We start from the raw sequence: 144,179 nt of genomic DNA on the forward strand, positions 1-144,179 counted from the left end.
CAGCCACAGACTGGTGAAGGGTACACGCTAACTTTTTGTAGACCATAGTTGGTTGTGCCTTGATACTTAAAGGGTCTATGCACATTTGATATGTGTCCTATATTGTCTATGGGGATTTGCTGACCATACAGTGATGGTGGGGGTGATTGAATCTGCCAAACTTTGTCTTGCAGCAACTTGACTAGCAAGAGTACATGGGTGAGTCTCGAGAGGAAAAGCTGATAGCTATGTAAAGTGTATAGTCAGTTTGTAGCTTCTCATACACCTATGAAGCGTCTTATTTTCGCCCGATGTCCAATAAAACCTACAGATATATATATTTTTCACATCCGGATTTATGTTCCTTGTTTGACTTTTTATGTTAATGTATATTTTAGTACCACATTCCACGTTCCATGTGTATCTGCGATGAGCAGATGTCACAGATGTTCTATGGAACCATACCATACACGAGGGCTATCCAGCTATGAATAATACATGACCAACCATAAATCCAGCCATACAGCCTCAAGGTTGTGTAGTATGAGGGATAAACTAAAATAATAAAGGTGCTCCTTTCCTTTTAATTTAATAAGGAAAAAAAATAATTGAAGTATTTGAGCTCTATTAGGAGGAAATCTCTAACCAAAAATGGGTGCCTTCCTGATAGAACTGTCCTTTTATCTTTTAAATGGGTGTCTTCCCTAAAAAAAACACTGCAGGGAACGTGTAGTAGTACTTTATGGTAATTCAAGTAAATGACCTATCTTATAATGCAAGAACCAAGCGGGACCACCAAAGCAAAATCTGCCTTTTTTAAGTGGCTCTTCACATAGCTTTCCCAAGCTGTGTCCTCCTCTGTGACCCCCTCAAATTTGGCATTGTCTGACCTTACGGTTGCACCCCCTTCCATCCATCCTTTCTTTATACTATAATGTGGGACTGCAGGTCTCAGTTAATTATAGTCTGTAAGGTTGGATATGCATTGATACACCTTATGTACATCAACAGAAATTTGCTTAATTTTGCATTTTAGAGGTGTTCACACAATAAAAAAAATGCAAAAATTGTTGTAAACGTGAGCATACTTTTTACAAATTTAGATTTTTTGGTGTTGTCTACAAGCTAAACCTATCTTGGTGTACAAGCATTTCCATCATTTCAATTTGATTTATTGTGTTTTTAGTCAGAACACAAATAATTTCTATCTATCAGTATTATACGTGGACAGTCTTCCCTCCAATGAGGCTAATCCCCACTTAGTGGTCCCCACGGCTCTTGTCATTTCCATGTGTTGGCATTTTCTGCCCAGCAATAACCTAATCTTGTCTGGATTAGGTTTGTGAAACCTACAGTTGCCAAAATTTATATTTAAATCCCTCAATCGCCAGAGGCAGCAATGGAATAGAGTCCCAGCGCGGCGTGATGTTAAATTCTCCACGGCTGTCGAATGGAATAAATTGTGTCTGGGGTTGTGGAGTTAGCAGTAGCCCATTACTGTGCGGGTATACTTGGCCACACTAGTAATAGTGGCAGCCGGGCTCAATAAGACATTTTACACCTAATTAGTAGAGTGTTCAGTAATGAGAGAATAAATTAAAGGGTGGGGGAACAGAGCCTACTCTATCACACCATAGATTTATAGGAAGCGTGGCAGCACACCATCCATGGAATGACACATTACACATCTCTCTTTAAAAGCTTCTGTAGGATTCATAAAAAGGAGCAGATTCCTAAAGCCAAATGTCAGCTGTAGAGCTTTGTGTAAAATTACTGTACACCAAACACGATAAAATATTATACACCCCCAGAGGTCTGCAGATCGCTATGGCGTAGAAAGGAAGATAAAAAAGATTCTGTAGCTAAAAAGCTCATTCATACAACTTACACCTTCTGACATATGATATTTTTTTGTTAAATTACTTATGAATTCAATAGTAAAAAAAACAAATCTATTGGATTGTATATTACATAGGGATTCTCCCCAATGATCATTGCTTTTTAATAAGTTACTATTATGTTATGTTTAAAGCTAGCTGGATTCAGCGATATAATCACGGTGCACCTTGCCTAGGAGACTGGCTACCTCTAGACTGCAGAGTTGGCTGGTTACCTAGGCAATGAGCCACATACTATAAAATGTAAAAACCCTCAGTTGAATGAATTTTTAATACATTATAAACTGCAAAATTGCTTGTTTTGTACAAGCACTTTACCATTTTAACAATGTATTCAGTTGAGATAAACCCCTTTTATGATTCGTTACTGACTGACAAGTTTGTTCGTTGTCTTATAAAAAACCATGAAATATCAGTGCATGGTGGTAACAGTCATCAACATGTTCATTTGTGGTCATTTTTCAGAAAGACGAGGAGTCTTGGGTGAGAAGAGGCCCAGAGAGGAAGAGCGGATGCTGGAAGGAGGTACGGATTATATACATCTTACATAAAGCGCCTGCAGTAATCATATATAGTAAAGATTTCTATGAAAACCCTTACAATTACCTGTGTTCAGACATTTTATCCTGTGCCAATACAGGGCTAATATTATATAGCTCTACTTTAATCTCAAACTGATTGCTTTCTGGTATACGGTTTAAATGAGACAGTTTGGTAGAATTAACTAGAAAGCGGCAGCTGCAAGTGAGCATCTTCTGTTTTCTTGTACGTGCCATTCATTCCAGGGTACAGAGCTGCAGTCCCCGAGAGCGGCACTACACATTACAGTGACTTATGGTGTCCGGCTCCGTACTCCGTGTACTTCCGACAACCACCGGGACCACTAACAGCTGAACAGTAGGGTGCTGAGTATCAGATCCCACCTTTTATATATTGATGACCTATTTAAAGTAGAGGCCATCAATTTCATAGTCCTCTATAACCACTTCCTGCATCCTCACATAGCTGTATGTCTGGATATGCGTGTGATAAGCAGGCTCAGGAGCTGAGGCTGCTCCATAATGCCGCTTTTGTTACACAGATGGCACCTATGTAACACAATCGCTGCTTTTTAACCATTTAATTGCCACTGGACAACAACATTTCATTGACATAATTGCTGATGCACTGGCTCCCATCGGCCACTTGCGACACAATTGTGGTGTGCCGATACCATGGTGGCTGGGGGCTTGCTGAAGACCCTGATTACTGCAATGTTGGTGCCCTTATGAAGCCAAGGAGACTGTCAGTGAATTTAGATACTGCAAGGCTATAGTAAAATTAAAAGTAAATATAGTTTGAAATTGTTGTGTCCATAAAAGGAAGCACAAAAATCAAAATGCTACAGATCCGGTTTTACTGCATCTACCCCTCTAAACACCTTGTAGAAAGCTATCAAGCTGGTGTATGTACCCAAAATGGTATCCATAAAAAAAAAAAAAAAAAACAGTCGGCCCAGCACACATAAAACAAGCCCTCATTCATGGAAAAATAAAGTTTCAGGTCTCAGACGCATGACAACAAGACAGAAAATGTTAATTTTCAGAAATGTTTTAACTACCCAAATACAAAAAATCTTCATTCGGTGTTTGCCTTAACTGTACAGACTTTGTTTTTTTTTCACATTTTCAACGAACTTGTAATTTTTTTGCCCCATATTTCAGTTCATTAAATTAATGGTTTAATTCAGAAGTACGTCGTGTCCCTTATTTGGATATGTCAATGGAAAAAAAAAATAGTTTATTTCTCTTGGGAGAAACTAAAGCACAAAAGCAAAATTTGACTGGTCAAAATGGATTAAAGGGATTTTATCAGAAAATTACCTGTTGTTAAAATCAGGGCTTTGTATTGAATGTATTTTTTAAACATTTCATCAATTTGTGTGTTTTTTTTTTTTTTATATATATAGATTTGTGTTTGTAATAATAATACTAAAAAAAAGTCCCAGAAACTGCTTCTTCAGGATATAACACATGTACATAGCCACAATAGTTGGATCCCGACTCTTTTGTTGTTTGTTGTGATTGGTGGATCCTGTGATATTAGCTGTGCCTTTATGGATATATTCTTGCAAATAAAGGAAGTAAGACTCTAAAAAAAAATAAAGAAAACAGCCTCAATGTCCAGTGTAAAAATTGAAAGATTCCTCATTTACCATATTTTTTATCCTTTTTTTTTTTTTTTTTTTTACTTTAGATTTATTTTTGAATTTATTTAATTAAAAAATGCTTTTTTAATGATACACAAAAACCCGATTGAAACCAAAAGGTAATTTTCTGATGATCTCTTCCCTTTATTGTTGAGCAGTACTTTTTTTTTTTGTAAGTTATATATTCCACCAAACCTTTAAATCCAAGACTCCAAAATCCCAAACCATATCTACTAAAGTGTATAAAGCATTACATCACTCTGGATGTGGGGGGAAAAAAGCTAAAATTTCTAAAGCAACAAGTATCAATGGGAACTAGCAGATAAACTTGATATATACACAGTTGCACGATGCCCAAAAATCACGTTGGGTTCACAAAGTGATTGTGACCTTGAAAGCTATCGCTACTGTCACTTCACCATAAAGCTTCTAGAAAAATGCTTCACTTGTGCTGAGCAGCCATAGGATTGTCAAGGGAATAGGTTACAATCAGTATGAAACAGCTGTTCCATGTAGTAACTCAATACATTCCTTCAGCTGCTGGACATGAACTCAACTTACCACTGCTAGTTTATGTATTTATCTTCCTATTCTCCCTAATTGAAACTGAGCCAGTGAAGACCTATGGGGTTTTATTAAGTCGTGTTCTGCACCCCCTTGTGTCGCTGTAGATTTCAGCACAAAGCTAGATGTAGCAGTCTTCTAATGTGGACAGGCTCCTTTTATCTCCTAAACTGTGTAATATGAATATTTATTAATGGGTAATACATGCTTTCTTCTAGGCCCTCAATGACAAGATGCAGGATAAAGATATTGACTGTGACATAGATGCCAGCGGGACCAATTTAAAGAGGTAACGATTACTTGATTCTCTCTGCTTGGTGAAGTGCAGTGTGTGGATAATAATCTGTATTTGTAATTTCATTAGGAGTAGAATTATATTCTAAAATCATTATATACAGTGTATCAAAATGTGACATTTTCATAAATGGTGGCACCTGCTTGACTTAATCTGAATTCTATAAAACTGCATTTTTTTTTCTACAGAACAAAGTCTGTGTCATCTATGTCAGAATTTGAAAGTTTATTGGATTGTTCTCCTTTTCTTCCTGGACAATCCCCCCTTGATGATAATGAAAACAAAAAAGGAATGAAAAGTTTTCTGGCTTCTCAGCTGCTCACTAATGGTTCAATAGATTCAGATATCAATCAGAAACACTGCCCGTATATGAATGACAAAACTTTGTCTGACCACTTGGCCAAGGACAATTTGGGTATCTCTTCTTGGGATTACACATTGAGTAATTCTGGGAAAAATGGAGAAGCTGGTCACAAGCAGATACAGAGAAGTTACACTGCACCAGACAGAACTGGCATTCGAATTTATTACAGTCCACCAGTTGTGAGAAGACTGGAAGCACCTTTGGTCCAAAACAAAGAAGAAAAACTTATGGTTGAGCCAGGATTCCTGTTCACAATGGCAAAGCCTAAAGATATGGTAAAGCCAGAAAGCTTGTCTGGTAATTCCTACAGTCGATGGTTTTGCAATTTCTCGAAGAAGAAGCGTGACCTTTTGGACAAGGATGCTGTTACAGAAACACCATCTTCCGTTGCTGCTTTTCCAACGTCATTGGGTGATTTAGAGATTTCTGGAAACATGAGTGATGACATGAAAGAGATAACAAATTGTGTTAGGCAAGCGATCCGCTCAAGTTCACTAGAAAGGAAAAGTAAAAGTACATCAAGCCAGACAGTTGGTGCCTTTACAGTTGGTGTCCAGACTGTCCAGATGGTAAGCGTTGGTCTCCAGACTGATTTACCCAGAACAAGTCTTCATGCAAAGAGCTGGTCTCCAAGAAGCTCATCTCTGCTGTCTGCAAGGAGCAAACATATTTCCACATCTTTGGACAAAGTCCATTCCCGGATTGATCGGCCTTGCTGTTCACCCAAGTTTGGCTCTCCTAAGTTGCAGAGAAGGTCTTCATCTAAACTAGATGTCTCTAAAGACAGAAGCCTTTGGAATCTCCATCAGGGTAAACAAAATGGATCAGCTTGGGCAAGATCTACAACTACTCGAGACAGCCCAGTTCTCAGCAACATTTATGATGGATCGTCCAGCTTGTTCAATGTAGTAGATCATGCTGGAAGCACAGAGTCTCTGTACAAGGCAGGAGCAACTGAAAGAAATAAAGCTGAAGCCCCTAAATATGGCATTGTGCAGGAGTTCTTAAGGAATGTGTGTGGCCGAAGTGGTCAGAGCTCTAGTACAGGTTCTGAAAAGAAAGAGCTAGAGGAAAATACCAAGAAAACTGATAACCATGACCATTGCTCATCTGCTGTGTGTCATCCATCCTACAATGTATCCAAACTATTGAGCAAGAAGACCCCAAGACAACATGTTGCTGATGAGCATAAGTCTTCTCTTGCAAGTCAAGGAGCTAAGGATGGCAGCTCCAAAGACCCTGATATCATTTCCACAACGGAAGTAAGTGCTACTCTTTGATATTTTGCTGACTATGTGTAACTCTCCTAAATTATTTTGTACTGAAATCAGAAAAGATCTAGTCATTCTATTACTCATGGTACACCAGATTTCTTCTCTGTGGATGTACCTTGTTTAGCATTTTCTTCTTAAAATCCATATTACCTTGCTTTTCCGGTAGGATTACTCCTGCAATTGCAACTCACATCCTGTCACATCCTGCTTCTCCAGACCGTCCCGAATCCACTCGCGCCAGAGTCAAGCCAGGTGCCAGCTCCACCAAGAACCAGCTCCATCTGAGGAAAATACAGCAACTGGCTGCAAATGAAGATGAAGATATTCCCAAGAGTCAGTCCACTATTCGCAATCCACTGTTATTATGTTTCATTTCGAGATGCATCACATAAAATATCCTGTTCTTGCCTTCGGTTTTGTACAGAAGTCCATAGGTTAGATTGACGTTGACTTTGCTGCCTACTGAATGCTAGTGTAGCACTTAACCCTTGAAGTCCTTGGTAACATATACTTAAAGTAGGTATGTATGTGTGTATGTATACACTGTATTCTGGATTCTGTATGTTTGTATATGAATGCCAGGATTGCTAGGAGCTACTTTACTGCCATAACGACCCATCACATCACGATAATGCACTGTGTTTGCTCTTAAACTTGATGGATAAGTTTATGTCCATCTTTTATGCCGAACTCTTAAATCATTCCTTTTCTTACACAATTTTAGTAACTAGTCCTTATATCATCTGGCTGCAAAAGTAGATTTGTGTTTTTTATTTACACTGTTTGGAAACCAAACTATTGTTAAGCAATCAGAATAATTTACAAGATATATTTATTAATTAGCAAAATAAAATGCAGTCTAAAGGCAAAATAATAATAAGACTTCAAAATGCCCCAGGGACCTAGTGCTAAGAAACGCACGCAGGTCATATGGGTAGTGAAACCTCAAAATTATATTAGGTAGATTTTATAGATTGTGCACTCATTGGGATATTAAAAACCACGAGAACAAAATACTTGCATAGTATTGTGCCCTGTTAATAAAATATTCTGTAGATAGGAATATTTAATAGTTTAGTAAAAATATTTGCCCTTTGTATATAATGTGTGTATATATAAATCTCCATTCTCTGTCATTGTAGCACATCCATTGTCATTCTGAAATGCACTGGTTTTTTTTTTATCTCTGTGATTACTTTCTTTTTCCTTGTTTATATATGTTGATTTGGTATTTCTTCACAGATAATGTGGTTATTTGGGTTTTTTTTTTGTTGTTTTTTTTTTAAATGGCTTCTTTCTTCCAAAACAGCATTGTTTTTGCCCATGGTCTGTGTCTGGTTTTGCAGCTCAGTCCCCTTCAACTGAATTGGAGCAAAGCTGAGATACCAGCTACATTGTATGGACAAGAGCCGAATGAGTTATGGAGAGACTGGCCTTGGTTTTTCTAATCTGCAAATCACTTTGAGCGTATAAACCTTTTAGGCCATGTGCACACGTACAGTATTTTTCGTGTTTTTTCACTATAAAAACGTGATAAAAACGCGAAAAAAAACGCTTACATATGCCTCCTATTATTTAAAGTGTATTCCGCATTTCTTGGGCAAATGTTGCTTTTTTTCCGCAAAAAAATCGCATTGCGGAAAAAAAAGCAACATGTTCATTGAATTTGCGGAATTGCGGGGATTCCGCACACCTAGGAATGCATTGATCTTACTTTCCGCATGGGGCTGTGCACACCATGCGGGAAGTAAGCAGATTATGTGCGGTTGGTACCCAGGGTGGAGGAGAGGAGACTCTCCTCCACGGACTGGGCACCATATAATTGGTAAAAAAAAAAAAAAGAATTAAAATAAAAAATAGTGATATACTCACCCTCTGATGGCCCCGGAGTCTTCCCGCCTCTCATCGGTGCACGCTGCCGCTTCCATTCCTATAGATGCTCTGTGTGAAGGACCTGCGATGACGTCGCCGTCTTGTGATTGGTCGCGTGACCGCTCATGTGACCGCGACGTCATCGAAGGTCCTGCACACACACACCATCTATAGGAACGGACGCCGCTGAGGAGATCGGCTGTCTGCAGGTAAGTATAACCATTTTTTTTTTTTTATTATTATTTTTAAACATTCTATCTTTTACTATTGATGCTGCATAGGCAGCATCTATAGTAAAAAGTTGGTCACACTTGTCAAACACTATGTTTGACAAGTGTGACCAACCTGTCAGTCAGTTTTCCAAGCGATGCTACAGATCGCTTGGAAAACTTTAGCATTCTGCAAGCTAATTTCGCTTGCAAAATGCTAAAAAAAAAAAACACGAAAAAAACCGGCAAAAAAATGTGGATTTCTTGCAGAAAATTTCCCGGTTTTCTTCAGGAAATTTCTGCAAGAAATCCTGACGTGTGCACATACCCTTAAGGTTACAGTGCCTGTAAATAATCATGGTCAACTTGGGCATTGTTTTCTGTCATGACAACCTAATGAGCTGATATGATCAGTTGGCTAAAGGTCAGTTTACATGTACCAACCGGTGGCACGATATAAAGGTACCGTTACACTAAACGACTTACCAACGATCACGACCAGTGATACGACCTGGCCGTGATCGTTGGTAAGTCGTTGTGTGGTCGCTGGGGAGCTGTCACACAGACAGCTCCCTCCAGCGACCAATGATCCGGGGAACGACTTCGGCATCGTTGAAACTGTCTTCAACGATGCCGAAGTAACTAAGGTAAACATTGGGTTACTAAGTGCAGGGCGGCGCTTAGTAACCCGATATTTACCCTGGTAACCATTGTAAAAGTTAAAAAAAAAAAAAAAAAAAAAACACTACATACTCACATTCCGATGTCTGTCACGTCCCCCGCCGTCAGCTTCCCGCACTGACTGTGTCAAGCGCCAGCCGTAAAGCAGAGCACAGCGGTGACGTCAGCGGTGACTTTTACAAGTGAACACATCGCTGGATCGGCGTCACACACGCCGATCCAGCGATGACAGCGGGTGATCAGCGACCAAAAAAAGGTCCTGATCATTCCCCAGCGACCAACGATCTCCCAGCAGGGGCCTGATCGTTGGTCGCTGTCGCACATAACGAGATCGTTAGCGGAATCATTGCTACGTCACCAAAAGCGTGATGTTGCAACGATATCGTTAACGATATTGTTGTGTGAAGGTACCTTTACTGCCGATAGGTAAACAGTTTTCTCATTGACGGTCATTTGACTGCCTGTTTACACAGACAAAGCAAAATAAACGGCGCACACTGTGCAAACCATGCTAGATCGGTCAGTGCAGATAGACAGCCATAGTTCTCGGCAGTGCGAGTCCTGTTTAAACAGGACGAAGCACTGCCAAGAATGATGATCTTTTACTTTGCGCAAAAGATCATGTCATGCAGTTTGCTTGTTCAACAGGTGTTAGGCAGCCTGATTACGCTGCAAGGCAATAGTGAAACATGCGTTCTTAACAACGATCGTTCAACGTTATTTTGCAGTGTAAATTCCTTGCTTGTGTAATTTGTTACTGGCGTCCACAGACCTATTGACAAACAGTAAGTAACCAGGGTAAAAACTCAAACTGGACACCTAAATGACCCACACAAGCCTTCTGAATGTCATTTTCGTTAATCTACAACTGGAGGGTTTTCATCATGTTAACCTAATCTCACTCTGTTTCTTTGGGCAGTCGTTGGGACTCTCAAAATTGAGGGGTGCATTTAAAGTAGGTGCAGACAGTTTATTGGCCCAATCAATATTAAGCTATGAGCTCTCCATAAATGTTTTGCAAGCTATGAGGTACTATGTGGGTGGTCACCACTTTCTAAATTTCTTTGTGATTTAGTTTGCGATACTTTATACACGACTTTTGTGTAGGCCATATTTTTTTATGCTTTCCCAGCAGCTTTATAACCTGTTCTCCAAAATTGTACCCTTTCTTATAAAACCTATTCGAGCAAAGATTCCTAACAGATTGGGCCAATGCATGCTCTTTACCAGTACTAAATGCCAGTAAGATCCTGTTGCACCAGTCTGTTTCACATGCAGACTGCAGAGGTATGGAGAATGACCTTTTGTACAATCATGTCTTTAGTGGTCCCCTTCCACCACTTTATACATTCCTCTTGGTAAATTTTGCAGAACTGCCAGCTTGCTAACCCTGCCCTTGGGAAATGTTAGCTTTTAAGCTACTTTCCTTGCAAGTATAGAATTACACTGTCATTCAGCTTACAATCCTGGTCTGTGGTAGTTACTGCCACATACACTGATGTGTAATATGCCACAGTAGATAGTTCTCCCACTAACATCAGCTCGCACTGCCAGTGTGTACCCCCTGGTGACTACACATTTAATGAGACAACAGGAATCCGTTCACACTACTACTCCTTACCTCTGCTCATCACTGTGTCCTTTTTTTGGAAGTGACCACTACACTTGCACGCTCTCTAAATCCTATAATTCTGCTGAATTTCAACAGTCACATGTTTTTTGTATTGTTTTAGGACGGACTTTAGTTTATCACAAGGATAGGACCAGTATTACTTCTGTTTACACAAGGTACACATGTGAACAGTACCATTATATTCATTCCTGCCTGTACGTCACACTTCTTTATACTGCCACTAAACCTACAGTATATCATCTGGCCTCCTTCTTATATTCTATGCTCTCAATCTGATATGTTTCAGGACATCACTTTTGTGACAATTTGTCACTTGACAATGGTTCATTCTCTGGTGTTTTGTTTTTATAATTCCCTTTGTCAAACGCTACCCACTTAAGCCCTGTACTGGGCATAGCGCACTGAATCTGTCATATCTATTGTGTTCCTTTAAGAACCCTATTGATGTAATTATAATGAATCTGTACAGCCGAGTCCAAGGATAAGCCGCATATTCTCTACAACCTTTTATCTGGCGGTTTATGGTTCAGTGTCCCTCTTTCCTTAAATCTCACGACTATAGTAATCACATTTTAGGGAAAAATAAGGTCAACTTTGGGTGTAAGGTTGATGTCTTTGTATGAGATTCACTTGAATAGAACTAAACTACATTACCAGACACCATGCATGGACAATGACACAGACCTGTTAGTTTTTTTTAATCTCGTACAAACCCTTTAGGGTATGTGCACACGTTGCAGATTCTCTGCGGATCCGCAGCGTTTTTTGCGGTGCAGAAACACTGCAGATCCGCAATTTATTTACAGTACAATGTAAATCAGAAAAAAAATGCTGTGCACACTTTGCGGAAAATCCGCTGCGGAAACGCTGCGGTTTAAAAGTAGCATGTCACTACTTTTTTGCGAATCTGCAGCGTTTTTGTACCCATTCCATTATAGAAAACCGCAGGGGTAAAAAACGCAGCAAATCCGAAACAAAAAGGCACAAAAAAACGCTGCGGAACCGCACAAAAAACGCGACAAATCCACAGGTGTGTTTTCTGCCAGGAGAGGCAGAATCCACACCAGAAATTCCTAAGGCTAATCTGCAACGTGTGCACATAGCCTTAATGCTTTGCCTCTATTAATCATTGCTTAGGGCAAGTTCACACAGTACTTTTTTGCTGCATTTTTTATGCTAATTTTGGTGCGTATTTGGTGCCTTTTTTTTTCTCTTTTTCCAGGCTAATGTCCTTGGATTTTCAGCAGCAAAAACGCAGCAAATAATGATACTTGTGTTTTTGCTGCGTTTTTTTCAACACCCATTCAAGTCAATGGGTGAAAAAACGCAGCAAAAACGCTGAAAGAAAGTGACATGCTCTATGTCAAAAAAACGCAGCAAAGCACAAAATACTGATCAAACCCAATCAAAACCAATGTGTGTGCATGAGATTTCTGAAATCTCATAGGCTTTGCTGGTACTGTAAAAAGCAGCTGAAAATTAGCATAAAAAAGCAGCAAAAATACGCAGCAAAAAAGTCCTGTGTGAACTTACCCTTAATCTTAATTTACATGACATCAGGCCTCATTTATCAAAACTGTTTGCAAGAAAACTGTCAACCAATCGGGGCTCAGCTTTTATTTTTGTAACCGCACTGGTAAGATAAAAAAAAATGTGCTGTGATTGGTTGCTGAGGTTTTCTTTTTGATAATTATGATAAATGTGGCCAGTAGTTTTTCTTTGTAAATGTGTAAATTGTACAGCTTAATGAGCGATAAGGACACTTTAATACGCAAAACAGCAATAAGCAAAATATTTGTTAGATCGGGAATATGTACATTTTCCCAGTACAATAATAAAAAATTATTTTTTCATTTTTCTAAGCGGAGGCTGAAAAGAGTCCCTTACATTCCCTGCCACCTGGTGCTTAATAATCCATGACCATGTAAATAGTCTCATATATTATTATTTTCCTGAATTGAAATCAGTAAGTGGTTTCATGCAATATAGGGGGCTTTTAAAATGTAGCTATGGGAAAATAGTTTGCCAACTGGCAGAACAGTCAGAAGGAATGCAAGGTTTACTGTAAATTGCCACAGTATTAGCGTGAGGCTTCAGTGAGCTTCACCTGTACAGACAGAGGCAAAAAACGCCTCCTTTTCAGCTTTTTCATTTGACAGGGCCTAGGTTGGAGCAGATGCCATTAAGATCGCCTTCTGCACTTTATTTTTCCCACCAGCCACTTTTCAAAACTTCTTCAGGAAGTAAAAATCACTTGGAAAATGTTCTATCCATTTCCGTAGCAAATCCACTTTGCTGTTTATATGAGTTTTCTAAGTGCTTTTTAAGGAGGATTTTGGAGGGGATCCGCTCCAAAAATCTGTGTGAACATACTGTTACATGCTGAGAGGGCTGAAGGACTTCATAAAAATGTAGCTACTTGATTTTCTTCCATAGAGTGCTCGAAAATAGTAAGGTTTTAGGTTGGGTTCTGACAACAATTTACTCCCTCCTCGCAAAAAAAAAAATGCAAACTCTAACTTCTCTTTAATCATTTGTAAATCTAGCCTGTATTCGCCTAGAATTAGTTTTCTACAGTTGCCCACTGGGATACCTTGTAAAGAAATTTGGACTCTTAAACATAGAGGGACAACCCCTAATGTCTTTAGTGCAAAGTAAAACTTTTTTCACCGCTCCTGAATGACTACTATAAATCTGCCTTTTATACAGTAATATTCTACGCAAAAGTGAGGGTTTACCTGTTAAGGCCAGGTTCTTTTAAGATACAAAGTTCTAGTCCAATTATTTTTTTTCATAGATTGCAATAGTGGTTGGAGTTTTGTTTTCATCTCCTGTAGGTTTCAGATTCCGCCTCAGACAAAGTTAGATTTCTGTCTGCCTAGAGCCACCATGAGATGGAATTGTATATGCTTACTGTTGTATAATAGACTCCATAATAAAATGGTGAATATTAAAGAGGTTGTCTGGTCCAGATTGGCAAATCTGCAGTCACCATGTGTGACTGCACACATGTGAATCCTCCTAGCTCACGCACTATGTGCTGCAAGGATTTGCCGACGTCTATGCCACAAATGGCGTTCAAAGCATGCAATACTTCTGGCCAGAAGCCGTCTAGTGGGCACGGCCGGAGTGAAGCTGCTCCCACTGGACGGGTTCTGCCCAGGAGTATACATATTGCATACTTGACAGACGTTCCTGACGCAGACGCCGGCCAACCCTCACCGTGCATGTGCTGGGAAAATTCCCAAGTCTGCAATCACACAGAGTGACTTCAGGCATGTCATTCTATACTAGAAAACTCCTTTAAGCTCCTAGCCTTTTTCCACTAGTGGTGGCTGCATGTAGCCAAGAGTTTGGCTATACAGGAGATTTAGAGCTACGACTAAGTGTAGCCTCATACTTCTGTGAAACATGGACTGTGCACAGATTTTAAGACTTGACCCAACAAATGGGTTTCCGGACCTGAGCTCTCTGTGTTTCAAGAATGTGTGAAACCGTCCTAATAGAGAATCTACTATTATGAACCTATTGAGACATTAAAAGATTAAACCGCGCAGAATTTTAGACCTAACTAAAATAGTAATGCCCATTTTAAAAATAACAGTCTTAAGTTTGGCTCTAGTCCTTCATTCATGCCCCTATCCAAAAATCCAATATTTCCTTAGGTGTTGGCCAGCTTTGAGTGACTTGCAAGTGACTCATTTTGGGGAATGTAAATAATATATATTGTTGACTTTATACCTGTGTTTTTGTCCATTTCATACATAGAAGCACGCAGGACTCACCCTTATATCAAAGTACACCTCATATTGTAGACCCATATATTAATGATATATTCTACACTTTAGATCGTGAATTTCTCGATTGTTGATCCTGCCGCATCACACTTAGAATAGAAATGGTTATATATTACATGATGATTCACATCACATGGCACATGTTTTGTATAGGATATGTCTTTTTAAAACCTAGAAAACCAAAATATACCATTCATTGCTTTTGTTAATGTTTGCAAATAGCCTGTAATGATTCTAGCACGCACCCCATTAAGAATGACATGTTAGACATGACCAGACTAAAGGGGTAGATAGTCTTGTGTTTCGTCAAGGAGAGGAACAGGCTAGCATACTAGGAGTTTTTTGTTATGTTTTCTTTTCCTCTGTAATACCATTTTTATTTTTTTTATAGACTTTTTTCACACAACTATATTTGATTTAAATAACTAAAAGATCCTGAGTAATTGGCATTTTTTTGCCAGTATTTTTTGCCTAAAATTATCAAAAGCTGGTTTTACATTAAAAATCCTTACAAACCCTGAATTAACACACAGCTATTGGGTCACATCGATGTCATAAAGTGGAATCCCTCAATTAGGGAGCCTGTCCAGGCATATGACATTTCAGCAACCGCCACTACACAGTGCAAAAAAGCTTCATTGTTTACATGTGCCACCACAGCAGGCAACAGCTGATCTATGGGGGTGCCAGGTTTCAGACCCTCATGGATTTGATATTGATGAATTTGTCATTAATATCATAAGCTTGGAAATGTCTTGAAGAGATCAGTGTAAGGGACAACCCCTTCAACGGAGAGAGTATTTCCACATATCTAATTTGAAAGTGGTAATATGAATGAAGCGAAGAAAAAAAAAAAATCTAGAATTTTTTTTATTGTATTTTATTTGCATGTTGGAAATACAGATTGATCAACATCGTCTTAGCCAGCATAATTATAAGGGGTCATATGGGCGGTCATAGGAGATGGCTCTGCAGAGCAATGGCTAGTGTCACATTTCTGTAGCTTCACTTGCACTTAACATGTAATTTTAAATGTTTCCATCATTTTTGTACACTATTTTATAAACCGTTTGTTTTATTTTTACCTATTTTTCAAATGCACCATGTATATAATATTTATTTATTTTATTTCTTTGTCTTTTTTTATTTTAGTTTTTTTTATAGGATACATAATTTTTAATTAGACTTTTAACTTGAAATTGCATAACGTGCAATGTTTGGGGTAGGAAAGTGAGTTAAATAGTGAGTATATGTGGATGTATCTTGTACCCACATACCTACTATTTAGGCATGAAATCAGACACCAATAGATTGGACAGTTAACATTTAGGATGTAAATATTTGTACGGCTTTCATAGAAAATTTGTCATCAGTTTTCAACATTTTTTAAAAATTGTCAACTTTTTAAACCATTTTTTTCTCTACTTTATACCAATGACTTTTCAGAATTTTTAATGTAAAGTTTCTCAAGTGTTTTTGTAAATGTTTCTAATTCTGTGTTAAAATTAGTACAACTTAGATCAGTCTTATAACCTTTTAAATTCGAAGATTTCAAAGGTTTTGTCCACTCATATTTGTTACAAAAGAGAAGGAATTTCGTACAAATTGTTTGCCTGTTTAGATAAACAATATGATAAAAATGAAGCCAGTAATGAAAGTTAAATGTCCGCCCCATTCTCCACTGTTAGCTTACTTCTTTTTTTTTTTTTTTTGTTTAATAGAATTGTCTCATGACATACCCTTTTTAAATATACTATATTTCATGCCTTTTCATTGCAATTGTGTCTTTGTAACGGTGTCGACTAACTGTCACATGTCCATAAATTAAACTATTGAAATCTAATATGTGGGGTGTTTTTTTTTTTTTTTTTTCCTTTTGTTTGGTCAGCGAGATACTTGGGAGTGGCAAATCAAATGAAGATTGCTAGAAAGTTGGAATACTAAACTAGCAAGAAGCAGTTGGAGAGTAAAGGGTAAATGCAAAATCTAACGTGTAACCCCCTCACCTCCCCATATCAAAAAATATATAGAAGGAAAAAAAGGGAGAGCGGCACTTCCAGCAGCTGAATAAAATAAAATTCTTGTTTAATTGAGCTGCTGAAAGTGCCACGCTCCGTCATTTTTTTATTCTATTGTTGCTGTGCTGCACCAGCTGGAGGCATGCCATCGACCAGTTTTGCCTCCCATGAACTCTAATCTTACAATCGTGGTGAGCTCCAACCACCCCCCCTTTTTCTCTCTAAAGTGTGTGTGTGTATATATATATATATATATATATATATATATATATATATATATATATATATACGTGTGTGTATATATATATATATATATATATATATATATATACCGTATATACTAGAGTACAAGCCAACCCCCCTAATTTTGCCACAAAAAACTGGGAAAACTTAATGATTCGAGTATAAGCCTAGGGTGGAAAATGCAGCAGCTACCGGTATATTTCAAAAATAAAAATAGATGCCAATAAAAGTAAAATTAATTGAGACATCAGTAGGTTAAGTGTTTTTGAATATCCATATTGAATCAGGAGCCCCATATAATGCTCCATAAAGTTTGATGGGCCCCATTAGATGCTCTATATTAAAACATGCCCCATATAATCCTGCATAAAGGGTAATAAAGGCCCCATAAGATGCTCCATAGAGATATTTGCCCTATATAGTGCTGCACAAAAGTTATGGCCCCATAAGATGCTCCATACAGACACTTGCCCCATATAATGCTGCACAAACGTTATGGCCCCATAAGATCATCCATACAGTCACTTGCCCCATATAGTGCTGCACAAGCGTTATGGCCCCATAAGATGTTCCATACAGTCACTTGCCCCATATAATGCTGCACAAGCGTTATGGCCCCATAAGATGCTCCGTACAGTCACTTGCCCCATTATAATGCTGCACAAGCGTTATGGCCCCATACGATGCTCAGTAAAGTCACTTGCCCCATTATAGTGCTGCACAAGCGTTATGGCCCCATAAGATGCTCCATATAGTCACTTGCCCCTTATGCTTTTGCTGCGATAAAAAAAAAAAAATCATTCACCTCTCTTCGCTCAGGACCCCCGGCGCTTTCAATTTTTACCTGCTCCTCGTGCGGCTCCGTCTTCAGCACTGACGTTCAGCAGAGAGCGCACACTGACTACGTCACCGCGCCCTCTGACCTGAGCGTCACAGCCAGAGGACGATGAAGACGGAGCCGCACCAGAACGAGGAGCTGTAAATATGGTGCAGCGCAGCGCTCTCCTCCCCGTAAACTTGCCTACTGCTGGCGCTGTGCAGTCCATGCTTCTTCCAGCGCTGCATCTTCCTGTATTGAGCGGTCACAGTTACCGCTCATTACAGTAATGAATATGCGGCCTGGGCATGCTCCTGATGAGACGGCGGATGGTCTGAGGGATCTCCTCCCAGACCTGGACTAAAGCATCTGCCAACTCCTGGAGAGTCTGTGGTGCAACATGATGTTGGTGGATGGTGCGAGATATGATGTCTCAGATGTGTTCAATCGGATTCAGGTCTGGAGAATGGGCGGGCCAGTCCATAGCTTCATCTTGCAGGAACTGCTGACACCCCAGCCACATGAGGTCTGGCATTGTCCTGCATTAGGAGAAACCCAGGGCCAACCGCACCAGCATACGGTCTCACAAGGGGTCTGAGGATCTCATCTCGGTACCTAATGGCAGTCAGGCTACCTCCGGCGAGCACATGGAAGGCTGTGCGGCTCTCCAAAGAAATGCCCCCCCACACCATTAATGACCCACTGCCAAACCGGCCATGCTGAAAGATGTTGCAGGCAGCAGATCGCTCTCCAAGGTGTCTACAGACTGTCACATGCTCAGTGTGAACCTGCTTTCATCTGTGAAGACCACAGGGTGCCAGTGGCGAATTTGCCAATCCTGGTGTTCTGTGGCAAATGCCAAGCGTCCTGCACGGTGTTGGGCTGGGAGCAGAACCTCCATCTGTGGACGTGGGGCACTCCGACCATCCTCATGGAGTCGGTTTCTAACCGTTAGTGCAGACACATGCATATTTGTGGCCTACTGGACGTAATTTTGCAGGGCTCTGGCAGTGCTCCTCCTGTTCCTACTTGCACAAAGGCTGAGGTAACAGTCCTGCTGGGTTATTGCCCTCCTACGACCCCCTCCACATCTGGTGTACTGGCCTGTCTCCAGGTAGCGCCTTGTTATGAATAGGTAATTCAGAACCACAATGGACCTTGAAGTTCAGAGCACACAAGTGACCTGACAAAAACCACAAAACATAGGACGAGCTCTGAGACGTGGAAACTCTGCTGACCGCAATCCCTAAACCTATCAAACCACACTAGAGGTGGATTGCGCCTAACGCTCCCTATGCAACTCGGCACAGCCTGAGAAACTAGCTAGTCCTGAAGATAGAAAAATAAGTCTACCTTGCCTCAGAGAAATTCCCCAAAGGAAAAGGCAGCCCCCCACATATAATGACTGTGAGTAAAGATGAAAATACAAACAAAGAGATGAAATAGATTTAGCAAAGTGAGGCCCGACTTACTGAATAGACCGAGGATAGGAAAGATAGCTTTGCGGTCAACACAAAAACCTACAAACAACCACGCAGAGGGGCAAAAAGACCCTCCGCACCGACTACGGAGGTGCTCCCTCTGCGTCTCAGAGCTTCCAGCAAGCAAGCAAAACCAAAAAAAAGCAAGCTGGACAGAAAATATAGCAACAAAAGTAACACAAGCAGAACTTAGCTTATGCTGAGCAGACAGGCCACAGGAACGATCCAGGAGGAAGCAAGACCAATACTAGAACATTGACTGGAGGCCAGGATCAAAGCACTAGGTGGAGTTAAATAGAGCAGCACCTAAAGACTTAACCTCATCACCTGAGGAAGGAAACTCAGAAGCCGCAGTACCACTCGTGACCACAGGAGGGAGCTTGATCACAGAATTCACAACAGTACCCCCCCTTGAGGAGGGGTCACCGAACCCTCACCAGAGCCCCCAGGCCGACCAGGATGAGCCATATGAAAGGCACGAACAAGATCGGCAGCATGGACATCAGAGGGAAAGACCCAGGAATTATCTTCCTGACCATAACCCTTCCACTTAACCAGATACTGAAGTTTCCGTCTCGAAACACGAGAATCCAAAATCTTCTCCACTATATACTCCAACTCCCCCTCCACCAAAACCGGGGCAGGAGGATCAACAGATGGAACCACAGGCGCCACGTATCTCCGCAACAATGACCTATGGAATACGTTATGGATGGAAAAAGAATCTGGAAGGGTCAAACGAAAAGACACAGGATTAAGAACCTCAGAAATCCTATACGGACCAATGAAACGAGGCTTAAACTTAGGAGAGGAAACCTTCATAGGAATATAACGAGATGACAACCAAACCAAATCCCCAACACGAAGTCGGGGACCCACACAGCGTCTGCGATTAGCGAAACGTTGAGCCTTCTCCTGGGACAAGGTCAAATTGTCCACTACATGAGTCCAAATCCGCTGCAACCTGTCCACCACAGTATCCACACCAGGACAGTCCGAAGACTCAACCTGCCCTGAAGAGAAACGAGAATGGAACCCAGAATTGCAGAAAAACGGTGAAACCAAGGTAGCCGAGCTGGCCCAATTATTAAGAGCGAACTCAGCCAACGGCAAAAAGGACACCCAATCCTCCTGATAAGCAGAAACAAAACATCTCAGATATGTTTCCAAGGTCTGATTGGTTCGTTCAGTCTGGCCATTTGTCTGAGGATGGAAAGCCGAGGAAAAAGACAAATCAATGCCCATCCTAGCACAAAAGGCTCGCCAAAACCTCGAAACAAACTGGGAACCTCTGTCAGAAACGATGTTCTCTGGAATGCCATGTAAACGAACCACATGCTGGAAGAACAATGGCACCAAATCAGAGGAGGAAGGTAATTTAGACAAGGGTACCAAATGGATCATCTTAGAGAAGCGATCACAAACTACCCAAATGACCGACATTTTTTGAGAGACGGGGAGATCCGAAATAAAATCCATAGAGATATGTGTCCAAGGCCTCTTCAGGATCGGCAAGGGCAAAAGCAACCCACTGGCACGAGAACAGCAGGGCTTAGCCCGAGCACAAATCCCACAGGACTGCACAAAAGAACGCACATCCCGCGACAGAGACGGCCACCAAAAGGATCTAGCCACCAAATCTCTGGTACCAAAGATTCCAGGATGACCAGCCAACACCGAACAATGAACCTCAGAGATAACTCTACTAGTCCATTTATCAGGGACAAACAGTTTCTCTGCTGGGCAACGATCAGGTTTATTAGCCTGAAATTTTTGCAGCACCCGCCGCAAATCAGGGGAGATGGCAGACACAATTACTCCCTCTTTGAGAATACCCGCCGGCTCAGGCAAACCCGGAGAGTCGGGCACAAAACTCCTAGACAGGGCATCCGCCTTCACATTTTTAGAGCCCGGAAGGTACGAAACCACAAAGTCAAAACGGGAGAAAAACAGCAACCAACGAGCCTGTCTAGGATTCAACCGTTTGGCAGACTCGAGATAAGTCAAGTTCTTGTGATCAGTCAAGACCACCACGCGATGCTTAGCTCCTTCAAGCCAATGACGCCACTCCTCGAATGCCCACTTCATGGCCAGCAACTCTCGATTGCCAACATCATAATTTCGCTCAGCAGGCGAAAACTTCCTGGAAAAGAAGGCGCATGGCTTCATCACCGAGCAATCAGCACCTCTTTGCGACAAAACAGCCCCCGCTCCAATTTCAGAAGCATCAACCTCAACCTGGAACGGAAGCGAAACATCTGGTTGACACAACACAGGGGCAGAAGAAAAACGACGCTTCAACTCTTGAAAAGCTTCCACAGCAGCAGGAGACCAATTGACCACATCAGCACCCTTCTTGGTCAAATCGGTCAATGGTTTAGCAATACTAGAAAAATTACAGATGAAGCGAGGATAAAAATTAGCAAAGCCAAGGAACTTTTGCAGACTCTTCAGAGATGTCGGCTGAGTCCAATCATAAATGGCCTGGACCTTAACAGGGTCCATCTCAATGGTAGAAAGGGAAAAAATGAACCCCAAAAATGAAACCTTCTGAACACCAAAGAGACACTTTGATCCCTTCACAAACAAAGAATTAGCACGCAGGACCTGCTTCACATGAGACTCCCAATCATCCGAGAAGACCAAAATATCATCCAAGTATACAATCAGGAATTTATCCAGGTACTATCGGAAGATGTCATGCATAAAGGACTGAAATACTGATGGAGCATTGGCAAGTCCGAATGGCATAACTAGGTACTCAAAATGGCCCTCGGGCGTATTAAATGCAGTTTTCCATTCATCGCCCCGTTTAATACGCACAAGATTATATGCACCACGAAGATCTATCTTGGTGAACCAACTAGCCCCCTTAATCCGAGCAAACAAATCAGATAGCAGCGGCAAGGGGTACTGAAATTTGACCGTGATTTTATTTAGAAGGCGGTAATCAATACAAGGTCTCCGCGAACCATCCTTCTTGGCCACAAAAAAGAACCCTGCTCCCAATGGCGATGACGACGGCCGAATATGACCCTTCTCCAAGGATTCTTTAACATAACTCCGCATAGCGGCGTGCTCAGGTACAGATAAATTAAACAGTTGACCCTTAGGAAACTTACTACCAGGAATCAACTCGATAGCACAATCACAATCCCTATGCGGAGGTAGGGCATTGGACTTGGGCTCATCGAATACATCCCGGTAATCAGACAAAAACTCTGGGACCTCAGAAGGGGTGGATGATGAGATAGACAGAAATGGAACATCACCATGTACCCCCTGACAACCCCAGCTGGACACAGACATTGATTTCCAATCTAATACTGGGTTATGGACTTGTAGCCATGGCAACCCCAACATGACCACATCATGCAGATTTTGCAACACCAGAAAGCGAATATCCTCCTGGTGCGCAGGAGCCATGCACATGGTCAGCTGGGTCCAATATTGAGGCTTATTCTTGGCCAAAGGCGTAACATCAATTCCTCTCAATGGAATAAGACACTGCAAGGGCTCCAAGACAAACCCACAGCGCCTAGCAAACTCCAAGTCCATCAAATTAAGGGCAGCGCCTGAATCCACAAATGCCATGACAGAATAGGAAGACAAAGAGCAGATCAAAGTAACGAACAAAAGAAATTTCGACTGTACCGTACCAATGGTGGCAGACTTAGCGAACCGCTTAGTGCGCTTAGGACAATCGGAGATAGCATGAGTGGAATCACCACAGTAGAAACACAGCCCATTCTGACGTCTGTGTTCTTGCCTTTCAGCTCTGGTCAAAGTCCTATCGCACTGCATAGGCTCAGGTTTATGCTCAGATAATACCGCCAAATGGTGCACAGATTTACGCTCACGCAAACGTCGACCGATCTGAATGGCCAAAGACATAGACTCATTCAGACCAGCAGGCATAGGAAATCCCACCATGACATCCTTAAGGGCTTCAGAGAGACCCTTTCTGAAGATTGCTGCCAAAGCACATTCATTCCATTGAGTGAGCACAGACCACTTTCTAAACTTCTGACAATAAATCTCTATCTCATCCTGACCCTGACACAGAGCCAGCAAATTTTTCTCTGCCTGATCCACTGAATTAGGTTCATCGTACAGTAATCCGAGCGCCAGAAAAAACGCATCAATATTACATAATGCAGGATCTCCTGGCGCAAGGGAAAATGCCCAGTCTTGAGGGTCGCCACGTAATAAAGAAATAATAATCTTAACTTGTTGAACTGGGTCACCAGAGGAACGAGGTTTCAACGCCAGAAACAGTTTGCAATTATTTTTGAAACTCAGAAATTTAGCTCTATCTCCAGAAAACAAATCAGGAATAAGAATTCTTGGTTCTAACATAGAATTCTGAGCCACAAAGTCTTGAATATTTTGTACTCTTGCAGTGAGCTGATCCACACATGAAGACAAAAAAGGCAAAACACAGTGCAAAGAAAAAAAAATGGTCTCAGAACTTCTTTTTTCCCTCTATTGGGAAGCATAGTACTTTGGGCCTCCAGTACTGTTATGAATAGGTAATTCAGAACCACAATGGACCTTGAAGTTCAGAGCATGCAAGTGACCTGACAAAAACCACAAAACATAGGACGAGCTCTGAGACGTGGAAACTCTGCTGACCGCAATCCCTAAACCTATCAAACCACACTAGAGGTAGCCGTGGATTGCGCCTAACGCTCCCTATGCAACTCGGCACAGCCTGAGAAACTAGCTAGTCCTGAAGATAGAAAAATAAGTCTACCTTGCCTCAGAGAAATTCCCCAAAGGAAAAGGCAGCACCCCACATATAATGACTGTGAGTTAAGATGAAAATACAAACACAGAGATGAAATAGATTTAGCAAAGTGAGGCCCGACTTACTGAATAGACCGAGGAGAGGAAAGATAGCTTTGCGGTCAACACAAAAACCTACAAACAACCACGCAGAGGGGCAAAAAGACCCTCCGCACCGACTAACGGTACGGAGGTGCTCCCTCTGCGTCTCAGAGCTTCCAGCAAGCAAGCAAAACCAAAAAAAAGCAAGCTGGACAGAAAATATAGCAACAAAAGTAACACAAGCAGAACTTAGCTTATGCTGAGCAGACAGGCCACAGGAACGATCCAGGAGGAAGCAAGACCAATACTAGAACATTGACTGGAGGCCAGGATCAAAGCACTAGGTGGAGTTAAATAGAGCAGCACCTAAAGACTTAACCTCATCACCTGAGGAAGGAAACTCAGAAGCCGCAGTACCACTCGTGACCACAGGAGGGAGCTTGATCACAGAATTCACAACAGCGCCTCCAGCCTTTGGACACTATACTGACAGACATATCAAACTTTCTTGCCACAGCTCGTATTGATGTGCCATCCTGGATGAGCTGCACTGCCTGAGCCACTTGTGTGTGTTATAGAGTCCATCTCATGCTACCACGAGTGTGAAAGCACATCCAACATTCAAAAGTGACCAAAACATCAGCCAGAAAGCATTGGTACTGAGATGTGGTCTGTGGTCCCCACCTGCAGAACCACTCCTTTATTGAGTGTGTCTTGATAATTTCCAATAATTTCCATCTGTTGTCTATTCCATTTGCACAACGGCATGTGAAATTGAGCGTCAAATAGTGTTGCTTCCTAAGTGGACAGACAGTTTGATTTCACAGAGGTTTGATTTACTTGGAGTGGTATTCTGTTGCTTAAGTGTTCCCTTTATTTTTTTGAGCTATATATATATATATATATATATATATATATATATATATATATATATATATATATATATATATATATATATATATATATATATATATATATATATATATATATACTAGATTGTGGCCCGATTCTGACGCATCGGGTATTCTAGAATATGCATGTCCCCGTAATATATGGACAATGATGATTCCAGAATTCGCGGCAGACTGTGCCCGTCACTGATTGGTCGACGCAACCTTTATGACATCATCGTCGCCATGGCAACCATTATGACATCTACATCGATACTGTGCCCGTCGCTGAATCAGAAACGTGAGATGTCTACGTCCTTTATGACATCATCGTCGCTGTGCCCAGACAGACAGACAGACAGAAAGACAGACGGAAAAACCCTTAGACAATTATATATATATAGATCAGGAGGACTGATCAATACAGAAGTGTCAGGAGGACTGATCAATACAGAGGTGTTAGGAGGACTGATCAATACGGAGGTGTTAGGAGGACTGATCAATATAGAAGTGTCAGGAGGACTGATCAATATAGAAGTGTCAGGAGGACTGATCAATATAGAAGTGTCAGGAGGACTGATCAATATAGAAGTGTCAGGAGGACTGATCAATATAGAAGTGTCAGGAGGACTGATCAATATAGAAGTGTCAGGAGGACTGATCAATATAGAAGTGTCAGGAGGACTGATCAATATAGAAGTGTCAGGAGGACTGATCAATACAGAAGTGTCAGGAGGACTGATCAATACAGAGGTGTCAGGAGGACTGATCAATACAGAGGTGTCAGGAGGACTGATCAATATAGAAGTGTCAGGAGGACTGATCAATATAGAGGTGTCAGGAGGACTGATCAATATAGAGGTGTCAGGAGGACTGATCAATATAGAAGTGTCAGGAGGACTGATCAATATAGAATGTCAGAAGGACTGATCAATATAGAAGTGTCAGGAGGACTGATCAATATAGAGGTGTCAGGAGGACTGATCAATATAGAATGTCAGGAGGACTGATCAATATAGAGGTATCAGGAGGACTGATCAATACAGAAGTGTCAGGAGGACTGATCAATACAGAAGTGTCAGGAGGACTGATCAATATAGAAGTGTCAGGAGGACTGATCAATATAGAAGTGTCAGGAGGACTGATCAATATAGAGGTATCAGGAGGACTGATCAATATAGAGGTGTCAGGAGGACTGATCAATATAGAGGTATCAGGAGGACTGATCAATATAGAAGTGTCAGGAGGGCTGATCAATATAGAAGTGTCAGGACTGATCAATATAGAGGTGTCAGGAGGACTGATCAATATAGAAGTGTCAGGAGGACTGATCAATATAGAAGTGTCAGGAGGGCTGATCAATATAGAAGTGTCAGGAGGACTGATCAATATAGAGGTGTCAGGAGGACTGATCAATATAGAATGTCAGGAGGACTGATCAATATAGAAGTGTCAGGAGGACTGATCAATACAGAAGTGTCAGGAGGACTGATCAATATAGAAGTGTCAGGAGGACTGATCAATATAGAGGTATCAGAAGGGCTGATCAATATAGAAGTGTCAGGAGGGCTGATCAATACAGAAGTGTCAGGAGGGCTGATCAATATAGAAGTGTCAGGAGGATTTATCAATATAGAGGTGTCAGGAGGACTGATCAATATAGAAGTGTCAGGAGGACTGATCAATATAGAGGTATCAGGAGGACTGATGTTGTGAATTCTGTGGCTGAATTCACTCCTGTGGTCACAAGTGGTACTGCAGCTTCTGAGCTTCCTCCCTCAGGTGTTCTGGTGAGCTCGTTAACTGCTTCATTACTTAACTCCGCCTGATGCTGCTATCCTTGCTCCTTGTCAATGTTTCAGTGTTGGATCTGAGCTTCTCCTGATTGTTCCTGTGACCTGCTGCTCTGTATAGCTAAGTGCTTTTTGCTTTTTTGTTGCTTTTTTTCTGTCCAGCTTGTCTTTTGTTTTGCTGGAAGCTCTGAGACGCAAAGGGTGTACCGCCGTGCCGTTAGTTCGGCACGGTGGGTTTTTTTTTTGCCCCCTTTGCGTGGTTTTGCTTTAGGGTTTTTTGTAGACTGCAAAGTTCGCTTTACTATCCTCGCTCTGTCCTAGAATATCGGGCCCCACTTTGCTGAATCTATTTCATCCCTACGTTTTGTCTTTTCATCTTACTCACAGTCATTATATGTGGGGGGCTGCCTTTTCCTTTGGGGAATTTCTCTGGGGCAAGTCAGGCCTATTTTTCTATCTTCAGGCTAGCTAGTTTCTTAGGCTGTGCCGAGTTGCCTAGGTAGTTGTTAGGCGCAATCCACAGCCGCTTTTAGTTGTGTTTAGGATAGGATCAGGTGTGCAGTCTACAGAGTTTCCACGTCTCAGAGCTCGTTCTTGTATTTTTGGGTATTTGTCAGATCACTGTTTGCGCTCTGATCGCTAAGCACACTGTGTTTCTGGATTGCCTTCATAACACCTGTCATTAGCAAACATAACAGTACAAGGAGCCAAACTAATGATTCTCAATAGAGGGAAAAAAAAGGTTCTGACATCATTTTTTTTTTTTTTTTTTCTGCTCTGTGTTCACTTTTTTTTTTTTCCCCCTAGACATTTGGGTGATTCTGGACACAGGTGTGGACATGGATATTCAGGGTCTGTGCTCTTCAATGGATAATCTCGTTATAAATGTACAAAAAATTCAAGATACTATTGATCAGAAATCTATGTTAGAACCAAGAATTCCTATTCCTGATTTGTTTTTTGGAGATAGAACTAAGTTTCTAAGTTTCAAAAATAATTGTAAGCTATTTCTGGCCTTGAAACCTCATTCTTCTGGTAATCCTATTCAACAGGTTTTGATTATTATTTCTTTTTTGCGCGGCGACCCTCAAGACTGGGCATTTTCTCTTGCGCCAGGAGACCCTGCATTGAGTAGTGTCGATGCGTTTTTCCTGGCGCTCGGATTGCTGTACGATGAGCCTAATTCAGTGGATCAGGCTGAGAAAAATTTGCTGGCTTTGTGCCAGGGTCAGGATGATATAGAAGTATATTGTCAGAAATTTAGGAAATGGTCAGTACTCACTCAGTGGAATGAATCTGCGCTGGCAGCTTTGTTCAGAAAGGGTCTCTCTGAGGCTCTTAAGGATGTCATGGTGGGATTTCCTATGCCTGCTGGTTTGAATGAGTCTTTGTCTTTGGCCATTCAGATCGGTCGACGCTTGCGCGAGCGTAAATCTGTGCACCATTTGGCGGTACTGCCTGAGGTTAAACCTGAGCCTATGCAGTGCGATAGGACTATGACTAGAGTTGAACGGCATGAATACAGACGTCTGAATGGTCTGTGTTTCTACTGTGGTGATTCCACTCATGCTATTTCTGATTGTCCTAAGCGCACTAAGCGGTCCGCTAGGTCTGCCGTCATTGGTACTGTACAGTCCAAATTCCTTCTGTCCATTACCTTGATATGCTCTTTGTCGTCGTTTTCTGTCATGGCGTTTGTGGATTCGGGCGCTGCCCTGAATCTGATGGATTTGGATTATGCTAAACGTTGTGGGTTTTTCTTGGAGCCTTTGCGGTGTCCTATTCCATTGAGAGGAATTGATGCTACACCTTTGGCCAAGAATAAACCTCAATACTGGGCCCAGCTGACCATGTGCATGGCTCCTGCACATCAGGAAGTTATTCGCTTTCTGGTGTTGCATAATCTGCATGATGTGGTCGTGTTGGGGTTGCCATGGCTACAAACCCATAATCCAGTATTGGATTGGAATTCCATGTCGGTATCCAGCTGGGGTTGTCAGGGGGTACATGGTGATGTTCCATTTTTGTCGATTTCGTCATCCACCCCTTCTGAGGTCCCAGAGTTCTTGTCTGATTATCAGGATGTATTTGAAGAGCCCAAGTCCGATGCTCTACCTCCGCATAGGGATTGTGATTGTGCTATCAATTTGATTCCTGGTAGTAAATTCCCTAAAGGTCGATTATTTAATTTATCCGTGCCCGAACACGCCGCTATGCGCAGTTATGTGAAGGAATCCCTGGAGAAGGGACATATTCGCCCATCGTCATCACCACTGGGAGCAGGGTTCTTCTTTGTAGCCAAGAAGGATGGTTCGCTGAGACCGTGTATTGATTACCGCCTTCTTAATAAGATCACTGTTAAATTTCAGTATCCCTTGCCATTGTTATCTGACTTGTTTGCTCGGATTAAGGGGGCTAGTTGGTTCACTAAGATAGATCTTCGTGGTGCGTATAATCTGGTGAGAATCAGGCAAGGAGATGAATGGAAAACTGCATTCAATACGCCCGAGGGTCATTTTGAGTATCTAGTGATGCCGTTCGGACTTGCCAATGCTCCATCTGTGTTTCAGTCTTTTATGCATGACATCTTCCGTGAGTATCTGGATAAATTCCTGATTGTTTACTTGGATGACATTTTGATCTTCTCAGATGATTGGGAGTCTCATGTGAAGCAGGTCAGAATGGTTTTTCAGGTCCTGCGTGCTAACTCTTTGTTTGTGAAGGGATCAAAGTGTCTCTTCGGTGTGCAGAAAGTTTCATTTTTGGGGTTCATCTTTACCCCTTCTACTATCGAGATGGATCCAGTTAAGGTCCAAGCCATCCAGGATTGGATTCAGCCGACATCTCTGAAAAGTCTGCAAAAGTTCCTGGGCTTTGCTAATTTTTATCGTCGCTTCATCTGTAATTTTTCTAGCATTGCCAAACCATTGACCGATTTGACCAAGAAGGGTGCTGATTTGGTTAATTGGTCTTCTGCTGCTGTGGAAGCTTTTCAGGAGTTGAAGCGTCGTTTTTGTTCTGCCCCTGTGTTTTGTCAGCCAGATGTTTCTCTTCCGTTCCAGGTCGAGGTTGATGCTTCTGAGATTGGAGCAGGGGCGGTTTTGTCACAGAGAGGTTCTGATTGCTCAGTGATGAAACCATGTGCTTTCTTTTCCAGGAAGTTTTCGCCCGCTGAGCGTAATTATGATGTGGGCAATCGAGAGTTGCTGGCCATGAAGTGGGCATTCGAGGAGTGGCGTCATTGGCTTGAAGGAGCTAAGCATCGCGTGGTGGTATTGACTGATCATAAGAACTTGACTTATCTCGAGTCTGCCAAGCGCTTGAATCCTAGACAGGCCCGTTGGTTGTTATTTTTTGCCCGCTTCGACTTTGTGATTTCGTACCTTCCGAGCTCTAAAAATGTGAAGGCGGATGCTCTGTCTAGGAGTTTTGTGCCCGACTCTCCGGGTTTATCTGAGCCAGCGGGTATCCTCAAGGAAGGAGTCATTGTGTCTGCCATCTCCCCTGATTTGCGGCGGGTGCTGCAAAAATTTCAGGCGAATAAACCTGATCGTTGTCCAGCAGAGAAACTGTTCGTCCCTGATAGGTGGACTAATAAACTTATCTCTGAACTTCATTGTTCGGTGTTGGCTGGTCATCCTGGAATCTTTGGTACCAGAGAGTTAGTGGCTAGATCCTTCTGGTGGCCATCTCTGTCACGGGATGTACGTACTTTTGTGCAGTCCTGTGGGATTTGTGCTAGGGCTAAGCCCTGCTGTTCTCGTGCCAGTGGGTTGCTTTTGCCCTTGCCGGTCCCAAAGAGGCCTTGGACACATATTTCGATGGATTTCATTTCTGACCTTCCCGTTTCTCAAAAGATGTCAGTCATTTGGGTGGTCTGTGATCGCTTTTCTAAAATGGTCCATCTGGTGCCCTTGGCTAAATTGCCTTCCTCCTCTGATTTGGTACCTTTGTTCTTTCAGCATGTGGTTCGGTTGCATGGCATTCCTGAGAATATTGTTTCTGACAGAGGTTCCCAGTTTGTTTCAAGGTTCTGGCGAGCCTTTTGTGGTAGGATGGGCATTGACCTATCCTTTTCTTTGGCTTTCCATCCTCAGACTAATGGCCAGACCGAACGAACCAATCAGACCTTGGAAACATATCTGAGATGTTTTGTTTCTGCAGACCAGGATGATTGGGTGTCCTTTTTGCCGTTGGCTGAGTTCGCCCTTAATAATCGGGCCAGCTCGGCTACCTTGGTTTCTCCATTTTTTTGCAATTCTGGGTTCCATCCTCGTTTCTCTTCAGGACAGGTTGAGTCTTCGGACTGTCCTGGTGTGGATTCTGTGGTGGATAGGTTGCAGCAGATCTGGACTCAGGTAGTGGACAATTTGATCTTGTCCCAGGAGAAAGCTCAACTTTTCGCTAATCGCAGACGCCGTGTGGGTCCCCGACTTCGTGTTGGGGATCTGGTTTGGTTATCTTCTCGTCATATTCCTATGAAGGTTTCCTCTCCTAAATTTAAACCTCGTTTTATTGGTCCGTATAGGATTTCTGAGGTTCTCAATCCTGTGTCTTTTCGTTTGACCCTCCCAGACTCCTTTTCCATACATAATGTATTCCATAGGTCGTTGTTGCGGAGATACGTGGCACCTATGGTTCCATCTGTTGAGCCTCCTGCCCCGGTTTTGGTGGAGGGGGAATTGGAGTATATTGTGGAGAAGATTTTGGATTCTCGTGTTTCTAGACGGAAACTCCAGTATCTGGTTAAATGGAAGGGTTATGCTCAGGAAGATAATTCCTGGGTTTTTGCCTCTGATGTTCATGCTTCCGATCTTGTTCGTGCCTTTCATGCGGCTCATCCTGGTCGGCCTGGGGGCTCTGGTGAGGGTTCGGTGACCCCTCCTCAAGGGGGGGGTACTGTTGTGAATTCTGTGGCTGAATTCACTCCTGTGGTCACAAGTGGTACTGCAGCTTCTGAGCTTCCTCCCTCAGGTGTTCTGGTGAGCTCGTTAACTGCTTCATTACTTAACTCCGCCTGATGCTGCTATCCTTGCTCCTTGTCAATGTTTCAGTGTTGGATCTGAGCTTCTCCTGATTGTTCCTGTGACCTGCTGCTCTGTATAGCTAAGTGCTTTTTGCTTTTTTGTTGCTTTTTTTCTGTCCAGCTTGTCTTTTGTTTTGCTGGAAGCTCTGAGACGCAAAGGGTGTACCGCCGTGCCGTTAGTTCGGCACGGTGGGTTTTTTTTTTGCCCCCTTTGCGTGGTTTTGCTTTAGGGTTTTTTGTAGACTGCAAAGTTCGCTTTACTATCCTCGCTCTGTCCTAGAATATCGGGCCCCACTTTGCTGAATCTATTTCATCCCTACGTTTTGTCTTTTCATCTTACTCACAGTCATTATATGTGGGGGGCTGCCTTTTCCTTTGGGGAATTTCTCTGGGGCAAGTCAGGCCTATTTTTCTATCTTCAGGCTAGCTAGTTTCTTAGGCTGTGCCGAGTTGCCTAGGTAGTTGTTAGGCGCAATCCACAGCCGCTTTTAGTTGTGTTTAGGATAGGATCAGGTGTGCAGTCTACAGAGTTTCCACGTCTCAGAGCTCGTTCTTGTATTTTTGGGTATTTGTCAGATCACTGTTTGCGCTCTGATCGCTAAGCACACTGTGTTTCTGGATTGCCTTCATAACACCTGTCATTAGCAAACATAACAGACTGATCAATATAGAAGTGTCAGGAGGACTGATCAATATAGAAGTGTCAGGAGGACTGATCAATATAGAAGTGTCAGGAGGACTGATCAATACAGAAGTGTCAGGAGGACTGATCAATACAGAAGTGTCAGGAGGACTGATCAATACAGAAGTGTCAGGAGGACTGATCAATATAGAGGTGTCAGGAGGACTGATCAATATAGAATGTCAGGAGGACTGATCAATATAGAAGTGTCAGGAGGGCTGATCAATACAGAAGTGTCAGGAGGACTGATCAATATAGAGGTGTCAGGAGGACTGATCAATATAGAATGTCAGGAGGGCTGATCAATATAGAAGTGTCAGGAGGACTGATCAATATAGAAGTGTCAGGAGGACTGATCAATATAGAAGTGTCAGGAGGGCTGATCAATATAGAAGTGTCAGGAGGGCTGATCAATACAGAAGTGTCAGGAGGACTGATCAATATAGAAGTGTCAGGAGGACTGATCAATATAGAGGTATCAGGAGGACTGATCAATATAGAAGTGTCAGGAGGACTGATCAATATAGAAGTGTCAGGAGGACTGATCAATATAGAAGTGTCAGGAGGACTGATCAATATAGAAGTGTCAGGAGGACTGATCAATATAGAAGTGTCAGGAGGACTGATCAATATAGAAGTGTCAGGAGGACTGATCAATATAGAAGTGTCAGGAGGACTGATCAATATAGAAGTGTCAGGAGGACTGAACAATATAGAGGTGTCAGGAGGACTGATCAATATAGAAGTGTCAGGAGGACTGATCAATACAGAAGTGTCAGGAGGACTGATCAATATAGAAGTGTCAATCAGAGACGTGGGATTTCTACGTCGATGCTGTGCCGGTCTCTGATTGGTCGAGGCCTGGCGGCCTCGACCAATCAGAGAGCCGGGATTTCCAGGACAGACAGACAGACAGACGGAAAAACCCTTAGACAATTATATATATAGATATATATATATATATATATATATATGTGTGTATATATATATATATACTAGATTGTGGCCCGATTCTAACGCATCGGGTATTCTAGAATATGCATATGTATATGGACAATGATGATTCCAGAATTCGCGGCAGACTGTGCCTGTCGCTGATTGGTCGAGGCAACCTTCATGACATCATCGTCGCCATGGCAACCATTATGACATCTACATCGATACTGTGCCCGTCGCTGAATCAGAAACGTGAGATGTCTACGTCCTTTATGACATCATCGTCATTGTGGCCCGATTCTAACGCATCGGGTATTCTAGAATATGCATGTCCCCGTAGTATATGGACAATGATGAATCATCATCATCATCGTCGCCATGGCAACCATTATGACATCATCGTCGCTGTGCCCGTTGCTGATTGGTCGAGGCCTGGCGGCCTCGACCAATCAGAGACGCGGGATTTCTACGTCGATGCTGTGCCGGTCTCTGGTCGAGGCCTGGCGGCCTCGACCAATCAGAGAGCCGGGATTTCCAGGACAGACAGACAGACAGACGGAAAAACCCTTAGGCAAATATATATATATATATATATATATATATATATATATACGCACGTGGTCAAAATTGTAGGTATCCTACGTTTAATGACAGAAAACCCCACAATGGTTACAGAAGTAACTTGAATCTGACAGAAGTAATAATAAATAAAAGGTCTATGAAAATGAACAAAAAAGTCAGACATTGCTTTTCAACCATACTTCCACAGAATTTAAAAAAATAAATAAAACTCATCACATAGGCCTGGACAGAAATTATAGTACCCCTGAAAATAATATGACAAAAGGGACATGTTAAATCAAGGTGTGTCCACTAACTAGCAGACAGTTTTCTACAATCTTGGAATCCGTGAGTGGGCCTGTATATAGGGCTACAGATACTCACTGTCCTGTGTGGAGACATGGTGTGTATCACACTCAACATGGACCAGAGGAAGCAAAGGAAAGAGTTGTCTCAGGAGATTAAGAAGAAAATTATAGACAAACATGTTAAAGGTAAAAGTTATAAGACCATCTCCAAGCAGCTTGATGTTCCTGTGACTACAGTTGCACATATTATTCAGAAATTTAAGATCCTTGGGATTGTAGCCAACCTCCTTGGCGTGGCCACAGGAGGAAAATTGATGACAAATCAAAGAGATGGATAATACGAATGGTAACAGAAGAGCCCAGAGAAACTTCTAAACAGATTAACCCCTTTACAACCGCCAATACGCCTTTTAACGGCAGAAGATACTTATATGGCGCTGTGGAACAAGTGTATAGCGCCCTGCAGAGTTGAATTTTCTCTGGGGTCTCGGCTGCCAGGGGTAGCCGAGACCCCAGAGAACATAATTCAGGTCGGCTCTTACTGACCCCCGGGTTGCGGTCGCCGTTATTAACCGTATAGCAGCGACAGCAAAAAAAAAAAAGTTTTATTTGCCATTTAATTTCCCTGATACCAGTGTCACTGGGTCCTCCTGCTTCCCCCCATGGCCGCAGGCGTCTTCTTCTGGTAAGAGAATGGCGGGCGCATGCATCCTATTGGTTCGTTTTGGTCACTGTGATAGACCCTATCACAGTGATCAAAATAAAAACAATAGTAAGTAAACCCTCCCTTTAGAAACTGCATTTATTTCCATTTTCACGTTAAGGTTAAAGTGGGGCTAAAGTGAGTTGGGATAAAGTTAGGGTTGGGGCTAATTCTAGGGTTAGGGTTTGAGCTAAAGTTAGGGTTAGAGTTGGGTTAGGGTTGGGATTAGGTTAGGTTTGTGGTTAGGGTTATGGTTGGGATTAGGGTTAGAGGTGTGTTGGGATTGGGGTTGAGATTATTGTTAGAGTTGGGATTAGGGTTAGGGGTGTGTTGGGATTAGGGTTGTGATTAGAGTTAGGGTTGGAGTTAGAATTGGGAGGTTTTCGCTGTTTAGATACATCAGGGGGTCTCCATATGCGACACAACGCCACCATTAATTTCAGCCAATTTTTAGTTCAAAAAGTCAAATGGTGCTCCCTCCCTTCTGAGCTTTGCCATGCACCAAAACAGTGGTTTTCCCCCACATATGGGGCATCAGCGTACTCAGGACAAATTGGACAGCAACTTTTGGGGTCCAATTTCTCCTGTTACCCCAGGGAAAATACTTGGGTGTTCAAAGTGCTCACCACACATCTAGATAAGCTCCTTGGGGGGTCTAGTTTCCAAAATAGGGTCACTTGTCAGATTTCTATTGTTTAGGCACATCAAGGGCTCCGCAAGCGCAACATGAGGCGCACAGACCATTCCATCAAAGTCTGCATTCCAAAACATCATTACTTCCCTTCCGAGCCTCGACGTGTGCCCAAACAGTAGTTCTCCCACATATGGGGTATCAGCGTACTCAGAACAAATTGGACAACAACTTTTGGGTTCCAATTTCTCCTGTTACCTTTGGGGAAATAAAAAATTACTGGCTAAAAAATTTTGTGGAAAAAATGATTTTTTATTTTCACAGCTCTGCGTTATAAACTTTAGTGCGGTTTCAAAGTTCACACAACACATCTATACAAGTTCCTTGGGGGACTAGTTTCCAAGCTGGGGTCATTTGTGGGGGGTTTCTACTGTTTAGGCACATCAGGGGCTCTGCAAACGCAACATGACGCCCACACACCATTCTATGAAAGTCTGTATTCCAAAACGGTGCTCCTTCCCTTCCGAGCTCTGCCATGCGCCCGATGAGTGCCCCCCCCCCTCCCCACAAATGTGATAACAGAGTACTCACGACAAATTGCACAACTTCGGTGGTCCAATTTCTCCTGTTACCCTTGTGAATGTAAAAATTTGGGGGTGAAAAGATCGTTTTTGTGGAAAAAATGTTTTTTTTCTATTTTCACTGCTCTACGTTATTAACTTCTGTGAAGCACTTGGAGGTTCATAGTGCTCACCACACATCTGGATAAGCTCCTTTGGGGGGTCTAGTTTCCGAAATGGGGTCATTTGTGGGGGGTTTCTACTGTTTAGGCACATCAGGGGCTCTGAAAATGCAACAGGACACCCGCAGACCATTCTATCAAAGTCTGCATTCCAAAATGGCGCTCCTTCCCTTCCGAGCTCTGCCATGCACCCAAACAGTGGTCGTCCCACAAATGTGGTATCAGAGTACTCAGGAAAAATTTCACAACAACTATTATGGTCCAATTTCTCCTGTTTCCCTTGTGAAAGTAAAACTTTGGGGGTAAAAAAATTTTTTGTGGAATAAGATTTTTTATTTTCATGGCTCTACGTTATAAACTTAAGCTCCTTTGGGGAACTAGTTTCCAAAATGGGGTCACATGTAGGGGGTTTCCAATGTTTAGGTTCATCAGGAGCTCTGCAAACGCAGCATGACGCCCGCAAACCATTCCATCAAAGTCTGCATTTTAAAACATCACTACTTCCCTTCCGAGCCCCGATGTGTGCCCAAACAGTGGTCCCCCCACATATAGGGTATCCGCATTCACAGGACAAACTGCACAACAACTTTTGTGGTCCAATTTCTCCTGTTACCCTTGTGAAAATAAAAAATTGAGGGCTAAAAATTCATTTTTGTGGGAAAAAAGATTTTTTATTTTCACAGCTCTGCGTTATAAACTTCTGTGAAGCACTTGGGGGTTAGAAGTGCTTACCACACATTTAGATAAGTTCCTTAAGGGGTCTAGTTTCCAAAATGGTATCACTTGTGAGGGATTTCCACTGTTTAAGCACATCAGGGGCTCTTCAAATGTGACATGGTGTCCGATCTCAATTCCAGCCAAATCTGCATTGAAAAAGTCAAACAGCGTTCCTTCCTTTCCGAGCTCTGCCATGCCCCCAAACAGTGGTTTACCCCCACATATTGGGTATCGGCGTATTCAGGACAAATTGCACAACAGCTTTGGTGGTCTAATTTCTCCCTCTACCCTTGTGAAAATAAAAATTTGGGGCGAAAAGATCATTTTTGTGGAAAAAAAATACGATTTTTATTTTCAGGGCTCTACGTTATAAACTTGTGAACCCTTGGGCGTTCAAAGTGCTCACCATACATCTAGATAAGTTTCTTAAGGGGTCAAGTTTCCAAAATGGTGTCACCTGTGGGAGGTTTCCACTGTTTAGGCACATCAGCGGCTCTCCAAATGTGACATGGCATCGGATCTCAATTTCAGCTAATTCTTCATTGAAAAAGTCAAACAGTGCTCCTTTCCTTCCAAGCTCTGCCGTGTGCCAAAACAGTGCTTTACCCCCACATATGGGGTATCGTTGTACTCAGGACTAATTGCACAACAACTTTGGGGGTCTAATTTCTCCTGATACCCTTGTGAAAATAAAAATTTGATCGCGAAAAGATCATTTTTGTGGAAAAAATACAATTTTTTATTTTTATTGCTCTACGTTATAAACTTCTGTGAAGCACTTGGGGGTTCAAAGTGCTCACCGCACATCTAGATAAGTTCCTTCAGAGGTCTAGTTTCCTAAATGATGTCACTTGTGGGGGGTTTCCACTGTTTAGGCACATCAGGGGCTCTCCAAACACGACATGGCGTCCGATCTCAATTCCAGCCAATTCTGCATTGAAAAAGTCAAACGGTACTCCTTCTCTTCCAAGCTCTGCCATGCGCCCAAACAATGGTTTACCCCCACATATGGGGTATCGGCGTATTCAGGAGAAATTGCACAACAAATGTTGTGGTTTATTTTCTCTTTTTACAATTGTGAAAAAAAAAAATAAGTTCTGAAGTAAAATGTTCGTAAAAAAAAGTTAAATGTTAATTTTTTTCCTTCCACATTACTTCAGTTCCTGTGAAGCAGGTAAAGGCTTAATAAACTTCTTGAATGTGGAATTGAGCACATTAATGGGTGCAGGTTTTAGAATGGTGTCACTTTTGGGTATTTTCTTTCATTTATACCCCTCAAAGTGACTTTAAATATGAGATGGTCCCTAAAAATGGTAAAATTAATGTAAATTTTATTGTAAAAATGAGAAATCGGTGGTCAACTTTTATATGGTTGAACTTCCTAACAAAAAAAATTTTGTTTCCAAAATTGTGGTGATGTAAAGTAGACATTTGGTAAATGTTATTTGTTAACTATTTTGTGTGACATATCTCTGTGATTTAAGAGCATAAAAATTCAAAATGTGAAAATTGCTAAATTTTAAACATTTTCGCCATATTTCCATTTTTTTCATCAACGCAAGTCATATCGAATACATTTTACCACTAACATGAAGTACAATATGTCACGAAAAAAACACTCAGAATCAGCAGGATCCGTTAAAGCGTTCAAGAGTTATAACCTCAAAGTGACAGTGGTCAGAATTGTAAAAATTGGCCTGGTCATTAAGCTGCAAATTGGCTCAGTCACTAAGGGGTTAAAAGTGATCCTCAATTTCAAGGAACATCACTGTCAGATCACACCATCCATTGTTGTATAAGCCAAAGTGGACTTCATGGGAGACGACCAAGGAGGACACCATTGTTGAAAAAAAATCATAAAAAAGCCAGACTGGAATTTGCCATACTACATGTTGACAAGCCACAAAGCTTCTAGGAGAATGTCCTATGGACAGATGAGACAAAAATTTAACTTTTTAGCAAGGCACATCAGCTCTATGTTCACAGACAGAAAAATGAAGCATATAAAGAAAAGAACACCGCCCCTACTGTGAAACATGGAGGAGGCTCTGTTATGTTCTGGGGCTGCTTTGCTGCATCTGGAACAGGGTGTCTAGAATCTGTGCAGGGTACAATGAAATCTCAAGACTATCAAGGGATTCTAGAGACAAATGTGCTGCCCAGTGTCAGAAAGTTTGGTCTCAGTAGCTGGTCATGGGACTTGCAACAGGATAATGACCCAAAACACACAGCTAAAAATGGCTAAGAGGAAAACATTGGACTATTCTGAAGTAGCCTTCTATGAGCCCTGACCTAATTCCTATTGAGCATCCTTGGAAAGAGCTGAAACATGCCATCTGGAAAAGGCAACCTTCAAACACAAGACAGCTGGAGCAGTTTGCTCTTGAGGAGTGGGCCAAAATACCTGTCGAGAGGTGCAGAAGTCTCATTGACAGTTACAGGAATCGTTTGATTGCAGTGATTGCCTCAAAAGGTTGTGCCACAAAATATTTAGTTAAGGGTACCATCATTTCTGTCCAGGCCTATTTCATGAGTTGTTCTTTTTTTTTTTTATTCCGTGGAAGCATTGTTGAAAACCAATGTCTGACTTTCATTTGTTCATTGTCATACATCTTTTATTTATTATTAGTTTTGTCAGAATCAAGTTATTTTTGTGACCATTGTGAGTTTTTCTGTCATTAAACGAGGGGATTCTAGGTAATGAGTCCCAATGGGGACAGTGCCAATAATGTTTGTAAAGCGCTGTGGAATTATTGGCGCTATATAAATGAGTAAAATAAATAAATATATATATGTAATAGAATGTAGACTTGTGTGTAATACATATTCTTTATCGATACATGTTTTTGTCTCAGTTAGTATATAGCATAAGGAACAGATAACAAGGCATTACTAAGTTATATATTCATTACTAATAGTCAAGATCAGTGTTAATAATTGATATTGTAACCTACCAAAGGTACAGGGAGAGTTCCCCCTTTAATAAATAGTATTTTAGGTGGGAATTTTTTCCACCCTTTATCACAGACATTACAGCAGGGTATCACAGCTTATTCTTTTTGTGAGTTAAAACATTTCACTGCCTGTTTGTAAGCAATGTTTTACCTCAAAGAAAGAATTATTTGTGATTCCCTGCTGTAATGTCTGTATACTCTATTTTGCTTCCTCCCCTTCCCAGTAGATGCTCCATCATGTTCAGACACAACCATTACACAGTAACTAACAGGGGCACATTTATAAAATTCCTGCAGCACAGGAAGATTTTTTTTCTAAACTCATCCAGTTATGGAACTTATTCAAGGATATAGTGATTAAAATGTTGATTAAAATTAACAATTTGTGGCAAACCCCTTTAAGATTAGACTTCAGAAAGGAAGATTTAAGTGAACTTAGAAAGAGGGTAGGAAAGGTCCAATTGTTGGATGTTCTAAAGCAGTGTTCCCCAACTCCGGTCCTCAAGAGCCACCAACAGGTCATGTTTTCAGGATTTCCTTAGTATTGCACAGGTAATAATTGCATCACCTGTGCAATACTAAGGAAATCCTGAAAACATGACCTGTTGGTGGCTCTTGAGGACCGGAGTTGGGGAACACTGTTCTAAAGGATGGGAGATTTTTCTACATCAAATTCATTAACAATCCCGAAAAGAAGGGAGAATGAGAAGCATTTAAAGAAACCAGGGTGGATAAACAAAGAAATCAAACACTTGCTAAAAAACAAAAAAGAAATGCATATCAAATGGAAAGAGGGGGGCATATCTAATGAAAAATATAAAGGTGTCTGCAGGGAACGCAAGGCAAGCATTAACCCCTTTCTGCCAGCTGACTAAATAGTACGTCAGCTGGCAGATCCCCCGCTTTGAGGTGGGCTCCGGCGGTAAGCCCACCTCAAAGCCGCGACATGTCAGCTGTTTTGTAAAGCTGACATGTGCGCGCAATGAGCGTGAGCGGAATCGCGATCCGCTCGCGCTCATTAACTAGTTAAATGCCGCCGTCAAGCGCTGACAGCGGCATTTAACTAGCGCTCCCGGCCGCGCGGCCGGAGGTGCTTCCTCCGCTGATCCCCGTCACATGATCGGGGGTCAGCGGTGCATTGCCATAACAACCAGAGGTCTCCTTGAGACCTCTTTGGTTGTTGATGGCCGATTGCTTTGAGCGCCTCCCTGTGGTCGGCGTTCAAAGTACACCTGCCTTTCTGCTACATAGAGGTGATCTGTACTTCACCTCTATGTAGAGGAGCCGATCGTGTAGTGCATGCTTCTAGCCTCCTATGGAGGCTATTGAAGCATGCCAAAATTAAAAAAAGTGTTTAAAAATATAAAAAAAATAAAAAGTATATAAAAGTTCAAATCACCCCCCTTTCGCCCCAATCAAAATAAAACAATAAAAAAAATCAAAAATACACATATTTGGTATCGCCGCGTTCAGAATCGCCTGATCTATCAATAAAAACAAAGGATTAACCTGATCGCTAAATGGCGTAGCGAAAAAAAATCAAAACGCCAAAATTATGTTTTTTTGGTCGCCGCAACATTGCATTAAAATGCAATAACGGGCGATCAAAAGAACGTATCTGCACCAAAATTGTATCATTAAAAACGTCAGCTCGGCACGCAAAAAATAAGCCCTCACCCGACCCCAGATCACGAAAATTGGAGACGCTACGGGTATCAGAAAATCGCTCTTTTTTTTTTTTTTTAGCAAACTTTTGAATTTTTTTTTCACCACTTAGATAAAAAATAACCTAGACATGTTAGGTGTCTATAAACTCATAATGACCTGGAGAATCATAATGGCAGGTCAGTTTTAGCATTTGGTGAACCTAGCAAAAAAGCCAAACAAAAAACAAGTGTGATATTGCACTTTTTTTGCAATTTCATCACACTTAGAATTTTTTTCCCATTTTCTGTTACACGGCATGGTAAAACCAATGATGTCGTTCAAAAGTACAACTCGTCCTGCAAAAAATAAGCCCTCACATGTTCATATTGACGGAAAAATAAAAAAGTTATGGCTCTGGGAAGGAGGGGAGCGAAAAACGAAAATGAAAAAACGGAAAAAGCTCCGGGGTGAAGGGGTTAAAGGAGCTAAAGCAAGTAATGAAGTGAGGCTTTCAAGGGAGACCAAAATAAATTAAAAGGATTTGGGGGTATGTCAAAAGCAAAATAAAGATAAAAAATGTTATAGGATTTTTACAAGATGAAAAGTGTGAACTAGTCAAAAATGATGTTGGTAAGGCCAGTCTTTTAAATTCCTATCTTGCATCCGTGTTTTCTAAGGAAGCAAATGTAACTTCACCTTGTCTTCACTTTGAAATCGAAGGGATAAAATAATCCACACGATCTATAAAAAGAGAGATTGTGATGGGAATACGTAGCTATTATAAATTAATTTACATTTCCTGTTCCAGATTAATTATATCCTGGGGTACCTAAAAGAGAGAGCAGAGGAAATTGCAGAACCACTAGCCAGAATCTCTGAAAATTCCTGGAGAACAGGAGAAGTCCCAGACTATTCGAACAGGGCAAATATTGTCCCTATCTTAAAAAAATGAAAGAAGATGGAGCCAGGAAATTACAGTGCAGTGAGCCTGACTTCTATAACAGGAAAGATCTTTGAACAAATTATTAAACAGCATGTGTGCAAGTACTTGGATAAAAATACAGTAGTTAACAAGAGCCAGCAAGGGTTTGTAGCAAACAAGTCATACCAGACTAATCTAATTTACTTCTATGATGGAATTACTGACTGGGTGGATCAGGGTAATGTGGTAGATAAAATGGATCTCGTCTTCAGCAAAGCATTTGATAAAGTATTTCATATAGTGATGGATGAACTTGAATGGTAAAGTTCGAGATCCATACCAAACATCTAGTGTCCGTTCACATACCCCGAACACAGACTTTTCCAGGAAGTCTGTTTTACCGTTCGGGATTGGAAGCCCAAATATCGGGTGTTTCCCAAGCTGTCATCTGTGTGACAGCACGAGAAGCACCAGCTCTGATCGGTGGTAAATTCATTACTGCCAGTCAGAGCTATACGATTCCTACGCTGTCATACAGACAACAGCTTATGAGCCAGCAGCTGAGACCGGCAGTAAAAAGGTTACAGCCGGTCACAGGCATCACACTGACTCCTGTCAGTTTCCCCGTTGTACGGTTCATTAGGAGGACCTTCAGATGCATAAAGTACCAATATCAGATGCCATATGGATAAAATAGCATCAGCAGCAAAGTAAGTATCCTGTGCATTTGTGATAAGAAGCCCTGATATCTCTGAAGAACTCTTGCAGTATGTGCTGTTAATGAGGAGAGACTGCCATCTGCTTGCTAGCCGAAATCAAGCGGAACCAAATGGTGCTGGAAGATTTGCAGACGGAGTGACTTCATGTGCTGGACTGGATCAGGTGACCCACAGGAAGGACTTCCCTGATATAAAAGCCCTGTACACCAAACGCCAAGTAGATTTGGCGCCAGGGAAGAGAATGGAGCAGACGTGCTCCAGAGACATCACTGAGACCAGCATGACAGGCCTCAGCGGGAAGTTTGCGCCACCCAAGTGCTGGTCACCGCCTGGCAAGGTCCGGATTCCCTGCAGTAGATCTCCAAGTATCGCCTACGCTTTTCAGAGCCAGGATCTGTGCCCTGCGCTGGTCAAGCCTTCAAGGCCCGAGCATAAGACACTTCCGCCGAAGGTGAAGCTGAGAAGAGCCGTGAGGAGACTGCGACAGGAGAAGCGCGCCTGCGATTGCGGAGGAACAGCGCGAGTGAGCAGGGCCATCACTTCCAGCTATCATCTACAGTGTCAGGGTCGGCTGAGACTAGAATTACAGATTGGAGGGGGCTGGCTGGTGCGTGGGAGGCTCAATGGGCTGTGCTAGACTACTTCAGAAAGAGACTTGCGGCCTTACAGGAAAACCTGGTGACCCCCGCTAGGGTCCAAGCTTCAGAGAGAACTTACATGTTGACTCCAATGACTCAGCGCACCACCTTTGTAAAAAGAACATTAACGTTAAATAGTGAAAGACTTCCTTGGTTATTCCAAACTAATTGTTATTCATTCCACTGTTGATTTGCTTAGTTACTAACATTAATTGTTTAAAGTTATTGCTGTACATAAATAGAATTATATCAATCCCTGACTGGTCCCTCTTTGTGATCTCTGTTCGTTGCATCCAGACCCCTGCATAACACATTCATGTGTGAAACAGAATTGGAGGGGCTCATTTCATTTATATGGGGTCAGTCTGCTTTTTTTTTTTTTGTTTTGGGTCGGTTATGAGGGTTGGGGTTTTAGAACAGAAAAAATACCAGTTAAAAATTTGTATCTGGAAGGAAAGTAACAGAAGACATTGTTCCCATTAAAATGAATGGGTATTATACTGGAACATTTTATTCCACTTTTCTATCATTCCAAAATGGATCCAGAAATGGAATAACTACTATTGTAACAATTGTGATGCACATCCTCAGTTGTTGCTCACATGTCTGAAAAAAACACTTTATCATGAGCAGCAAACCAAAAGTCAAAAGATGATAAATACATAAGATGAGTTACTGTAGCAAAATTCTGCAAAGTACATCAACAGATGGGTCCCTGGTTTGGCTGGTATTTTCGCCCCCCATGTCTTTGCATATTTCTTCCCCCATGTCTTGAAAATAAATCTGCATTTTGAGTTGGGCCTCAGAATTATACAAAGTAATATTAATTGTCTATCAAGTTCAAATCCCACCAAGGACAACATCTGCAAGGAGCTTGTATGCTCTCCCTGTGTTTGCATGGGTTTCCTCCAGGTTCTTCGGTTTCCTTCTACACTCGAAAGTCATACTGATAGGGAATTTAGATTGTAAGCCCCAATGGGGACAGTGATTATAATGTTTGTAAAGCGCTGCAGAATGATAAGCAAAGCATAATAAATAAATTAATAATTATTAGCAAATCTCTTACAACTACAAAAAGCTATGTGATGATGGAAAATTCCCTGAAACCTGTAGTATTTTCTATACCCACTGTAGTATATTTTACAATATTGTAATGGATTATAATTGACGTATATTGTGTTATTCATGTGAGAGGGCTTATTTCTACTGTGGAACTATGGATAGCTGTGAGAAAGAGAACAATATGTTGCTGTACCTGTCCTGGAAACTCCCAGGTTTTACATAAAGGCTATACAAGACTCATAATCTGCCTCGTTAATAAAACGCCGAGCAAAAAAGATAATTATCAGGTTTGATGGACTTTTCACACCCAAAGAGAAATCTTCAGAATCTGTAGTTATTAAGCAGAACTGCAAAAGAATTCATGTGGGACCACTAGGGATGGGCGAGCACTAAAATGCTCGGGTGCTCGAATCGAGCAATTCCTAATACTCGAATGCTCATTTCAAGTAACAAACATAATGGGAGACAATAGGAAAGCTGAGCTTTTTTTCCGGCAGAACCTACAAAGACGTCTGGGGGGCAGTGAAAATGTTCAAAAGTATGGGAAAAGTGCTGAATGGAAGGAGAACAGCATGGGGAAGACCCCTGGAAGCATCACTAACTCTCAGATTACTGCTGAGAACAATGGTGTCACACTTTTAAAACATTCCAAACTAGCGAGAAATTGCATTTTACAGGAAAACAATGTTAAGAAACATTTTTTTCCTGTATAATGATTTGTATATAAGGCAAAATAAAAAAAATATATATATAATTTAAGTAAACCAAAATTGTTTTTTTTTATTCAAAAATACGACATTTCAGTTTAATTTATGAAGGAAGCAAGAACTGCCAAAAATTAGGGACTGGAATACATCCTGTATTAGACATAAAGGAGGTCATCATACACATCAAATTATCATGTATTGGTACTGCTGGACTCATAAAAGTTATGCACTTTTGAGGGTTATATACCAAGGAAATGTACTCCAGTCCAAGTAATTTTCTATGGGTGAGCAATATAATAGCGATAATGGTGCAATTCCTGCATCTCTTGGCAGGAAAAACACAGCTGCAAAAATGCACATTTTTGGTGCTTTTTTGCCATGTTTTTGGTTGATTTCAGTGACGTCAATGGTGAAACACTCATTGCAAAAACACACAGAAAATTGACATTCTGGAAATTATTTTCTGCACCAAATCTGCAAGTCAAAAATACTTAGCGTGTACATGACCCTTTAGGTTTCTCATTCACTTTGTTGTCATCAGGTTTTGCCATAAATCTGCAAAAAAAGCTGCAAAGACACACCCAAAGTGCAACGTGTGCACACAGCCTAAACTTTTGAACATGTCTTTGGAGGCTAGCAACAAAATCTACCCAAGAATATGTAAAAGTCTATGAATTAGCAATATATTATACCAATCAATTTTTTAACAAGTTTTTTGAGGCTTTTATAACAACTTAATGAACTCCAGACTACGTAATAGTGTATGGGTGAGCAATATAATACTGATACATTTTTAACACGTTTTTTGAGACTTTTATAGCAACGAAATGTACCCAAGAAGATGTAATACCCTATGGGTGAGCAATATACTGCCGATATATTTTTGAGTAAGTTTCTTGAGGGTTATATATCAAAAAAATGTACTCCAGACCACAAATTAGTATATGGATGAGCAATATAATACAGATACATTTTTAAAGAAGTTTTTAAGGCTTTAACAACAACAAAATGGACTTCAGACCATGGAATAGTCTATGGATGAGCAATATAATACCAATAAATTTTGAGCAAATTTTTTTGAGGCTTATAAAGCGACGAACTGTACCCAAGAAGATGTAATACCCTATGGATCAACAATATAATAATGATAAATTTTGAACAATTTTTTTAGAGTTATATACCAAAGAAATGTACTCCAGACACAGAATAGTCTATGGGTGATAAATATAATAATGATAACATTTTGAAACTGTTTTTGTAGCGTTATATACCAACTAAATGTACCCAAGAACACGTAATACTGTATTGTTGAGAAATGTAACCAAGCAGAATTTTTTAACATTTTTTGAGTCTTACATATAACAAAAGTGTACCCCATAACATAGAATAGTGTATGGGTAAGAAATGTGAAAAAAGGCAACATTTTCAAATGCTTTTTTCTACTGTTATCTACCACCAAACTGTGAGAGAAAGCACGTAATACTGTTAGGTTGAGACATCTAATCCTGGAATATTTTTCTATGCTGTTTGTAAGTTTTACATACCACCATAATGCAACAATAACCTTGTTAAACTGTTTGGATGAGTCCTTAAACCCATAAAAAATATTTTGATTAAAAATATTTTGAAAGTGTAGTTGATGTACTTATACAGTCATAAAGGCTTTGCAGAAAGTGCAAAGCCAGACAAAAATTATGAGGAGGGTCATCCATAGATCCATGAAAGGCAACAACTAGTGGGCTTCATTAAAATATTGAATAATACAAACACTTTATGTGCTGCTGTCATCTGGTGGTGTGGAAAAGTGTGATCTAGTTCCGACTTTTTTCATTTTTATGAGAGTGAGCCTTTCTGCATTCTCTGTTGACAGGTGAAAGCGCCTGTCTATTACGACCCCCCAGCGGCACTAAAAACCTGCTCAGACAAGATACTAGTGGCAGGGCAGCACAAAACCTCAAGGCACAGAGGGACAGCTCATGCCAGGTGTCCAGCTTTCATACTCAATAGTTGAAAGTCGCAGCAGATAAGGGAATACGCTGGTTTGGTTGGCAAGCTATTGCTTGACCAAATTTAAAAACTTTTCCCTCCTTGTCAAAAATACCTGATCATCAGGCCCTGAACTGGTCCCATGAAATTGGCCCTCGCTTTTGACAGTGTATTCCTGACTCTGCTGTGTGTCTCCCTGGCCTTTGCTCCTTGGTTGGGCCAGGAAGCTTTTCCCCTGCAGCTAGTGTTGTCCGATGGGAATTTTTTCAACATATTTTCCACAATGGCCTTCTGGTATGGCATAATTTTAGAAGACCTCTACCAAGTTGCATATGTGCCAGGCATGGTATGTGTGTGAGCTTGCCAAGCTTCACAGACACCACCAGGATACCCTCATTATCACACACGATGCCTCATTGGAAGTTCAGCGGCAAAAACCACAGATCTGTCTGGTCTCTTATTCCTTTAAGGAACTGTGCTGCGGTGTGTGGTTTGTCTCCTATACAAACTAGCTTCAGTAGAGCCTGTTGCTGCTTCGCTCAGGTAGTTATGCCGAGCTTCCAGCTTCCGGCTGATGTGGACAATGTACTCTGAGATACCACATTGGAGATGGATGATGAGGAGGAGCAGTGCTTTGGTATGGGCATGGGTGATGTTCCTGGACACGTACTTGTACAAGGCGGGGACGCCACATCGGGAGACAAATTGGCATCTGGGGACACAGTTCTGAGGGACAGTTGCTTCCATGAGTTGGCTGAAATCCTCCTTGTCTACCAGTCTAAATGGCAACAATTGCATGGCAAACAGCCTAGAAATGTGCCCGTTTAGCATTTGGGCCTGTGGGTGGCTGGGAACTTTCTTTTTCGTTCCAAGGCCTGGGGTACGGACAACTGAACACTGGGCTGGGACACGGATTTGGAAGTCACTGATGATGGTAAGTTAGAATGTGCAAGGATAGGTGCAGGACAGGAGGCATCTGCCTCAGTGTTTCGGACAGGGAATTGTGACAGACCTAGCACAGGGGAAGAGGCATTGGTGTCACCAGATGGCACCAATTGTAGACCCAGTTATTTGGATGCTTAGATGACAAGTGACTGATCATGTTCGTGGTGGTTAGGTTCTTAGTGGTCCGGCCCATGTTGATCTTGGCATGGCACAGGTTGAAAATGGCCATTTTATTTGACTCAGAAATCTCTTTTAAAAAATCCCAGTCTGGGGAATGCTTAACTCTTTGACAGAGAAATTCAGGACTGTTGTTGCTATGTGGAACAGTTGCCTGTCTTCTCCCTCTGATCACCCCACTGCCTCTTCATGTCTGTTTCAGTGCTGCTGATCTCTCCCCCTTAGTGCTGCTGGCCTCGCTCTACATGCCAGCTTCCCAGGTTAGGTCAGTGACTTCGCCATCCACCACCTCATCTTCCACCAGCGCAACCTGGTCCTCCTGACATCATGACTTAATAACAAAACTTAGCAGCAACTGGGTCTAAACCATCATTTTCCTCCTCTTTATCCCAAATTTGCCATTCTCCACTGTCATATTCTTGCAGCCATGGCTGCTCTAAGTTTTGTGCATCACTAACCAGCATGTCGCCGTGTCACTCTTGGAGCATGATGGTTGAAAGGCTACAATCAAGAAATGTTGTATAGCGCTCCTTGGACTGTACTAGTGTGGGATTACTAGTCTCCTGGGACTCAACATGGTGGAAGATAGGAGGGTTAGGGTAAGGATTAAGTGATCCAGACTTTAGGCTAGTGAGACTGGACAGTGTGAAAGACTGGGTGGTGCTGCCAAGCCTGCAGGAAGCATTATCTCCTATCCAACTGACCACCTGTTCCCACTGCCCTGGCTTCAGAAGTGGTGTACCGTGCCAACCAACAAAGTGGGAGAGAAACCTATGTGTTGCTTCTTATGCTCCAGCAACAGGCGTAGTTGCACCTGCCCCACATCCTCAGAATCTGCATGCACAATGATTAGCACTTCCACTTCCCCAACACTTAGCGCACACGTTACGCATTTTGAAATTGCTAGGTCTTTTGAAACCATTTACATTTTTAATAAAAGAAAAAAAATGGTCACATGCAGTAAGCAAAATGTTTTTTTTTGTGAGTTAACTCCATTGTAATGTTACATAAGGAATGCAAAAGTGTATGGATGACAATCAAATTCAAGCCAGAAAAATGTTTACATGCTTTTTCTCACTTTTAGAAATAACAGAAATGTTCACAGACCACGTAACACTGTATGGTTTAGAAATGGAAGCCTACAAAATTTTTAAAAGCTTTTAGGGATCACAGAATTGTTCACAGGCTAAGTAACACTATGTCTGAGAAATGGAAGCCTACATAATTTTTAAAAGCTTTTGTTCACTTTTAGAGATCACAGAAATATTCACAGAGAAAGTAACACTGTATGTTTGAGAAATGGAGGCCTACAACATTTTTAAAAGCTTTTCAGCAGTTTTACAGATCACAGAAATGTCCACAGACCACATAACACTGTATGGTTGAAAAATGGAGGACTAAAAAATTTTTTTAAAAGCTATTGCTCATTTTTAGAGATTACAGAAATTTACTCCACACTACAGAATAGGATATTGCTGAGAAATGTAGCACAGGAAAATATTTCAACGATTTTTGGGTGTGTTACATAACAAAAAAGGACCTCAAAGCATATAATACTTGATGGATCAAAATGTACTCAAATTTGGAGGCCCCATCATCTTCATCTTCAGAAGTATCCCGGGAAATAGGTCGAGTTAGGATGCCCCCTAATGTTAGGGACAGGAAAGGAGCCCCTGCTGGTCTTGGGTCACCCGATAGCTGAGTCATGACAATTATTTGCATCCACCCTCCCTCCACTTCATCATTTGCTGTCCCCCTTCCCCCACTTCATTATTTGCAGTCACCAGTGCCCCCTCACTTCATCATTTGCAGTCCCCTGTTCCCCACACTTCTTTATTTGCAGTCCCCCTCACCCATTTAATTCATTTTATAAAGGAACTCATACTTACCTCACTAATGATCCCCTGCAGGTACAGTATTGCTTCTAGTGTCTTGGTAATGGCCAATGACGCTCGTACATGCCAGCGCATATGTTGTGACGTCATCACGTACATGCAGTCACCTGATCAGACATCCAGAAAAGGCGAAGGGAGCTGGAGCTGCACAGCTGTTCAGGTTTGGCGGGTGTGGAGCTCCAAGAAAGCTTCCAGCGCCAAGGAGTGCGCCATGGCGCACAGCACTTTATTACACCCTGGGGCCAAGTGCTGGTGGTACCTGAGCCTGACAATGCTCCTACAGAACGAGAACCCAGCAGTCACTCTGGCGGTACCTGAACCCTGAAGCCGCATTAGCGGTACCTGACCCTGACACCACTATGGTGGTACCTGAAGCTGAACCAGCGGTACCAGAACCAGAAACTATTTCCACAGTACCCGACCCTGAAACCATTCCAGCTGTACTTGAACCAGCAGAGTCTGTCCTGCTTAGCCTTCTAGAGTTCGTACTGTCAGAGCCTGTTCCAGCATGCGAATTAAGTCCTGACTCCATGTCTGTGTCCGTTCTGCCCAGTTACTCAGAACCTGTGTTGTCTAAATAGAGTCTGAATCCTGTTCTGACAGCGACTCCGTTTCAGTGTCCGTTCTGCCCGGTGACCCAGAACCTGCATTGTCTGAACAAAGCCTGAATCCTATTCTGCCAGGTAGTCCAAACTCATGTTCATGTCTGCAATATTGACTCTTGAGGTCAGTAGCTGCAGTACTGGACTGTATTGGAGTGGTACCTAGCGGTTACCTGCAGCTCAAATGTAATGCCACCATCAGGAAAACTAGCAAAAAGCAGGCAGACATTTAGCTATGCCCCTCCTAGGTAAGCCCTGCCCCGTGGCCCAGTGGATTCACGATCCGCGTGTGTGATACTGACTTATCTCATAACATATATGTTTAGGAGGGGGGGAGGGCTACTGATTTTTTTATATGGAACTCAGAATTCCCTGTATCCCTTCACACAAATGATTGAATGGTAAAGTTCTGATGCAGTCTCCACTAGAGGGAGCTTATTGTATACAAATGTGTACTGCTCCTAACAAATTCCATCTGTGGTATACTAATCCATAGACTGAGAGTTTCTATTAGTAGCAAATATTGGCATTTGACTAAAATATTCCATTACTAGTTAGTGGGAGTTAGACCACTGGCACCTGCTCTTCACAAATTAGCTGTTGAGTAATGTGACATGTGTCCTATATATTTGTTTTTGTACAGGTGTCTTCTATATATATTAACCCGATTACATCTGTGAAATTATCTAAAAATCCATCCTTTAACTTATTTTAAAGCATTTGCAGTATGAAGCAAATCTTTCATGATCCTCATTAACAATCTACTAAGTCACAGGAAAGCTAGACCCCATCTTTTGACAGAAAAAATTCAAGCCAAAGGAAAGTGAATGATGCTCTATGTAGTAACCACAGTAACACCGGGTTGCCATTCAGTTGCTGTCTCCAAACTCCAAGATGTGCAATGCTCACAATACAACGTCCTCAGGGGGCCCGGAAAATCCAAGCTTAAGCAAGTTTCAATAGCTGCTATGCTATGGTCAACCCTTAAAGAGAACATGTCACACTGAACATGGCATCTGATCTGAAGTCAGCGTGTTATAGAGCAGGATGAGTTTGGCAAATCTATAGATTTATGGTAAAAGATTTACTATAAGTTGTGGTTTATTTTAGAGGATGCTCTTTTTATGCTTAAGAATCCACTGGGCGCGATTGACAGCCTGCCTGATACGGCTATGCATAGAGAAGTAGCCGTCAGTCGCTAAGTATGACCTCCCTTTGTACTCCTAAATTAAATAAAATACAAAATACAAGTTATACTGAATGTTTTGCCACAAACTGCTACATTATTGAATAGCTTAATTTTAAATTGTAGACACTACAGCCGTTTTATTTTGCTCATTGACTGGGTGCTAAGACCGAACCCCAGCCCATCTGATATTGATAGTGTATCAATATTTTAGTCTTAGAAACTCTTCTAAATTCCAAATAACACAGAGCTGCACACATCCACATCCGGCTCCATAACTCTTCCTCTGCATTGTAGCTGATGTTAACCAGATTCTTATCTAAGACAGGATTCACAAGATCCAATTCAGTGGCTTTCTACAACTTTTACCCCCACCCATCCCGCGAACAACTGTAATACCCATTAAAGGGTTCCACCTCCACTTTAATTGTGTCATCTCACAATTGAATATCATATTGATAACATAGTTTGTAAAAAATTAACAATGTCTGCTTTATACATGTAGCTGAAAATGATCCAGTGAACAGTTGACATTTTCTTACATAGTTGGAGCCACCCGATTATCAAAACATCAAAGTTGACAGCTTGTTCTTGTCACTCTGCTTACGCCCAGCTCACTTCAGCCAAATTGGTTTCTGCGTGGCCTATTAAGAAAGTACCATAGCCTCAGCAGTATCAGGGCAGTATAACTAAACATACTCACTTTGGAGGGGAAGTACAATAGGACATTTTTGTCAGCTGCCAGGAGGAGAAGGAGTCTAATTCTGTCCAGAGTACGACTCCAAGAGCATAAATTAGCAGCAGCACTAAAGGACACACAGAAAAACAATAATATAAAAAAAATTATGATTGAAACACCACAAATTACTCAAATCCCCCCTTCAAATCCTTTAAAAGAGAAGATTCATCTTTACACTGTGGCATGACATATCAGCAATTTCAACATCTGGAGTCTGTTCTCCTTTATCTTCTCACATTAAAATCTTCAGCTCTGTTGTCAGAACATCCTATTTACTGCTATGAAGCTGCGTGCACAATCTAGTGATCAGTAAGGCTATGTGCACACGTTGCGGATTTTCTGCGGATCCGCAGCGTTTTTTGCGGTGCAGAAACACTGCAGATCCGCAATTGATTTACAGTACAATGTAAATCAATGAGAAAAAAAAATGCTGTGCACACTTTGCGGAAAATCCGCTGCGGAAACGCTGTGGTTTAAAAGAAGTAGCATGTCACTTCTTTTTTGAGAATCTGCAGCGTTTTTGTACCCATTCCATTATAGAAATCTGCAGGGGTAAAAAATGCCACAAATCCGCCAAAAAAACGCAGCAAAACGCGCAAAAAATGCTGTGGATCCGCACAAAAAGCGCGACAAATGCCAGGAGAGGCAGAATCCGCACCAGAAATTCCTAAGGCTAATCTGCAACGTGTGCACATAGCCTAAGGCATCTCCTCATGTGAAACTCGTAAAAAGATTTTTACCTGCTCTTTGAAAAGCAAATTTATTGGAATGAGTTTGTGATTTTCCATGCATCTAATTTGTTATTTTCCCTCCATGATTTTACTTCTATGACACCCTTGATCAGAGGTGTCAAACTGCATTCCTCAAGGGCTACAAACAGGTCATGTTTTCAGGATTTCCTTGTACTGCACAGGTGATAATTTAATCACCTACACAAATAATGAGTTAGTGATTAAATTATCACCTGTGCAGTACAAGGAAATCCTGAAAACATGACCTGTTTGCAGCCCTCGAGGAATGCAGTTTGACACCCCTGCCCTTGATGGATCTTTTGAGTTTTATGTTACCAATAAATGAGGACATGACACAAAATCATACCTTACAACTGCCTATTTTGCAGGACCGTGAAATTAAACACAAAGGATGTGGGTTTCCGTGGTGTTTTGTGTGCAGATTGGGATTGTGAATTTAAATGTTGTGACTTGAGAAATCTGCAAAATAAGGCCTTGAGATATTAGTGATCGCTTTATAGTAAAAGACACATGCGAGAATAAAATTATGTAAAGCATTACAGAATGGTCCTTTCCTGCCACTTACATGGGTAAGTAAATATTAGATATGTCTGTAGTTGAGATTAGGTATAGGATTTAATGTATATATCTCACCACATCACTAGTGGAAATAGTATTTGGTGTTGCTTTATTTGGATTCACTGTCTTTATTCCCATGTGGTCTTGTGGAGCTGGGAAGTACCCTGTGCGGTTCTCTGGATCTGATTCCCACATGTGTCAGATCTGTTCTAATCCAGACAGCTGAGGTTTATCCTCAGAATTAGCAGAATGGCCCTGTCTGTGACCCTCTTCCACTAGCACAGGTCTCCCTAATGCTCCCATTCAGCTAGTTAGATGCCAAAACTACTCAAGCCATACTTTAAATCCTCTGCATAGTGTTCTATAGTCAAGTTCTCCTTCTGCCTCCCTTATAAATCAACAAGAAGGAGCTGGGATGTCACCATTTGATAGTGTCACCTTGCAGATGATGGAATGGTTTTCCCAGCTGGCTTTTGGTGCTACTAAACACTAAGCCATATGTAAATTCCCATTTTTGGAATTATAATAAAGAACATTTTTAGTTAAAATTAAAAAAAAAACGAATTATAAATCACTGAATTATCAACCCTTGCTTCCATGTTGCTACATAACAGATTGAAAACTGTGTGACAACTTGTGTGACAGGTGTTAGGGTTACACTTAGGGTATGTGGGCACATTGAGCATTTGTTTGCAGAAATTTCTGCAAGGTTTCTGCATCTCTTGGCTTCAAAAACGCTTTGGAAAAGCGTTTTTAGTGTGTTTTTGCATGCGTTTATTGCATGCTTTTTTTCCCTGTGCATTCAATAGGTCAGAAACACAGGCAAAAACGTACAAAGAATTGACATGCTGCGAACTTAAACGCACAGCAAATCCTGAAAGGAAAAATACTGATAATGTGTACAGCACTTCAGGGTTCTCATTGATTTTAAGGATTCCTTAGCGTTTTTAAGGCCAATTCCGCGTTGACAAAACACCACAAAAGTGCATTAAAAGTTCAGTGTGTGCACACAACCTTGATAAATTACTTACAACCCATACCATATCTCCTGGAACGATTGCAAAAACTGCAATGGACCCACACCTAGCATGAGTGATATAAAATACTGTGTCTTTCTATCTGGCAGATGGACCTTTAGGCCGGGGTCACACTTACGAGTGCAATGCAAGAAACTCGCACGAGTCTCTCACATCAGTACCCGGCACTGCCGCCGACACTTGGGACCGGAGCGTGCGGCTGCATGTATTTCTATGCAGCTGAACACTCCGGTCCAAGTGCTGGCGGCAGTGCCGGGTATTGATGTGAGAGACTCGTGCGAGTATCCCATTGCATTCGCAAATGTGACCCCAGCCTTAGGTCCACTTCAGCACCAGATTCTAGGTACAACTGCTGCACTAGCACCCCTTACAGCTAAATACTGCTCTTGCACAGAGCAAAGCTATGTTTGGACCCTGGACTTCACCACACAGAGTCAAGTTACGGGCCTCTGGTCACTTCATGTGCAACCATGTCCAGAACACTTCTGTAATTCAAAGGATGGCAAATCGAGGGGGTGATTTAAGTCTCTTGTCCTGGCCTCTGCTATATTGTAATGCCCTTGGGTTCTGCAAAAAAGCTAATATGCTTTAGTATGAGTATTCTTCCTAGAGTGATAGTGAAGGAGAAGAAAAGCAGCCTCAGATATAACGGCTGCTTTCTTGCAGGATCCATATTTCTAAGGTGTCTGCAGACATAAGGTCCATTGGCAAGTATCAAATCAGAGGCATGACGATCTTCAGGATCATAGCGCATTATGTAACAATGTTATCAATTTCCAAAAGGGCTCATTCACATGACCATATTTTGGGTCTGAATGAGATCCAACAAAACATTGGACTAATGTCATTCTATGTGGCTGCGCACATGTATGATTTTTTCCTTGAACCTGCCTGTCTTAATGACAAAGTGGCAGCATGCCTGGGTTTGATCCGATATTCAGATTGCCCTCGGCCCTGCAAGTTAATACGTCGGTGGAAAATATCGGACTACACTCAGATCTGAGCACAATCTGATCTCCACAGACTGACAGAATGGAGGGATGAAGAAAAAAATCTGCTAGAATCGGATCACACTCTGATCAAACTCTGATCAGAGTATGTTGACATAATTAGATGTGAGAATATATACTTGTGGGGCCCTAGGCAAATAAAAATCCATAATACAATCATGTGAAGCCTAAGTAACTGAACGTTTTATACACCTCTTTTTACAATTACGCTATACATTTTGGCTGTATATACCTAATTACACGTAGCGTGTGTTAGGGTTGGCGGATTGCACTAAATACAAATAAATAGTAAAGTGCTATCGAAACCCAGCGTCCACCGTGCAGAGATGGATAACTGCTACTAGTGAACAACGGCAGAACGAAGCTGTGAGCGTAAACCTAAATCAGACTGCGTTAACTCCACACAGTAAGAACAGAAGACAAAGTGCCAAGCTCAATTACTTCACTGAGAGGAACTCAGACTGCCGAGTACTATACCCTGTTAAACGTCACAGGGATGGAAGCACGTGGATTGCGCTCGCTCTGCAACTAAACTGTGTCAATCGCACACAAGAATGAAGCAGATGCTAAGCCAAGGGAAGAGCACATGTGACGCTAGGTGCAAAGTCCTGACACGTTACCTGAGCGGTGTAGCCTGAGGGTTGGCCTTGCTCTGTAACTCAACTGTGCTAACCGCACACATGTAGGAAACAGATGCTAAGCCAAGGGGTAGCTACCCAGTCCTAACCCTACCTGCCAAAGCAAGAACTCTCAGAGTATAGAGCGACAAGTGCAAACAGAGTGGTAGAGTATCCACTCACAAACACCACACATAAGTGATACTAGCGCACGCGTGTTATACATAATGTTCCACCCCAAACAATCACGCCCAGTCTGCCTAGACATCGCAGGCGGGCCAATCCGGAACTGCCACCTTGTCGGTGCAGCAACCGTCCAACCACCAATGAGCAGATGCCACATCACAGACATGCTCAGTAGGGTAATCTCTGGACTTAGACTCCTGTGCCTCAGGCTGCGCCTGCCTATCGCTGGTTACCATAGGTTTAACTGGAAAGTCAGTAGTAACCAAACGAATACCGTGAACCTAAGCAAGACGCTGGAACCAACGTCTGTGCTGAGCAGCACCCATCTCGGCTGGCCCTGAATGGGAGACCACAGGAGCAGATAATGTTTGGGATCTATCTAGCGCAGCGGGAAAATCCTGACGCCTAACATTCCCCCCACCCTGCTAGCAAACACCCCCCTGGTGACATTCGCCACTCTCAAAGGCCGCAATAAGCTGGGGGAGATAAATGTGCTCAATAGGTTCCCAGGTCCATGACCCTTTCAGTCGACCCCCAAAATTTTTTTGCCACGCACCACCTTGGACCCGACATTAACTTCAAAATCGTCCGAGGACGTATCCAAACTCTGTGCAGGAGTCCCAGAAAACCGCATCAAAACACAGGTTTTAAACAGAGACACATGAAAGGTGGCAGTGATGTTCAAATGCGGTGGAAGGCTGAGGCGATAGACTACAGGATTCACATGCTCAAGGACCTTGAAAGGCACTAGGTAGTGAGGAGCAAATTTAGTGGACTGATGTTACGAGCTGACAGCCACACTAAATCACCAGGAGCAAAAACTGGAGCAAAACGGCGATGCATTCGGGTGGAAGCCCTCATTCTCTCCATAGAAAGTTTAATTGCATCCTGCATGCGGTCCCAGATGTCAGGAGCCTCCACTGCCCAGTCCACCACCCTTGGATTGGAAGACGAGACGGGCATGGGCATAGGAACACGTGGATGCTGACCGTAATTTAGGAGAAAAGGAGTCTGCCCCATGGAATCAAGATGGCATTATTTAAGACAAACTCCGCCCATGGCAGCAGGGATGCCTGGCAGACACAGAATGTTATAAATACGTAACAGAGTCTGATTGGTCCTCTCCACTAGCCCATTAGTTTCAGGATGGTATCCAGAGGACAGATTGAGCTCAATGCTGAGCAGGCAACAAAGCTCCCTTCCAGAACCGAGACATGAACTAGGGACCCCGGTCACTGACAATCTTGTCAGGCATCCCATGAAGGCGGAAAATGTGCTTGATGAATAATATCGCCAAAGCCCCTGCAGATGGTATGCGTGGAAGAGAAATCAAATGCACTATTTTAGAAAAATGTTTGGTGACAACCCGACTATTTTTATTATTACGAGACTTAGGCAGCTCCACATTAAAGTCCATCTTGACCATCTCCCAGGGTCTATCTGCCACTGGCAGAGGATAGAGCAAGCCCGCAGGTCTGTGCCTGGAAAGCTGACTCCTGGCACACGAGACACAGGCTTTCACATAATCCCTCACATCTTGCGCCATCCGAGGCCACCAATAAGACCTCACCAGTAGTCCTCTTGAAGACGAAATGACCTCCCAATTTGGAAGTGTGTGCCCATTAGAGAACCTCTGGCAGCATGTCAGGTAGAACATAGGACTTGCCTGGAGGAACCTGCTCTAGCGACACCGGTGCCACCGTTCGAAGACTCTCCGAAGGGACTGTAAGACATGGCAGTGCAAAGTACTGCAGTGCACAGGTGCCGGGAAAGGTCAAAGAGGCCCGGCGCCTGTGCACTGCAGTACTTTGCTCTGCCCTCAACAGGGCAGATAAAGTACGCCTGCGCAGGAGCCACGGCAGGAAGCAAAGAACATGATGTCATCGTATAAAGATGGGAGGCGCCCATCGAACCGGAACGCATTGGGATCGGCCCTGGGTGAGTATAATCTAACTTGTTTTTCTTATCTTTCAGGTTACATCAGGGGCTTATCTACAGCATTACAGAATGCTGACGCCGGTGGCCTTAGCTTATAGAAGAATTTTGGGGTAACAGTTTCCCTTTAAACAAGAGACACAGGACGGATTTCTTCAACCCAGGTATCATTTTTATCAGTGTAACAGCCTGATAATGCCTTTAGGTTACTTAACAAAATCATGATGACAGGTTCACTTTAACCCCTTTCTGACATGGGACGTACTATCCCGTCGAGGTGGGGTGGGCCCCCATGACCACGGACGGGATAGTACGTCCAGCGCGATCGGCGGCGCTCACGGGGGGAGCGCCGCCGATCGCGGCCGGGTGTCAGCTGTTTATCGCAGCTGACATCCGGCACTATGTGCCAGGAGCGGTCACGGACCGCCCCCGGCACATTAACCCCTGGCACACCGCGATCAAAGATGATCACGATGTGCCGGCTGTATAGGGAAGCTTCCCGCAGGGAGGGGGCTCCCTGCAGGCTTCCCTGAGCCCCCCGCAGCAACGCGATGTGATCGCGTTGCTGCGAGGGTCTCACCTCCCTCCCTGCTTCCTCCAGCCCCGGATCCAAGATGGCCGCGGATCCGGGTCCTGCAGGGAGGGAGGTGGCTTCACAGAGCCTGCTCAGAGCAGGCACTGTGAAGGCTGCAGCGCTGCATGTCAGATCAGTGATCTGACAGAGTGCTGTGCACACTGTCAGATCACTGATCTGTGATGTCCCCCCCTGGGACAATGTAAAAAAGTTAAAAAAAAAATTTCAAAATGTGTAAAAAAAAATAAAAAAAATATTCCTAAATAATTAAAAAAAAAAAAATATTATTCCCTAAATACATTTCTTTATCTAAATAAAAAAAAAACAATAAAAGTGCACATATTTAGTATCGCCGCGTCCGTAACGGCCCGACCTATAAAACTGGCCCACTAGTTAACCCCTTCAGTAAACACCGTAAGAAAAAAAAAAAAAAACGAGGCAAAAAACAACGCTTTATTATCATACCGCCGCACAAAAAGTGGAATAACACGCGATCAAAAAGACAGATATAAATAACCATGATACCACTGAAAGCGTCATCTTGTCCCGCAATAAACGAGTCGCCATACAGCATCATCAGCAAAAAAAAAAAAAAGGTATAGTCCTGAGAATAAAGCGATGCAAAAATAATTATTTTTTCTATAAAATAGTTTTTATCGTATAAAAGCGCCAAAACATAAAAAAATGATATAAATGAGGTGTCGCTGTAATCGTACTGACCCGAAGAATAAAACTGCTTTATACATTTTACCAAACGCGGAACGGTATAAACGCCTCCCCCAAAAGAAATTCATGAATAGCTGGTTTTTGGTCATTCTGCCTCGCAAAAATCGGAATAAAAAGCGATCAAAAAATGTAACGTGCCCGAAAATGTTACCAATAAAAACGTCAACTCGTCCCGCAAAAAACAAGACCTCACATGACTCTATGAACCAAAATATGGAAAAATTATAGCTCTCAAAATGTGGTAACGCAAGAAATATTTTTTGCAATAAAAAGCGTCTTTCAGTGTGTGACGGCTGCCAATCATAAAAATCCGCTAAAAAACCCGCTATAAAAGTAAATCAAACCCCCCTTCATCACCCCCTTAGTTAGGGAAAAATTTAAAAAATGTATTTATTTCCATTTTTCCATTAGGGCTAGGGTTAGGGCTAGGGCTAGGGTTAGGGTTTGGGCTAGGGTTAGGGCTAGGGTTAGGGCTAGGGTTAGGGTTAGGGCTAGGGTTAGGGCTAGACTGGGACAATATCCTCAGAAATAAGAATACGGATAATAAATGGAAAATGTTTAAGAACATCCTAAATAGGCAGTGTAAGCGGTTTATACCTTGTGGGAATAAAAAGACTAGAAATAGGAAAAACCCAATGTGGCTAAACAAAGAAGTAAGACAGGCAATTAACAGTAAAAAGAAAGCATTTGCACTACTAAAGCAGGATGGCACCATTGAAGCTCTAAAAAACTATAGGGAGAAAAATACTTTATCTAAAAAACTAATTAAAGCTGCCAAAAAGGAAACAGAGAAGCACATTGCTAAGGAGAGTAAAACTAATCCCAAACTGTTCTTCAACTATATCAATAGTAAAAGAATAAAAACTGATAATGTAGGCCCCTTAAAAAATAGTGAGGAAAGAATGGTTGTAGATGACGAGGAAAAAGCTAACATATTAAACACCTTCTTCTCCACGGTATTCACGGTGGAAAATGAAATGCTAGGTGAAATCCCAAGAAACAATGAAAACCCTATATTAAGGGTCACCAATCTAACCCAAGAAGAGGTGCGAAACCGGCTAAATAAGATTAAAATAGATAAATCTCCGGGTCCGGATGGCATACACCCACGAGTACTAAGAGAACTAAGTAATGTAATAGATAAACCATTATTTCTTATTTTTAGGGACTCTATAGCGACAGGGTCTGTTCCGCATGATTGGCGCATAGCAAATGTGGTGCCAATATTTAAAAAGGGCTCTAAAAGTGAACCTGGAAATTATAGGCCAGTAAGTCTAACCTCTATTGTTGGTAAAATATTTGAAGGGTTTCTGAGGGATGTTATTCTGGATTATCTCAATGAGAATAACTGTTTAACTCCATATCAGCATGGGTTTATGAGAAATCGCTCCTGTCAAACCAATCTTATCAGTTTTTATGAAGAGGTAAGCTATAGGCTGGACCACGGTGAGTCATTGGACGTGGTATATCTCGATTTTTCCAAAGCGTTTGATACCGTGCCGCACAAGAGGTTGGTACACAAAATGAGAATGCTTGGTCTGGGGGAAAATGTGTGTAAATGGGTTAGTAACTGGCTTAGTGATAGAAAGCAGAGGGTGATTATAAATGGTATAGTCTCTAACTGGGTCGCTGTGACCAGTGGGGTACCGCAGGGGTCAGTATTGGGACCTGTTCTCTTCAACATATTCATTAATGATCTGGTAGAAGGTTTACACAGTAAAATATCGATATTTGCAGATGATACAAAACTATGTAAAGCAGTTAATACAAGAGAAGATAGTATTCTGCTACAGATGGATCTGGATAAGTTGGAAACTTGGGCTGAAAGGTGGCAGATGAGGTTTAACAATGATAAATGTAAGGTTATACACATGGGAAGAAGGAATCAATATCACCATTACACACTGAATGGGAAACCACTGGGTAAATCTGACAGGGAGAAGGACTTGGGGATCCTAGTTAATGATAAACTTACCTGGAGCAGGCAGTGCCAGGCAGCAGCTGCCAAGGCAAACAGGATCATGGGGTGCATTAAAAGAGGTCTGGATACACATGATGAGAGCATTATACTGCCTCTGTACAAATCCCTAGTTAGACCGCACATGGAGTACTGTGTCCAGTTTTGGGCACCGGTGCTCAGGAAGGATATAATGGAACTAGAGAGAGTACAAAGGAGGGCAACAAAATTAATAAAGGGGATGGGAGAACTACAATACCCAGATAGATTAGCGAAATTAGGATTATTTAGTCTAGAAAAAAGACGACTGAGGGGCGATCTAATAACCATGTATAAGTATATAAGGGGACAATACAAATATCTCGCTGAGGATCTGTTTATACCAAGGAAGGTGACGGGCACAAGGGGGCATTCTTTGCGTCTGGAGGAGAGAAGGTTTTTCCACCAACATAGAAGAGGATTCTTTACTGTTAGGGCAGTGAGAATCTGGAATTGCTTGCCTGAGGAGGTGGTGATGGCGAACTCAGTCGAGGGGTTCAAGAGAGGCCTGGATGTCTTCCTGGAGCAGAACAATATTGTATCATACAATTATTAGGTTCTGTAGAAGGACGTAGATCTGGGGATTTATTATGATGGAATATAGGCTGAACTGGATGGACAAATGTCTTTTTTCGGCCTTACTAACTATGTTACTATGTTACTATGTTAGGGTTAGGGCTAGGGTTAGGGCTAGGGTTAAGGCTACAGTTAGGGTTGGAGCTAAAGTTAGGGTTAGGGCTATGGTTAGGGCTAGGGTTAGGGCTACAGTTTGGGTTGGGGCTAAAGTTAGGGTTGGGGCTAGGGTTAAGGCTACAGTTAGGGTTGGGGCTAAAGTTACGGTTAGGGTTTAGATTACATTTACAGTTGGGAATAGGGTTGGGATTAGGGTTAGGTGTGTGTCAGGGTTAGAGGTGTGGTTAGGGTTACTGTTGGGATTAGGGTTAGGGGTGTGTTTGGATTAGGGTTTCAGTTATAATTGCGGGGTTTCCACTGTTTAGGCACATCAGGGGCTCTCCAAACGCGACATGGCGTCCGATCTCAATTCCAGCCAATTCTGCGTTGAAAAAGTAAAACAGCGCTCCTTCCCTTCCGAGCTCTCCCGTGTACCCAAACAGGGGTTTACCCCAACATATGGGGTATCAGCATACTCAGGACAAATAGGACAACAACTTTTGGGGTCCAATTTCTCCTGTTACCCTTGGGAAAATACAAAACTGGGGGCTAAAAAATAATTTTTGTGGGAAAAAAAAAGATTTTTTATTTTCACGGCTCTGCGTTATAAACTGTAGTGAAACACTTGGGGGTTCAAAGTTCTCACAACACATCTAGATAAGTTCCATGGGGGTCTAGTTTCCAATATGGGGTCACTTGTGGGGGATTTCTACTGTTTAGGTACATTAGGGGTTCTGCAAACGCAATGTGACGCCTGCAGACCATTCCATCTAAGTCTGCATTCCAAATGGCACTCCTTCCCTTCCGAGCCCTCCCATGCGCCCAAACGGTGGTTCCCCCCAACATATGGGGTATCCGCGTACTCAGGACAAATTGGACAACAACTTTTGGGGTCAAATTTCTCCTCTTACCCTTGGGAAAATACAAAACTGGGGGCTAAAAAATAATTTTTGGGGGAAAGATTTTTTTTTTAAATTTTCACGGCTCTGCGCTACAAACTGTAGTGAAACACTTGGGGGTTCAAAGCTCTCACAACACATCTAGATGAGTTCCTTAGGGGGTCTAGTTTCCAAAATGGTGTCACTTGTGGGGGGTTTCTACTGTTTCGGTACATTAGGGGCTCTGCAAATGCAATGTGACACCTGCAGACCATTCCATCTAAGCCTGCATTCCAAATGGAGCTCCTTCCCTTCCGAGCCCTCCCATGCGCCCAAACAGTGGTTCCCCCCCACATATGGGGTATCAGCGCACTCAGAACAAATTGGACAACAAATTTTGGGGTCCAATTTCTCCTGTTACCCTCGGGAAAATACAAAACTGGGGGCTAAAAAATAATTTTTGTGGGAAAAAATTTTTGTTTTATTTTTACGGCTCTCCATTATAAACTTCTGTGAAGCCCTTGGTGGGTCAAAGTGCTCACCACACATGTAGATAAGTTCCTTAGGGGGTCTACTTTCCAAAATGGTGTCACTTGTGGGGGGTTTCTACTGTTTAGGTACATTAGGGGCTCTGCAAACGCAATGTGACACCTGCAGACCATTCCATCTAAGTCTGCATTCAAATGGCACTCCTTCCCTTCCGAACCCTCCCATGCGCCCAAACAGTGGTTCCCCCCACATATGGTGTATCATCGCACTCAGGACAAATTGGGCAACAAATTTTGGGGTCCACTTTCTCCTGTTACCCTCGGGAAAATACAAAACTGGGGGCTAAAAAAATAATTTTTGTGGGAAAAATTTTTTGTTTTATTTTTACGGCTCTGCATTATAAACTTCTGTGAAGCACTTGGTGGGTCAAAGTGCTCACCACACATCTAGATAAGTTCCTTAGGGGGTCTACTTTCCAAAATGGTGTCACTTGTGGGGGGTTTCAATGTTTAGGCACATCAGTGGCTCTCCAAACGCAACATGGCGTCCCATCTCAATTCCTGTCAATTTTGCATTGAAAAGTCAAACGGCGCTCCTTCCCTTCCGAGCTCTCCCATCCGCCCAAACAGTGGTTTACCCCCACATATGGGGTATCAGCGTACTCAGGACAAATTGTACAACAACTTTTGGGGTCCAATTTCTTCTCTTACCCTTGGGAAAATAAAAAATTGGGGGCGGAAATTTAATTTTTGTAAAAAAATATGATTTTTTATTTTTATGGTTCTACATTATAAACTTCTGTGAAGCACTTGGTGGGTCAAAGTGCTCACCACACATCTAGATAAGTTCCTTAAGGGGTCTACTTTCCAAAATGGTGTCACTTGTGGGGGGTTTCAATGTTTAGGCACATCAGGGGCTCTCCAAACGCAACATGGCGTCCCATCTCAATTCCAGTCAATTTTGCATTGAAAAGTCAAATGGCGCTCCTTCGCTTCCGAGCTCTGCCATGCGCCCAAACAGTGGTTTACCCCCACATGTGGGGTATTGTCGTGCTCAGGACAAATTGTACAACAATGTTTGGGGTCTATTTTCTCCTGTTACCCTTGGTAAAATTAAACAAATTGGATCTGAATTAAATTTTTTGTGAAAAAAAGTTAAATGTTCATTTTTATTTAAACATTCAAAAAATTCCTGTGAAGCACCAGAAGGGTTAATAAACTTCTTGAATATGGTTTTGAGGACCTTGAGGGGTGTAGTTTTTAGAAAGGTGTCACACTTGGGTATTTTCTATCATATAGACCCCTCAAAATGACTTCAAATGAGATGTGGTCCCTAAAATAAAATGGTGTTGTAGAAATGAGAAATTGCTGGTCAACTTTTAACCCTTATAACTCCCTAACAAAAAAAAAATTTGGTTCCAAAATTGTGCTGATGTAAAGTAGACATGTGGGAAATGTTACTTATTAAGTATTTTGTGTGACATATCTCTGTGATTTAATTGCATAAAAATTCAAAGTTGGAAAATTGCGAAATTTTCAAAATTTTCGCCATATTTCCGTTTTTTTCACAGATAAACGCAGGTAATATCAAAGAAATTTTACCATTGTCATGAAGTACAATATGTCACGAGAAAACAATGTCAGAATCACTGGGATCCGTTGAAGCGTTCTAGAGTTATAACCTCACAAAGGGACAGTGGTCAGAATTGTAAAAATTGGCCCGGTCATTAACGTGCAAACCACCCTTGGGGGTAAAGGCAGTGGCGTAACTACCACGGTCGCAGCGGTCGCCATTGCGACCGGGCCCGGCAGGTCAGGGGCCCGGGCCCGGCAGGCAGGCTCGGACTGGCAGTGCCTCCCCCCGCTCCAGGGTCCCCCCCGCCGCCGCCGCTGCCGCTGCCTTGAATACTCACCCTGCTCCAGCGATGGTCTCGGCGTCTGCACTGCAGCTCGTTCCTGCTTGAGCGGTCACGTGACACCGCTCATTAAGATCATGAATATGCGCATATTCATGATCTTAATGAACGGTGTCACATGACCGCTCAAGCAGGAAGAAGGTGCTGCGCCGGCGCCGCCGCCTGGAGTCGGGACAGAGCGCGAGGGATGTCGGCACGGCCGTGCAGTGGGAAGACAGGTGAGTATGAGGGCCGGGGGGACGGGGGATGAAGGAGGACATAAGCCGGCGCGCCGAGCAGGAGCGGAGAGATAAGCCTGCATACAGGGGGGAATATAAGCCATGCAGGGGGGAATATGAGCCATGCAGGGGGGGATATGAGCCATGCAGGGGGGAATATAAGCCATGCAGGGGGGGATATGAGCCATGCAGGGGGGAATATGAGCCATGCAGGGGGGAATATGAGCCATGCAGGGGGGAATATGAGCCATGCAGGGGGGAATATGAGCCATGCAGGGGGGAATATGAGCCATGCAGGGGGGAATATGAGCCATGCAGGGGGGAATATAAGCCATGCAGGGGGGAATATAAGCCATGCAGGGGGGAATATAGGCCATGCATACAGGGGGGGGGGGAATATGAGCCACGCATACAGGGGGGAATATAAGCCATGCATACAGGGGCGGAATATGAGCCATGCATACAGGGGCGGAATATGAGCCATGCATACGGGGGGGGAATATGAGCCATGCATACATGGGGAGATATGAGTCATGCATGCAGGAGGGGTAATATGAGCTATGTATATGGGATAGGAGGGAGATGAGCCATGCATACAGGAGGGGGGTCATTATACAGTATTGAGCATCATGTGTGGCCGTTATACAGTATGGAGCATCATTTGTGGTCATTATACAGTATTGAGCATTATGTGGGATCATTATACAGTATGGAGAACTGTGTGGCCGTTATACACTATGGAGCACTATGTGTGGGTGGTCATTATACAGTATGGAGCACTGTCTGGCCATTATACAGTATGGAGCAATGTGTGGCCATTATACACTATGGAGCATCATGTGTGGCCATTATACACTATGGAGCATCATGTGTGGCCATTATACAGTATGCAGCATCATGTGTGGCCATTATACAGTATGCAGCATCATGTGTGGTGGCCGTTATACAGTATTGTGTAGCCATTATTCTATGGGGGTTACATTGAGTTGTATGGCAGGGCTGCAGGGGGGGGGGGGCCCCATTTGGAAGTTCGCACCGGGGCCCCTAACTTTGTAGTTACGCCACTGGGTAAAGGGGTTAAGCTCAGTACATCCAAACAAACAAGAAATATGGCAACAAATCTGAAAGTTCTTATATTGGTAGTAATCGTGTCCAGAACAGTCATTATGCCTAACTATCTAACTACATGTTCTACCTTATTATGTCTTTTGGCACCAGAATGTAGTGTGCTGTGTGCGGCGCAGTGGGCCTTAATGTTCTTACTGACTCTGGTCTGCTTTGGACAAACAATCTATGCATACGGACGGATGCATTCCTCCTCCAACAGGTGAGCGGTACCATTCATGCTTGTGGATTAGTTCCTCAGCATTTCCAACACCTCTCACACTTGGTCCCAGCCTTTTCTGTCTCTTAGCAGCGTTCCTGACAGAAATGTCCTCACATCTAGAAAGGTTCTGGTCATGGACAAGATCAGCTCCAATCTGCCGCTGCTGTAGTCTCGGTGAGGTGATTCCACAAGAGGATGTTATTGGATTCCTTTCCAGCAAATCCTCTTCCTAGTATCATTAGCTCCAGACTGCCCTTAAGATGGTCGCACTTCCTCTTCCTGTGTTCCATATCAGTCACATTGTAGTCCTACCTCTGACATTTTACAAGCATCTCAGTCTTTCAGCAATGCTTAGGCAACAGTGACATCTCGTGACCGAATAACAACAACATTGGCCCTTTCTATCGGCACATATTTAAACCCTTGAGGCAGGACATCCTATCTACCCCTTCGATAAAGCAGGTACACGAAACGCGCGTCAGGGACTACAGGGAGGGTTACAGGCATCCACACCTACCAAGGGTAAGCAGGAGTGATCCCTTATCGCAGCTCACATTGTTGGCACACATTATGCACTTTATAACTAGCTAGATTTATCACCTGGTGCTGCATCTATATTCGCTCTAGTGACTCTGCAGCTCTGCTTCCCCAGGTCTTATTCTGACCTCTCCTCTCCCCTTGCCTACCTTCATGTCTCCTCGATATGTCTTTATTATTGTTTGTTATGTTTTTTCTGTTTTAAAATGTTTGCATATTTTGCCTTAATAAAATTTATTCAGTTTATACTACTTTTTGGTGATTTATGGCTTACTCCGCTTTCATCTTAGTCTTGCAACATTACTGGGAGCACTCCACTTGTGTTATTATACCCCTTTCATATGTTGGGAGAGCTACACTCTAATATGCTCTTAATACAGAAATTGTGCTTTTTGATTACTGTTTTATTACTGTAGAAAAGAAAATCTGTTTACACCAGGTATGGTGTTACTGTATATTGGCATAGATACAGGTATACACAATTATACCATTCTGGTGTGCTGACACACATCTCACACATGAGACTGGTAGCAGGGCCCTGGGATGTTACTCCAGAAACAGTAGCATAGCTACCGGGCGGGCAGGGGGAGCGGTCACCCCGGGCTCTTTGGGGGCCCACCCGGAGCTACGCTACTGTAACTGCATTGGCGTGCACATCAATCTGATACAGTTACATTCTGTGGCAGAGCAGGGAGAATCTCCCTGCACTGCCACCCGGCCGTTATGGGGCCCCTGAGCAGGTGGGGGGCCCAATGCCAGCAGTGGGCCCCCCCACCTGTCATCGCAGGTTCAAGTGTATCGGCATCTATCCAATACAGCTGATTGCATTATTGAGAGGAGTGTTACGCTCCCTCTCCCATCATCCCCTGTCAGCGTCTGACGTCACTGACGCCGACAGTGGCAGTGGGCGCGATGACGTCACTGCTCGGCGCCCACTGTCCTGAGGTGTGCGGGCGCTCAGAGCAGTGGAGGAACCAGGAGGAAGAGAGGCGAGTATTGGATTTATTGTTTTTATGGGGTGCTTTATATTATATAGAGTCTGACTGTCTGCCTTTGAGGAGGGTGTGTGTGCAGTATACTATAAGGTCTGCCTATGGGTCTGTGTGTGCAATATACCATAGGGTCTGCCTATGGGGAGGGTGTGTGTGCAGTATACTATACAATGTGCCTATGAGGAGGGTGTGTGTGCAATATGCTATACTGTAGAGTCTGCCTATGGGGAGGGTGTGTGTGCAGTATGCTATAGAGTCTGCCTATGAGGAGGGGGTGTGTGCAATATGCTATAGAGTCTGCCTATGGGGAGGGGAAGTGTGCAGTATACTATAGAGTCTGCCTATGGGGAGGGTGTGTGCAGTATACTATTGAGTCTGCCTATGGGGGATGCATTATACTATAGAGTCTGCCTATGGGGGCGGGATGCATTATACTATAGAATCTGCCTATGGGGGTGCATTATGCTATAGAGTCTGCCTATGGAGGGTGCATTATACTATAGAGTCTGCCCAGGGGGGTGCATTATACTATAGAGTCTGCCTATGGGGGTACATTATACTATATGGGGAGTGCAGTATATTATAGAGCCTGCCTATGTGGGGGGGGGTGCATTATACTATAGAGTCTGCCTATGGGGGGTGCATCATACTTAAGAGTCTGTCTATGGGGAGTGCATTATACTAAATAGAGTATGCCCATGGGGAATGCATTATACTGTATGGAGGCCTATGGGGAGTGCATTATGCTATAGAGGCCTACAAGGAGTTCTATATAGGAGTATACTATATTGAGAACTATCTGGTGCATTATACTATATGGAGGCTATCTAGGGGGTCATCATGTAGTGTAGAGATTACAGTGAGGGGCCATCATTCAGTTTTGGAGCCAGTAAACAGTTTGGTGGCTACTAAGCGGTCAGTATACTGTGTGTGTGGTACTATACAGCGAGGGGTCATTATACTGTGTATAAGGGAGCTGTACAGGGGGAAGACTCAGAACATTATTAAATGTAAAGTGGGCACTTATTGTTATAGGGAAAGTCAAGTTACTGTGACAAAACTAGGCTTGACTAGGGGGATAAAATGTGGGCACTGTTTTCTAGGGCACTTGCACCCAGCATTACTTTTTTCTAGAGTTTTTTTTTTTTTTTACTATCTAGAGGCACACTGCTCCACATAGCAGATGCAGTAATAGGGACACATACGGCAGCAGCGGCTCAGTATTGGGGTATCCGCAGGATGAGGAGTCTGTGTAGGTTGGGATAAGATGGTGATGGCTGGAATATGAGAAGTGAAATGTGTCTTTGTTTTGATCTCTGCAGATCAGTCATGTTGGTCTGGGCCAGATGGAAAAACTGGGAAAAGTGAATGATTCAATCAGAAAGAACATCCTCTGTAAGTCACCATCTATAACTGTATTGTAATCTCTTACATGTTCTGTAGGACTGGTATCTGCCACTGACCATATGGCGGTAATATCAGTGTTGATCTTTATATAGAGATTATTTTTAGCAACAGCACGCTCATCTGTTGAGGTTCTCCTCCACTACTAGGATGCGTCACCATAGTTGTAATCAAGGTTACCTGGTTAGGGGCCCACTGAGAAGTTTCACCCCCCTGAACCAAAACCATATCTACTCCTCTGTCCAGAAATCCTGACGTATTTTAAGTCAACTATACATGATGAGCAGTAGTGTAGCTACTGGGGGGGCAGAGGGGGCCATCACACCGGGCCCTGTCGCATGAAGGGGCCCACTGAGAGCCAGGGCCACTTCTGTGAGTAGGCAGAACACCGCATAGGAGCAGAGCAGTATAATGTCTGCTCTGCTCCCTTCTGATGTCTGCACGCTGCTAGCACAGTGGCCGGCTGCAGTCTCCCTTCCTGCAGTGAATGGTTTCTCCTGTCTGTGTCTGACCTGATCATGAGGCTATGTTCACACTTTGCAGATTCCACTGCGGATTTTTCCGCAGCAGAATTCCAAAATCCGCAGTGAAAACCCGTCGCGGTTTTTACTGCGGTTTCTTCTGCGGATTTTCATCTGCAGTTTCCTATTGGAGCAGGTGAAAATCCGCAGAAAAGAAGTGACATGCTGCGGAATGTAATCCACTGCGTTTCCGCACGGTTTTTTCTGCAGCATGTGTACAGCGTTTTTTGTTTCCCATAGGTTTACATTGTACTGTAAACTCATGGGAAACTGCTGCAGATCCGCAGCGGTCAAATCCGCTGCGGATCCGCAGCAAAATCCGCAAAGTGTGAACATAGCCTGAAGCTTTTCCAGGCTGCAGTTTCTTCACTATGTGCAGGCTGGGATTGGCTCAGGCACGCTGGGTCCTAGTGCCCATCCTGCATTTCACTTTCTGGTCCTGCCTGCAAACTTTATCAGTAAGTGGAGATGGAACTTATTTATTACATTTTGGTATGTCACTGTGGGACCGTTGGGGTATTGTGGGGGCTGAAAGTGAGTGAGGGGGGAACAGGGTACTGGGGGGTGAATGTGAGACCATTTGGGGGTTGTGAGGGCAGAAGGTGGGTGAGGTGGGACAGGGTACTGAGTGGTGGATGTGAGATGATGGGGGTATTAGGGCTGAAGTGGAGGAGGTCACTGGGGGCTGAATATTATGTTTTGTTATGATATTATATGTGCTCCATCACATGTAATATTTGCTGTCTGGGGATGGGGGGGTTGGGGGGCGTTTGATGCGTACCACCTGGGTCTTTTATGAGTATTAGTATAAGGAGCCCGCATACAGTAACCAAGAGCTGCATCACATTTACAGCACCACTCCGGCATTATTTTTTATTTCATTGCTGAAGCGGTGCTGAAAATCCACGTCCTCTACCCTCTGTCTGATACTCACCTTCTTGCGTTTTCATCTGTTTTTGTCTCCGCTCGGCTCCGTTGCCTGCAGTTTGTGACCTGTCCGCTGCCCCAGTGTTTCATGGAGCAGCGCAGAGGTCACTAATCAATGTGAGTCTATGGGAGCCTCGTTCTGGCCTCTTTCTCACACTCAGGCTATGTGCACACGTTGCGGATTAGCGGCTGCGGATTCGCAGCAGTTTTCCGTCTGGTTTACAGTGCCATGTAAACCTATGGAAAACCAAATCCGCAGTGCACATGCTGCGGAAAATACCACACGGAAATGCTGCGTTGTATTTTCCGTAGCATGTCAATTCTTTGTGTAGATTCTGCAGCGTTTTATACCTGCTACTCTATAGGAATCCGCAGGTGGTAAAACGCAGGTGAAATCTGCACAAAAAACACAGGAAATCCACGGTAATTCCGCACATGAATCCGCAACAAGTGCACATAGCCTCATAGTCTTACATTGAGCTCTTGTGACATCGCTTGTAACTTCTGGCCTGTCAGAAGCTGCGCTCATAATTTTGAGCAGCGGCATTGCAGCAGTGCCACAAAATACTGAATACGCCAGAGGATAAGTAAATGACCGGGACATCCAAATCATGACAGGGAGCTGTGAGTCCATCACACTGTGTATAAGGGAGCTGCGGGCCCATCATACTGTGTATAAGGGAGCTGCGGGCCCATCATACTGTGTATAAGGGAGCTGGGAGTCCATCATACTGTGTATAAGGGAGCTGTGGGCCCATCATACTGTGTATAAGGGAGTTGTGAGTCCATCACACTGTGTATAAGGGAGCTGCGGGCCCATCATACTGTGTATAAGGGAGCTGTGTGCCCATCATACTGTGTATAAGGAAGCTGTGGGCCCATCATACTGTGTTTAAGCAAGCTGTGGGCCAATCATACTGTGTATAAGGGAGCTGCGGGCTCATCATACTGTGTATAAGGGAGCTGTGGCCCCATCATACTGTGTATAAGGAAGCTGTGGGCCCATCATACTGTGTATAAAGGAGATGTGGGCTCATCATACTGTGTATAAGGAAGCTGTAGCCCCATCATACTGTGTATAAAGGAGATGTGGCCCCATCATACTGTGTATAAGGAAGCTGTGGCCCCATCATACTGTGTATAAGGAAGCTGTGGGCCCATCATACTGTGTATAAAGGAGGTGTGGGCTCATCATACTGTGTATAAGGAAGCTGCGGGCCCATCATACTGTGTATGAGGGAGCTGCGGGCCCATCATACTGTGTATAAGGGAGCTGTGGCCCCATCATACTGTGTATAAAAGAGCTGTGGGCCCATCATACTGTGTATAAGGAAGCTGTGGGCCCATCATACTGTGTATAAGGAAGCTGTGGGCCCATTATACTGTGTATAGGAAACTGTGGGGGACATCATACTGTTTGACAGGAGCTGCAGGCCCATCATACTGTGTATAGGGAGCTGTGAAGGCATATTGTGCATATGGGAGCTGTTGGCCCATTACACTGTATATAGGGGAGCTCTAGGGGGCATTATACTTTCTATAGTGGAGTTCTGTCAGCATTATACTGTGTATAGGGGAGCATTGGGCTCATACTATCTATAGGGGAGCAGTGGGATCATACTGTGTAAAGGGGAGCAGTGGGAACATCATACGGTGTATAGGAGAGATATAGAATCATACTGGGTATAGGGGAGCTGTGGGGGCCTTATACTGTGTATATGGAAGCTTTGAGCTCACCATACTGTGTATAACGGAGCAGTACATGGGGGAACTTAGGGGACATTATTAAATGTTAAGTGGGCACTTAAGCATCATTGTTATAGGGGCACTCAGAGTATTGTGACCATCAAAGTTGCATATGGTCACAATATGGCGGTAAAATCAATGTTCGTTTTTGTATATAGATTTATTTTCAATAACAGCGCGGTCATATTCTGAGGTTCCACTATAGTCACAATTAGAGTGTGCAACCATAGCTGTAATCAGGGTTAGCTGGTTAGGGGCCCACTCAGATGTTTCGCCCCCCCCAAAGCTGAAACCCTAGCTACGCCTCTGATGATGAGCCTTTGTCTCTTTGTAGTCGAATTGAAGCTATGCACAGGAAAGTAAGTAGCTGCGAGGGTTGTATTCAACTCTTGAGAATTGTGAAAAACTGGAATGGGTGTCTGTATAGGAAACAGTAGCAATGAACTAGGAATGGACTAAAGCAAAATTGCATTTATTTTGTTGGGGTCCAGTAAGTCAAAGCATAAGCTATGCAATAGAAACTTGCTAGTCACCTTAGGGAAGGTTAACAGGGGGAGGGCACCCTGAAGGAACAGCATAAAGAATGAGTGAGTTTGGTGGGACAGGGAAACATAAAGTAAGGGAGGTTATCCAGTGCCAGAATAGTAAGGACTTGCTACTCTAGCATTAGTGGTAGTTTACCAAGGGCCTTGTGAGTTGAAGGTCAACCCAATGTTAGTTTAAAATATAGTTTGTTGATTAACTATACCGAGAGAACTCCCAGGAGCGTATTGTTCCCTTTAGTTCATTTTAGGTATCTGTGACGGCCCAGGGTCCTGGTCATCACAGTGGCATTGCTCTCCTCACGGGGAGAGTAATGTCATGCTTGGAAGTGATGAAGGATACCTTTCACCAGGTAATCACATACACACAACATGTTCACACTCAAGGCCAGATGGGGGAGCTCTAAACCTGGTTTAGGGTGAACTCCCCTATAAATAGATTCTGGTCTTGAGGGAAACTAGAGTTTTTGAGTCAGTCTGTCAGAGGACAGAGGAGAAGACAGTCGGACATTGTGTGTCAGAAAGACTGAAGGGGCCATAGTCAGAGGTACTACAGCTCCTGGGGAAGGAGAACAGAGAAGGAAAGAACAGCTTGTGGAAAGTGTGCAGGAGAGAACGCACAGGAGAGTGACACCAGGGGAGCAGAGCAGTGATTTGGCTACCTCCCTGGCTAGCGCAGATTCCTGTAGCCGGAAGACCGAGGCCGTGTCGGACTCTAGAAGGCATAGCTAAAACCGGAAGAACAGCTAAACTTTAGGCTACCTGTCCACCTTTATACCCAGGAAGCACAGTGACGCACAGGGCCCGGGTCGTGATAGAGACCCTGTAAAAAGGCTCGAGTCACCTGTCATACGGGTTTGTGTCCTAATCTATATGGGGACAGAGAGGAACTGTGAGGACCTTATTAGAAGCCATAGGCAGTAAGGGAGTACAACACCACCGCGCATTGAGGAACACTTTCATCTCCACCTGGTAAAGGGGACTCTGGATTTGCTTCCAAGTCGGCCGGACCCTGCCTGTACCTGTGATCTGGTGCCCTGGACAGCGGCTGCCTGAAGCTTCAGTAAACCAGGTAAAGAGACTGAAAACCTGTGTCCTCCATTTCTTATGGCACTACTCACCATCTTCCATCTACACACCGGGAGCCCTGGGGACCCAACTTCACCTGTGGGAAGTTAAATCATCTAGCTGCCATAACATCACCCCAGAGGACCCCTGTTAGCAGCGTCGGTCCCAACTGACCGAATACCACAAGTGGCATCACGAACACAAACTTTAATCAATATCTCTTTTACATGAGCACCCAGGGCCACAGACCGGGTCACCGCCCTGACACGTTCCCTTAAGTACTGGACCCGATACCCAGTACCCCAAGGCCCTGGCGGGCGATTTATTTTTGGCATCACAAACAGGATGGACCGATCCATAGAATTGGGTTATGTGTGCCTAAGAGACTGTGCCTAACTGGGTGACTTATGAACTGTGAATTACCGCCAAAACAGCCGCCATTACAGCACCATGAAGCGTGCAGGAGGAGTGGGGTGTGTTGTCATGGGCGGAGCTTGGAAAAACGGTGCAAAAGTAATGGCTGCCCCTCACAGATATTATTACGTCCGAGAGATCTGTCCATCCCCAAGAGAAGTCCGCCTCCTGATCTGGGATGACGGGGACGAGGAGAGAAGGAACCGCCCACGGAAGGAGGCGGAGAGAGAACAGCAGGAAGACACCGCCGAGAACCTGGTTGGCAACATGGAGAGCGGAGGTCACCCGGAGGAGGGGGAAGAAGCAAGCAGCGGCCCCAGCCAATGGGAGGAAGAAAAGGCCCCGCCGTCACCGATGAACCCAGAGGTTCTCAGTGCAGAAGTAGAGGAGCTGGGCTGTCAGCTCCAGCAGACCTGGTTCTGCGCAGCCGCAAGAGCGTGGGAGCAGCAGCGGAGTCAGCTTCCAGAATCCCAGCCTGCGACGGAGGAGCCCAGGACCAGAGATGCCACAGCGGCAGGTAAGAACACTGACCCTGCCCCAGTAGGACATCGTGATAGGGCCGTAGACGCCACCCCTACCACCCGGCCGGGTGTGCAGACTGATTGAGTGGGAGCAGCCCTGGGAGACTATACATACCTCCGAAGCCCGATAAGGGAGGCTGAGGAAGTGCACGGAGAATGGGTGACCTTCCGGTGGGAGAACCCCGGTACCAATCTGATAGAGTTCCCAGGAGAGGCCCAGGCTGAGAGAGAACATCTGGAGATAATCAGAAAGAAGGAGTACCGCCGGCAGCAGGCGCTCAAACAGGTGCAGGAGGACAGGGAGCAGGATCTCCAATGCAGGGCTGCAGAGGAAAGAGGTCTGCAGGCTAAAGCGCAGGTCAGGAGGGCAAGCCATGAGGACAGGGGCCCCCGGAGATATGGAACTGTAGTGGCATTCCACATTAAAACCGGCTGGGGATTCATTAAAGAACTTGGCGTTCAAGAGGAGATATTCATCACCAGGCGTGATGTATAACCCCATCTAATGGAGGGACACCCAGACAGGGACCTCTACCCAGGAGACCACATCACCTACACCAGGTACTAGGGAGATAAGGGGTGGTATGCCCTGCACATACACAAATGTGTCCCAAAAGTACCCAGGTCACCTGCAAGTGACTCAGAGCCACAGCCAGTAACCACTCCTAGGTCATCAGCACCATTGCCTGGCAAGGTAAACTCTGCACCTGCCCCCAGCAAAGTACAAATCACCATGTGTACCAGAGCTACCAAAACTGAAATGGAACAGAATTCAAGGTTCACTCAAACTCCCATTGTGGGTACTGACGAACTTCATGTTGTACATATCATACGTTTGAACTACCGGCTAGAAGACTGTCATGTGCAAGTGCTACCCTGGAAAAAGAAGAACTGAAACTGCAAAAATTTAAATATGACTGTTGAAAGATAAATTAACCCTGTTGGGTTATATCTTTGTTGTTCAATTTGGAACGTTCTCCTTAACCTGGCCAGGTTACTGTTAACAGTTCATTTGTTTAAAGGACATTTGGATCATGGACAGTGAATGATTCACAAACTTTATTGTAACTAGTTGTCACTTCTTAAGGTGCTTCCTACTGGTTTTACATAGAACTCTAAAAGGGACTGTGCATTCACGTTTGCCTTAAAGTTTAAATTTGTTTACAGAGACCTGAAGAAAAACCCACACCGGAAGCCCTGGGGACCTACTTCACCTGTGGAAAGTTATACCATCTAGCTGCCATAACATAACCCCAGAGGACCCCTTTAAGCAATGTTGGTCCCTACTGACCGAATACCACAGGTGGCGTCACGAACAGAAACTTTAAGCAATATCCCTTTTACATGGGCACCCGGGGCCACGGATCGGGTCACCGCCATGACACGTCCCCTTAAGTACTGGACCCGGTACCCCACGGCTCTGGCGGGCGACTCATATCAATGGATCAGAGCAAAAAGGAAGAACAGCTATCACTGACAAGATTTGACCTTCGCCCAGATAACTCTGTGAGACTCCAGAAGATCCCCAAAACTACCTCTTTCTGTCATTTCCTCCTGATCGTAATCATGCAGGGGGGAAGCTGGGATAAAGAACATGTCGTGGCAACAGGAGTGCTATGACGATGCTGTTGAGTTTGATATATTAATGAGTGATACATGTTATGTTATATTTTATCCCTATGGCCGGTGGTGGCATGTTCGGTTCTCCTACTGACTATGCCTATGGCCGTCCCTGGAAATGCAGGAGGTCTGTCCACTAGGGGAACCATACACCATACAGTAGATAGGGATACAGTTTGCACTACACTATGGATTAAATAGTTATTAGTGTTGGGATTAGCCCACAGTTTGGGAGGGGTTAGATAAAGTTTTATAGAAAATGTTTTCCGGTTACAGACAGTTAGTTAGAGACAGTCAGACAGACAGTCTAGTCAGAGTCTGAGACTTATTAAGTGCAAGTTCTAAGTGGGGTGGAGAGCAAGGATACACATAGCAGAATTAGCAGGTTCTAGTGCAGCTAAGGGCAGCAGAAGAGTACGGGTCCGGTCAGTATAAGTTTCCTAGAAGAATGAGGACACAGTTTTGGTCACGTCTGGATGCCGGAACAGTTTTGAACCTAAGGTTCAGGAAGATGTATAGAGAGTAATGCCTCTGTCTCCCACACGAGGAAGATGTCAGCCGGGTCCTAGAGTAAAGTGAAGATAATGGGTCTCGGGACAGGATGGGAACAAGGACTGATGATTCACAAAACCAAGGGAATAACTAAAATTAAACTAAACTAAAAAGAAACTTTGTCCTAATCTGTATGCTGCAGCCATGTGTCAATGAATTGCACAGTAAAGTCAAACCTACTAACCCGGACTCAAGGTCTTCTGTCTTGTTTGTAGACTAAAGCGGTCCCATGAATGGGTAGGTAACGAGGGCTCCTGAAGTAACAGTGAGTAAACAATGTACTCCACCACACCACCTTCTCCACCCAGACATCCATTTAGAAAGAGGGGTTGCGGGGCAATCAGAACTCATATTCGGCCAACAGTGAACACAAACATGTGTGTCCTGGCCTGCTTCAATCATGTATATTGGACTATTTTTGATTTGTAGGGGGAACAAAAGGCTTGCCGCCCAACTGCACAGAAGTCAGGCTGAGCATCATGAACTCATCTGGAGATGGGGGTAAGGACATAAGACAAATGGATTCCTTTATCCCAAATCTAAATATGTGAAAGCATTGTATTTGATGTAAATTTATGGGTTTACAGCCTTCTGATATTCCATATGTGTGCATATAGACACTTCAGGTGTAAGTGCGGAACTACCTACCGGTAATTATTCTTTCTTCATTGTCCAAAGGTATAAAATTCTGTGAGGTACATGTGGTGTCAATATGATCACTGCACCCCTAGATGAATTCATTGAGCGGTGTAGTTTGTAAAATGACATCACTTATTGGGGGTTTCTGCTGTTCTGGCACTTCAGGGGTTTTGACAATGTGACATGGCACCCTCAAACCATTACAGCAAAATCTGAACTCCAATATGCTGCTCCTTCCCTTCTGAGCTTTGCACTGTGCCTCAAAAGTAGTTTTCCCCTCACATGGGGTCTTGGCATAGTCAGGAGAAAATGCACAACACGGTTTGGGATCCGTTTTCTCCTGTTACCCTTGTGAAAATAAAAATGTTTTTTTTTTTTGGCTATGCATTGTAAACTTCTACGAAGCACCTGGGGGTCAGGTTGCTCAGCACACATCTAGATAAGTTCCTTGAGGGGTCTAGTTTCCAAAAATGGGGTCACTAGTGGGAGGGTTTCCACTGTTTAGGCACATCAGGGGCTCTCCAAAGCCGACATGGCGTCCTCTCTCGATTCCAGACAATTTTGTGTTCAAAAAGTCAAATAGTGCTTCTTCCCTTCCGAGCTGCGCCGTGTGACCAAACAGTGGTTTTCCCCACATATATGGGGTATCGCCATAATCAGGAGAAATTGCACAACAAATATTGCTGTCTATTTTCTCCTTATACCCTTGTGAAAATAAAAAAAATTGGGTCCTAAGTAACATTTTTGTGAAAAAAAGTTAGTTTATTTTTTTCCTTCCACATTGCTTCAAGTTCTTGTGAAGCATCTGTAGGGTTAATACAATTCTTGAATGAGCTTCTGAGCACCTTAAGGGGTGCAGCTTGTAGAATGCTGTCACTTTTGGGTATTTTTGGTCATATAGACCTCTCAAAGTCACTTAAAATCTGACATAGTCTCTAAAAAAATATAAAAAAAGGTTTTGAAAATGTTGTTGCAAAAATGAGAAATCGCTGGTCAACTTTTATTTACCGTATATACTCGAGTATAAGCCGAGAATTTCAGCCCATTTTTTTAGGCTGAAATTGCCCCTCTCTGCTTATACTCGAGTCATACCCAGGGGTCGGCAGGGGAGGGGGAGCGGCAGCTGTCTAATAATATTCACCTGCTCCTGGCGCGGTCCCTGCATGTTCCTGGTTCTCCGGCGCCGGCAGCTTCTTCCTGTAGTGAGTGGTCACATGGTACCGCTCATTACAGTAATGAATATGGACTCCCATAGGGGTGGAGCCGCATATTCATTACTGTAATGAGCGGTACCATGTGACCGCTCAATACAGGAAGAAGCTGTCAGTGCCTGGAGGACCAGGGACTGTACCGCGCAAGGAGCAAGTGAGTATAACGCAGTGCGCGAAATTCACCTGTTCCCCGTTCCTCTGACGGCCGCCGCTGCATCTTCCCCATCCTCTGCAGTGACGCTCAGGTCAGAGGGCGCAGTGACACGATGAGTGTGCGCGCCGCCCTCTGCCTGATCGTCAGTGCAGAGGACGGGGAAGACACAGTGGCAGCCGTCGGTGGAACACAGACCGGTGAATATAGCAAGTGCCGGGGGCCTGAGCGACGAGAGGTGAGTGTCATTTTTTTTTTATCGCAGCAACAGCATATGGGGCAAATGTCTGTATGGAGCATCTTATGGGGCCATGTGCAACGTTATATGGGGCAAATATATCTATGGGGCCATGTGCAGCATTATATGGGGCAAATATCTGTATGGGGCCATGTGCAGCATTATATGGGGCAAATATCTGTATGGGGTCATGTGCAGCATTATATGGGGCAAATAGCTGTATGGAGCATCTTATGGGGCCATAATGAACATTTGTGCAGCATTATATGAGGCAAATATCTGTATGAAGCATCTTATGGGGCCATAATCAACATTTGTGCAGCATTATATTGGGCATATTTTAATATGGAGCATCTTATGGGGCCCATCATAAACTGTATGGAGCATTATATGGGGCTCCTGATTCAATATTGATATTCAAAAACACTTAACCTACTGATATCTCAATGAATTTTACTTTTATTGGTATCTATTTTTATTTTTGACATTTACCGGTAGCTGCTGCATTTTCCACCCTAGGCTTATACTTACTCGAGTCATTACGTTTTCCCAGATTTTTGTGGCAAAATTAGGTGTCTCAGCTTATACTCGAGTCGGTTTATACTCGAGTATATATAATTGAAACCAGAAGTTTACATACACTATATAAAAAGACATATATGCATGTTTTTCTCAATATCTGACATGAAATCAGAATAATCCTTTCCTGTTTTAGGTCAATTAGGATTACAATATTTATTAATATTTGACAAATTCCAGAATCATAAGAGAAAGAGAATGATTTAAGGCATTTTTATTATTTACTGCAAATTCAAAGTTTTTTGGCAACATCTGAGTTAGGCCGGCGTCACACACAGCGTAAAACAATACGGTCCGTATATTACGGCCGTAATACGCTGAAAAGTCCCGAAAAAAGTGGTCCGTAGCTCCTCCGTAGGCAGGGTGTGTCAGCGTTTTTTGCGCATGGCATCCTCCGTATGTAATCCGTATGGCATCCGTACTGCGTGGTTTTCTCGCAGGCTAGCAAAACCAACATACCGCTATAGAAATGATCCATGTGTCCCAAAAAGAAAAGAAAATATATATATATGCTGTCTATATATATATATATATATATATATATATATATATATATATATATGTGTGTGTCAGTAGACACATATATTAGAGAGAAAAGCCGGTAATTCAGTGCGGTGTACAGTAAAATCACACTGACAGCTTACAGTAGAATAGGTAGAATAAATGTGTACACATAGAATAGGTATATATATATATATATATATATATGTCAGTGAGACACATATATGTATATATATTAATATTTATTCCAGCGCTAGACAGCTTGAAAGCCGGTAATTCAATTACCGGCTTTTTCCTTCTCCTTCCTAAAACCCGACATGATTTGAGACATGGTTTACATACAGTAAACCATGTCTTCTCTCCATTTTTTTTGCAGATTCCACACTACTAATGTCAGTAGTGTGTATCTGCAAAATTTGGCCGTTCTAGCTCTTAAAATAAAGGGTTAAATGGCGGAAAAAATTGGCGTGGGCTCCCGCGCAATTTTCTCCGCCAGAGTAGTAAAGCCAGTGACTGAGGGCAGATATTAATAGCCTGGAGAGGGTCCACGGTTATTGGCCCCCCCCTGGCTAAAAATATCTGCCCCCAGCCACCCCAGAAAAGGCACATCTGGAAGATGCGCCTATTCTGGCACTTGGCCACTCTCTTCCCATTCCCGTGTAGCGGTGGGATATGGGGTAATGAAGGGTTAATGCCACCTTGCTATTGTAAGGTGACATTAAGCCTAATTAATAATGGAGAGGCGTCAATTATGACACCTATCCATTATTAATCCAATTGTAGTAAAGGGTTAAATAAAACACAAACACATTATTTAAAATTATTTTAATGAAATAAAAACAATGGTTGTTGCAGTATTTTATTCAACGCCCAATCCAGTCACTGAAGACCCTCGTTCTGTGAGTAAAAAAACATAATAAACCAACAATATACTTACCCTCCGCAGATCTGTAACGTCCAACGATGTAAATCCTTCTGAAGGGGTTAAAACATTTTGCAGCAAGGAGCTGTGCTAATGCAGGCTGCTCCTCGCTGCAAAACCCCAGGGAATGAGGCTAAAAATAGATCAAGGATCTATATTTAGCTTTATTTGCGGTGAGGCGCCCTCTGCTGGCTGTTCATAGATCGTGGGAAATTACCTAGAAAGCTCCCTGGCTCCCTTAGCTCCTATACTTACCCTCCGCAGATCTGTAACGTCCAACGATGTAAATCCTTCTGAAGGGGTTAAAACATTTTGCAGCAAGGAGCTGTGCTAATGCAGGCTGCTCCTCGCTGCAAAACCCCAGGGAATGAGGCTAAAAATAGATCAAGGATCTATATTTAGCTTTATTTGCGGTGAGGCGCCCTCTGCTGGCTGTTCATAGATCGTGGGAAATTACCTAGAAAGCTCCCTGGCTTTCTAGGTAATTTCCCACGATCTATGAACAGCCAGCAGAGGGCGCCTCACCGCAAATAAAGCTAAATATAGATCCTTGATCTATTTTTAGCCTCATTCCCTGGGGTTTTGCAGCGAGGAGCAGCCTGCATTAGCACAGCTCCTTGCTGCAAAATGTTTTAACCCCTTCAGAAGGATTTACATCGTTGGACGTTACAGATCTGCGGAGGGTAAGTATATTGTTGGTTTATTATGTTTTTTTACTCACAGAACGAGGGTCTTCAGTGACTGGATTGGGCGTTGAATAAAATACTGCAACAACCATTGTTTTTATTTCATTAAAATAATTTTAAATAATGTGTTTGTGTTTTATTTAACCCTTTACTACAATTGGATTAATAATGGATAGGTGTCATAATTGACGCCTCTCCATTATTAATTAGGCTTAATGTCACCTTACAATAGCAAGGTGGCATTAACCCTTCATTACCCCATATCCCACCGCTACACGGGAATGGGAAGAGAGTGGCCAAGTGCCAGAATAGGCGCATCTTCCAGATGTGCCTTTTCTGGGGTGGCTGGGGGCAGATATTTTTAGCCAGGGGGGGGCCAATAACCGTGGACCCTCTCCAGGCTATTAATATCTGCCCTCAGTCACTGGCTTTACTACTCTGGCGGAGAAAATTGCGCGGGAGCCCACGCCAATTTTTTCCGCCATTTAACCCTTTATTTTAAGAGCTAGAACGGCCAAATTTTGCAGATACACACTACTGACATTAGTAGTGTGGAATCTGCAAAAAAAATGGAGAGAAGACATGGTTTACTGTATGTAAACCATGTCTCAAATCATGTCGGGTTTTAGGAAGGAGAAAGAAAAAGCCGGTATTGGAATTACCGGCTTTCAAGCTGTATAGCGCTGGAATAAATATTAATATATATACATATATGTGTCTCACTGACATATATATATATATATATACCTATTCTATGTGTACACATTTATTCTACCTATTGGACTGTAAGCTGTCAGTGTGATTTTACTGTACACCGCACTGAATTGCCGGCTTTTCTCTCTAACAGCGCTGCGTATTTCTCGCAAGTCACACTGCTTGTCCGTGTGTAATCCGTATTTTTCACGCTTCCATAGACTTTCATTGGCGTATTTCTTGCGCAGTACGGTGACAAACGCAGCATGCTGCGATTTTGTACGGCCGTAGAAAGCCGTATAATACTGATCAGTAAAATACGGCAAATAGGAGCAGGGGCATAGAGAATAATTGTGCCGTATTTTTTGCGAGTTTTACGGACGTAGATTCTGCGCTCTTACGTCCGTAAAACTCGCAAGTGTGACGCCGGCCTTAGAGACACACCTGTGGATGTATTTTAATGCACGCCTGAAACACACTGCTTCTTTGTGTAGCATCATGGGAAAGTCTAAAGAAATCAGCCAAGATATCAGGAAGAGAATTGTGGACATGCAAAAGTCTGGCTCATCCCTGAGTATAATTTCAAGATACCTGAAGGTGCCTCGTTCATCTATACAAACAATTATATGCAAGTACAAACAAGATGGGAATGTCCAGCCATCATACTGCTTAGGAAGGAGGCAGGTTCTGTGTCTCTGAGATGAACGTGCTTTGGTCCGACATGTGCATATCAACCCAAGGACAAAATCAAAAGACGTTGTGAAGACGATGGCAGAAGCTGGTAAGATTCTGTCAATATCCACAGTGAAACAAGTACTGTATCAAAATGGGCTTAAAGGCCACTGTGCCAGGAAAAAGCCATTACTCGAAAAGAAACAAAAAAAAACCAGATGAATGTTTGCAAATGCACACAGGAACAAATACCTTAATTTTTGGAGACATGTTCTGTGGTCTGATGAAACTAAAATGTAACTTTTTGGGCATAAGGATCATCGTTACATTTGGACTAAAAAGGGAGAAGCTTGGAAGCCTAAGAACACCATCCCAACTGTGAAACACGCGGGTGGCAGCATCATGTTGTGGGGTTGTTTTTCTACAGGATTGACTGGCGCACTTTACAAAATAGATGGCATCATCAGAAAAGAAGATTATGTGGCAATACTAAAGCAACATTTCAAGACATCAGTCATGAAGTTAAAGCTTGGGCAGAAATGGGTCTTCCAAATGGACAACGACCAGAAGCATACTGACAAAATGGCAACAGTGGCTTAAGAATAACAAAGTCAATGTTTTGGAGAGGCCATCAAAACTCCATGATCTCAATCCTATTGAATATTTATGGACAAATCTGAAAAGGCAAGTCAAGCAATGCTACCTACAAACCTGGATCAGTTACACCAGTTTTGTCAGGAGGAATGGGCCCAAATTCCGACCAACTATTCTGAGAAGCTTGTGGAAGGTTTATTCTGATTTCATGTCAGATATTGAGAAAAACATGCATATGTGTCTTTTTATATAGTGTATGTAAACTTCTGGTTTCAATTGTATGGTCATACTCTGGTAACAAGATTTGCAGTCCACAGCAAGTGTGTTCTGTGAAGGTGTTCATTCATTTAAGGCCGGTAGTTAAAGCCAGTTGCAAATTTGGGCTGTTAAGAATTGGCATAGAATTCAGCAACAATATCACCGTTAGATTAATGGTTGGTTGTCCATTTACTCTTTTGATAAGCTATGTTCATGGAGCGCCCCCACGTCAGGGCAATGGGGTAATCGGAACCAGGCCCCCTTCTGTAGTCAGTGGGGATGCCACGGTGGCTGGACCCGGTCCGTGGCTCTTTGAGGGGCATCCAATAAAGGACAACAGTTTATGATATAGTGTTCGTGACTCCACCTGTGGTATTCGGTCAGGGTGACCGACGCTGCTTAGGGGTCCACTGGGGGGATGTGATGGCAGCTAGATGGTGTACGTTCCCACAGGTGAAGTATGTCCCCAGGGCTTCCCAGTGTGTAGATGGTGGATGGTGCAAGGCGCAGTGAATAACGAGGACACAAGGGTGCAGTCTCTTTACCTTTACTGAAGGCTTCAGCATCCACAGTCCAGGGTAGGGACCACAGGGTGGGCAGAGTCCGGCCGGTCTGAAGGCAAATCCAGAGTCCCCTTATCCAGGAGGAATTCAATAGCCTTCCCCTAGCGCACAGTAACTCAGTAGGTCCCTACTTGCATAAGCTCCAATAAGGTCCTCACTGTTGTTACTCCTCTCACTGTTCCCCGTAGTCGGATAGAACAAACCCGTATGACTGATGGTCTGAGGCTTTTTACAGGGACCCTAGGGACGCCCCGGCCCCCACAAGTTGCCACTGTGTCTTCTTAGGTATTAAAGGTCGGGCAGCTAACATGGAATTAACTGTCCTGCCAGTCTCTGAAGTAATGGCATAGAGCTCTTTACTCCCTCGGTGTTCTGGCCACCGGATCTGCGCTTCAGATGTAGGCAGCCTGCTTCTAGCTGGTCTGCCACTGATGTTTCACTCCTGTTGCTATGACTTCTTTTCTCACTCACTACAGCACAATTCCTTTCGTGTCCTTTCCTAGGATGCTGCCGCATGGGTTGCAGGCGCAGTTCCGTGTCCTTCTCCCTCCTCAGACCATAGTCTGTATCTGACTGGAGATCACTCCAGCCAGCTCGACCTGGAGACCTTTCCTTCATCAGTCCCCAGCCAGGAACTCTCTCCTCCTCTCCTCATTCTGACTAACTTCCTAACCAACCCACCAGTTTTACCCTGTGTGAGGAGTGGCCTAATAGATAGAACCTTTGCTCCCCCTGGTGGACTGGAGTGTGAAGTGTGTGTGTGGCAGTGATACCTGGACAGAAGATCTCCTTCATTGCCTTCAGATGTAACATCACTCCCCCTGGTGGAAGAATAACATTACTGCAACGAACCAGGACTCTGGGGCGCTGCACTCACTTTTTAGAAAGCTTTCAAAGAAGGAGAAAAAAGGATAGAAAATTTTAGTGCATGAACACTCTGTGACATTTTTGAGACTTTTAAGTAAAGGAATTATTAATTCCCCCCATTGTCTCTTCCTGGTTGTAAACCAAGACCAAAAGTTTCCTATGACACCCTGCTTGTTAAGCATATGTACATTCACAGTAGGGAGTTCACTAATGACCCATCACTAGTGGTTATGGCCGCCTCTCACTATGTACTGAACACTGACTGAAGATGTGCCAGTCGCACCTCTAGGACTAAAAGCCAGAGGCTGCCAGGGAGGAGCAAAGTTCATTTCCTCCCGATAACTTTCAGTTCTGTGGCCAGGGAGCTTTGGAACTTTATAAATCTGCAGGTTAAGGTCTCATTCAGACTTCTATGTTGTATATACCTGTTTATCTGCTTTTTCCACAGATAAAACACATACCCATGATAATTTATGATGCTATTCACATGTTCGTGTATCAGGTGAGTCTATACAAAACTCAGAGATATGTCAATTTTTCCCCTCAATTACGGATAGCAAGGGCCAAAACAACTCTATGGGTCCATAAAAACATGTACAACATACAGATGTCATTCGTGTGCTGTACGTATTTAACATTGCTAAGTATAAGAGAAGCTTCCTAATTTATTTTTCAATACAGTATGTGAAAAATCACTGATGACAGAAACACACATGGTCTGTACACTACTGACACAGGTATCATTTTTTTACTCACTTATATAGCACCATTAATTCAACAGCACTTTACACACATTATCATCACTGTGCCCATTGGAACTTACAATCTAGATTCCCTATCAGTATGTCTTTGGCATGTGGGGGACATCCGGAGAACCCAGAGGAAACGCATGCAAACAAGGGGAAGAACGCCTTACAGATTTTGGCCTTGGAAGGATTTGAATCCAGGACCCCAGCACTGCAAGGCTGCAGTACTAACCACTGATCCACCTCGCTGCTTTTCTTACATATGTGTGTAATCACTGACGTGTGAATGAGATGTATCAGTGTTTGGGGATGCGTCAGGTAAGATCAGACGATGCAAGGGAGAATGTAGGAGCCCTTCATTTTCTACATTTTCTACACTCGGTGTTAACCTTTACGTTCCCTGTGATATTACTTTGCCTGTTCAAACAAAAATACAGTCAATGGAAAACAAGTGGAGGAAGTAGATTCATACGGCCAATAATAAAATCTCCCAAAATACTTCAGCTCAGTGCTGCTGGTATCACTGCCATCATTGCAGGAAGTGCACTGTTTTGGTTTATCAAGTGCTAGTGTCAATTTACACAGCAATCCTGGCGCCTACAATAGGAAAGGAGGCAACTTCCTGCATTACGGAAGCCAGCGATTACTGCACTTATCCCCATGTAACTTTATGCACAGAATAATTCATTTTTGGAGTGTAAAACAAGGTATACTGTTTGTTTGTTTTTTAAAGTGCAGCTCTTAGTTGGAGTTAAACCAAACAATTAAGAGGCTACAGCTAATTTTATGACCACTTGTAATTGGAGCCTCATTATAAGACCACAGCTTTGGGTATGAAGATCATAGTCCGAGTGGCCAGTATGCAAATATATTGAATTCTTGCAGCCTCCATCACAGTAACACAGATCACTCTAATATAGAGCGTCAAAGTTACTGCAAATTAAAGGAAAGTTCCACTATTTTAGGCCAGTCTCACACGTCCAGATAATTCCGGTATCGGAAAAATCGGTACCGGAATTATCCGTGTCCATGTGCCGGTGCGTTTCTGTGGCACATCAGTGTGGCACACGTGTGCCACCCGTGTGCCCACTGGGTACCACAAGCACCGTGCTGGGTACCACACGCACCGTGCCGGAGACCGCGCTAAAGTTTAGCGCTGTCCCCTGCATCTGGTGCTGAAGCCCCATTCATATCTTCCCTGCAGCAGCGTTTGCTGTAGAGAAGATATGAATAATTGTGTGTAAAATCAAGATCCAGGTCCCCATCCCCTCCCACCCCCTGTACCCCCCCCCCGCTGTGATTAAAATACCCAGCTCCCTCGCTGGCTGGCGCTGCTTCCTGTCCTGGCCGCACCTTGTACTGTATGAGCGGTCACGTGGGGCCGCCGATTACAATCATGAATATGCGGCTAATAAATAAATGAGCGGCCCCACGTGACCGCTCATACAGTAGAAGGTGCGGCCAGGACAGGACGCTGCGATGGAGCCGGGTGAGTATTTTAATCACAGCGGGGGGCGCACAGGGGGTGGGAGGGGGTTGGGGACCTGAATCTTGATTTTACACACAATTATTCATATCTTCTCTAGAGCAAACGCTGCTGCAGGGAAGATATGAATGGGGTTTCAGCACCAGTGGGGGGACAGCGCTTAATGTAGCGCTGTCTCCTGCACGGCACATGGACAGCACACGGACAACGTCAGTGTGCGGGATGTGTTTTACACGGACCCATTGACTTTAATGGGTCTGTGTAATCCGTACGCTGCTGCAGGGAAGATATGAATGGGGTTTCAGCACCAGTGGGGGGACAGCGCTTAATGTAGCGCTGTCTCCTGCACGGCACATGGACAGCACACGGACAACGTCAGTGTGCGGGATGTGTTTTACACGGACCCATTGACTTTAATGGGTCTGTGTAATCCGTGCGCTCCCACGAACACTGACATGTCTCCGTGTTTGGCACACGGAGACACGGTCCGCACAGATGCATTGATTTTAATGTGTCTACGTGTGTCAGTGGCTCCAGTACGTGAGGAAACTGACACCTCACGTACCGGAGCCACTGACGTGTGAAACCGGCCTTAAAATGTTTAGTCTTGTAGAGATTTTATGTTGCATTGGTAAGAGGGTGGAAAATGAGTCCCGTCCCCCTCAAGAAGACGTTCTCGCAAGTGTGTTGTGTTTAAAGTTTATGCATATATAAAGAAAAGTATTTTATCCCTATGGCTGATCTGTGTATGTGTCAAGTTTCTGTAGCGTTAAACTGCACCTTCGTCACCAGGGAATGTAGCAGGGCAGCCCTAAAAGGGGAACTATGTGGGAAGGCTAAAGGGATATTGGAAGTAACTAGTCAGTGTTCAGTGGACAGAGTGAGGAGTAGGTGGTGTGCTCGCTGGAGAGGAGGTGACAGAAGGAGGACAGGTTAATCGGGTGTGGAACTACAAGGCTCAGCATGTAAAGAAGCTAGTTACAGAGGCGGCAGGAGATCACTGGCAACTGGGGACCCCTGCAGAAAGGAAAGCTTAGAAGTTTGGAAAACATGAGATCTAGTGAAAAAGGGGGACCTTAGGAAAAGTTAGCCCCCTGTTGTGAGGACTAAAACAGGGAGCTTAGTCTCAGCGATCGGCCGCTGGGACTCTCTTAGCTAAGACTCCGGGTGTCATAGCGTTGAACCCGTATGCCCCTATCCTTAAGAAAATGCAGACAAGTTCATCATCTCCCCATTCCCCCTGCAGTACCTGCTGCAGGGAACAAAATGCAATCTGTGACTCTGGGAATGGAGCCAGTGTATTGTGTGAAAAATGGAGATGGAGAATGTACAAGTGCTTCTCACAAAATTAGAATATCATCAAAAAGTTAATTTATTTCAGTTCTTCAATACAAAACGTGAAACTCATATATTATATAGAGTCATTACAAACAGAGTGATCTATTTCAAGTGTTTATTTCTGTTAATGTTGATGACTATGGCTTACAGTGAAATCCAAAAACTTATACTGGTTATAGGTCCGAGAAAATTAGTAAGACACAATTACCTATACTCTTAAAATATATATAACAATACCTATTTTATTAATTACATGAATCCATGAAACAACCACGAACATAATACTACAGACAACCGTGCTCTCTACGTAGCCCTAATAATGGGCCCTAAATGACCACTGCCTATCTGCGGAGGTTGGCACCCTAAACACAATCGAGATTGGCGCCCCCGCTCGGACGTCGGCTAGCCCTAATGCTCCTGTTGATGCCCTAAACACATGTGTCACATTTGGGCCTCCAATTACTCAACAGGAAATGATTGGGTAAAAATGAAAAAACAGCCGATATAGCCCATAATGATGCTGGGCTCAAAAAATTGACAGGGTGAGAGACACAGACATACAAAGTGCAAAACAGTGCAAAAAATAAAGTGCTATTAGTGAACAAAAAATCCTTGCTATGGCTTACAGCCAATGAAAACCCAAAAGTCATTATCTCAGTAAATTAGAATACTTTATAACTCCAGCTTGAAAAATGATTTTAAAATCTGAAATGTTGACCCACTGAAATGTATGTTGTAAATGCATGGAGGTGATCAGCCTGTGGCACTGCTGAGATGTTATGGAAGCCCAGGTTGCTTTGATAGCAGCCTTCAGCTCGTCTGCATTGTTGGGTCTGGTATCTCTCATCTTCATCTTGACAATACTCCATAGATTCTTATGGGGTCAGGCGAGTTTGCTGACCAATCAAGCACAGTGATACAGTTGTTTCTAAACCAAGTATTTCTACTTTTGGCAGTGTGGACAGGTGCCAAGATCTGCTGAAGAATTTCCATCTTCAAAAGTTTGCTGGCAGATGGAAGCATGAAGTGCTCTAACATTTCTTGGTAGATGGCTGCGCTGACTTTGGTCTTGATAAAACAGAGTGGACCTACACCAGCAGATGACATGGCTCCCAAACCATCACTGATTGTGGAAACTTCACACTAGACCTCAAGCAGCTTGGATTGTGTGCCACTCCACTCTTCCTCCAGACTCTGGGACCTTGATTTTCCAAATGAAATGCAAAATTTACTTTAATCTGAAAACAACACCTTGGACCACTGAGCAACAGTCCAGTTCATTTTCTCCTTGGCAAAGGTAAGACACTTCTGGCTTTGTTTATTGGTCATGAATGGCTCAACACAAGGAATGTAACACTCGTAACTAATGTCCTGGATACATCTGTGTGTGGTAGCTCTTGAAGCAATGACTCCAGCAGCAGTCCACTCCTTGCGAATCTCCCCCAAATTTTTGAATGGCCTTTTCTTAACAATCCTTTCAAGGCTGCCGTTATCCCGGTTGCTTGTGCACCTTTTTCTACCACACTTTTTCCTTCCACTCAACTTTCCATTAATATGCTCGGATACAGCACTCTGAACAACCAGCTTCTTTAGCAATGACCTTGTGTGGGTGTACCATCACACAGTGGCATTTTGATCGCTACGATGGCACGATTCATGACGTTCCAGCGATATAGTTACGATCTCGCAGTGTCTGACACGCTCCTGCGATCAGGGACCCCGCTGAGAATCGTACGTCGTAGCAGATCGTTTGAAACTTTCTTTCGTCGTCTAGTGTCCCGCTGTGGCGGCATGATCGCATGGTGTAACAAAGGTGTGCACGATATTGTATACGATGTGCGCATAGTAACCAACGGCTTCTACATCGCACATACGTCATGAAATTATCGCTCCAGCGTCGTACATTGCAAAGTCTGACAGCAGTCTACGACGCTGGAGCGATATTGTTACGATGCTGGAGCGTCACGGATCGTGCCGTCGTAGCGATCAAAATGCCACTGTGTGATGGTACCCTTACCCTCCTTGTGGAGTGTGTCAATAACGACTTTCTGGACAGCTGTCAAGTCAGCACTCTTCTCCATTATTGTGGAGCCTCTTGAAACGGACCTTTTTAAACGCTTAGGTAGCCTGTGCAAGTGTTTTTTGTTAATTATTCTAATTTACTGAGATAATGACTTTTGGGTTTTCATTGGCTGTAAGCCATACTCATCATTAGCAGAAATAAACACTTGAAATAGATCACTCTGTTTGTAATAATGACCCTGTATAACCTGTTATCCCCTGTTCACAAGTTTTGCTGAGTATAAAGAGGACGTTGTTTAAAAGAACTGGTCTGACTTATTGAATAAAATAGTTAACAGGAGCGGGACTCCATTATTTGCAGTGGGACCAACAAAGGAAGCAGCAGATCCAAGTACAATGTCACACACCCAATAACAGCACTAAATTTTCTGTAGCTGGCCCCAACATACAAATGGTGGTCCATTCACACGACTACTGCTCGGGGCCAGTTTACACATTGATTTGAACATATTTTCCATCTACCGTATATACTCGAGTATAAGCCGAGATTTTCAGCCCAAAATTTTGGGCTGAAAGTGCCCCTCTCGGCTTATACTTGAGTCAAGGTGGGTGGCATTGGCGGCGGGTGAGGGGGAGAGGGCGCTGAGGTATACTTACCTAGTCCCAGCGATCCTGGCGCTGTCCCTGCCGTCCCACGGTCTTCGGTGCTGCAGTTCTTCCCCTCTTCAGCGGTCACGTGGGACCGCTCATTAGAAAAATGAATAGGCGGTTCCACCTCCCATAGGGGTGGAGCCGCGTATTCATTTCTCTAATCAGCGGTAACGGTGACCGCTGATAGAGAAAGAGGCTGCGGCACCGAAGACCAGCTGTGACAGGCAGAGTGAGCGTCAGGATCGCTGGGACTAGGTAAGTATTTTATATTCACCTGTCCGCGTTCCAGCCGCCGCTCCATCTTCCCGGCGCCTCCATCTTCCCGGCGTCTGCGCTCTGACTGTTCAGGTCAGAGGGCGCGATGACGCATATAGTGTGCGCGGCGCCCTCTGCCTGATCAGTCAGTGCGCAGAGACGCTGGGACCGGACGCCGGGAGCTGCAAGCAAGAGAGGTGAGTATGTGTTTTTTTTTTAATTTTATTGCAGCAGCAGCGGCGGCACACATTTATGTGGAGCATCTATGGGACAAAATGAACGGTGCAGAGCACTATATGGGGCAGAGCTATGGGACAAAATGAACGGTGCAGAGCATTGTATATGGGGCACAGATATGGGGCAATAATGAACGGTGCCGAGCACAGTATGGGGCACAGCTATGGGACAAAATGAACGGTGCAGAGCATTGTATATAGGGCACAGATATGGGGCAATAATGAACGGTGCCGAGCACAGTATGGGGCACAGCTATGGGACAAAATGAACGGTGCAGAGCATTGTATATGGGGCACAGCTATGGGACAAAATGAACGGTGCCGAGCACAGTATGGGGCACAGCTATGGGACAAAATGAACGGTGCCGAGCATTGTATATGGGGCACAGATATGGGGCAATAATGAACGGTGCAGAGCACTATATGGGGCACAGCTATGGGACAAAATGAACGGTGCAGAGCACTGTATGGGGCACAGCTATGGGGAAATATGAACGGTGCAGAGCACTATATGGCACAGCTATGGGGCAATAATGAACGGTGCGGAGCACTATACGGCACAGCTATGGGGAAATAATGATCTATTTTTATTTTTTAAATTCACCGGTAAATGCTGCATTTCCACCCTAGGCTTATACTCGAGTCAATAAGTTTTCCCAGTTTTTTGTGGCAAAATTAGGGGGGTCGGCTTATACTCGGGTCGGCTTATACTCGAGTATATACGGTATGTAGGATCAATATAATTGCTTTGGCTCAGATTGAAAAGAAAGGTTCCCATAGCTTTCTATGATTAAATTTGATTTATTTTATTTTTGTTTGCAAAAAAAAAACCTATTTTGTATAGAGAGGTACAGCAAGTTAACTCTAAGATCTAGCTGAATCTGCTCAATGTAAGGCCTCATTCACACATTTGTGTTCTCTCCATTTTTTTCACAGATAGATATGCACCCATTATAATCTGTGGTACTATTCACATGTTCCTGTTTTTTTCACAGACCATGTGTCTATGCAAAACTCACGGAGACATATCCATTTTTTTCCGGCATCATGGATGAAAAGAGCCAATACAAGTCTATTTGTTCATGAAAAAACGACCATCCATGTGCTCTGCATTTTTAACATTGCAACGTATAGGAGAAGCTTTGTCATTTATTTATCCTCCCTGAAAATCAATGATGACACAGTGATGGTAAAAACAGACATATGGATAGCACACTGATCCAAATCACTGATGACATCGGTACTAAAACAGAGCTCCATGTGGCAAAGTGGGGAAAAATTGCTTCTAAACTCTACATTTCCGGTGAGACATTGGCTTGATTCACACAGCTATATTTTTCGTATACGTAAAAAAAAAACCTGACCGTTTTATTTTTGTTAGGCCATGTGCACACGTTCAGGATTTTTCGCATTTTTTTTGCGTTTTTTCGCCATAAAAACGCGAAAAAACTGCTTACATATGCCTCCTATTAATTACAGTGTATTCCGCATTTCTAGTGCAAATGTTGCTTTTTTTCCGCGAAAAAATCGCATTGCGGAAAAAAAAGCAACATGTTCATTAAAAATGCGGAATTGCGGGGATTCCGCACACCTAGGAGTGCACTGATCTGCTTACTTTCCGCATGGGGCTGTGCACACCATGCGGGAAGTAAGCAGATTATGTGCGGTTGGTACCCAGGGTGGAGGAGAGGAGACTCTCCTCCACGGACTGGGCACCATATAATTGGTAAAAAAAAAGAATTAAAATAAAAAATAGTCATATACTTACCCTCTGATGGCCCCGGTGTCTTACCGCCTCTCTGCGCTGCATGCTGCCGCTTCTGTTCCTATAGATGCTCTGTGTGAAGGACCTACGATGACGTCGCGGTCCTGTGATTGGTCGCGTGACCGCTCATGTGACCACTCACATGACCGCGACGTCATCGAAGGTCTTGCACACACACAGCATCTATAGGAATGGACGCCACTGAGGAGATCGGCTGTCTGCAGGGTGAGTATAACCAATTTTTTAATTTTTTTTAATTATTTTTAAACATTCTATCTTGTACTATAGATGCGGCATAGGCAGGATCTATAGTAAAAAGTTGGTCACACTTGTCAAACACTATGTTTGACAAGTGTGACCAACCTGTCAGTCAGTTTTCCAAGCGATGCTACAGATCGCTTTGAAAACTTTTGCATTCTGCAAGCTAATTTCGCTAAGAAATGCTAAGAAAAATGCGAAAAAAACGCAAAAAAAAAATGCGGATTTCTTGCAGAAAATTTCCGGTTTTCTTCAGGAAATTTCTGCAAGAAATCCGGACATGTGCACATACCCTTATGCTGTATTCATTTTTGGTGTGTGTCTTAATTTTCACAATCTGTATGTCATCTGCTTTTCTCACATGAAAAAAAAATTGAGGTTTTCCAAAACTCTTGAATGACACACAGATGGCATCCAATTATTATAGTTTTTTTTTCACAAACCCATTAACTTGAATGAATGACTCTTTTCTGCAAATTGTATCAATATAAGGCTGCCTTCACACTAGCAGTATTTGGTCAGTATTTTACATCAGTATTTGTAAGCCAAAACCAGGAGTGGGTGATAAATGCAGAAGTGGTGACGTGTTTCTATTATACTTTTCCTCTATTTGTTCCACTCCTGGTTTTGGCTTACAAATACTGATGTAAAATACTGACCAAATACTGCTAGTGTGACGGCAGCCTAAGATGCACCGGTTTATAGGACGCAGGGTAGGAAAATAAGAAAAAAATAATTTTTTTATAAAAAGGTGGGTGCATGTTATAATCCGCTTTTGCGGTAGCTGACCTGGGGAGCAGCGGTGGTAGAGCGGAGTCCCAGGTAGCAGGGTCGCTGCTGGTGGAGGCAGGAGATGCTGCTGGCTCCAGGCTGTTAGAACTGGAAATTTGACGGCGGTCGGTGTTGGGCCATTGCTGTGGGCCCCAGGCTGGTGCAACGACGTGTACAGTGGTGTGGGGGTCTGTTGGCAGTGCGGAGGCTCTGACAACATTTTGTGAAAGCCCGGAGCCTTGCACCTTCCATACTTTCTAATGCAGTGGACTCCGGGAAAATGGCTGCCAGAGGAGGCGCATGTGCAATTGAGATCTCAGGAGCCGAGATCTCGACAGATGAGATCTTGGTGCCGAGAGCTCAATTTGCGCATGCGCCACCTCTGGCAGCTATTTTCCCGGAGTCCACCGCATAGAGTATGGGACGTGTGGGGCTCCGGGCCTTCACAAAATGTCGTCGGAGCCCCCGCACTGCCGAATACCTCTTCATACCAGCCTGGGGCCCACAGCCATCATCCAACTCAGAAGCTTCCAGCAGCAGTGACCCTGGGAGCAACAAGATACCGTATATACTCGAGTATAAGCCGAGATTTTCAGCCCATTTTTTGGGGCTGAAAGTCCCCCTCTCGGCTTATACTTGAGTCATATACCGGGAGGTCGGCAGGGGAGGGGGAGCGGGGGCTGTGTAATTATACTTACCTGCTGCGGCGCGGTCCCTGCAGTCCCTGGCTTCCCCGGCGCTGCAGATTCTTCCTGTACTGAGTGGTCACATGGCACCACTCATTACAGAAATGAATAGGAGGCTCCACCTCCCATAGAGGAGGAGCCGCATATTCATTGCTGTAAATGATCAGTAACTGTGACCGCTCAATTACAGGAAGAAGCTGCAGCGCCGGGGAAGCCAGGGACTGCAGGGACCGCGCCAGGAGCAGGTTAGTATACGGGGAGCGCAGCGCTGCGCTATATTTACCTGCTCCTCGCTCTGGTGCGGCTCCGTCTGCAGCGTCCTCTAGCTGTGACGCTCAGGTTAGAGGGCGCTGTGACGTAGTCAGTGCGCGCCCTCTGTTGAGCGTCAGTGCTGGAGACGGAGCCGCACGAGGAGCAGGTAAATATTGAAAGCGCCGGAGTCCTGAGCAAAGAGAGGTGAGTATGTGATTTTTTTTTTTATTGCAGCACCAGCAGCATTCTATATGGCACAGCATTAAATATGGAGCATCTATGGGGCAATAATCAACGGTGCAGAGCATATATATATATATATATATGGGGCACAGCTTTATAAGGAGCATCTATGGGGCCATAATCAAAGGTGCAGAGCATATATATATATATATATGGGGCACAACTTTATAAGGAGCATCTATGGGGCAATAATCAACGGTGCAGAGCATATATATATATATATATGGGGCACAACTTTATAAGGAGCATCTATGGGGCATTAATCAAAGGTGCAGAGCATATATATATATGGGGCACAGCTTTATAAGGAGCATCTACGGGGCCATAATCAACGGTGCAGAGCATATATATATGGGGCACAGCTTTATAAGGAGCATCTATGGGGCCATAATCAAAGGTGCAGAGCATATATATATATGGGGCACAGCTTTATAAGGAGCATCTATGGGGCCATAATCAACGGTGCAGAGCAATATATATGGGGCACAGCTTTATAAGGAGCATCTATGGGGCCATAATCAACGGTGCAGAGCAATATATATATGGCACAGCTTTCTATGGAGCATCTATGGGGCCATAATGAACGGTATAGAGCATTCCATATGGCACAGCTTTATGTGGAGCATCTATGGGGCCATAATGAACGGTGCAGAACATTGTATATAGCACAGTTGTATATGGAGCATCTATGGGGCAATAATGAACGGTATGGAGCATCTATTTTTATTTTTGAAATTTACCAGTAGCTGCTGCATTTCCTACCCTAGGCTTATACTCGAGTCAATAAGTTTTCCCAGTTTTTTGTGGCAAAATTAGGGGGGTCGGCTTATACTCGGGTCGGCTTATACTCGAGTATATACGGTATTTGAAATGCAAGAAAATAAATTAGCCCATCGTCCAGTCACAAGCAGTAACTTTTAAATGGGATAATCTGGGTCATCCTTGAAATATGAACCTATGGTCTTCACTATAAAAAGTTGGATGGCACAAAAGAAGTTGTTTACATGTGGGGGTTGCCTAGGATGCTGGTGTGATCCATAATTCATTCCTCTTTCCCTCAAGGAAACAGAAGATAACTGTAAACAGTAACATATAGATATCTCCCTTGTTTCTCCCTTATTATTTTATAACTGTTTTGCATACAGTATTTGTGCAAGCACTGTATATTTTTATATTAAAGCTTAAAATCTCTAATAAGTTTGACCCTTCTATGCTCTAAAAAATCCATACCATTTCAGAGAGTGTGTGACCTTTTGACAGTAACATATTTTGGGGACTCATCACCCTGTGTTTATTAAGTGGTGGCAGTGTGTTAAGAAATTGGGATGTGCTGAAATGTGTCAGGGTGTGATTTATGCTCACTTTACAGTCTAGAGCAGAGGTTGAGTTTTGTATTGAGTGAGAGGAGATAAATTAACCCTTGCAGGTGCACCCCACTTCACGTACTGAGAAGTGTGTACGTGACAGTGTGTTTCCGACCATTAGTGAATCTATTAATTGGAGTTAATGTGTTAGTGTTCTAACATGCCACCTGTGTCAAGAATGGATGTGTAAATAAGGTCTGAAATCTTACTTAGTGAGGTACTAAAAGTGGCAGATCGCATGCTTGCTATGGGGCCCGTGAGTCAGGGCTGACACAAAGCTCCACACTGCCCAGTATGACACTTTCAACTGTATCTGCATCCTCAGCGCAGCAGGCATGATGACATCACTACATTGCAACTGCTCTGCAGTGCTTCAGTCCACGTGCTGCAGAGACCGGGGGAACAGGGTGAGGTGTTTTTTTTAATCAATGAGTACACTGTGGAGGCCATTATAATATTTACAGGACTACTGTATGTGGGGGTCATTACGTAGTTTGGAGGGCTATGTGGAGGCCAGTTATACTGTTTGGAGGGCTATGTGGGGAGATATTATACTGTTTGGAAGGCGTCACTTACCTCCTTCTCTGCACATGAATTGGGGTTGAACCTGCAAGGGTCAATCTATCTCCCTTCACTCAGTCCAGCATTCAACCTCTGTCATATGCTGTAATGGGAGCATAAGTCACACCCCGACACAGACCATCCACCCCGCTTCATACACGCTGCCACCACTCACCGAACACACGGGCGATGAGTCCCGGAAATTCTACCACTATATGCCAATCACCAGGAGCACACACTCTAAGGCTATGGATTCTATAGAGCAGAGGTCCCCAACTCCAGTCCTCAAGGCCCACCAACAGGTCATGTTTTCAGGATTTCCTTTGCATTGCACAGGTGATGCAATTATTACCTGGGCAAGACTAAGGAAATCCTGAAAACATGACATGTTGGTGGGCCTTGAGGACTGGAGTTGGGGACCTCTGCTATAGAGCATACAAGGTTCAAACTTATTAACGTTGTAAGCTTTAATAGAAAAGGTAACAGTGCTTACAATAGCAGGATATAAAATATGGAAATAAAAAGTGACATACAAATATGCAAAACAGTTAAAAATAAAGGGAGAAAACTTACAGAAATATCTAAACTTTGCAGTCTGGCATTCTGCTCCCTGAGGGGGGGGGGGGTGAATATGGAATGGCTCACATCAGTTTGACAGCCCGTCAATCTGTGAACATCTTTCTATGTGTAGAGGCCTAATTTATAGAGTCAGCCCGGGAGGTCAGATTTCTAGACCAGCCTCTCAGGTTAATATTCTAACCCTTAGTTTGTGACTGGATCCTGGCTATTTTACCATTGAATATATCATTTTTCTTTGAACCTATTTGAGTGACCTTTCTCATAGTAAATAGTGTCATGCTGCAATTGGCGTGTCTGTTCAAAAGAGTCAGAAGGTGTGAAATGTTTCCACTTGTGTGTGTTCAGGATATCCCCCCCTGGGGTAAGACTAGAACGACTGCCTTTTTCTCAGGATAACATACAGTACGTCATGACCTTTGTGAAGAGCTGCAGCCTAAGACAGATGCTAAGATACTGCTGGTCATACATCCATACATATACATATTCCACTACAGAAGGCTATCAGCATAACCTTCCAAACAGTATAATGGCACACCCCATAGCCCTCCCAACAGTATAATAGTTCCAACATAGCCCTCCAAACAGTAAAATTGGCCTCCACATAGCCCTCCAAGCAATATAATGACCCCCACATAGCCCTCTAAATTTTATAATGGCCTCCACATTGTACTCATTGATTAAAAGGGCTATGTTGGAGGGCTATGTAGGGGTTATTACACAGTTTTGAGGTCTATGTGGGGAGCTATTATACTGTTTGGATTGCTATGTGGGGCCATTTTACTGTTTGAAGGAATATGTGGGGGCCAATTTATTATTTAAAAGACTATGTGGGGCCATTATACTGTGTGATGGATTATGTGGGGGCAATTTTACTGTTTGACAAGCTATTTGTGGCCCATTATACAGTGTGATTGGCTATGTGGGGGCCATCATACCGTTTGCGGGGCTATGTGGGGGGATTAAACTGTTTGGAGGGCTATATGGGGGCCATTATACAGTGTGGAGGGTTGAGTGGAGGCCATAATACTGTGTGGAAGCCATTAAACTGTATGGAGGGCTGTGTGGGAGCCATCATATTCTGTGGAGGGCTGTGGGGTCTCATACTGAGGGGGGACTGTTTTGGGGCCATCCTGTGTGTGGGGAACGGTGGGGGTCATACTGTGTGTGTGTGGGACTGTGAGGCCATCATACTGTGTTGTGGGGATCACCGTTAGCATCTCTTTGGGGTTTTCATACTTTGTGGGGGGGTACTGTAGGGTCATCATACTGTGCCTGTGGAGGGTATTGTGGAGGAATTCACTATGAGGGTATCGTACTGTGTTTGGGGAAACTTTTCCTGGCATAGCACATTATGGGGGCCATGAAAGAGGAATCTTAATGTGTGGGAAAACTAAGGGGCTTCAATAGGAGCAAAATTATTTAGTAAGGGCTGCAAAGATGCAAGGTGTGCTCTTCTATGACCCCATCAAACATTTTTTTGATGGAAGATGGACAGGTGGCCCAATTAGGACTTCTCCTATGGGGCCCCATGATTTTTATGTAGTCCCCTGACCTTACCCCCTCCTTGTTGCAAGAGAAGTGCTGCCCTTATAGCAACCTAACTAAAAAGATCAGACCAGACTTTCTTTTTTCTTACATTTGTACAAGTAAGGGTAAGTTCACATTTGCGTATTTGTGTGCAGCGTATCATCTGCATGCGCAAACGCATGCAAAAATGCTTGCAAACGCATGCTTACGCAGCGTTTTTGATCCGCATCATCTTACGCACGACACCAAAAAAACGCTGCATGTGCATGCGCTTGCATGCGTTTTTGCATGCGTTTGCGTTGTTTATGCTCATGCGTTCGATGTTTCCAGTGTTTTCCAGTAGCTTTCATTGACATCAGACACCCAATGGGCGTGTCTCATGGAATTTTTATATATATATAGGCACACTGTACTGATGAAACCATAGTCTTTGGCTGCTGTACCAAGCTGCAAGATGGATCTTGACATGGACAGCTTCTATGAAGATCTGGATTTACAATTGAAATTGGCTGATGCCTTTGCTTTTGCTTGTCAAGAACAAAGAAGAAGTGAACGACGGAGAAGACTTTGTCCTCGCTATTGGCAACAATCCATCCTTGAACTCCGAGAGAGCCGTGGAGCATACCACTCTTGTACACAGAGCTGCGGCAAAACCCAGAGAAGTTTTTAGACTATACGAGGATGACAGAATAGAGCTTTGTTGCAACGTGTCCAAGGATCAATCGCCAGGCAGGACACACAGCTCCGTCGAGCAATTCCACCCTGAGGAACGTAATTTTGAAAAACAAACACCTGTCATTTGTATTACTGTAATAAAAGCCATGTACTGATTTTTTTCCCAAAAGCCTTTTTTTTTTTTTTTTTTTAATTTTTTTTCTCATTTTCTGTTCCACAGATTCCTGGCTACTGGAGATACATATCATCCCTCCATTTTCAAATCAGGATTGGAGTCTCCATACTGTCTGTCTGGGATTATTGGAGACACCTGCCGTGCTTTAGGTGAAGTTCTGCATCTAGAATTCCTCCCCCAACCCACAACTGAAATTTGGTTGCAAAATGCTGCCAAATTCCAGGAAATGTGTAATTTTTCTAACTGCTTGGGGGCTGTTAATTTTCCTAACTGCTTGGGGGCTGTGGATGGCAAACACATTAGGATTATGAAACCTTCCGGTAGTAGAACTGAGTACTTCAATTATAAAAAATACTATTCCATTCTTCTAATGGCGATTGCCGATGCTGAGTGTAGATTTGTCGCCGTAGACATTGGCTCATTTGGACAAGGAAATGACTCACAAACTTTCAAAGACTTGGATATGGGCCATCGATTGTATGGTAATTATTTTAATTTCCCACAGCCACAACCTCTTTCCAACAATGAAGGACCACCAATGCCATTTGTTGTGGTTGGGGATGAGACCTTCCAAATTTGTGCCAACCTCCTAAAACCTTATTCAAGTCGGGACTTAAATCACACAAAAATTTTTTTACAAGTACCAACTGACAAGGACACGAAGAACTGTGGAGTGTGCCTTTGGATTGTTTTTTATGTAAATGGCGCATTTTGGGAACATCTATTAATCTAAAAATTGAAACTACTGATAAGGTTGTGAAAGCATATGTTCTTCTAAACAACTACATCATGGCAAAAGAGCGGCCCAACTTAGAAACTGAGGAACCTGTTACATTGCATGATTACCAAAGTCACCCTCTGAGGACTACTGTGGAAGTTGCCCAGATTAGAGATAAGTTTGCTGCTTACTTTGTGTCTCATAATGGACGTGTGGAATGGCAAGACCGAATGGTTTAAGCAGCTAAGTTAAATTTACCTGTAATTTTAAAATGTATCTGTAAATTGATATTGTACATGTTATGTTAAAATGTACATGTTATGCTAAAATGTACATGTAATTTTAAAATGTACCTGTTATATTAAAATTTACCTGTTCTATTCAAATGAACCTGTTATACTAAAATGTTCCATTAAAACTTATAAGTTCACTCAAAAATACAATAGACACATGTACAGTATATACTCGAGTATAAGCCGACCTGAGTATAAGCCGAGACCCCTAATTTTGCCACAAAAAACTGGGAAAACTTATTGCCTCAAGTATAAGCCTAGGGTGGGAAATGCAGCAGCTACTGGTAAATTTCAAAAATAAAAATAGACACCAATAAAAGTAAAATTCATTGAGACATCAGTAGGTTAAATGTTTTTGAATATCCATATTGAATCAGGAGCTCCATAAGATGCTCCATACAAAATACACCTCATATAATGCTCCATAAAGTTCATGATGGGACCCATAAGGTGCTCCATAAAGTTCATGATGAACTCCATAAGATGCTCCATATAAAAATACGCCCCATATAATGCTGCATAAAGGTTAATGATGGCCCCATAAGATTCTCCATACAAAAATATGTCCCATAAAATGCTCCATACAGTTCATCATGGGCCCCATAAGATGCTCCATACAAAATACGCCACATATAATGCTCCATAAAGTTCTTGATGGGCCCCATAAGATGCTCCATACAAAAATATGCCCCACATTATGCTGCACAAAGGTTAATAATGGCCCCATAAGATGCTCCATATTAAAATATGCCCCATATAATGCTGCATAAAAGGTTAATGATGGCCCCATACGATGTTCCATAAAATAATATGCCCCATATGCTGCTCCATAAAGGTTGATGGCCCCATAAGATGCTCCATAGAATAATATGCCCCATAAGATGCTCCATAGAATAATATGCCCCATAAGATGCTCCATAGAATAATATGCCCCGTATGCTGCTGCTACAATAAAAAAAAATGACATAATCATGCCGGAGTCGCTGCTGGCTCAGGCCCCCGGCACTTGAGATATTCACCTGTCCCCGTTCCACCGCCGTGCGGCGTTGTGTCTTCCGAGTCTCTGCAGTGACTGTTCAGGCAGAGGGCACGAACTAAACACGTCATCACACCCTCTGACCTGAACATCACAGCCAGAGGACGCGGAAGACACAGTGCGCCTGTGGAACTGGGACAGGTGAATATCACATGGCTCAACCTCCCCCGGTATACTCACCCTCCTGGCGCGGTGTTTGCACTTCCCTGATTCATCCCGGGGTCTGCAGCTCCTTCCAGTGCTAAGCGGTCACATGGTACCGCTCACTAAAGTAATGAATATGCGCTACACACCTATGGGAGTGGAGTCGCGTACATATTCATTACTTTAATGAGCGGTACCACGTGACGGCTGAACACAGGAAGAGCTGCCGGCGTCGAGACCATCTGAGAAGCAGAGACCGCATCGGGAGGGGTGAGTATGATGTTACTGCCGCCACTCTTGCCGCTCGACCCCCTGGGATAATGATTCTAGTATAAGCCGAGAAGGGCACTTTCAGCCTAAAAAAATGGGCTGAAAATCTCGGCTTATACTCGAGTATACACGGCACGTGTTTGCAGCGGCAGCGCAAAAATCAAAGAAAACACAAGATATTGTGGAAAAAAATACAAATTTTATTTACAATAATAACAAAAAAAAGGATGGTAAGGTTCGGGGTGGTGATTGGGTTTACGGTCAGGGTGTATCAGAGGGTGAAATGGGGTGCACCGTGGAGGTTTGGAGCTGTGAGGATTGGGTGGTAGTTGAGGAAGGGGTTACAGGGGAAGGGGAAACAAATTGAAGGATTGGATCAGTGATGGAAGTGGACACATTGGGGAAGCAAGATTGTGAAACATTTGTAGGTGAGGGTGGAGGTGGTGGGTCCAATTTTGGGAGGGATTTCGGGCTCCGGGTCTTTGTCCTGGTCCTAAGATGATGCCTTTTGGTCCTCTTTTTTGTTGGCCCAGTGGGAGTGGTTGCCTCTGTCAAAGTCATTGGCCATGGTGCTAGAGTTGGCAAGGGTGCTGACAGGGGTGCTGGAGTGGGCATGGGTGCTGGAGTGTGCAGGGGTGCAGGAGTGGGAAGGAGTGCTGGATTCGGCAGCGTGGTGGATTGGTGAACTGGAGGCGGTGGTGGTAGAGGAGGAGAGTTCGGTGCTGTGGAAGTTGGAAAGATGATCATCTGCTGATAATATCCTCCAGCCTGTAGATTGAAGCTTTGGGACTGCTGTTGCTGAAATGCGTAGCTATAAGCAGCCTGGCAGGACTGCATGACGTCCAGCTGGAGTTGAGGCGTAAGATTTTCTGACACGCTCCGCTCAAAGGCTGAAAAAAATGTTGCGCTGGTCTCTCCAAGTCGGCTTTCAGGCGGTCGAGGTGTTTGTTGACATCCTGTAAAAGTGTGTTCACATGGGTGAACCCACTCTTCAGTCTATCACCAAGCACCCTATTTCCATCCTGGAAGACCGAGCTTAAGTGGATAAACTCGGGCATGCATATCCTCTCCCAGGCCCTCTGCTGCTGACGAGAAGACCCAGCAGAGGAAGAGGGCTGGAAGAGGGGAAAACTAGATGGACTGGCTGCCTTTTCCCCAGCCTGTGAAGCCTGCCAGGTTGCTCCATCGCTGGTGGATGATTGGGACTGCGGTTCGGTGGCTGGTCGATGAGGGGTCGCTTCAACAGAGGATGATCCAGATTGTGTTATGCTGCACCAGGTTCTGTGTGGAAAAGAAAAAAAAACATATTGGTAAAAACATGTATTTACATATTGTGCTGTGTTGTGCTGCTCCAGGTTCTGTGTGGAAAAGAAAATCAAACATTTAAAAAAAAAAATATATCTAATATATAAAGCTGAATGTGTGTGTGTGTGTGTGTGTGTGTATGTGTGTATGTCTGGGATTGGCATCTGCACCATCGCAGCTACAGCCACAAAAGTTTGCACAGTCACACGTCTGGGAACCGAGAGCGTCATTGGATATGTTGTGAGGCGTTCCAATTCACGAAACAATTTTGCCCCTATCTACATAATGGGGAAAAAGTGAAAGGAAAAGTGTTGGGAGGAAAATTGACAACTGCCAGATGTGAACAAGGGGGACTTAAAGAATGAGAGCGATGTGCCAAAGAGTATATACCGTACAGTTGCTAAGGTGGGGCCCCGACATGGGATACTCACCACACACGGGGATATTAACACACACACAAAATGCGCCACACACTACTACGTGCTTGAACACATATACCACCCTCAGCACACATTTCACCACACATACACCAACCTCGCCACATAAAAGTCAAAACACAAAAATCGCCACTCAAAACTCGCCACGTGCAAAATTCGCCACATGCAAAACTAAGCTCACGCAAAACTTGCCACATGTGCAAAACTCACCTCATGGAAAACTCGCCACACGCAAAACTTGCACACGCGGAAAAATTGCCACATGCACAAAAGTTGCAACACATGCAAAAGTTGCCTCACACAAAACTTGCACATACTCAAAACGCACCACACATAAAACTCGCCATGCACAAAACTCGCCATGCGCCAAACTTGCTGCACACAACTTGCTACACTACCTGTCACATGCAACTTGACACACAAAAAGTTGCTACACACATGTCGCCACACAAAACTCATCTCACAAAAGTCGCTACATGCATGTCGCCACACGCAACTCAACACACACAACTTGATACATGAAACACAAGTCTGGTATAATCCTTCAAAAATAAAAATCTGATTAATAAGCAGACAAACTACAAGAGCAACAAATGTACCATATAGGAAATACGGCAGCTGTCAGTCACATGACCTGTCTATTATGTTTATGTGTGAGCTAATATATACTGCCAGGGGGAGGGCATCCTGTTGGCTGGGGATTTATTAGGCTGCCAATAGCAACCAATCACAGCTCAGCTTCTAATTTGCTACAGTTAATTAATCTGAGCTCTGATTTGTTAATATAGGCAAAAAAGGACATTCTCAGTATAACAAAGCTTGTGTGAGGTAATAGCATGTCAGTTCGTGGAAAGTGGAAAGTAGTCAGTTGGTGGAAAGGCTGATGTCAGTCACATTACCTCTATGTGAGAGGATATAGAAACTGCCAGTTACAGACTATTTTTACCACAATAATTACTCATAAAGAAGAAGAATTCCATGGCATGAATGTCAGCTGATGCGAAAAGAAAAGCTGCATTACGGGACAATCAAAAACGTGAAGACCGAGAAACAAGACTGACACACATGAGAACAGCAGAACTTTCTGACTAGAGGGAATCGAGGTTTGCAGACAAGAGAACAAGAGCTGCTTCCTCAAGGGCCAATGAACTTTCTGAGGAGAGCAAAGCGAGGCTTGCAGACATGAAAACAAGAGCTGCTTCCTCAAGAACCAATGAACTTTCTGAGGAGAGGGAAGCGAGGCTTGCAGACATGAAAACAAGAGCTGCTTCCTCAAGAGCCAACTAACTTTCTGAGAAGAGGGAAGCGAGGCTTGCAGACATGTTTACAAAGGCTCTCGAATAAGTAGTAGAAGATTACTTCACATTACTTGGCAAATTTAGTTAAATCTGTGTGGAATATATCTGGTGTTAAAATATATGTTGTGAAATGCTTCTATTAGCTTAGTTTTAGCCTTTTAATAATTACATTTCTATCTATTTGTGTTGTGGTTTTTGTGTGCAGAATAAATTTTTGTTAACACATTCTATTTTGCTAACAGCAGTTATTAACCCGGGGCGAAGCCGGGTAGTACAGCTAGTACCTAGTACGTTATATACGTGAACATTTGCAGTTCACGTTCTCCCTTGTTTCCCTGCTACTGACTCGTATGTCATAATAAAGGATTGGAATTTTAAGGACGGTGAGTGCTCTTCATTATTCTCTTTCGTCTGGATATATATAGTTACGTTTGCTGAGCAAGCGCAGGCCTCAGGAAAGCAAGGTTCTTGTGGATTTGGATTTTCGTAACCTTGGTGCAGCACCACTTTTAGCCTGATTCTCCTCTCTCATGTCCTTGTTGAAGCGGTCCTTCATCGAACGCCACCAGATTTTGATTCTCTTCACTGTGATGAGAAAAAAAAGGAAAAATTTAATTAGAAAAAAAGTATTAACATTTTCACTGCCACATCAGACCAAATTGCAATACTTACCAAAATCATTTCTAGCGCGTGGCGTAGCATGGTCCCAATCAGCCAGCAGCGATGTTGCCACTTATTCCCAGAGTCATCGTGTGACGCCCCAGGGTCATGGAGTCACAGTGGCATCGCTTTTGTAAGAGGGTGCTGTTATGGACAGTAAGGAACATGCTGTCACTTTAAGAGACTGCACCCCCTTGTCTGGTGTGATGGAATGTTCTGCTTCTCCCCTGCAAGAGGCTGTGTGAATGAGCTGGACTGTGCAGAGGGTGGAGGTGGAGACTGAACAGCCTGTGTGAGCTGAAGCTGCTGCAGAGAGAACTTTGTGCTGTTTTCTGCAAGAGAGGACCCACAGCCTGTAACAGAGTGGACTTGTGAGATTTGACAGACTTTTACGGGTGCAGCGATAGTGGCTGTCCTGTGTGAGTTTGAGAAGCCACGAAAATACAGAGAAAGGGATTTACAGTTTCCAGGAGCACCTCCAGGACCCAGAAGCAAAAATCAGACCATGCTTCACGGAGCTGGCAGAAAGCCATGCGCACCACCATATTGGACTGTTGGGGGCCCCCCGGGACTGGATCTGAGTCCCCAACATCACCGTGAGTTTGTTCCTGTTTTGTGCAAGTGTCAGGGCCTAGTATAGGCTTCAATAGTCAGAACACGGCAGCCGTCATGCCGGCTTAGTAAAGGCCAGGTAGGATATATACAGAGTAGCATCATTATTTGTTTATTGTTTGCATTTACTTGTGTGACGTATGTTGATTCTGTAACAGTTGGAGCAGTGTGCTATTTTACGGAAAAGCTAAAGAATATAACTCTTGTAAATTATGTTTTACCATTGCATACCCCTGTTTGCATCTTCCTCATCCACTTGATTCCTTGCCTTCCAATAAATCTACCCTTTGTTGTTTGCACCTCATCTTGTGTACGGTAGTCTTCCTGCACCGTGGTGGTCCCCCGGCCATCGCTTCAAGTAGCCCTGCAAGCAGGGAACTGTCACCAAAATGGAGGCAGGAGACAGCAACGGCGGGAATGCTAATGTTAATGGAGATGCTGTGGGCATTGGTGGAACCCCTGCAAGGACACTCCCTATGGGCACTATATTTAGCGTGCTACCAGAGTTTGACAGCAATAATATGCCACTGTCTGTCCCAGCTGCAAAGCAAGAAGATTTATAACATCAGCCCAGACCTTGAAGCGGACATTGCTTTAACTGTCCTAGAGGGAGAAGCCCGTAGAAACGTCTGCCTACAACCAGAACTCACCCGCAGAACCCTGAAGAAGCTAGTGAAGTTCTTGGAAGACATCTACGGCGAGACTGCTAGCGCCGGACACCTTCGCGCCAAATTTTTCTCTAGGCTGCAGCGGGAAGAAGAAAAAATGTCCTGGCCGCACCTTGTACTGTATGAGCGGTCACGTGGGGCCGCTGATTACAATCAGGGGATCGCGCCGGCTCCAAACCCACCCTGACGCGGGGTGGGTTTGGAGCCAGCGCAATCCCTTGAGTATCACTGGTATGTTTACATTTCTATCTGTACACAGCATGTTCCTAACCTAAAATGTGACATTGCTACACTACTACGGATGTGGAACTCTCTGTACACTAAGCCCTATGTGCTTTATGTGCCATTATATACCGTGTTTATACATGGGGATTGCTACTGTGCTCCTTGTTTCGATGCTGTGTGTTGCCACATATCCCCCAATTCTTTGTCTTATATTTATTGAATACAATTTTCTATGAATTTCTATATACTTGGACTATGGCACTATTTCCTGTTTAGTGGTTTAGCTTTATGCGAGCATTAGTGTGTCCCACCCTTTTTTAGTTACAGGCTCACTATATGGGACGTTTCCCAATGATAACATGATTAGACATTCGTATTATTGCCTGTTGTGTTTGCCTTGCTTTCAATCCGTCTACAAGGTGTAGATTGAGAGTGGGGCGTCTGCCCCTAGAGTACTTCACAGAAATATGCTGTGACCCTGCCGGTCTGAGATCTGTTCTACGCCATTGTTGCCTGAAGGCACTACTCCACTTCCTGAATCTGTCATGCCTGATAGTGAAATTGATGACGAGTGGTGGACCGTCCCTGACACAGTAGGGGGTCCTCCTGCAGCAAGTGTTCCTCTGGAAGATAGTCAAGCTTTGCCTGACAGCCAAGAGCTCTGGAGATCCCAGAGGTCTAATGCAGGGGTTCCACCAGTCCGATATGTAGAACAGTATGCTCTGTCTGTTTTTCCAACTTTGTCGCCTCCTCTATAGGTGCTGTTTCTGCATTACACGTTCCTTCATTACACTTTGACCTTGAGGCTGTGATGGCCAAGGATGACCATCATTAAGAAGGGAGGCATGTAAGAGGGTGGTGCTGTTATGGACAGTAAGGAACATGCTGTCACTTTAAGAGACTGCACCCCCTTGTCTGGTGTGATGGAATGTTCTGCTTCTCCCCTGCAAGAGGCTGTGTGCATGAGCTGGACTGTGCAGAGGGTGGGGGTGAAGCCTGAGCAGCCTGTGTGAGCTGAAGCAGCTGCAGATATAACTTTGTGCTGCTTTCTGCAAGAGAGGAAGTCATAATAAAGGATTGGAATTTTAAGGACGGTGAGTGCTCTTCATTATTTTCTTTCGTCTGAATATATATAGTTACGTTTGCTGAGGAAGTGCAGGCCTCAGGAAAGCAGGCCTCAGGAAAGCAAGGTTCTTGTGGATTTGTATTCTCGTAACCTTGGTGCAGCACCACTTTTAGCCTGATTCTCCTCTCTCATGTCCTTGTTGAAGCGGTCCTTCATCGAACGCCACCGGATTTTGATTCTCTTCACTGTGATTGGAAAAAAAAGGAAAAAATTAATAAGAAAAAAAATACATTAACATTTTCACTGCCACGTCAGACCAAATTGCAATACTTACCAAAATCATTTCTAGCGCGTGGCGTAGCATGGTCCCAATCAGCCAGCAGCGATGTTGCCACTTATTCCCAGAGTCATCATGTGATGCCCCAGGGTCATGGAGTCACAGTGGCATCGCTTTTGTAAGAGGGTGCTGTTATGGACAGTAAGGAACATGCTGTCACTTTAAGAGACTGCACCCCCTTGTCTGGTGTGATGGAATGTTCTGCTTCTCCCCTGCAAGAGGCTGTGTGAATGAGCTGGACTGTGCAGAGGGTGGAGGTGGAGCCTGAACAGCCTGTGTGAGCTGAAGCTGCTGCAGAGAGAACTTTGTGCTGTTTTCTGCAAGAGAGGACCCACAGCCTGTAACAGAGTGGACTTGTGAGATTTGACAGACTTTTACCCTTTTAATTGGGCGCCCAGGGCCACGGACCGTGTCGCAGCCACCGTGACATCCCCTTTAAGTACCAGACTCGGTACTGAGTACCCCACGGCCCAGGCAGGCGACTCAGTCAAATCACCACATTGTTGGAGTGCTGGCACAATGGTCAAGGGTGTCCCACAACGGTACTCGCTCTTGGACAAGGCTGATGAGTTTCTCATTGTCAATATCTTGATTGGCTTCTTCCCATTGTGGAACCTATAGATCAAATAGAACAAAAATAAATTTTAAGTAAAACTGAAAACAAATTCTATTACAGCTCTGCTGAAAAGACTACTTACACCCAGTCTTTCCTCCTGAGACACACAGGCCCGACCTCTGGAAGCTTCATTTTCACTTGACTACTCCAGCTCATCCCCACTGGAAGGTACCTGTAAAGAAAATACATGATTTACCACATGTATAGTATTGCCAGTCAATACATACCAATCAGTAATCAAATGTGATTACATAATCAGCGTCATGTCCGCCTTTGGAAGCTTCAGTGGAGGACATCTTGTAATAGCTGGCAGCAGTCAAGTGAAACACTGGAGAAAAGAACAGAGAAGAAAAATTAAAGTTGTTAAGAGCCAAACAATATGTTGGCAAAAAAAAAATGGACACCAATACTTACATTACAGGCAGTAGTCGAACAGCACATCAGTCAGCACAGGCCAGGGACAGGCGGCAGCACCAGGAGACAACCACAGCACCAGGAGACAACCGCAGCATCAGGAGACAACCGCAGCACCGGCAGAGTCGACCAGTCTACAAGTAACAGAAAAAGCAGGGAGACAGACATTTTCTAACGTTCTATACTTACGTAGACTGTGTTGTCCTCACCAGGACAGCCAACAGCACCAGCAGACACCTGCAGAACCAGGAGAGAACCGCTGCACCAGGAGACAACCGTTGCACCAGGAGAGAACCACAGCACCAGAGTCGACCAGTCTAAAAAGACAAAAAAATTAGTACAAAGTCCATACTGCAGTGAGAGAGACATTTTCAAAGGTTCTATACTTACATAGCCAGTGTGCTCTCGTCCAGAGTCCATATAGTAATGGCCTTGCAGTGCCCACACCCTCTTTTTATATACATTTGTTTTGGGAGTGGCTGAAACCATTTCCTGGACCTTCTCATTATGAAGTGCGCATGCGTATCGAACGCATGTCCTTGCGTACATTTGCCTTCCCATAGACAGTAATGCGTTGTTTTGACACACTCCATCCGCAGTAATCCGCATGCTGATGATGCCTCAAAAAATGCGAATGCATGCAAACGCATGTCGCTGCGTATGCCATGATAAAGATAGGTACGCATGATGCATGCGAATCTGTGCGGATGATAAGCTGCAAATGTGAAACTGCCCTAAGAAGGATTATATGTATCTTTTGAGTAGGATTCATCTTTAACCCCTTTACCCCCAAGGGTGGTTTGCACGTTAATGACCGGGCTAATTTTTACAATTCTGACCACTGTCACTTTATGAGGTTATAATTCTGGAACGCTTCAACGGATCCCAGTGAATCTGACATTTTTTCTCGTGACATATTGTACTTCATGACAATGGTAAAAATTCTTTGATAGTACCTGCGTCTATTTGTGAAAAAAACGGAAATTTGGCGAAAATTATGAAAATTTCGCAATTTTCCAACTTTGAATTTTTATGCAATTAAATCACAGAGATACGTCACACAAAATACTTAATAAGTAACATTTCCCACATGTCTACTTTACATCAGCACAATTTTGGAACCAAAATTTTTTTTTGTTAGGGAGTTATAAGGGTGAAAAGTTGACCAGCAATTTCTCATTTCTACAACACCATTTTTTTTTAGGGACCACATCTCATTTGAAGTCATTTTGAGGGCTCTATATGATAGAAAATACCAAAGTGTGACACCATTCTAAAAATCTACACCCCTCAAGGTGCTCAAAACCACATTCAAGAAGTTTATTAACCCTTCTGGTGCTTCACAGGAATTTTTTGAATGTTTAAATAAAAATGAACATTTAACTTTTTTTCACAAAAAAATTTAATTCAGCTCCAATTTGTTTTATTTTACCAAGGGTAACAGGAGAAAATGGACCCCAAACATTGTTGTACAATTTGTCCTGAGTACGCCAATACCCCACATGTGGGGGTAAACCATTGTTTGGGCGCATGGCAGAGCTCGGAAGCGAAGGAGCGCCATTTGACTTCTCAATGCAAAATTGACTGGAATTGAGATGGGACGCCATGTTTCGTTTGGAGAGCCCCTGATGTGCCTAAACATTGAAACCCCCCACAAGTGACACCATTTTGGAAAGTAGACCCCTTAAGGAACTTATCTAGAGGTGTGGTGAGCTCTTTGACCCACCAAGTGCTTCACAGAAGTTTATAATGTAGAACCGTAAAAATAAAAAATCATATTTTTTCACAAATTATCTTTTCGCCCCCAATTTTTTATTTTTCCAAGGGTAAGAGAAGAAATTGGACCCCAAAAGTTGTTGTACAATTTGTCCTGAGTACGCTGATACCCCATACGTGGGTGTAAACCACTGTGTGGGCGGATGAGAGAGCTCGGAAGGGAAGGAGCGCCGTTTGACTTTTCAATGCAAAATTGACAGGAATTGAGATGGGACGCCATGTTGCATTTGGAGAGCCACTGATGTGCCTAAACATTGAAACCCCCCACAAGTGACACCATTTTGGAAAGTAGACCCCTAAGGAACTTATCTAGAGGTGTGGTGAGCACTTTGACCCACCCAGTGCTTCACAGAAGTTTATAATGCAGAACCGTAAAAATAAAAAATCATATTTTTTCACAAAAATTATCTTTTCGCCCCCAATTTTTTATTTTTCCAAGGGTAAGAGAAGAAATTGGACCCCAAAAGTTGTTGTACAATTTGTCCCGAGTACGCTGATACCCCATATGTGGGGGTAAACCACTGTTTGGGCGGATGGGAGAGCTCGGAAAGGAAGGAGCGCCGTTTGACTTTTCAATGCAAAATTGACAGGAATTGAGATGAGACGCCATGTTGCGTTTGCAGAGCCCCTAATGTACCTAAATAGTAGAAACCCCTCACAAGTGACACCATTTTGGAAAGTAGACCCCCTAAGGAACTTATCTAGATGTGTGGTGAGCGCTTTGACCCACCAAGGGCTTCACAGAAGTTTATAATGGAGAGCCGTAAAAATAAAACAAAAATTTTTTCCCACAAAAATTATTTTTTAGCCCCCAGTTTTGTATTTTCCCGAGGGTAACAGGAGACATTGGACCCCAAAATTTGTTGTCCAATTTGTCCTGAGTGCGCTGATACCCCATATGTGGGGGGAAACCACTGTTTGGGCGCATGGGAGGGCTCGGAAGGGAAGGAGTGCCATTTGAATGCAGACTTAGATGGAATGGTCTGCAGGTGTCACATTGCGTTTGCAGAGCCCCTAATGTACCTAAACAGTAGAAACCCCCCACAAATGACACCATTTTGGAAAGTAGACCGCCTAAGGAACTTATCTAGATGTGTGGTGAGCGCTTTGACCCACCAAGGGCTTCACAGAAGTTTATAATGGAGAGCCGTAAAAATAAAACAAAAATTTTTTTCCCACAAAAATTATTTTTTAGCCCCCAGTTTTGTATTTTCCCGAGGGTAACAGGAGAAATTGGACCCCAAAATTTGTTGTCCAATTTGTCCTAAGTGCGCTGATTCCCCATATGTGGGTGGGAACCACTGTTTGGGCGCATGGGAGGGCTCGGAAGGGAAGGAGCTCCATTTGGAATGCAGACTTAGATGGAATGGTCTGCAGGCGTCACATTGCGTTTGCAGAACCCCTAATGTACCTAAACAGTAGAAACCCCCCACAAGTGACACCATTTTGGAAACTAGACCCCCTAAGGAACTCATCTAGATGTGTTGTGAGAGCTTTGAACCCCCAAGTGTTTCACTACAGTTTGTAACGCAGAGCCGTGAAAATTTAAAAAAAAAATCTTTCCCCCCAAAATTATTTTTTAGCCCCCAGTTTTGTATTTTCCCGAGGGTAAGAGGAGAAATTCGACCCCAAAAGTTGTTGTCCAATTTGTCCTGAGTACGCTGATACCCCATATGTTGGGGGGAACCACCGTTTGGGCGCATGGGAGGGCTCGGAAGGGAAGGAGTGCCATTTGGAATGCAGACTTAGATGGAATGGTCTGCAGGCGTCACATTGCGTTTGCAGAACCCCTAATGTACCTAAACAGTAGAAACCCCCCACAAGTGACCCCATATTGGAAACTTGACCCCCCAGGGAACTTATCTAGATGTGTTGTGAGAACTTTGAACCCCCAAGTGTTTCACTACAGTTTATAACGCAGAGCCGTAAAAATAAAAATCTTATTTTTCCCACAAAAATTATTTTTTAGCCCCCAGTTTTGTATTTTCCCAAGGGTAACAGGAGAAATTGGACCCCAACAGTTGTTGTACTATTTGTCCTGAGTACGCTGATACCCCATATATTGGGGTAAACCCCTGTTTGGGCACACGGGCGAGCTCGGAAGGGAAGAAGCACTGTTTTACTTTTTCACCGCAGAATTGGCTGGAATTGAGATCGGACGCCATGTCGCTTTTGGAGAGCCCCTGATGTGCCTAAACAGTGGAAACCCCCCCAATTATAACTGAAACCCTAATCCAAACACTCCCCTAACCCTAATTCCAACGGTAACCCTAACCACACCTCTAACCCTGACACACCCCTAACCCTAATCCCAACCCTATTCCCAACTGTAAATGTAATCTAAACCCTAACTGTAACTTTAGCCCCAACCCAAACTGTAGCCCTAGCCCTAACCCTAGCCCTAACCCTAGCTCTAACCCTAGCCCTAACCCTAGCCCTAACCCTAGCCCTAACCCTAGCCCTAACCCTAACCCTAGCCCTAACCCTAGCCCTAACCCTAGCCCTAGCCCTAATGGGAAAATGGAAATAAATACATTTTTTTAATTTTTCCCTAACTAAGGGGGTGATGAAGGGGGGTTTGATTTACTTTTATAGTGGGTTTTTTAGCGGATTTTTATGATTGGCAGCCGTCACACACTGAAAGACGCTTTTTATTGCAAAAAATATTGTTTGCGTTACCACATTTTGAGAGCTATAATTTTTCCATATTTTGGTCCACAGAGTCATGTGAGGTCTTGTTTTTTGCGGGACGAGTTGACGTTTTTATTGGTAACATTTTCGGGCACGTGACATTTTTTGATCGCTTTTTATTTCGATTTTTGTGAGACAGAATGACCAAAAACCAGCTATTCATGAATTTCTTTTGGGGGAGGCGTTTATACCGTTCCGCTTTTGGTAAAATTGATAAAGCAGTTTTATTCTTCGGGTCAGTACGATTACAGCGACACCTCATTTATATCATTTTTTTATGTTTTGGCGCTTTTATACGATAAAAACTATTTTATAGAAAAAAATAATTATTTTGGCATTGCTTTATTCTCAGGACTATAACTTTTTTATTTTTTTGCTGATGATGCTGTATGGCGGCTCGTTTTTTGCGGGACAAGATGTCACTTTCAGCGGTACCATGGTTATTTATATCTGTCCTTTTGATCGCGTGTTATTCCACTTTTTGTTCGGCGGTATGATAATAAAGCGTCGTTTTTTGCCTCGTTTTTTTTTTTTTTTTTTTTTCTTACGGTGTTTACTGAAGGGGTTAACTAGTGGGCCAGTTTTATAGGTCGGGCCGTTACGGACGCGGCGATACTAAATATATGTACTTTTATTGTTTTTTTTAATTTATTTAGATAAAGAAATGTATTTATGGGAATAATATATATTTTTTTTCATTATTTAGGAATATTTTTTTTATTTTTTTTTACACATTTTGAAAATTTTTTTTTAACTTTTTTACTTTGTCCCAGGGGGGGACATCACAGATCAGTGATCTGACAGTGTGCACAGCACTCTGTCAGATCACTGATCTCACTTACAGGACTGCAGGCTTCACAGTGCCTGCTCTGAGCAGGCACTGTGAAGCCACCTCCCTCCCTGCAGGACCCGGATCCGCGGCCATCTTGGATCCGGGCCTGGAACAAGCAGGGAGGGAGGTAAGACCCTCGCAGCAACGCGATCACATCGCGTTGCTGCGGGGGGCTCAGGGAAGCCCGCAGGGAGCCCCCTCCCTGCGCGATGCTTCCCTGCACCGCCGGCACATCGCGATCATCTTTGATCGCGGTGTGCCTCCTGGCACATAGTGCCGGATGTCAGCTGCGATAGGCAGCTGACACCCGGCCGCGATCGGCTGCGCTCCCCCCGTGAGCGCCGCCGATCGCGCTGGACGTACTATCCCGTCCGTGGTCATGGGGGCCCACCCCACCTCGACGGGATAGTACGTCCGATGTCAGAAAGGGGTTAAAGACAAAAGGCGCAATTATTGGAAACCCAGACCATTTAGCTGGATAATAGCTATTTGAATGATCGTATTCTTTAGTGTAGCAGTGAGTACAGCATTAATACCCGGTAATAAGATACTGGATAACATGAGAGCCCTCTGTTATTGGCACTTGATTTTAACCCCTCTGTGACCTTAGACGTACTATCCCGTCGAGGTGCCCTGGGCTTATCTGACCCTGGACGGGATAGTACGTCATAGCCGATCGGCCGCGCTCACGGGGGGAGCGCGGCCGATCGCGGCCGGGTGTCAGCTGCTTATCGCAGCTGACATCCGGCACTATGTGCCAGGAGCGGTCACGGACCGCCCCCGGCACATTAACCCCTGGCACACCGCGATCAAAGATGATCGCGATGTGCCGGCGGTGCAGGGAAGCACCGCGCAGGGAGGGGGCTCCCTGCGGGCTTCCCTGAGACCCCCGGAGCAACGCGATGTGATCGCGTTGCTGCGAGGGTCTCACCTCCCTCCCTGCTCCCTCCAGCCCCGGATCCAAGATGGCCGCGGATCCGGGTCCTGCAGGGAGGGAGGTGGCTTCACAGAGCCTGCTCAGAGCAGGCACTGTGAAGCCTGCAGCGCTGCATGTCAGATCAGTGATCTGACAGAGTGCTGTGCAAACTGTCAGATCACTGATCTGTGATGTCCCCCCCTGGGACAAAGTAAAAAAGTAAAAAAAAATTTTTCCAAATGTGTAAAAAAAATTAAAAAAAATATTCCAAAATAATGAAAAAAAAAAAAAAATATTATTCCCATAAATACATTTCTTCATCTAAATAAAAAAAAAAAACCAATAAAAGTACACATATTTAGTATCGCCGCGTCCGTAACGACCCGACCTATAAAACTGTCCCACTAGTTAACCCCTTCAGTAAACACCGTAAGAAAAAAAAAAAAAAAACGAGGCAAAAAACAACGCTTTATTATCATACCGCCGAACAAAAAGTGGAATAACACGTGATCAAAAGGACAGATATAAATAACCATGGTACCGCTGAAAGCGTCATATTGTCCCGCAAAAAAAGAGCCGCCATACAGCATCATCAGCAAAAAAATAAAAAAGTTATAGTCCTGAGAATAAAGCGATGCAAAAATAATTATTTTTTCTGTAAAATAGTTTTTATCGTATAAAAGCACCAAACCATAAAAAAATGATATAAATGAGGTATCGCTGTAATCGTACTGACCCGAAGAATAAAACTGATTTATCAATTTTACCAAACGCGGAACGGTATAAACGCCTCCCCCAATAGAAATTCATGAATAGCTGGCTTTTGGTCATTCTTCCTCACAAAAATCGGAATAAAAAGCGATAAAAAAAGTCACGTGCCCAAAAATGTTTTCAATAAAAACGTCAACTCGTCCCGCAAAAAACAAGACCTCACATGACTCTGTGGACCAAAATATGGAAAAATTATAGCTCTCAAAATGTGGTATTGCAAAAAATATTTTTTGCAATAAAAAGGGTCTTTCAGTGTGTGACGGCTGCCAATCATAAAAATCCGCTAAAAAACTCACTATAAAAGTAAATCAAACCCCCCTTCATCACCCCCTTAGTTAGGGAAAAATAAAAAAAAATGTATTTATTTCCATTTTCCCATTAGGGCTAGGGTTAGGGCTAGGGTTAGGGCTAGGGCTAGGGTTAGGGCTAGGGTTAGGGCTAGGGTTAGGGCTAGGGCTAGGGTTAGGGCTAGGGTTAGGGCTAGGGTTAGGGCTAGGGCTAGGGTTAGGGCTAGGGTTAGGGCTAGGGTTAGGGTTAGGGCTAGGGTTAGGGCTAGGGTTAGGGCTAGGGTTAGGGTTAGGGCTAGGGTTAGGGTTAGGGTTGGGGCTACAGTTAGGGTTGGGGCTAAAGTTAGGGTTAGGGTTTAGATTACATTTACAGTTGGGAATAGGGTTGGGATTAGGGTTAGGGGTGTGTCAGGGTTAGAGGTGTGGTTAGGGTTACCGTTGGAATTAGGGTTAGGGGTGTGTTTAGATTAGGGTTTCAGTTATAATTGGGGGGTTTCCACTGTTTCGGCACATCAGGGGCTCTCCAAACACGACATGGCGTCCGATCTCAATTCCAGCCAATTCTGCGTTGAAAAAGTAAAACAGTGCTCCTTCCCTTCCGAGCTCTCCTGTGTGCCCAAACAGGGGTTTACCCCAACATATGGGGTATCAGCGTACTCAGGACAAATTGGACAACAACTTTTGTGGACCAATTTCTCCTGTTACCCTTGGGAAAATACAAAACTGGGGGCTAAAAAATAATTTTTGTGGGAAAACAAAAAGATTTTTTATTTTCACGGCTCTGCGTTATAAACTGTAGTGAAACACTTGGGGGTTCAAAGTTCTCACAACACATCTAGATAAGTTCATTGAGGGGTCTAGTTTCCAATATGGGGTCACTTGTGGGGGGTTTCTACTGTTTAGGTACATTAGGGGCTCTGCAAACGCAATGTGACGCCTGCAGACCAATCCATCTAAGTCTGCATTCCAAATGATGCTCCTTCCCTTCCGAGCCCTCCCATGCGCCCAAACGGTGGTTCCCCCCCACATATCGGGTATCAGCGTACTCAGGACAAATTGGACAACAACATTTAGGGTCCAATTTCTCCTGCTAACCTTGGAAAAATACAAAACTGGGGGCTAAAATATAATTTTTGTGGAAAAAAAATATTTTTTATTTGCATGGCTCTGCGTTATAAACTGTAGTGAAATACTTGGGGGTTCAAAGCTCTCACAACACATCAAGATGAGTTCCTTAGGGGGTCTACTTTCCAAAATGGTGTCACTTGTGGGGGGTTTCTACTGTTTAGGTACATTAGGGGCTCTGCAAACGCAATGTGACGCCTGCAGACCATTCCATCTAAGTCTGCATTCCAAATGGCGCTCCTTCCCTTCCGAACCCTCCCATGCGCCCAAACGGTGGTTCCCCCCCACATATGGGGTATCAGCGTACTCAGGACAAATTGGACAACAACTTTTGGGGTCCAATTTCTCCTGTTACCCTAGGGAAAATACAAAACTGGGGGCTAAAAAATAATTTTTGTGGGAAAAAAATTTTGTTTTATTTTTATGGCTCTGCATTATAAACTTCTGTGAAGCCCTTGGTGGGTCAAAGTGCTCACCACACATCCAGATAAGTTCCTTAGGGGGTCTACTTTCCAAAATGGTGTCACTTGTGGGGGGTTTCAATGTTTAGGCACATCAGTGGCTCTCCAAACGCAACATGGCGTCCCATCTCAATTCCTGTCAATTTTGCATTGAAAAGTCAAACGGCGCTCCTTCCCTTCCGAGCTCTCCCATGCGCCCAAACAGTGGTTTACTGCCACATATGGGGTATCAGCGTACTCGGGACAAATTGGACAACAACTTTTGAGGTCCAATTTCTTCTCTTACCCTTGGAAAAATAAAAAATTGGGGGCAAAAATATAATTTTTGTGAAAAAATATGATTTTTTATTTTTACGGTTCTGCATTATAAACTTCTGTGAAGCACTTGGTGGGTCAAAGTGCTCACCACACATCTAGATAAGTTCCTTAGGGGGTCTACTTTCCAAAATGGTGTCACTTGTGGGGGGTTTCAATGTTTAGGCACATCAGTGGCTCTCCAAACGCAACATGGCGTCCCATCTCAATTTCTGTCAATTTTGCATTGAAAAGTCAAACTGCGCTCCTTCCCTTCCGAGCTCTCCCATGCGCCCAAACAGTGGTTTACTGCCACATATGGGGTATCAGCGTACTCAGGACAAATTGGACAACAACTTTTGAGGTCCAATTTCTTCTCTTACCCTTAGAAAAATAAAAAATTGGGGGCAAAAATATAATTTTTGTGAAAAAATATGATTTTTTATTTTTACGGTTCTGCATTATAAACTTCTGTGAAGCACTTGGTGGGTCAAAGTGCTCACCACACATCCAGATAAGTTCCTTAGGGGGTCTACTTTCCAAAATGGTGTCACTTGTGGGGGGTTTCAATGTTTAGGCACATCAGTGGCTCTCCAAACGCAACATGGCGTCCCATCTCAATTCCTGTCAATTTTGCATTGAAAAGTCAAATAGCGCTCCTTCCCTTCCGAGCTCTCCCATGCGCCCAAACAGTGGTTTACTGCCACATATGGGGTATCAGCGTACTCAGGACAAATTGTACAACAACTTTTTGGGTCCAATTTCTCCTGTTACCCTTGGTAAAATAAAACAAATTGGAGCTGAAGTAAATTTTTTGTGTAAAAAAGTTAAATGTTCATTTTTATTTAAACATTCCAAAAATTCCTATTAAACACCTGAAGGGTTAATAAACTTCTTGAATGTGGTTTTGAGCACCTTGAGGGGTGCAGTTTTTAGAATGGTGTCACACTTGGGCATTTTCTATCATATAGACCCCTCAAAATGACTTCAAATGAGACGTGGTCCCTAAAAAAAAATGGTGTTGTAAAAATGAGAAATTGCTGGTCAACTTTTAACCCTTATAACTCCCTAACAAAAAATTGGTTCCAAAATTATGCTGATGTAAAGGAGACATGTGGGAAATGTTACTTATTAAGTATTTTGTGTGACATATCTCTGTGATTTAATTGCATAAAAATTCAACGTTTGAAAATTGCGAAATTTTCAAAATTTTCGCCAAATTTCCGTTTTTTTCACAAATAAACGCAGGTACTATCAAAGAAATTTTACCACTATCATGAAGTACAATATGTCACGAGAAAACAATGTCAGAATCACCAGGATCCGTTGAAGCGTTTCGGAGTTATAACCTCATAAAGGGACAGTGGTCAGAATTGTAAAAATTGGCCTGGTCATTAACGTGCAAACCACCCTTGGGGGTAAAGGGGTTAATAACCGCAAAACCGCTAACACTGGGACATTATTATTTCCAGTTTTTGTTACGAGAAACGAGGTGACACAAGGTGCCAGGTTGGCGCTACAGCAGGCTACAATCACCTCACGCTCATTTTGCTAACCTAGAGAGAGCTCTTGTTGCTGTGGAAACAGATAAAGTAGTTACTATGGAGACTGCAGACAGCAACCATACATCATGAACCATAGTGCTGAGTATATATGAAAGCAGCCAATGGAAGACACAGCTTTCTCTCCAGATAAAGGCAAAATGAAGAATGTTTTGTGAAGAAAGGGAAATCTCCAGGAGCTCAGCGGTCTACTTATACATGAACTGGAGGTTAATATGGGTCACACTGACAGTAAAAGATATCATTCATCTCCCGTCAGGACTAGAGACAAAAAAAATTCTACCTATTTATACATGTATATACAGATCCGCAAAGCAAGCAGTATTATATAATATTTTCTGCACATGACATAGAGAAACATTAAAATAAAGTAATAAGATTGCGTTGTATTTTATTTTGCAATTGGGTTTCATTAAAAATGTTGCACAATTTGCCTTCCATAGCTTCTATCTTGCACTGTGTATTGCTGGCTGCAGAATGAGTTAACTGAGAATATGTCAGTGAGCTTAGTGTGACGATCTAGCAGGAAGTTTGTACTGTAATTCTTATTTGATTTTTGGTGGACGGTCATGTGAGCCCAAGTATGATATTTGCATACTTCTGGCCACATTCCGACTAGAGGTGTCTGGCCTCGCTCAATTCATTTTCATTGAACGCATGTCTAGTCAGCACGTGACCACATGTATGCAAATCGCTGGCACCAGAGCATCCAGACAGCGTGCAGTGCGAACTGTGTGAATTCAGAAATCTGCAGTCACATAGAATGACTGCAGAAGACGCATCACAAACTTGTACAACCCCTTTAATGCTCAAAACATAAATAAAAATATGAAAATTAGTCGGTATCACAAAAAACACTTACATATACTTACCTTATAGATGAAGTTGTCCCTGATTGGAGTCATTCTCTTTCTTTTCTTCATCTTGTCCAAACTCCATTATGACTTTTCTTATCCACAGCCTGTCTCTGAAGACTTCAATCTTCTATAGTCTTCTGCAGCACATCCTGACGCAATGCCCTTAAAAATAGCAGTGTTATTATAATGCTCCTCAATAAAAATATCTGCCCTACACTGAGCCCCTGAATAATTCCCCCCCTAAATTCCCTGCACACGGTGGCTTCTCATCACACTCTCCCTCCTTGGCATACTGTCCCCTCCTGGCTGTGCCCTTACATTGTCCCCCCAACACTACTCAGTCTTTATTCTGTGCCCACACTTTTCTCCTCCACACAATATGCTCACACTAGTACCCTCAATAGTCTCCTCACATTTCCCCCTCCCTCCTCATAGTGTCTCCTTTCACATGCCCCTGCTAAGCATACTGTTTCCTTACATACTTTCAAATTTTGGTCGGCCCTTGAGGTTGATCAGGTATTGTTCAATTTCACAACTTAGTCAGCCAATGCTTACTTTGCACGCATCACTAATTGACTAATTTAATTACACTGTACTAATCCTAACTGCTATCTCAGGTGAGAACACAAAGACATTGTTTTAACTTGATGTAAATCACAAAAATATATCTGTCTCACATACTGCTGTACCTGCTTTTTTCATAAAAACACAGCAAAACCTGATACCTGCATTTTTGCACTTACTCATTGCTTTCTACAAGTACAAAAATGCTGAAAGAAGTGAAATGCTGCAGTCTTCAAAAATGCGGCAGTTTTCCATTTGTCGAGAAAAAAACAATGTTTGCTGGTACTGTGAAATGCAGCTTTTAATTTGCATACATTTGCATAAACACCTCAGCAAGAATGCAACGTGTGAACATAGCCTAAATCTTCCACACACAGTAAATCTCCCCACAGTAAATCTCCCACACACTATGTCTCCTCCAGGGGCGGACACAGACAGCTTGGGGCCCCTGTGCAGGAAATGTGTTTGGGCCCCCCCTTCTTTAAAGGCGACAAAGCTAATAAATAAATAAATATATATATATATATATATATATATATATATACTGTAGAATATGCCCATGTATAATAAACACCTGTGTCTACTGCATATGTGACATAGTATACATTAATGTATAAGGGTATGGTTCCACGGTCAGGAATCGGCAGCGCTTTGGATGCAGCACATGTCCGCTCGGTCCAAAGCGCTGCCGGCTTTTGTACGAGTGATGCTTCCGCATATGTTCATTGAACACATGCGGAATCACCGCATCCTATACATTGGACTGTGATATTTATCTTGTGGAGACTGAGCGTCTCCGCAAGATAAATAGACATGCTACGGTCTAGAAAGATGTGCCGCATGTCCGTCTCTGCAGGGAAGCTGCGGGTGCCGCTGCATACATAGTGGACATTGGATTCCTTGAAATCTCATGCACTATGCTGTTACATCAGGAGCTGCGGACTGGATGCTGCGGATGTACACAGCGTCCAATCCGCAGAGTTTACTGACAGTGGAAACATACCCTTATATGTGTGTTTAATGCAACAGATACAGTATATGTGAAAAAGTCTTCACTGGGGGATGGGCTCAGGGGTCAGTCCCAGCCTGGATCTGATACTGCAGTGATGACTGGAGTCCCGTCAGAGAATAGACCCAGTGATTTAGTGACTGTGTTCCTGAGCTCTGAACTCTCTGGTCCCTGCTGTGTGTGGATGAAAATCCTGCACTGACCAGAGAACACAAAGCTCCGGGGGTCACAGTCAGTAAATCACTGCTTCTAGTCTCTGACTGCTGCCCCTGTCTCCCCTCTTTACTCTGCAAACAATCCGTCACATTCAGACCGTTCTTTACCTCCTGTTCAGGGGGTGATTGAGGTCCTGCACAGCTGCAGCTTCCTTCCAGGCATGAGTGTGCAGAAGCCAGTGTGAGGCAGCTTCCTGTCTCGCACAGCCGCAGCGCGGAATGATGATGTCATTCAGCTGAGCCGCTGCTGTCTGTGTGAGAAAGGAAGCAGGAAGCATCCAATCCCTGCAGATCCATTGCCATTTTCTCTTGCAGGCAGCGGAGCTGCAGAGATTGCTCCATGTCTGCCGCACATGAGGGCAATCTGGCCAGGGGGCACCCGGAGCCTCGGGGCCGTATAGGCTGGCCAGATTGCCCTCTATATTAGCCGCCCTCAGGGGTGAACCTAGCCTCTCTGCTGCCTGAGGCGAACGGAAAAATGGCTCCTAACATAAATAAAAACATGAGAATTAGTTAGTATCACAAATAACATTTACATCCAGGTACCTTATAGATAACGTCGTCTCTGGAGCTGTTCTTCTTTTCTTCATCTTGTCCAGATCCCATGATGAGTTTTCTCATCCACAGCCGTCTCTGCAGACTTCCATCTTTTCCGCTCTTTTGCAGAAAGTCTCCACAAGATGCCCTTAAAGATACAAGTGTCATTATAATGCTCCGGAATAAAAAATTGCCCCTCACTATATTGTCTGCACAAAATATGACCCCCACACTGTCCCTCTTATGGTACATGCTCTTCACACTGATCTCTCCTTTCTATACCGGCCCCCTCTTCACACTGTCCACTCACACTGAGTGCCCCCTATAGGGCCCAATATTTATACTCCATATTTATACTCCATCCTCCCACCCTGTGTGCATGGCTCCCCCATCCTTCTCCCCTGCGTTCACGGCTCCCGTAATTCCTTCTCCCCTGCGTTCACGGCTCCGCCATCCTTCTCCCCTGCGTTCACGGCTCCCCCATCCTTCTCCCCTGCGTTCACGGCTCCCCCATCCTTCTCCCCTGCGTGCTGGGCTCCCCCATCCTTCTCCCCTGCGTTCACGGCTCCCCCATCCTTCTCCCCTGCGTGCTGGGCTCCCGTAATTCCTTCTCCCCTGCGTTCACGGCTCCGCCATCCTTCTCCCCTGCGTTCACGGCTCCCCCATCCTTCTCCCCTGCGTTCACGGCTCCCCCATCCTTCTCCCCTGCGTGCTGGGCTCCCCCATCCTTCTCCCCTGCGTTCACGGCTCCCCCATCCTTCTCCCCTGCATTCACGGCTCCCGTAATTCCTTCTCCCCTGCGTTCACGGCTCCGCCATCCTTCTCCCCTGCGTTCACGGCTCCCCCATCCTTCTCCCCTGCGTTCACGGCTCCCCCATCCTTCTCCCCTGCGTGCTGGGCTCCCCCATCCTTCTCCCCTGCGTTCACGGCTCCCCCATCCTTCTCTCCTGCGTGCTGGGCTCCCCCATCCTTCTCCCCTGTGTTCACAGCTCCCCCATCCTTCTCCCCTGCGTTCACGGCTCCCCCATTCTTCTCCCCTGCGTTCACGGCTCCCCCATCCTTCTCCCCTGCGTGCATGCCTCCCCTATCCTCCCACCCTGCGTGCATGGCTCCCCCATTCTTCTCCCCTGTGTGCATGGCTCCACATCCTTTTTCCCTGCGTGCATGGCTCCACATCCTTTTTCCCTGCGTGCATGGCTCCACATCCTTTTTCCCTGCGTGCATGGCTCCACATCCTTTTTCCCTGCGTGCATGGCTCCCCATCCTTTTTCCCTGCGTGCATGGCTCCCCATCCTTTTTCCCTGCGTGCATGGCTCCACATCCTTTTTCCCTGCGTGCATGGCTCCACATCCTTTTTCCCTGCGTGCATGGCTCCACATCCTTTTTCCCTGCGTGCATGGCTCCACATCATTTTTCCCTGCGTGCATGGCTCCACATCCTTTTTCCCTGCGTGCATGGCTCCACATCCTTTTTCCCTGCGTGCATGGCTCCACATCCTTTTTCCCTGCGTGCATGGCTCCACATCCTTTTTCCCTGCGTGCATGGCTCCACATCCTTTTTCCCTGCGTGCATGGCTCCACATCCTTTTTCCTTGCGTGCATGGCTCCACATCCTTTTTCCCTGCGTGCATGGCTCCACATCCTTTTTCCCTGCGTGCATGGCTCCAAATCCTTTTTCCCTGTCATACTTACCTCTCACCGCGCAGCACAGAACAGAACTTCCTTCCTGGCATCTCTTCTGCAGCATCTTCCTTCCTGTCTTCAGCGGTCACATGATAGCGCTAATTAAGGTCATGAATATGCGCATATTCATGACCTTAAATTAGCGGTACCATGTGACCGCTGAAGACAGGACGCGCTGCCGGCGCTGGGACGCAGTTGCAGCCACCGCTGGAGGAAGGTGAGTATTACGTCTTCAGGGAGGGGGGCGGGAAGGAGGGAGGGAGGAGGGGGGGCGGGCACTTGACCCCGGAGTTTTAAAAAAAGAAAAAAAAAAACTAGCAGCGCAAATTCACTTACTATAGAGTCTGCCGCCCTCTCTTCTGCCGCCTGATAGTCAAATCGCCTAATGGTAGCAGCATCCCTGGCCGCCCTGCAGGGGCCCCCCAGAGCCTCTGGGCCCCGGTGCAGCTGCACCGGTTGAACCGGCGGTATGTCCGCCCATGGTCTCCTCCCTTTACACTAAATCTTCTCTGTCTTCAGCTCCACTGGTCTGGAGAACTTACCACTAGTGATGAGCTAGTGTACTCCTTGCTCAGGTTTTCCCGGGCACGCTCAGGTGACCTCCGAGTATTTGTTAGTGTTCGGAGATTTAGTTTTCATCACGGCCGCTGAGCGATTTACAGCTATTAGCCAGGCTGAGTACATGTGGGGGTTGCCTGGTTGCTGGGTAATCCCCACATATAATAAAGTTGGCTAATAGCTGTAAATCATGCTGCTGAGGTGATGAAAGCTTAATTTCCGAGCAGTCATAAATACTCGGAGACCACCAGAGTGTGCTCGGGAAAACCCGAGCAAGGAGTACACTCGCTCATCACTACTTACCACCAATGTTTTATTCCATACTTTTTCTTTCCACTCAACTTACCTAATATGCTTTGATACAGCCAGCTTCTTTAGCAATGACCTTTTGTGGCTTATCCTCCACGTGGAGTGTGTCAATGACTGCCTTATGGACATCTGTCAAGTCCGCAGTCTTCCCCATGATTGTGGAACTTAACGAAACAGATTAAGGGACCTTTTTAAACCCTTAGTAAGTATTTGCTGCAGGTGCTATTTGTTTATTATTCTAATTTACTGAGATAATGACTTTGGAGTTTTCATTGGCTGTAAGCCATAATCATAGACATTAACAGAAATAAAAACTTGAAATAGATCACTCTGTTTGTAATGACTCTACATAACATTTGAGTTTCACTTTTTGTGTTGAAGAACCGAAATAAATTAATTTTGTGATGATACTCTAATTTAGTGAGAAGCACTGGTATATTTATAAAATAATTAGAAAACAATATACAGTATTATTTCCATTATACTTCATAAATATTTGCTATATTGTACTGGTATGTCACAAAAAACCCATATAAAATACATTTAAGTTTGTAGATGTAATGTTAAAAAATGTGGAAAAGTTCACATAGTATGAATATTTTTTTAAGGCACTGAAAAGGGGTTGTGTGGTACTTCATATTGCTGGTCTATCCTTGGAGTAAGTCATCAATATCAGATTGGTAGGGGTGTGACAACTGGCATCCCACCAATCAGCTGTTCTGAAATGAATAGGAGTGGACCTGCAGTACACTGCTGTGACCACTGTACAGCTGATGGAGCTGTGTAGTTGTTCTGCAACTGATCACTTCCGTCTGCCGCTGGGGGTGGAGCCGCATATTCATCACTGTAATGGGCGGCACCAAGTGACCGCTCATACAGGAGAAGCTGCGGCGAGGACAGGAAGCAGCGCCAGTGAGGGAGCCGGGTAAGTATTTTATTAACAGCGGGGGGGGGGGGGGGGGGGGGGGGGGAACAGGGATCTTTATTTTAAACACCCCCCCCCAAAAAAAAGATTTTTCATATCTTCTCTCCAGCGAACGATGCTGGAGAGAAGCAATGAATAGCAGCTTCAGCACCACGCTGGGGGGACAGTGCTTACTGTGGCGCTGTCTCCTGCACGGCACACGGACTGCACACGGACAACATCCGTGTGCGGTACGTGTTTTACACGGACCCATTGACTTTAATGGGTCCGTGTAATACGTGCGCTCCCACGAACACTGACATGTCTCCGTGTTTTCCAAACGGACACACGGTTCGTGAAAACACGCTGACATGTGCAGAGACACATTGATTTTAATGTGTCTACGTGAGTCAGTGTCTCCGGTACGTGAGGAAACTGTCACCTCACGTACCGGAGCCACTGACGTGTGAAACCGGCCTTATGCTGCACAAACTGCGGGCAGCACAAGTCAGAGTTTAGCAGCACGATTTCAGCCCGATATATTTCATTTCTGAAACACTCCGGCATTTCAGAGAAAATATAGTTAGAAAATCCTTGGTATGGAAGAGACCTGTCAATCACCTCTTGGCCTGTCAAGGGTAGCACAGTACTAGTTTCATCTCTCCCTTTTGTCCCCGGCTGGATCTTTTATCCAAATTTTCGCTGAAATGCTGGGGTATTTTACAGAAAAATATCTTGCAGCAATTCTGCTGCAAGACACTGATAAATGCTGTAATAATAATAATCTTTATTTTTTATATAGCACTAACATATTCTGCAGCGGGCTAACATATTCCGCAGCGCTTTACAGTTTGCACACATTATCATCACTGTCCCTGATGGGGCTCACAATCTAGATTCCCTATCAGTATGTCTTTGGAATGTGGGAGGAGGCCGGAGTACCCGGAGGAAACCCACGCAAGCACGGAGAGAACATACAAACTCTTTGCGGATGTTGTCCTGGGTGGGATTGGAACCCAGGACCCCAGCGCTGCAAGGCTGCAGTGCTAACCACTGTGCCACCGTGCTGCCCCGCCATAGGCGGTTTAAGCCGCATAGATCAGGTAACAGAATCCTTTTAAACTGACTACTATGGTGCCATATATAAATAGGGGGGCTTTAAACACTGTGGGGAAATTTTCATAAATTAGAGTTAACCAAAATTAGTATAGTTACCTGTACCAATGAGTACCCACATGTAATACACATTTTTGCACTATGTATATTTACTTTTAGGGTAATTTCAATTTGCAATCTTGCCTACATTCACTGGCTCGCATCAGGGCTTGCGTCCGAATCCCCCTCCCGCAAAATGGGATTCGGGAGAGTAAATGTGCATGCTGCCGTGCATCATTTTTAGTAGAGATGCCCTTAATCTGGTAGACTGGGACAATATCCTCAGAAATGAGAATACAGATGATAAATGGGAAATGTTTAAGAACATCCTAAATAGGCAGTGTAAGCGGTTTATACCTTGTGGGAATAAAAGGACTAGAAATAGGAAAAACCCAATGTGGCTAAACAAAGAAGTAAGACAGGCAATTAACAGTAAAAAGAAAGCATTTGCACTACTAAAGCAGGATGGCACCATTGAAGCTCTAAAAAACTATAGGGAGAAAAATACGTTATCTAAAAAACTAATTAAAGCTGCCAAAAAGGAAACAGAGAAGCACATTGCTAAGGAGAGTAAAACTAATCCCAAACTGTTCTTCAACTATATCAATAGTAAAAGAATAAAAACTGAAAATGTAGGCCCCTTAAAAAATAGTGAGGAAAGAATGGTTGTAGATGACGAGGAAAAAGCTAACATATTAAACACCTTCTTCTCCACGGTATTCACGGTGGAAAATGAAATGCTAGGTGAAATCCCAAGAAACAATGAAAACCCTATATTAAGAGTCACCAATCTAACCCAAGAAGAGGTGCGAAACCGGCTAAATAAGATTAAAATAGATAAATCTCCGGGTCCGGATGGCATACACCCACGAGTACTAAGAGAACTAAGTAATGTAATAGATAAACCATTATTTCTTATTTTTAGTGACTCTATAGCGACAGGGTCTGTTCCGCAGGACTGGCGCATAGCAAATGTGGTGCCAATATTCAAAAAGGGCTCTAAAAGTGAACCTGGAAATTATAGGCCAGTAAGTCTAACCTCTATTGTTGGTAAAATATTTGAAGGGTTTCTGAGGGATGTTATTCTGGATTATCTCAATGAGAATAACTGTTTAACTCCATATCAGCATGGGTTTATGAGAAATCGCTCCTGTCAAACCAATCTAATCAGTTTTTATGAAGAGGTAAGCTATAGACTGGACCACGGTGAGTCATTGGACGTGGTATATCTCGATTTTTCCAAAGCGTTTGATACCGTGCCGCACAAGAGGTTGGTACACAAAATGAGAATGCTTGGTCTGGGGGAAAATGTGTGTAAATGGGTTAGTAACTGGCTTAGTGATAGAAAGCAGAGGGTGGTTATAAATGGTATAGTCTCTAACTGGGTCGCTGTGACCAGTGGGGTACCGCAGGGGTCAGTATTGGGACCTGTTCTCTTCAACATATTCATTAATGATCTGGTAGAAGGTTTACACAGTAAAATATCGATATTTGCAGATGATACAAAACTATGTAAAGCAGTTAATACAAGAGAAGATAGTATTCTGCTACAGATGGATCTGGATAAGTTGGAAACTTGGGCTGAAAGGTGGCAGATGAGGTTTAACAATGATAAATGTAAGGTTATACACATGGGAAGAGGGAATCAATATCACCATTACACACTGAACGGGAAACCACTGGGTAAATCTGACAGGGAGAAGGACTTGGGGATCCTAGTTAATGATAAACTTACCTGGAGCAGCCAGTGCCAGGCAGCAGCTGCCAAGGCAAACAGGATCATGGGGTGCATTAAAAGAGGTCTGGATACACATGATGAGAGCATTATACTGCCTCTGTACAAATCCCTAGTTAGACCGCACATGGAGTACTGTGTCCAGTTTTGGGCACCGGTGCTCAGGAAGGATATAATGGAACTAGAGAGAGTACAAAGGAGGGCAACAAAATTAATAAAGGGGATGGGAGAACTACAATACCCAGATAGATTAGCGAAATTAGGATTATTTAGTCTAGAAAAAAGACGACTGAGGGGCGATCTAATAACCATGTATAAGTATATAAGGGGACAATACAAATATCTCGCTGAGGATCTGTTTATACCAAGGAAGGTGACGGGCACAAGGGGGCATTCTTTGCGTCTGGAGGAGAGAAGGTTTTTCCACCAACATAGAAGAGGATTCTTTACTGTTAGGGCAGTGAGAATCTGGAATTGCTTGCCTGAGGAGGTGGTGATGGCGAACTCAGTCGAGGGGTTCAAGAGAGGCCTGGATGTCTTCCTGGAGCAGAACAATATTGTATCATACATTAGGTTCTGTAGAAGGACGTAGATCTGGGGATTTATTATGATGGAATATAGGCTGAACTGGATGGACAAATGTCTTTTTTCGGCCTTACTAACTATGTTACTATGTTACTATGTTATGTTAGTATAAGCCTACTGGTGGCAGATGCTCAGATGTAGTGGGCTTTGTCTGGGTGTCCGCTTCCAGTAGGCTTATACTACCGAAAATGATGCACGACAGAGCGCATGTGGACTCCATCTGCACAATTTTAGTCAATGGCCCTGTCGGCGCATAAGCCCGAAACCCTGTTTTGCTGGGAGGCTTGGATGTAAGCGCTGTTCCTCGGCAGCTAGTGCTGAAGGGGCTGTCATCCATTCTCCCCTGCTCTGCCGGTGAGCAGCGTGAGCAGGGGAGAATGAATTAATGAAAAACCCAACGTGGGGTCCACCTATGTTTTTAAACCAACCTGGAAAAACTCACAGGCTCAGGCTGCTATTCTCAGGCTTGTAAGGGGCCATGGATATGGGCCCCCTCAGCCTAAAAACAGCAGCCCGCAGCTGCCCAGAAAAGGCGCATTAGATGCGCCAATTTTGGAGCTTTGCCGGGTTCTTCCCACTTGCCCTGTAGCAGTGGCAAGTGGGGTAATGGGGGGTTAATGTCACATTCCTATTGTAAGGTGACATTAAGTAGTGGAAAGGGCAATGATGGGGTGGTGGCAGGGAAGGCAATGATGGAGGAGATGGAGAGGGTAATGATGGGAGTGGTGGGGGAAAAATCAATGATGGGGTGGTGGAGGAGAAGGCAATGATGGTGGTGGTGGAAAGGACAATGGGGTGGTGGGGCAGGAGGCAATAATGGGGGTGGTGGAATGGGCAATGATGTGGGTAGTGGGGGAGAATAGAATCATAGAGGTGGTGGAAAGGGCAATGATGGAGTGGTGGGGAGAAGGCAATGATGGAGAGGACAATGATGGGAATGGTGGGGGAGAAAGCAATGATAGCTGTGGTGGAAAGGACAATGATAGGGTGGTGGGGAGAAGGCAGTGATGGAGGTGGTGGAAAGGGCAATGATGGGGGTAGTTGGAGAGAAGGCAATGATGTAGCTGGTGAAAAGGGCATTCATGGGGTGGTGGGTGAGATGCAATGATGGAGGTGATGATGAGGACAATGAAGGGGTGGAGGGGGAGAACAATGACAGAGAGAGGCAGATTATAATAGGGTCAATCTGGGCGGTAGCCCAGGGCCCAGTGGTGTGGGGGGCCCAGGGCTACCGCTCAGATTGCCCACCGCCATCAGGGCATTACTGCCCTGACTGGCATATGGGCCCATTGGGCAGAGGGGGCCCGCATCGGGCCCTGTCTCATCTGCTCACCGGGCCCCTACCGGCGCTGTGGCAGTTAAACACTATTGATGTGCGGGCATGCGCCCGCACGTCAATAGTTAACAGCTGCTGACATCAGCTACAGCACGCACGCCGCCGGCGTCTGATTTCATTGTCAGTCGCCGGCGAGTGCACACATCAGCTGCGAGGAGAGAGCTTCGCCGCTGGAGCGCGGACAGGTGAAGAGAACTTTTTTTTATTGCGAACGGCAATCCGGAGGACACTGGGGGCAATATGCTGGAGACACTGGGGCAGATTGCTGGACACACTGGGGGCAATATGCTGGACACACTGGGGACAGGATGCTGGAGACACTGGGGGCAATATGCTGGAGACACTGGGGCAATATGCTGGACACACGGGGGACAGGATGCTGGACACACGGGGGACAGGATGCTGGACACACTGGGGGCAGAATGCTGGACACACTGGGGGCAGAGATGCTGGACACACTGGCCATGATGCTGGACACACTGGGCAGAGATGCTGGACATTGGGAGCAGGATGTTGGACACACTGGGGGCAGGATGCTGGACACTGGGGGCAGAGATGCTGCACATTGGGAGCAGGATGCTGGACACTGGGGGCAGGATGCTGGACACTGGGGCAGAGATGCTGGACACTGGGGGCAGAGATGCTGGACACTGGGGGCAGAGATGCTGGACACTGGGGGCAGCAATGCTGGACACTGGGGGCAGAGATGCTGGACACTGGAGGCAGAGATGCTGGACACATTGGGGCAGAGATGCTGGACACATTGGGGCAGAGATGCTGGACACATTGGGGGAAGATATGCTGGACATTGGGAGCAAGATGTTGGACACACTGGGGGCAGGATGCTGGACACATTGGGGGCAGAGATGCTGGACACATTGGAGGTAGAGATGCTGGACACTGGGGGCAGAGATGCTGGACACTGGGGGCAGAGATGCTGGACATTGGGGCAGATATGCTGGACATTGGGAGCAGGATGTTGGACACACTGGGGGCAGGATGCTGGACACATTGGGGGAAGATATGCTGGACATTGGGAGCAAGATGTTGGACACACTGGGGGCAGGATGCTGGACACATTGGGGGCAGAGATGCTGGACACATTGGGGGTAGAGATGCTGGACACTGGGGGCAGAGATGCTGGACACTGGGGGCAGAGATGCTGGACATTGGGGCAGATATGCTGGACATTGGGAGCAGGATGTTGGACACACTGGGGGCAGGATGCTGGACACTGGGGGCAGAGATGCTGCACATTGGGAGCAGGATGCTGGACACTGGGGGCAGGATGCTGGACACACTGAGGCAATATGCTGGAGACACTGGGGCAGATTTCTGGACACACTGGGGGCAGAGATGCTGGACATTAAAGGCAGATATGCTGGACATTGGGGGCAGAGATGCTGGACATTGGGGGCTAGATGCTGGACACATTGGGGGCAGAGATGCTGGACATTGGGGCAGAGATGCTGGTCATTGGGGGCAGGATGCTGGAAACACTGGGGGCAGGATGCTGGACATTGGGGGAAGAGATGCTGGACACTGGGAGCAGAGATGCTGGACACTGGGGGCAGAGATGCTGGACACTGGGGGCAGCAATGCTGGACACTAGGGGCAGAGATGCTGGAGAATGGAGGCATAGACGCTGGACACATTGGGGGCAGAGATGCAGAGATGCTGGACACTGGGGCAGAGATGCTGGACAGTGGTGGCAGAGATGCTGGACACACTTGGGGCAGGACTGGAGACAGATGGGGCAGGATTGGAGACATGGGCAGAATGTAGATACGGGGCATGATTGGAGACACGGGGAAGAATGAAAGACATGTGGCAGGATTGGAGACAGATCGTGCAGGATCATGGGGCAGGATGGATACCATGGAGACTGATGGGGCAGGATGGGGAAATCATATGGGGCAGAATGGGGGATATTGTTATTACTATAGGGGCTAACTAAGGGATATTATTACTGCAGTGATGTATATATTTTATTTTTTGAGGACACTGTTTTAAATGGGGGGGGCGGTCCTGTTACTGTGTAGAGTGACACTATGTTGCCTCTTTTTCTTCATGTGTGGTAATGTAGAAGTTGGGAAAAATGAAGTAATGTGTTCTGCAAGCGGAGCTCGAGATAACTGTGTTATTTCTTGCAGAGACGTGTCCTGGCTGAATGAACATAGTAACATAGTAACATAGTTAGTAAGGCCGAAAAAAGACATTTGTCCATCCAGTTCAGCCTATATTCCATCATAATAAATCCCCAGATCTACGTCCTTCTACAGAACCTAATAATTGTATGATACAATATTGTTCTGCTCCAGGAAGACATCCAGGCCTCTCTTGAACCCCTCGACTGAGTTCGCCATCACCACCTCCTCAGGCAAGCAATTCCAGATTCTCACTGCCCTAACAGTAAAGAATCCTCTTCTATGTTGGTGGAAAAACCTTCTCTCCTCCAGACGCAAAGAATGCCCCCTTGTGCCCGTCACCTTCCTTGGTATAAACAGATCCTCAGCGAGATATTTGTATTGTCCCCTTATATACTTATACATGGTTATTAGATCGCCCCTCAGTCGTCTTTTTTCTAGGCTAAATAATCCTAATTTCGCTAATCTATCTGAGTATTGTAGTTCTCCCATCCCCTTTATTAATTTTGTTGCCCTCCTTTGTACTCTCTCTAGTTCCATTATATCCTTCCTGAGCACCGGTGCCCAAAACTGGACACAGTACTCCATGTGCGGTCTAACTAGGGATTTGTACAGAGGCAGTATAATGCTCTCATCATGTGTATCCAGACCTCTTTTAATGTACCCCATGATCCTGTTTGCCTTGGCAGCTGCTGCCTGGCACTGGCTGCTCCAGGTAAGTTTATCATTAACTAGGATCCCCAAGTCCTTCTCCCTGTCAGATTTACCCAGTGGTTTCCCATTCAGTGTGTAATGGTGATATTGATTCCTTCTTCCCATGTGTATAACCTTACATTTATCATTGTTAAACCTCATCTGCCACCTTTCAGCCCAAGTTTCCAACTTATCCAGATCCATCTGTAGCAGAATACTCTCTTCTCTTGTATTAACTGCTTTACATAGTTTTGTATCATCTGCAAATATCGATATTTTACTGTGTAAACCTTCTACCAGATCATTAATGAATATGTTGAAGAGAACAGGTCCCAATACTGACCCCTGCGGTACCCCACTGGTCACAGCGACCCAGTTAGAGACCATACCATTTATAACCACCCTCTGCTTTCTATCACTTAGCCAGTTTCTAACCCATTTACACACATTTTCCCCCAGACCAAGCATTCTCATTTTGTGCCTCTTGTGCGGCACGGTATCAAACGCTTTGGAAAAATCGAGATATACCACGTCCAATGACTCACCGTGGTCCAGCCTATAGCTTACCTCTTCATAAAAACTGATTAGATTGGTTTGACAGGAGCGATTTCTCATAAACCCATGCTGATATGGAGTTAAACAGTTATTCTCATTGAGATAATCCAGAATAACATCCCTCAGAAACCCTTCAAATATTTTACCAACAATAGAGGTTAGACTTACTGGCCTATAATTTCCAGGTTCACTTTTAGAGCCCTTTTTGAATATTGGCACCACATTTGCTATGCGCCAGTCTTGCGGAACAGACCCTGTCGCTATAGAGTCCCTAAAAATAAGAAATAATGGTTTATCTATTACATTACTTAGTTCTCTTAGTACTCGTGGGTGTATGCCATCCGGACCCAGAGATTTATCTATTTTAATCTTATTTAGCCGGTTTCGCACCTCTTCTTGGGTAAGATTGGTGACCCTTAATATAGGGTTTTCATTGTTTCTTGGGATTTCACCTAGCATTTCATTTTCCATCGTGAATAACGTGGAGAAGAAGGTGTTTAATATGTTAGCTTTTTCCTCGTCATCTACAACCATTCTTTCCTCACTATTTTTTAAGGGGCCTACATTTTCAGTTTTTATTCTTTTACTATTGATATAGTTGAAGAACAGTTTGGGATTAGTTTTACTCTCCTTAGCAATGTGCTTCTCTGTTTCCTTTTTGGCAGCTTTAATTAGTTTTTTAGATAAAGTATTTTTCTCCCTATAGTTTTTTAGAGCTTCAATGGTGCCATCCTGCTTTAGTAGTGCAAATGCTTTCTTTTTACTGTTAATTGCCTGTCTTATTTCTTTGTTTAGCCACATTGGGTTTTTCCTATTTCTAGTCCTTTTATTCCCACAAGGTATAAACCGCTTACACTGCCTATTTAGGATGTTCTTAAACATTTCCCATTTATTATCTGTATTCTTATTTCTGAGGATATTGTCCCAGTCTACCAGATTAAGGGCATCTCTAAGCTGGTCAAACTTTGCCTTCCTAAAGTTCAGTGTTTTTGTGGCTCCCTGACAAGTCCCCCTAGTGAAAGACAGGTGAAACTGTACAATATTGTGGTCGCTATTTCCTAGATGCCCAACCACCTGCAGATTTGTTATTCTGTCAGGTCTATTAGATAGTATTAGGTCTAAAAGTGCTCCTCCTCTGGTTGGATTCTGCACCAATTGTGAAAGATAATTTTTCTTGGTTATTAGCAGAAACCTGTTGCCTTTATGGGTTTCACAGGTTTCTGTTTCCCAGTTAATATCCGGGTAGTTAAAGTCCCCCATAACCAGGACCTCATTATGGGTTGCAGCTTCATCTATCTGCTTTAGAAGTAGACTTTCCATGGTTTCTGTTATATTTGGGGGTTTGTAACAGACCCCAATGAGAATTTTGTTACCATTTTTCCCTCCATGAATTTCGACCCATATGGACTCGACATCCTCATTTCCTTCGCTAATATCCTCCCTTAAAGTGGACTTTAGACAAGACTTTACATAGAGACAAACCCCTCCTCCTCTCCGATTTTTACGATCCTTTCTAAACAGACTGTAACCCTGTAAGTTAACTGCCCAGTCATAGCTTTCATCTAACCATGTCTCGGTTATTCCCACTATGTCAAAGTTACCTGTAGATATTTCTGCTTCTAGTTCTTCCATCTTGTTTGTCAGGCTTCTGGCGTTTGCGAGCATGCAGTTTAGAGGATTTTGTTTTGTTCCAATCTCCTCACTGTGGATTGTTTTAGAAATGTTCTTACCTCCCTTCTGAGTATGTTTTCCTGGGTCTTCTTTGTTCAAGTCTAATGTTTTTCTTCCCGTCCCCTCTTCTTCTAGTTTAACGCCCTCCCTAAGTGATGGCGGTCTGTGCTGGATGAAAGATGAAGGACTTCACCTAGAGACGTCACTGGTGAGTCAGTGTTACCTATACACTAACACCATACACTGTACACCATACCACTATATACAGAGGTCCTGTGTACAATGTCACCAGTGATCACTGTATTACCTCTACACAGACACTGAATACTAAGTACAGATCTCCTGTGAATACTGGCACTTATGGTGATAGTATTGTGTTTTTGCTTTTTTCTTCCTAACTGAAGGGTAAATTAACTATATCAATGGTTGTTTGGCAGATTTTAGTTTCACACTGCAACTATTTTTCTGGAATAATCTGGTTCAGGTATATGATGACCCCGTTGCATGACCCCATCTCATGACCCCATCACATGACCCCGTCACATGACCGGGGGCCCCACAGTGTCTGAACAGCCTGGGGCCCTGGCTACCCTTATGTCATGATATGTACTTTTGCCCTGTTCTGTATTTGAATAATATGCCATTTGATGTATGTAACTGTTCTCTGGTTTCTATTAGCTGTAATTTATGTATTTTCTTGGCTGGGAGTTCACCTGTAACAATGTCTCCTTCCCCCAATACTTGCAGCCCTAAGCTCTAATGTAATTAAGCTTTGTCAATATCACTAGTGGAGGAATAGCCATTCTTCCTCACAGCAGGTGGCTAGTCAAATATATATATTACATAGACTGCCTGGAGCCCACCAGTCTAGAATCTTCTGGTGGACCCAACCATTGAATAGAAGGTGTAACCCCTACCCCTTCATGGGCGGATCCCAGGAGCTCAGACAATCCATTCTTATTTTGAGATCAGATGTGAGTTGATCCTTGAAGGAGAAGGAGTGGGGATTCTTAGCTGAGGCAAGACCCCATGTCCATCTGTGACTGCGGAAGCGAACGGGGCGAGACTTGAGCTGAGGACATATCTCGTCGTTCGTGGGATTGTTTTGGGATCCCTTGGACTCGTGTGGACTATTGCTTTGTTAGCTGGCACAAGAATTATCGGGAGGTGCCCCCGAATCTGTTCCGTTGGACTAATTGTGGACTCTGTAGATCTACCTGCATGTGTTGTTCCAGCGTTCTTGATAATAAATCTGTTGAATCATCCCTCGGCCTGTTGTCCCTTCTTGCTCTGCCGTACACCCCGTCACACCTTAATCCACTCCTGATGACAGAGGTGGTGGAGAGGGTTATGAGTGGGGTTACGTTTTATTATATGAGGGGGCTACATTATATTCTATGAGGAGGGCTGCATTATATTCTATGCGGCGGCTGCATTATACTGTATGAGGGCTGCATTATATTTTATGAGGGGGCTGCATTACCTGTGAAGTGAAAACCATTCCCGGTGACTACCTCTTGAAGCTCATCAAGAGAATGCCAAGAGTGTGCAAAGCAGTCAAAGCAAAAGGTGGCTACTTTGAAGAACCTAGAATATAAGACCTAATTTCAGTTGTTTCACACTTTTATGTTACGTATATAATTCCACATGTGTTCATTCATAGTTTTGATGCCTTTAGAAAATGAAACATGAATGGGCTTTACAAGAAAAAGAACTGTATACGTGTAATACACTGGTGCGCACATGTGCATTCTCTATTCACTATTTTGTTTTATGTTTTGTATATTTATGTTTATTTACATAGTATTTTTATTCACATAAATAGTTACTCTGATTATGCTCTTGTTTATGTCTAACATAAAGACATGTTCATATGTATATCTATATGCATTTTTTCACATACATAGGCATTTATATTTGTTGTATGTATTTTTACCGATATTATATATATTGTTTTTCTTTTTGGCTTACTTTACCACTCTCAACTATGTCACACTATAGTTATGGTTAGATTTATATTTATATGCACTTTTTATTAGCATATGCATCTTGATTAGTATATGTATTTTCACTTATGGAATATCTTTTTTTCCTACTCTTTCACTTTATTCTGTTTATTTTTTTCTTTTCAGTCCCATTGTGCATGGTTCACTTTTCCTTATTACATTTTCCTTTCATCACCCTTTCAGGTATGTGCACGTTAGCTTAAGTATATTCCAGTTCTATGCTTTTACAACTGATTATCCCATTCTTTGTTTCACTATGTATTCTCCTTCTTATGCTACTTACACTTTCCAGCGGAGTGCGCTTCTCCTGGCCAGCGTGGCCTGGTTGCTATGGATACGCGTCCTCTATGCGTCGCACTTCAGGCCTGCCTCATTGACGCGTCAGTGGAGAACGTGAACCTGTGACGTGGGACGCCGACTCCTGTGTTTCCGGTCATAGCGGTGCCATGGGCAGCGCCGACTCATCCGCCCTAAACTCAATACATTATCGGGTATTTAAGTTGGTCATTTTCTACCCTGTCATAACGCCCCTCAAGGAAGCAAAAGTGCGAAACGCGCGTTGGGGTTCTCCTTCCCACATCCAGGAGCAGGTTGCTTCATCTTTCATATCGGTCCCCTTCAATATATCGGGTCTCATCTCTTCTCTTCACTGCAGGTCTTCTCTCTACTGGTTTCTTATAGTATCTCTAATTCCTATATGCCTTATTTAGATATTTTATATATCATAATCTTACACTTAGGCCTTTGGATTTATTTTTTTGCCCATATATACATTTACTAGAGGATAACTATAGAGTATTATGAAATGAGACTTGCTATTTAATTTCAGTGTATGGAAATTGTATTTTACATTGTGTGCCCCCAGAGAGGTATTGATTTACTATAGCAGCTATTGTGGCTTTCATTGGAGACCACATGTATTGCACTACTGGCACTTTATATGTTTTTCCACTATCTGGTCTTATGTATGGATTCGATGTGATATTTTGAACCCTTAATCTACACATAGAATTCTGCCATTTATTCCTACAACTTGTTAGAAGTATAATTCTGAGACTATCCATATACTCATTTGTGTAACTTATATGAAATATGAAGTGGCTTTCATTCCTGCATTTTGCTCTTCCTGTACGTGGTACTAGGTGGTTGTCTATTTCTTTTTAATTGCGTCCTAATCTAACTAATAAATTTATGACTGTTGTTTACATATAACTTTTAGAATATTTCTAATAAACTTTCTAATATTTTATCAGCTCTAGTGTCCATTTTTCTCTTGGGTTTCTGTAACTATTGTATGGCGGAGCTCATACGTTATTTGCCCCGTTTTTTGGTCTATTGATTATTTTTTTGTTTTTCAGCACTCTTTAGTGGGCTATGGATCTTAAAGCACGGGATCAATCCTGGCTGGCACATATATACACAATTTTTAAGCGTGAGGCGACACCTAGTGGTGAAACTGAAAATGGGACAACTTTGGAATTTAAAAACTCTTTGAAATTTCTTTTAAAAAAACGAATACGAATCTGGTGGAACAAGGCCTCTCTTGAGAATTACCTATCCAAGAATATGATTCCAAAGGGTCTGCGAGTAAGAATTTTGCCGTCATTTCCTGTTGAGGATTCTTTCTTCTGCACAAGA

General features: G+C 43.8%; 1 protein-coding gene across 3 annotated transcripts in view; it reads left to right on the forward strand.

Annotated features, from left to right (window-relative positions):
- Positions 1-9,363, forward strand: part of MTCL2 (microtubule crosslinking factor 2) — a 120,066-nt gene extending 110,703 nt beyond the window's left edge. Inside the window, exons 12-15 of one of the 3 annotated variants that reach the window (XM_069752127.1) lie at positions 2,343-2,402; positions 4,848-4,918; positions 5,113-6,550; positions 6,729-9,363. In XM_069752127.1, coding sequence (XP_069608228.1) covers positions 2,343-2,402; positions 4,848-4,918; positions 5,113-6,550; positions 6,729-6,875 — 1,716 coding nt within the window. In that variant the 3' untranslated portion in view covers positions 6,876-9,363. The remainder of the gene's footprint in view (positions 1-2,342; positions 2,403-4,847; positions 4,919-5,112; positions 6,551-6,728) is intronic. The other 2 variants (XM_069752129.1, XM_069752128.1) reach the window with 2 other exon arrangements.
- The last annotated feature ends 134,816 nt before the right edge of the window (positions 9,364-144,179 follow it).

This window comes from Ranitomeya imitator, chromosome 2 (genome assembly GCF_032444005.1).
Source record: "Ranitomeya imitator isolate aRanImi1 chromosome 2, aRanImi1.pri, whole genome shotgun sequence".
NCBI lineage: Eukaryota > Metazoa > Chordata > Amphibia > Anura > Dendrobatidae > Ranitomeya > Ranitomeya imitator.